Source organism: Uranotaenia lowii, chromosome 3 (assembly GCF_029784155.1).
Source record: "Uranotaenia lowii strain MFRU-FL chromosome 3, ASM2978415v1, whole genome shotgun sequence".
In the NCBI taxonomy this organism is placed as follows: Eukaryota; Metazoa; Arthropoda; class Insecta; order Diptera; family Culicidae; genus Uranotaenia; species Uranotaenia lowii.
The window spans coordinates 58,827,339-58,950,199 of NC_073693.1; the positions used below are offsets into that span (position 1 = coordinate 58,827,339).

At 33.9% G+C, this 122,861-nt stretch overlaps 2 protein-coding genes across 2 annotated transcripts; one reads left to right on the forward strand and one right to left on the reverse strand.

Moving 5' to 3' along the window:
- The first annotated feature begins 17,560 nt into the window (after positions 1-17,560).
- LOC129752223 (uncharacterized) lies at positions 17,561-121,396 on the forward strand. Its single transcript, XM_055748009.1, has 6 exons — positions 17,561-17,894; positions 65,914-65,957; positions 86,281-86,474; positions 120,850-120,959; positions 121,037-121,154; positions 121,259-121,396. Exons 2-6 carry the CDS (start codon positions 65,921-65,923, stop codon positions 121,394-121,396), a joined length of 597 nt encoding a protein of 198 aa, XP_055603984.1. The 5' UTR covers positions 17,561-17,894; positions 65,914-65,920.
- LOC129756353 (uncharacterized) lies at positions 40,873-41,585 on the reverse strand. The gene is made up of 2 exons (XM_055753210.1): positions 41,517-41,585; positions 40,873-41,431 (listed from the first exon to the last, which is right to left on the reverse strand). The coding sequence occupies exons 1-2, from the start codon at positions 41,583-41,585 to the stop codon at positions 40,946-40,948; spliced, it is 555 nt and encodes a 184-aa protein (XP_055609185.1). The 3' UTR covers positions 40,873-40,945.
- Positions 121,397-122,861: the final 1,465 nt, after the last annotated feature.

A 122,861-nucleotide genomic window follows, 5' to 3' on the forward strand; every position in this document is an offset into this window, starting at 1 on the left:
GTTAAATAGTACACGTAAAAAATGAAAAATAAACGAAATTTGTATCAGAACAAAAAACAAGCAAGCTATTTCCAAAAAAAAAATTTTTGGTCCAAAAATTTTATATTCAACTGACCAAAATGTGTACCAAGCGTAAAATATTTTTGATATCAATGCCATCATAAGATGCGGATTTTTGTGCACTTAAACTTTGCTGAACAAAACATGTTGTTTGTATCATCGTGTAAGGAGTTATTCACGGTTTAATCCTTAATAAAAATCACAATTTAGGATATTTTTTATTTAATTTATCAAATTCGTCCTAATAAATACCTACTTTAAATCAAAATACTTGCAAAAAAAGACTTGAATGGTTTAAGGAAGTCATCAGAAGGCCATATGCCAAATTTGCGCGGAATCGGACAACAGGAAGGGGTTGCACTGAATCTCAAGTGTGAAAGGGATTCTGAGACATAGTGTTCTAAAGAAGCATACAAAACTGGTTTTTCATCATACTTTTTTTTTTCTTTACCAATCGATTGCTTCATTATGTAGATTTTATTAAAATTTCAATTAAGACTAACATTTCACCTGAAGACTGCAACTCGATTGGACTTAAAACAAAAAAAGTTATGGCTGGTTATAGATTGTATCTTTGTGGCAAATTGTCGTTTAACACACTATGAGTACATTTTACTCATTGCGTTTTACTACGTTTTTATTAGGACAAATTTGATAAATTAAATAAAAAATATCCTAAATTGTGATTTTCATTAAGGATTAAACAGTGAATAACTCCTTACACGATGATACAAACATCATGTTTTGTTGAGCAAAGTTTAAGTGCACAAAAATCCGCATCTTTTGATGGCATTGGTATCAAAAATATGTTACGCTTGGTACAAATTTTGGTCAGTTGAATACAAAATTTTTGGACCAAAAATTTTTTTTCCTGGAAATAGCTTGTTTGTTTTTCGTTTTGATACAAATTTGGTTCATTTTCATTTTTTACGTGTACTATTTAACTCAAACAAAATTAAAAAAATATAAAATATATAAGTTCTATGAAAATTTTTGGACCCAGAACTTATTTAAAATCAAATCTTTTGAAAGTGGACTTTTTTTAAAGATCGCGCTTGCAGAACCTCTAAACATGATTTTTTTTTTAGTCGGCCCTATACAAAAGTTTGTTCTGCACATCCTAATCTACCATTTGGAGGGTGAGCCCCCAGATTCCCAGAAGTTATGCAATTTTGGGACACCCTAATATACATGTGTTTCATAGAAAGAAGTTCACCAAGTTGTTTTGAACATACAATTGGAGTTCACGTATGAGACTGACTTTGTTTCTTATGGAGGAGTGTCAGGTCAGACGATGACCCCAAGCTAGAATCGCTATAAACACTTATAAATGTATATTGAAATATCACAGTCTTTCATTCCCTTCATTGATGTTGTTTTTTTTTCGGCATGGTCAATAGGTTGGCAATGGATGTATGGAAAAAAGTTCATGATCGAGTTTTGAAAACTGAAAAACTTTATACATTGGCCCAAAGCACTGACCTGTTCAAAATTTCAGCTCTATCGGACTTGATGTAGGAGTGCCTAAAACCACCCAATTTTTCGGTTTTTTGACCCTTAGAAATTTACCCTCTTTCGGACCTAGGGAAAACGGAAAAATCTAAATTTTAATTTTGAAGCCAAAAGTTTTAAAATGCATAAAACATCGAAAGCTGGTGGCATCTTAAAAAATACATTTTTGTCAAACATCGACTTTAAAATTCAAAAATCACCTAATTTTGATGCCAAGTGACTAAGAAATTCATGAAACGTCGAGATCTGATGTTATCTCGAAAAAAAATTTTTTCTTCCGAAAATCGACTTTCTGAGCCCTTTTTTCGGAAAACTGACCGAAGTCCCAGAAAGTCGATTTATGACCAAACAAATTTTTGTCGAGATAACTCCTGATCTCGACGTTTCATGCATTTCTAAGACATTTGGCATCGAAAATAAAATTATGATTTTCTGAATATTCTTAGGTAATTTTTGAAATTTTAAAGTCGATTTTTGACAAAAAAAATTTTTTTCGAGATAACACCAAATTTTGTAGTTGTGTGCATTTTAATGTCATTTTTAATCAAAATTAAAATTCGATTTTTCAGATTTCCTTTGGTTTGGTTATTTTCGGGGGCCAAAAACCGAACATTGAGCGCTTTGAGGCACCCCTAAATCAAGTCTGGTAGAGCTGAAATTTTGTACACGTTTGTTTTTACTATCGGCCGAGTGTTATTTATATTTTTTCATAATTCAATAAATAAAAATAATTGTTTTCAAGAGAAAAGCCCCTTTTTCAGTAATTTAACTTCCTTTACTTCATACGAACTTGATAACATAAATAAAACCTTTAATTTAGGGGAGATAAGGGCATAACGAGCACCCGGGGTGAACTGACACCCCTTTTTTTCTAATGGAACACGTATTTTCTTGAATAAACTTTTTAGAGAAACAGTTTTATTAATATTTCAGCAAAAAAGACATCTCCTTATCATCTTCACAGAAATATTTGAAAAAAAAAACCAACTATGTTCACACATGACGAAAATATTATAATTTTTGGGCACCGAAAAATAAGCTCTCATGATCGTTAAATCACCTTGATCCAGGGCCGTAGGAAGAACTGCATCATGGGGGGTATTGGTGATATTTTTTTTCCCATAACAAAAATGCATTCATGAAGAATAGTAAAAAAAAAGTTATACTAAGAGTATCTGATTATTCGGGTTTAAGTTCTTTTATATTATAAGTTCTTCATTATTAATAATTATTTTCGAAAATAGGTCCTCAAAGTGTTCGGGTTTTTGAAGCTCTAAAAAATAAATGAGGGATCTTGAAAATTACATTTGAACGAAAAACTTTTTATGGGTTCAAATCAAATATACTCCCAACAATATTAATAATGTTAAACAACAAACCAATAAAATATTTTCCAGCAGAATTTTCCTGGACCTGATGATTAAGTTACTTTAAGAATAATAAATTAAAATTAATCATTTATTTAATTTTTGAAATTCTGTTAAAAAAATTAAAATTTAAATTTAAATTTTTCAAAAAACGCAATTTTGTGAATGAATCCAGATCGTATTTTATAAAAGTGGTTTTCACCTTTTTTGTGTTTCGCTTTGGGTAATTTTGAATTTAAATCTTGAATCTTAATTTTCCATTTTGAAGTTGAATAATAATTTAAAATTTCTTATTTGAAATCGATTTCTGAATCTAAATTCCAAACAAAAAATCCCAATAATTAATAACAGAGCAGACAGATTTCATAAACAGAAATTTTTTGATTGAATTTTGAATCGTTGATATTCTACATGATTTTTAATGATATTTTAATTCTGGATGACCATTATGGAACTTTTTAAAGTTTCAATTCTACATAATAGTAAAGAGTTAAAATTTCAAATCTAAATCTTAAAATGGTTTGTTTGTTTTTTTGAATATTCACTTTAGATATTCAGGAATGATGAGTTTTGAACAAAGAAAATGAATCTTGTTTTAGTTTTGAATGCAAAAGCAAGATTCGTATCAGGATTTTGTCCCAATGATGAACCGAACTGAAAATCAAGAATATTAAACTGGATACAGATTGCACAATCCGGTCACAGGCAGAAATTTAGATTTAAAAAAAATTGGAATCAGAACAATGGAAATGATTCAAACTTAGTCAAACCAGACATTTTTCCGTACTTATTCGAGTAGGGCAAATCTGTGCGTTCGATTTTAAAAAAAATCAACTCAAAATCTGGGCAATATCCAGGCAAATTTTGGAATTCTTCAATTAAAATCAAGAAGAAAAAAAAACTCGAAAAGTTTTTTTTGCATTGAAACACAGCCAGTTTATTTGGAAAAACTTTTTAAAAAATGTTTTGGACACAACATACATAACATTATCACGCAATTCCATTTTTCCTTTGATTTTGCAAATAAAGTAAAAACATTTGGGCGAAATCCGGGTAATCAGGCAATCCAAGTGAGTCTAATCTTATTGAAAATTCGATATTCGCGACTAAGCACTGTACCCAAAATTCATGAACTTTTGTGTAGAGAGTGTTTCCGAGTACAGTCTTCAAATATCTTTCAACAAGTGAGAAAATTTTGGGAAATCTGTAGTAGAGTTGTGAACCTGGGATAAGAGTTTGAGATTATGGCCTTAGTTCTGAGTTGAGATTGTTACTTTACATTCACAGTTCATCAAAATTTGATTAGCAATTTAAAATTTTGAGTTTAGAGAAGAACATTTTGCTTCACATGTTTTGGATCCTCATGGGGGGGTTTAACCCTAAAACCCCCACCCCTCGCCCCTTTCCTACGGCCATGTCTTGATCTATGATGTATTTTTCATTTTTCACTTTAATCAATTTTAAAACTCGTTTTACTTTTAGTATTTTTTGATTCGGGGCGAACAGAGCACCATTCATCGGGGCACGATGAGCATTTTCTGCCGTAGAATTCAGCAGCGAAATCAACTCGATGAAGTCAACTGAATGATAAAACTATAGCTTAACTACCCAGGTAACCAGAAGCACTGAAAACTAGCACCAATTTTGCTCTAACGTGAGCTGTAGAGCTTGATTCTGTGTATCATATTAGCTCTCTCTGTGAGCCAGGTTTGGCGAAATTAACCGCTGCTTCAGTGCAGAAACTAGTATATAGCCCTAAAAAAGTTCTGCTATGCAATGCTATAGCAAACTTGCATTAATTCAGCATCAATCAATGCTCATGTGCTTTGGTCTAATGCCATTGTAGTGCTAACGTAGTGCTAAAAAGCAATAAAAGAATCTTGTGTGATGCCAGTTTAATGCTTAGAAAATAAAGCATTTGTTATTCTGATTAAAAGCAATGTTGTATTTCAAAAGCATTGGGCAAAGCTGACAAAATACTGGTTGCATTTTAAAAGAGTAATATAATTCTAATATGATGCTTCATAGCACTCGAAGTTCTGTTATAATGCAAAATTGCACTTGATGTGCTGATATAGTGTAATTTAGCACTTGAATGCTGGTATAAAGCTATAAAAATGCAAAGCTTTAGTGCTTATGGTTACTTGGGTAGTTTACATCGGACGATTTAGCCTATTGGTAAGGTGTCGGAGAGGTAATCAGAAGACTCCAGTTCGATTCCTGGTCGAGCCTATTTTTTTATCATTTATCATGGTCGATTATATTGATTGTTGCATTATACGGCTAGAATAGGCTTGCCAGATACTTTCAAAAAAAAAAGTGGGACATTTTAGAGACTTTGAAAAACCCTTATTTTTATAGCCATATATATACAATACCGTTCATAAAAATAAGATGCAAGCGCACTTTACTTCAACTTTGAACTTCCATGACTTTTTGATATTTATGGTTCAATTTTTCTACTGACGGTAGATCAACTATTATCACAAGAGATTTGAAGCTCCTAAAATATTTGTGTTAAATTTTCTACCAATTAAACCACAATATCTCAGGATACATTCCTAGCATAATATTATAATTTTACGGGATTTATTTTTTTTTATTTAATGATCCCGCGCCGATCCTCCGGTGCATAGGGCCGTGGTAAAAGACCTCCACTGTTGACGATCCGGAGCCAGCGTCTTCACTTGGTCCCAGTCAAGATTCTCGTCGACAGTTCGGATTTCAGCGGTTAGGCTTCGCCGCCACGAGTTTCTGGGTCTGCCTCTTCTTCGATGACCTTCTGGATTCCAATCTAGCGCCTCTCTGCAAATCTCGTTTTCATCTCTTCGCAGCGTGTGCCCAATCCATCTCCACTTACGTTCCCGAATCTCGATTTCTAGCGCCTTTTGATGACACCGGCGATGTAGTTCCTCATTCGAGATCCAGTTGCCAGGCCACCAAGCGCGGATAATATTCCGCAGGCAGCGGTTTACAAATACTTGCAGTTTTTGCGTCGTTACCGGATATGTGCACCAAGTTTCGCACCCGCACAGTAATACGGATTTGACGTTTGAGTTGAAGATTCGGATTTTCGTTCGTAGAGAGATCTGACGTGAGCGCCAGATGTTTCGGAGACTCGCAAACGCAAATCGGGCCTTTCTTATCCGGGTTTCGATGTCTTTTCTGGTACCACCATCAGGCGTTATTTGGCTACCAAGATACTGGAAGCACTCCACTTTCTCAACTTGTTGCCCAGCTACCATGAAACTGGAGGGATTTCCTGTGTTGATCTCCATCGACTTGGTCTTTCCGACATTGACTTTGAGACCTGCTGCCTTGGAACTTTCGGTGAGGTCGTCGAGTTTGCTCTGCATATCTGGTTGTGTTTGGGCGAGCAAAACAATATCGTCAGCCAGGTCAAGGTCGTTCAGTTGCTCCATTGTTGAAGGATTCCACGGCAATTTTACGGGATGATTTTTAAAAAATAAAACAAACATGAGTAAAGTTTTTGAAAAGTTATATCGGCAAAATTAAGAGAAGTACAATATTTGAGGCTTGAACTACAACATACGATTTCTATTGAAATTTGGACGAATGACAATTGAAAATCACAGGTATTTCAAAAACTTGCAAATTAATTTCAATCAATTTGTTTTAAATTTTAGATTCTGCTTTTTAAGCTCGAAACAATCATTCCATCTTTCCTTTTAATTCTCTTTTAGTTTGTTGATTAGAGGATGGATAAAATGTTGCTCTCAAAAACTATCCAAAATTCAATGAAAATCGTTTTTCCCAGTTCTAGTCTAAAATATTGTACTTTTGTTTCAACCAATAGAACTTTTCAAAAAACTTACCTCGTATTAGATTTATTGTTCAACAATCATTCCTAAACATTTTGGAAATATTCGTTGCGTTATTTTTGAAATATCGCGGTTTGAGTCGAAAAGTCCGATATTCGTGGAATTTCTGTACCTCGGGTCAGAAATAATATCATTATTCGTAAGATAATAATCATTTCTCATTATGCCCTTACAGTGACGGATTTTCAGCTTTCGATCAAAAATTTTAAAATGCACTTTTAAACGTTTTCATCAACTTTTTTAAGTTTCAGCCAGTTAAGTAACAATGATGTTACTCACATACTAGAGCTGTTTTCTATGGTTAAATAAGCGTCCTTCTTAAGGTGGCCATTACGCTCTTATCTCTCCTACTTTTATTAAAATATTTTAGCAGCTTAAGTGTATCTGAAATAGTGAAATTTCTTTATTCGAACAAGGATGGCCCCGATCTAGGCTCGAAAATACAATCTTTTTTTACCACTTTTTTTGGTACAATATTCAGACGCCATCAAAATTATTATACACTTCATTAATTGACCTAAACATGGAGACAATTCCAAAGCTTTAACCCTTCGTTTCATGGTTTTTTACTTTTCCTCAAAAATTATTTTAAACAGTTGAACATGATGTGTAGGGCTAGGTGGGGTAATTATGAACAAAATTACTCAGTTTTTCATACTATCAGCTCAAACAAGTAGCTCTTTAATTTTGAAATTATGGAGTGTAACCAAAAATGAATGACTGGTTCCCTTCTTCATTTTAAGATTTTTTGCTAATTTTTAAGTTGCAGCTTGTGGGCGTAAAACGCTTGTTCATAATTACCCCGTTTGTTCATAATTACCCCCTTGTCTATGGGGTAATTATGAACAATGTAGTGATTCTTGTTATGTGATGACTTTTGATATTTGCTTTATTCCTAGATTGAAACCACATCTAAACAGTGCATTGCAGTGAGATTTATTGATTTTTTTAATTTACTGTTGAGAAGTTATAGGTTATTTTCAGTTTTACATGGCTGGAAGGCATCTTTTTATATAATCCCATACCCACAATTCTAAAAAATAAATAAAGTAAAGTTTAGGGCTTATTTTCAAAGTTTGGATGATTATCGTGATTTGGAATGCGAAAAGTAAATTTTAGACATAAACCAATGCTGAGAAAACACGTGTTCATAATTACCCCGCATCTTGAAAAGTATGGGGTAAATATGAACACCTCTTTGTGCGTGAGTGGAAATTTTTTTCAACAAAAAATCATATCAAACCACATGGAGCATCAATTACCGAATGTAAAACTTTAAAAAACAACATTTTATCTCCATTCACATCGACGAGGGAGTCAATTAATAAGACACGTCCCAAAACGATTTTCGATTCTCAGAGACATAAATTTTGTTCATAACTGTAACTACAAAATTTATACAGTTAGGTTTGCAAGTTGTAACTGTAACTTAACAATGTAATGACAGACTATCAAATTTGATCAGTTTTGAGAACCTACTATGACCCTAACGGTGCTTACGGCGTTTGTTCGGAATTACCCCTTGTTCACAATTACCCCACTTAGCCCTACCTACATCAAGAACAAAAAATTAAAATAAAATACGATTTTTCCATTTTTTCCATACATTAATTGTTGCAGATTTGTTACTTTATGAAACGAAGGGTTAATAAAAATTGGTTCAGTAATTGTTCTTTTTTTACAGCTTCATGATAGATTTTTCTTTTCACAAATCGCTTAAAAATTCTTTTAAATGCATTGATTTCTTTAACATTTAAAGTTGTTTCAACTGAAAACTAGAGCTACCAATCTCTAAATTAATAAATTTGACAGAAACGAATAAATTCAGCTTTGAAGATGGTCTAAAGGATCTCCGAAGAAGCTTTTTGGTGCATCAAGACTTTTCTACAGAAAGTTCTGGATGTGCCAACTGGAGATCCATTCTTTAACCTTCAATTAAATTCGAATTATTCGAAAAAAATATTTCGGAACATAAAAATAAAGTGCAAGTGTTGAATGTATCAGTTCTTAAATTACACAAAATTATATAAATTTCACTTTAATATTCTTCAAACTATATTTAAAAATGCAATTGTTTTTTTTTTACAATCTTGAATATTGAGCAAAATTGTTGAGCATGAAGTTTCCTTTTTGAGACATTGGCGAAATACGATATTGAGTTTCCAGATCATAAACTAAAATGGTTTGAATTTGGGACTGAAAAGAAATTTTATGATCTTGGTATTTCGATGAAAATTCAAAATATCCTAATAGTTTTTTGGAAAAAACTTCTAAAATTCCATTTTTTTTTCTAAATATTGTCCAGAGCGAATTTAGAATTATAAATCCACTTGAGTAATGAATGTCCTCTATCCAGAAGGTTTAAAACCCATACAACATGCGTGGTAAACCATAGTTGAAATCTGCTCGGAAACCAATTTCCACCCGATTTTCCATCTAATTGGATCTAGATTGTTCCTCGAATTGTTTGCGGCTGAAGGTTGCATTATTGTACCTCGAGACATTTTCTGCACGAGATTTTTCGATGAACTTTTGTTTGGGCTGTTAAAGCAAACATTGTGTGTTTGTTGCACTTTTTTTGTCTAAATTCAATACCCGGAGCCAGTGGTTTTTAGCAACCTTCAACGCAAAATTGCAACCCAATCTTGCATGCGTTCGAACCGTTTTGTATCGAATGCGCCTCAATCAGTCGTGAGAAACGCGTGTGGTGTGAATGAGGAGCCGCGAGAAGGCGAGGAGGCGCGTCTTGTTGATTTCTTTTTTGCAATCAATGGCAGGTACGCGCCTTGCCGCTAATTTGCCATCGTCGCTCGCAGTAAGGTTGATGGTCAATCACTCTCACTAATTTCGTGTTTGGGAGTGACTAGGCCGGAGTTTGTAAAGAAAATTAGGCCAGATGTCAGAACCTCCGCACGGCTCAAGTGCATTCGAACACGCTCAGAGATAACGGAACGTGGAGCGTAATCTTCGGCGTTAAGCCTTCAGAGTTGCCCAACACGCTTTCGAGTTTGTAGAAGGTATTGAGATTTCCAGTATTGTTTTGAGTTAACACGAAGTCGATCAATGTCAACCACGGCTGCGTTTGCTTCTGGGAGTGGTTTTGGGCAAATACAGACGAAACCTGTTCGCGTGCACTTGATTTTTTGGCAGCTTGTTTTTTTCCTCTGGTGCAAAAGTCCAAATATGTACTTTTAAAAGTCAAACCCGCCAAAATTGACGAGGACTTCAACTTCGAAACGTGCAGGAGGGCGCTGATTGAGTGATTGGCAAGTAAACACTTGATGGTTATGAAGCCAGTTATTTCATTTTTTTCCTCCCATTTGCTGATGGATGCCCATCATGTAAGGTTGTTGCTAACAATCACCATGTGACGATAATAGCGACGATGATGAATTGGACACTTGATATTTGAGTCACTACGTATAAGCATCACTGCAGGAGGAGAAGCTCCCCTTTCATTGAAAGGTCAATTAAGATGTTGTTCGTTAGCTTAAATTGGCCGGACAGGCGATGTCAGGAATCGAGTTTCCAACCATTCATTTGTCGAGCCAAGTTAGCAATTTTTTGACCAATTTAAGCACTTGGTCTTACAAAGATTCGAGCCATTTAATTTGTTTTAAAATCGAATTGCGATTCGGAAATACATAGGTAGATCGAAAAATTTGAAAAGATAATCTTAATTAATTTTAAGTACAATACATACATACAACGAGTAGAAGTCGAATTTCGCTATCTGACTTCAGCTTGTAGTCCAGGATAGAAACTTCCTGCTCAACTTAAAAATGCTGTGAATGACGGAAAATTGCATGAAACCCACACAACTAGGTAATGGCGATCAACGAGTACAGATCGAATATCGTTAAATTAAATGATAAATCTAGATAAAATTAATTTAAACTAATCGAAAAATATAAAGAAAGAAACAGAAAATTCACAAGAAAATAACAAAAAAGAACAATTAAAACCACATTGGGTAAAACAAGGTACAACAAATTAACATCAAACGCCATTCGCGAAATGTATGACAAATTGTTTTTCAATCGTTTTTACTAGTAAATTGGCTTCATTCCCCTCGTTACATATCTTGACCGATATTCTTGATTTCAGATTCATTGTTTAGATATCCTAATTCTTAATCCAGATTTTCAATATATAAAGTTTAAATGTTTTAGACTCAACATATGAACAATAGCAAGCTTTAAAAAAAGACATCATTTTAAAATCCCCATAAATGTCTGTTAGAGTAAAGTACTTCGGAATATTAAATTAATTTATAATTTTGAAACTGTAGCTCATTCGCAATTAAATCGATTTTCAAAATAAACTTAAAAGTTTCATTTTGGAACTTGATCATCATTTTCACTGAATACACTTAATATCTCAAATTTTTCTGTTATTCGTAGTACAAGAATAAAATCAACAACAAATTTTGTACGTTTCATGTCCTTTTTTTTTTTTTTTTTTTTTTTTTTTTTTTTTTTTTTTTTTTTTTTTTTTTTTTTTTTTTTTTTGTTTCGATTATAGTCGTTTTACCATCATTATGGCATTCGCGACTTTATCAACGTTGCAGTTGGCGGATCGTTATTGAAAAACTATCCGGTACAACTGCGTTCGATGTTTACTCTTGGGCTTGAACTCGCGGACATCGGCTCAGGAGGCAACAGACTTGCCAACTGAGCTATATCACAAGCCCATTCATGTCCTTTTGTTAACGCGATTTCTCAAGGAAGGAGTTAGTTCTAAATCATGCTAGACCTAAAACATTTTTTTAATACCACTATTTAACGTTCATGAATTGAAAATAATTTTTTAACTGTTAGTTGTTAATTGTAATTTCACAAACTTTTTGTATTGAAACTAAAATCTTGAATTTTAATACTGTTCCTCGTCTTTAGAATGGGTTATCTCTAAGAAGTGGAACTGAACAAGATCAGAATTTGAAACCAATCATTTCAACTTCAAAATGCCGCAGCAGAGATTGCCGAAAAACGTCATGTGTTTTTGAGAAAAAAATTCTGAATTTTTGTGATTTTACCCAAAAATTCTGTGATGCTATTTTTATAATTTTCATTGAAAATTTATGACAAATTGTGTCTTTTTTAACATTTTAGTTGAGGAGAATCAATTATCATTAGAAATCTTATCATACCATTCTTATTAAAAGCAAGAAGTATAAATATTTTATTGACCAGAAAAACTAAAATTTTGGAAACTCATTCAAAATTCTAAAATTCTGTGAAATCTGTGAACATTTCAAAATTCTGTGTTCTGTGACACAGATTCTGTGATTAAAATTTGCTCAAAATTCTGTTAAATTACAGATTTTTCTGTGATTTCGGCTACCTTGGCCGCAGCTCGTGGCTTGGAGGATAGCCTTCAAGTCTTCTAAGCCAGCGGGCATGAGATCAAATCCCAGTCACGGCATACAGAGTACACTTTCCGTGAGTTGGTGGTTTTAGCATTTGTAAGATGCTAGTGATATCTTCAAAGAAGTAAGCTTAGAGTTAAGAAAAAGGAATCTTTTCGAGGAAACATCAAGTTTCATTAAGATCCTGTATGTCTTTGTGTTCTTTTTTTTTAAATGCATTTATCAAATACTAATTTAACACTAGCCATGTGACAGGTGTTTACTATTCACAATATTCAACAGAATAACTTAAAAAAAAACATTTGAAAACTGATATCCGTTACTTAATTACCATCATTTTGATTCAGATTCAACTTTTTTGTTGTTTCTTTTTCTTTCGAATGCTCAACTCCACATTCAAAAGGGTTTTGATAAATTAAACAAGGCCACAATATTTAAAATTTCCGATGTGCAAAGAATGCAGGAGCTTATTCTGATTAATTTGGGCGCCCTAAATTCAAATATGGAATTATTTTTTATCTATCAGCTTTTGTTAAATAACTTTTGAACATGTGTGAAAATCATTTAAGATTTTTTTTACATAGCTTTAAAATAGGTATTACAAAAAAATTGAAATGTTGTCTTTAAATCAATGATCAGTTTTCCTCAAGACCCCAAGTAATTTTGAGTTCTGAAAAAAAGGTAAACAGTTTTTTTTTGTTTAGATACTATTTCTGAAAATTACGGAAATTCCAACGAATTTTGAAATAAAGGTTCAAATTGAATTTTAAATGTTTGATGAAGCAATAGCCAAATCGTTTTGTATTCTTCAACAAATTTGATTAATAAAATACAAACCGTTTAGTTATGTTTTTAGTAATGTTTTGAATACTATTAATGTTATCTTTTTAAATTTCTAAAAATTATAAAATAAAATATTTTTTCTTATCATTTTAGCTCTAAAATCAAAATATTAGAATTATTTGATTGAATCATTCAATCAATTCTCCATTGGAGAAAAATCAACAAATTCCGAATCACTCTTTGTTTTTGGTTTGTTGGTTCACCAATTACACAAGGCAACACAGTTTACATTTTTTCGACTTGACAAGGATTTCAAATGATTTCAAATATAACTTATACATATTTTTTCGTTTATTTAAAGACCCTTTGTTTTACATTCGGGTCTGGTAACTTATATAAATTATCAGATATTTTTCGAAAATTTTCCTTATTTTTCGAATGTAAAAGTATGTTCATAAAATTCTAATATTATGAAATAATCATCTACTTTAGTTTGAATTATGAAGAATTGTCTTGCATAACTTAAAATCGACCCTTTTTTCTCACCTTTGGTTCTGAGGGCCTGAGGTTTTAATTCAATGATAAACTTTCTCGAAGACCGCCAATAGTTTTGACTTCTGTGGAAAAAGTCATAGATCTTTTCCTTTTGTTGTTTTTTTCCCATTCTGTAAAATACGGAAATTTCGAGGAAAATTTGAAGAAAATTTTAATCAAATTTAATCTTTGACATTTTTGAAAGCATATCCCAAATCGTTATGCAGTCTTCAACAAAATTGTTAAATCAATCTAAATCTTCAAAATAAATAACTCAAAGACTTTCTTCAATGATGTCTTTAATGGTTGTGGTATTATCTAAAAATTTGAAAGTACAATAATTCATTATTAATAAGCCTTGTATTTCTGACACGCCATCTCACCAAAACTAGAGGTGATAGACAAAATCTGACAAAATATTAAAGTTCAGAGCGCAATTTTTTTCTAATTCAATCATTAAAACATAGGCCAAAAAAATGCAATACCCTAGAGTTATCAATTAGAATTTATAAATGAATTTTAATGATTTCAACACGTTTTATCGAAAAAAAACTACCTTTTTAAGTGTTTATAAACATGTTTTTTTCATCTTCATATTTTGTATCAATTTTCAAACAAATTTACTGAATTTTATAGTCCTACTGTTTTTTATTTATTTATTTAGTTTTCCTTTTATGAATTTTTGTGTTGATAAGCTACACTTCATGGGGCTTAATTTAACTATAGCCCGGGTTAATTATGGTCATTGGAATTAAGAATTGAGATATGATTTTATTTCTGGTTTTGATCACAGGCTGTCATGAAACAAATTTGATTGTTTTCTGTTTTTTTTTTATCAAATTCAATTCAATCTTCAAATACATTTATCTTTTGACTAAATTCTCTTAAGTTCAAAACTTTGAACACTGGTTTCATAAGAGCTTTTATTTGTATTCGTTTTATGGTGCTTCGAACATATTGATATCATAAGCACCAGAGATTGGTCAAAAATATATGAAACCTGGCTTTCTAGTATCTTACATGGGAACGGTTTACGAGACAAGAAAATGTCGCTATGAAGCCCCAAAAAATGGGTTTCTACATTTTTAAGGTATTATTGAGAATTTTTTTTCTTCTAAATACATTTATTTCCAGAGTTCTGACTGTTTTCCTTTTTTTTCTGACTGTTTTGAAAAAAGTATTTTTTTTTTTATTTTGAAAAACTGTGGGGAAACGTGGGCCACCAAATCTAAATTGACTAGATAACGTGCAAAGTTTATGACTTGACCAAAAACTGAAATTTCATTTAAAAAATTTTAAAGCGATTTGAGATGAAGAAATAAAAAAGAGAGATGTGTATGATCGAATAGTTCCTAAGTCCTGGCTCGGGCACGCTTCGGCAAAATTCCCTATGTAGGATTTATGTTTGTCTCTATCCCATAGGAAAAACTGGACCAAATATTTTTCACAACTCTTAATTTGGCATAAGAAAACTTTGCAGGTAGGAAAAACACATTTGAAGTTCTGAATGTGTATAAAAACACCAAAATTGGTTGCGGAAAAACACGTTTGAAGTTCTGAATGTGTATAAAAACACCAAAATTGGTTGCGTTTGTGTGACTTACTGATGTTTCATCAAAAATTCCTTTTCCACGTGAAAGAACATGACAAAACTAAGATCATAAGCGTATGAGCATATTTATGTTATGTACTTTAGGTCTCCTACGATTGCAATTTTTCGGGTGCTTGTTTAATAATGTAAGTATATTTTTCTAGGCTGGTTCAATAAAAGAAGCATATGATACGTACTTAAGTCAACAACATATAAAAAAAATGCTTACGCATAGCGACGCCGATGACAGTTGGATTGAGATTTTTATCTCATCACACAGCTGAGATATTAAGAGTGGCCCACGTTACCCCACTCTCCCCTACAGTATAATGTCTGAATTTTTTGTCAAAGTTGTTGTATTTAAACTTCATAGACTGTTATAACTAAAAGAAAAAAAAGACATCTACCGCCCGTTTTAATCGGAATTAGATGGATAAGTTACTGAAAGTGTCCTCCAGTGAGTGCAAAAACAACTATGAGTAAAGCTCCTGAGTTTCCTAAAAATTTAACTTCCAAAATATAAGGGAATATAATAGAAAATTTCTGTTCTGTTCATCATAAATATTAGAGATCATGGACAAAAACTGAGGCCATATTTGAGCTCAGAACGTTCAATTCTTTCACAATCATTCTTTTTTGTGATTGTTTTCACTGCCACAAATAGCAATAAAAATTTTGAAAGCGAGTCATTCAGTCCTGAATAAGCGCAAGGAGATTTAAATTTGTTTGCAAATCTGTATGGAATAACGAAGTTTTTTTATTCAAATATCGCCAGACATGTACTGAAAGTTCTAAAAATTTATCTTTGGATTTGAAATATTCCTTGATTCTAGCAGTAAATGTCGTTTAATCAAACCATAAACCTAACTTTAACCCCAGAGAAGATATTCAATGCTATGCAAGAACAAAATTCAAAAAAAAAATTTTTTAAATGTTTTTGACTGCTTATTCAAAAGCTGTTTTACGTAGGAGGGAAACAAAAAATCACAAAAAACTGCTTTGCATAGCCAATGATTTTGCTGACTTATTTAACCTTGACAAAAACATTTCTCGAAATTTTTCCAAGCTCCAACCAGCAAACCTGCCATTTTTAAATAGTTCTCATTGAATTCAGATTTTTTATTTTGAAATGGTAATAACTTTTTTCATGAAATACTTTGCTTCTTCTCAGGTTTGCCAAAATGAAGCTTACGAAAAGGCAAAATCAATGTTCAAAAGACAAACTTTACTTCAAGCTTATTTAAATTTTTTGGATGATATAATACGCAAAAAGTTTTTTCCATACAAATTTTCATAAAAAAATTAAACGCGTTGCCGTTTTTTCAGGAATCAACCAAATTATCTCAAATTTTTCACTTTGCTTAGTGACCTAAAAGACATCGATAAACATATGGGAGCAAAAAGTCATTTTTTGCAGTGGTCTAGTGAGCATATTTGATTAAGTCCGGAAATCCGGACATGCGGAACTAGCTTAATAAATCAATCGATTTCAGTTGGATACATTTACGATCCATCAAATTTAGCTTCCCTACCCGACTGTTTCAACTTTTTTTTTCATACAAATGATATCGCTTATAAAGCAATAAAAAACATAATCGATTACGAGTGATGAACTTCACACAGTCCAACAAAAAACTTGTAGATACACACTTAAGACAGACATCGATCATCACTAAAACATGCCCATCGCACATTTATTGATCGAGTTTTTCCGATTAAGTAAGTTATTTCACCTTTTAGGCCATTTTCATTACCAGGCGGTTGCATCATAGTGCAGTCGATAGTTTAAGGCTAAATGCAAACAAAAGCTCCCAAAATTATGCAAATTTTATTGCGTGGCAGCTTACCTGTGTTTCGTTTTGATATTAGACAATTGATGACTTTTTTTCTTTGTCGAATTAACCATATGCTTCCACCATTTTTTTTTAATAATAGCTCAGCTTTGTCTAATTTTATTCGAGCCAACATTCAATTAACTATTTTTTTTCTTATTTCTTTACAGATCTTTACATGACCACAAATGAAAGTCTACAGAACGAAACGAAAATTTACATCAAGTAAAACCGTCCGATAGAAGAGAAACATTCGAAGGCAGTGATAGAAATCTTTCCTCTTCGAGTAAATTGCAAAAAAGCAACAAAAAAAAAATGCATTGCAGTGAATTAACCGCGCACAGAGAGCTCGCAAACACACAAATTGTTTCAATTGATGAAGATCACCAAACCAGTCAACCAGATCAATTCGTGCAATTGTTGGTGTCCAAGAGTGAGAGGAAGATTCACTCGAGAGTCTCGCAAATGAAGCTGTGAATGGGTGTTTCGGTGTTTTTCCTTGGAATTGGCAGTGTTTTTTTTTATTTAAACTAACTTGTGGCTTGAGTTGTTTATTAAGATAGTGCATCTATGTGATTGAGTTTTCCACAAACGGCCAGTTGCTAATTTTAGTTTGCAATTTTTCCACATACCAGGCCATTTTTAACCGCTTTTTTCCCTCTGTTTCAAATCCATCAATCAGTGTCCGGTTAGTTTTCATTCCAGCAGTGCAAAAAGGCGGCAGGTTTACTGAAGCATCCAGTGAAGTGTGTTAAAAGTTTCTTTAAGAGTCTCTGCAATACATAACCAAACCAGCAGTCAGTCAGTCCAAGTCCAAAGTTGCTGGCTCTGTAGTGATTGGGAAGGGCTTTTGGTTTTTTTATTTGGAATTGCTGGTTAAGAGCCAGGGCAGGGTTTCGGATTTTTATGGACATACCCGCCCTAGACCGGATTTCGCCGCGCATCGGAGAGAACATTCTCTAAATCTACTCAGCTCGACGACTGGTTGAACCAGGAAAAGTAACGGTAAGTTTAGTTTTTTTATATATGTTTTACAGATTTATTTGAAAAAAAAACAGAAGCCCTCCTTTAAAGAGAAGGACAAATCAGAAGATTAGGCAAGCGATTATCTGATTAAGGAAAATTAAGTTTAAGTCAGCAGAATCCGCTCAAAAACGAGCTAAGCTTCCTAAGTGCATGATTATTTCAGCCTAACGAGCACCACTCGTCACTTTCGTTTATCTGCCCGTTGATCACCTCTAGAATAAATGGTCGCTGCCATTTGATGGAAATCTTAATGGTGGGATGTTTCTGCTTCTGGGAAACCTTTTCAATGCGTGGGTTCAAGCGCCAGCTAGTCTTAAATCATTCTAAATGGCAACTGGTTTTGCATTTGTTGGCCTTTTTTCTTTTAGTTTATTCTTAACTGATTCAAACGACTATAGTTTGAACTTTTGGACAGCCAATCGCCTAACGAAGACGACGAAACATCATCAAGATGACGTGTTTGTTCTCAATTTTAGTGTGCCACTTACTTAGTAGATACAACGGATTTATGGTCCCTTTCAATAGAACTTCTATTAGCTTACTGTAGAACCTTGAAGGTACTTAGAACTGCTTAAGGTGAGAAACCTATCAGAATGGAATGGTTCAAAAGTGAAAGGGGCCTTTGATGATTGATGATTGTTTACTTCTTAGATTGTACACGCTCAAGTCTTAATAGGTTGAAACATTTGCAGCCCGCAGATTTAAAAGAATGACTTTTGAAAAGTCTTTCAAGATGATAAATAATGAGTAGAACGTCGACTTCTTGAACATTCATTTTTAGATAAATGCCAAGATTCCCTCGAAGGATTTGTTCTGTAGTATCCGCATGGAACTGAAATTAACATAATTATATGACTACAAGAATTTCACAATATTTTTTCCGGGTCTATCGTCTTCGTTATGAGCTCGTTGTGATTGGATTACAACCATCTCGACAAAAAATTCACAATCGCTCATGAAAAACTTTGAATTTTACCAAAAAAATGTTTTTGTGATGGTCCCACAGGCCCATTTGGGTCCTTCCTCCAGCCCTTACACGTTATGTATTAAATATGTAATTTATTGCCAGTTTCTTATAAACATTCAAGTTTGAACTGAACTTCGATGCTCCGTGGTAGGCCGTTATACATTTTCAATATGTTGTAGAACACAGATCGTTTGGTCATCTCTTTTATCGTCTAGTAAGCTGAAATCTTGGGCGCTCCTTGCATTAGTAAACGAACTCAAACACACACATTATTTCACATGATATTTCCTTGAAAAGATACCATTTCCTTTACTCTAAGCGTACACCCAAAGAAGAGGTTACAAAATTTCAGTGCCGTTCGGAGCTAACTATGTGCCGGAAAAGTGCTGAAAGGTGCATTGCGCCAAGATGATATATTTGCTTTTCCGTCACTGACATTACAAATATCAAGCAAAACAAGATAAATATTTTATGGAATTTTCATGCTATTGGATAATTCATCCCACAAAAAAAGGCGCCATCGGTGCGAATCGATCCCACAATAATTTTCAATCTTCATCTTGCCCATCCCACAGCTTAGCTAATGTACCAGCTGAGGCAGATGGAGAACGAGGGTTGATTCACCAAAATCACGCACACAAATCCAAAAAAACGCACAGTGTCTGGCGTTTGCCGGGGGCTTGCCAGTATTGTCTTACGATGGGAAAATGAATTAGTAACAAGAAACTGTTTTTTTGCATTCCTGCTACTCCCTGCTTATGTAGGGGGAAACTGTACAGAATGCACCAGTTAAGCATTAACTTTATTTACAGCGCTGAAAATCATGTAAGAACCAAATTGAACGTTTACGACAATTAGGGATTTATTCTAGAAAAATAACGAAAAATACTCAATTTTGATAATATAGCTAGAGAACACACCGTGGAGTAGTACGCCGAAACTAGTGGACAGAACGCACCATACCGGAAGGGTGATCAGAAATAGAATAATGATTATATGGACTATAATGATTGTTACATCAAATGTTTAGATGATTTTTTCGAATCAAATATTGATGCACTTTATAAACACAGAAAAGGCTGAAATTTGATAAAATTACGCATTCTTATCGTAATTAGGGAGTCAGTAAATAAAAGGAAAGACATTTTGCTTTGATATTCGGTTTTTCTCAAAAGTTTACAGCATTCCAAATTTTAGCTTAAAACACGAGGCTTAGGGCGCATTCTGCCTCATCTTTGGTATAATTGTTTTAAGTTAAAATTTGTGAAAATTTAATGCAATATAAAAAAAAATATTGATAGTCATCCGAAGCGGTATACGATTGGAAAATAGAAAAACTGAAATTTTATCAGTCTACGGAGTCTAGTTTGCCATAAAACCTTAAATGTTAATCACGAAAAATTACAAGTTTCACGCAGATTCGATTTATCCCTCTGTTTCTAAGAATTTAAGTTATTTTAATGAAATTTTCACCTAAGAAATCATCCTAGTGACCATATTTCTCACCTGGAGCGGAAAAAAGTGGAACGTGGACATGGATGAAAAACCGCAAACAATTCCATAAACAATAAACTCAATAGACACCACTGCTGGGTGCATTGCGAGGTATTGCATGACTACTTTTCATGCAATACTTCGCGGGGAAGCAGCAGTGGTGTCAATTGAATTTATTGTTTATCAATGCCAAAAGACATACCCCTGTTGAACAGCTAATAACTTTTTTGTCTCACTTCCATCTGTACCGTTGAGCCGTCAACACGTACGCCGGAGCATCGTATCGTTGCTGTGTACCTGCAGGAACATTTTAAATTATTTATTTTTTTTTCCTTACCTGTTTTTCAATCAGCACTTTTCAGTGCTAAAATTATTTTCATTTTCTTTTATTCATATTTTCTCTTTTCTTTCCAGCATGGGGAAGTCATCGGCTGGGTCAAGGGCTGGTAGAAAGCGAATTGCCGAAACTAATTCAGGTCCATCGCCCAAAAAAGTTGAAATTTCCAATTCATTCGATGTCCTTCATAACATCGGTGATGAGGAAATATTCATATTTAATTCTGATAAGAGTACTAAGAAACCTTCTTCATATACTCTTAAAAACGAAAAGATTCCACCAATAACGGTCACGATTCCTGACTTCAATGCCTTTCGAAAAGAAATCGTCACTTCCGTTAAGGATGTGAAGATTTCTTTTCAGATCGGTCGAAGGGGAACTGCTCGTATATTGGCGGAATCTTTTAATGATTTTCAAAAAATTTTAAATTATTTGAATAATAAAAAACATCAATTTTTTACTTACGACACTAGAAGTGATCGTCCATTTAAAGTTGTACTTCGTGGTCTCACTGGCGATCAGACACCGGATGAGATCACAGCTGAATTAAATTCTTTGTTAGGTTTTTCTCCAATTCAAGTAATTCAAATGAGGAAAAGAACCAACACGAATAATACCAGTAGTGTTGGTTTTGCTCCTGAACTTTATTTGATCCATTTTAAAAAGGATCAGGTTAATAATTTGAAAATTTTGGAAAAGGCTCGTCTTATGTTTCATTGTCGAGTAAAATTTGAACCTTTTCGTAAATCTACTACCAATTTTTTACAAAATATTACGCAATGCCGTCGTTGTCAAGCTTTTTGTCATGGCACTAAAAATTGTAGAATGAATGCCAGATGCATGTTTTGCGGCTCATTCGATCATGAAAAATCTAAATGCCTTTTTGGTGGTGATAAGCCAAAAACAGAATTTTTTAAGTGTGCGAATTGCGCAGGTAATCATTCCTCGAATTCTCTAGAATGTCCCGTTAGGGCAAAAATTGTTGCTTCTAGGAAAAATCCCAAAGTTTCCAGAAAAGTTTCTTCTCCTCCTTCCTCTTTTTCGTCTTCACACGTCAGACCGGCAAACAACCTGCCTGTTCGCGGTCAGCCTCGGCCTACATTGGAATCACGGCTGGGTAATACCCGAAGTGAATTTAATGTTACCTGGGCTGATTCTGCGCCACAAACTCGTTGTTTACCGTTCTCAGAGGTGGTTGAAAATGGGTTGCCCTCTTCAGGTTTAACTAATAAAAATGGGAAAAAACCAAGTCTCAACGTTCACGCGAAGGCTTGGAAAAATCCCCGAAATTCAAATACTTTTTCTTCTCCTTCATTTTCTGATCCTAACAATTTTGTTGATTTGGGTGAGATTACTGAGGAAAAATTAAAATTTTTGCATCAAAATTTAATGGAAATGATGCAACTTATGTTGAAAGCAAATTCAATGTTTGAAGCTTTCCAAACTTCTTTTAATTATGCTAACAAAATTATTATGACTTTACGATTCCCTCATGGATCCAAATAGATGTTTAAATATTATGAATTGGAACGCTAGATCTTTGCTGGCTAACCAAGATGAATTCTTTTTATTTTTGAAAACTCAAAACATACATATTGCTGCCATCACTGAAACTTTTTTAAAGCCAGACAATAACTTGAAAAGCAATGCTTTCTTTAAAATTTTACGAAATGATCGACTTGATCGACAAGGTGGGGGTGTAGCTATTGTCATCAATAGTCGTCTCAAATTTAGACTTCTTCCTTCTTTCAATACAAAAGTCTTAGAAACAATTGGAATTGAATTAGAAACTTCTATGGGGAAAATTATAATTGTTGCCGCATATTTGCCTTTTCAATGCAGCGGCGAACAGAAAAATTTTTTGAAGGGAGATTTGCAAAAACTCACCAGAAATAAATCTAAATTTTTTATTATTGGTGACTTTAATGCAAAACACCGATCTTGGAATAATATTTCATCAAATTCAAATGGGAATATTTTGTTTAATGACTGCTCTGCAGGTTATTATACTGTTGAATATCCTAATGGGCATACTTGTTTTTCTTCAATTAGAAATCCCTCCACAATTGATTTGGTTCTAACGGATTTAGGCGAGCATTGTAGTCAATTAGTTACTCATGCAAACCTCGATTCAGACCACCTTCCAGTAACATTTTCTTTATCCCAAAGTCCCATTGAAAACCCTTTAAAATCAACTTTTAATTTTCAAAAGGCTAACTGGGAGCGATATATGAATTTTATTGAACGTAATTTAGATGTAAACGTTCCACTGAATTCAATAGAAGATATTGATTTGGCTGTAGAAAATTTGACAACTGCAATAGTCAATGCTAAAGTCGCTTCAATACCTAAAGTTAAACATAAATTCAATCAACCTTTGATCGATGATGATCTTCAGTTTTTGATACGACTGAAAAACATTCGTCGACGCCAATATCAACGTACTAGAGATCCTTATTTGAAATTAATTTATTGCGACCTTCAAAAAGAGATCAAACGTCGTTTAAATTTCATTCGTAATGAAAATTTTGCTAAAGCAGTAGAGGATATAAAACCTTACTCAAAGCCATTTTGGAAATTAACTAAAATTTTGAAAAAGCCCCAGAAGCCAATTCCTACTTTGAAAGATGGGGATAAACTTCTTTTAACTAATTCAGAAAAGGCTCAAAAATTAGCCCAACAATTTGAGTCTGCTCATGATTTTAATTTAAACGTTGTAAGTCCAATTGATGCTCAAATTTCCCTAGAATTTGATGATATTCTTTCTAAGCAAAATGTGTTTGAAAGTTCTTGTGAGACAAATATTGATGAACTTAAATTGATTTTCAAAAAATTTAAAAATATGAAAGCTCCAGGGGAAGATGGGATTTTCTATATTCTTCTTAAAAAGTTGCCTGAAAGCATTTTAAATTTTTTAGTTAAAATTTTCAACAAATGTTTTCACTTGGCCTATTTTCCCAATAAATGGAAAAATGCCAAAGTAACTCCAATTTTGAAACCTGGAAAAAGTGCTTCAGAGCCTTCAAGTTATCGACCAATTAGTTTGCTTCCATCTTTAAGTAAACTATTTGAGAGAGTTATTTTGAATAGAATGATGATTCACATTAATCAGAATTCTATTTTCCCTGATGAACAATTTGGTTTTCGTCATGGACATTCTACTACACATCAACTTTTGAGTGTAACTAATATGATTAACGCTAGCAAATCTGAAGGTTATTCAACTGGTGTTGCTCTTCTTGATATTGAAAAAGCTTTTGACAGTGTTTGGCACAAAGGTTTAGTAGCTAAATTAGCTCGATTTGATTTTCCTGTATATCTCACCAAAATTATTCAAAATTATTTGACTAGCCGAACCTTACAAGTAAGCTATCAAAATTCATGCTCTGAAAGGACACCCATTAGAGCTGGTGTCCCTCAAGGCAGTATACTTGGGCCAATTTTATACAATATTTTTACTTCTGATCTTCCTGATGTCCCAGAAGGAAAAGGTAGAAGATTATTTGCTGACGATACTTTGCTTTCAGCCAAAGGTCGAAATTTACGGGTGGTACGCAGTAGATTGCAACAAAATTTAAATTCCTTTTTGAATTTCTTGAAAATGTGGAAAATTTCTCCTAACGCTTCCAAAACTCAACTTATTTTATTTCCCCATAAGCCAAGAGCAAATTTTTTAAAACCTAATGAAAATCATTCCATAACTTTTAATGGGGTTTCATTAGAATGGTCTGATCACGTGAAGTACTTGGGACTCACACTTGATCGGAATCTTACTTTTAAAAATCACATTGAAGATATTCAATCTAAATGTAATAAATACACTAAATCTCTTTATTCTCTCATCAACAGGAAATCCCGGTTGTGTCTGCGAAATAAGATGCTCATCTACAAACAAGTTTTCCGACCAGCGATCATGTATGCAGTTCCGATTTGGTCTAGCTGCTGCGCGACGAGGAAGAAAGCCATCCAGAGGATTCAGAACAAAGTTCTGAAAATGATTTTGCGGCTTCCACCTTGGCACAGCACCGAAGATCTTCATCGGATTGCAGGCATTGAATCTATCGAAGAGATGGCCAACAACATCATCTCCAACTTCAGAGGCAAATCGATGCAGTCTTCCATCGCAGAGATTCGTTCTCTTTATGTTTAGTTTAATTTTAAGATAGTGTTTAGTTTTAAGTATAAAATATTTTTGCTATTACAGGATGTTCTCCTACATTAAAAACTTGATTGCGCTCAGCAAATTTAAATCTTATAAATAAATTTTTATAATCTAGTTACTTATAGGGCTATGAACAGTTCATTATTGAGCTGAACACCTAGTTTAATGCAATAATGTAATATAAGTGTAATCATGATTTGATACAAATAAAGACATATTTAAAAAAAAAAAAAAAAACTTTTTTGTCTAACAAGATACGAATTTAAGGTCTTGGTCAAAGTTGTTTAGCGGAAAATTTCCTTTGAAGAATTTATAAATTGACATAAAAACCATTAGCAGGTTCGGTTGCACAGAAGAAACAAAAATGATGTTGATTTTTCAGTACAAATTATTCAATTTTCCCATACAAACCTAAAAGTCCAAATTTACTCATGTAAACGTTACTTAAAAATTCTGCAAAACATCATGGATGAGTTTTGGGCCAAGACGAAGCATTTAAGACCCCAGGGTTTGAGAAATTCAAAAATGACCCCAAGTCGACTCAGTCTAATGTACTAAATCCCATCGGCTTTCAAATTTTAGAAACAAAATTTGAAACAAACCTACATATAAAAATCATACCATCATTCAAAAAAAATTATTCCAATCAGGGTGTTTCCTTTAGTAGAGGATGATAAAAATAATAGATTAGATTCAAAAGCATTAGCTTAATCAGTTGAAAAAGTTTCAGTTAGAATTTCGAATTCTAGATTCAAATTGGAATAAAAATTCAATAACGAAACTCATTTTTGCCTACCTAAGGGTCCAGCGCCGATTAACCGGCGCATAGGGCTGAGATAAAAGATCTCCACTGCTGGCGATCCGGAGCCAGCGTCTTCACTTGCTGCCAGCCAAGGTTCTCGTCAACTGTGCGGATTTCAGCGGCTAGACTTCGCCGCCACGAGCTTTTGGGCCTGCCTCTTCTTCGATGCCCATCTGGATTCCAGTCAAGCGCCTCTCTGCAAATCTCGTTTTCATCTCTTCGCAGCGTGTGCCCAATCCATCTCCACTTACGTTCCCGAATCTCGATTTCTAGTGCCTTTTGATGACACCGGTGATGAAGTTCAACGTTTGAGATCCAGTTGCCAGGCCACCAAGCGCGGATGATGTTCCGCAGGCAGCGATTCACAAAAACTTGCAATTTTCGCGTCGTCACCGCATATGTGCACCAAGTTTCACACCCGAACAGCAATACGAATTTGACGTTTGAGTTGAAGATTCGGATCTTAGTTCGTAGAGAGATCTGGCGTGACCGTCAGATGTTTCGGAGACTCGCAAACGCAAATCGGGCTTTTCTGATCCGGGTTTCGATGTCCTTCTTGGTACCACCATCAGGCGTAATCTGGCTACCAAGATACTGGAAGCACTCCACTGTCTCAACCTGTTGTCCAGCTACCACGAAATTGGAACGATTTTCTGTATTGATTTCCATCGACTTGGTCTTTCCGACATTGATTTTGAGACCTGCTGCCTTGGAGCTTTCGGTGAGGTCGTCGAGTTTGCTCTGCATGTCTTGTTGTGTTTTGGCGAGCAAAACAATATCGTCTGCCAGGTCAAGGTCGTTCAGTTGCTCCATGGTTGAAGGATTCCACGGCAATCCTCGGTTTGGTCTACAGTCAATCGATCCAGTCAAGATCTCATCCATTACGATGAGAAAAAGCAGCGGTGACAAAATACATCCTTGTCTCACTCCAGCAGTTACCGGGATTGGTTCGGACAAGACACCGTCGTGGAAGACCTTGCACGAAAATGCCTCGAACTGTGCTTCGATGAGATGGACTAGTTTCTCTGGGACCCCTCGTCGTCTAAGAGCAGCCCAGATGTTTTCGTGGTTCAGTCGGTCAAATGCTTTTTCGAAATCAACGAACACCAGCAGAAGAGAGTCCTGGAATTCGTTGATTTGTTCCAGTATTATTCGTAGCGTTGTGATGTGGTCCACACATTGCCAGTTTTGCCGATTGATCCTTTTTATTAAGTCGACTACAGTTACCCAAGCAACCAAAAGTTCGGATAACATTCCTCTATCAGGTTTGATCAGCTTAATCGAGTATGCTAATATAACTTCTTTTCAGCTCAATTTTTAAGTAGTTAAACGAACTTTAAAGTTGACAAAAAGTTCGCATAAATCGTCAAACAACTTCTTACCAGCTTCAAAATCCACTTTATAAGCAGCATAAAAAATCGAAAAAATTACTCTTCTGCTCCTTCAATTGCCTTCTCAAGTCTGTTATTTTGATTCATATTTATCAACTATATTTGTTACCATCTCACATTACATTTAAAAAACATCTTCTTACCGAGCTCACCGCTTGAAAGTTGAGATCCATACTTATTGCCCTATATGAACATCATGAGTAGGCAACGATTTTACTCGATGTGATGATTTTCTTTAAAACGACTTTCAGGTTCTTTATTTCTACTGAATTCCCACTTTCAAGCTGTTAAAAAGTTCTTCCGGAACTTAATGTGTACTTCATATAGTTGTTTCCCAAGTAACGATGTGTTTATTTATGCAAACAAGTGTTGAAGTTCGAAAAAAGTAGATTTTAGCCTTTAAATCAACTTCAAAGTTTCTATAATACGAAGTTGCTTTTGAACGCCCGTTGGAACTTATTAAAAACTTTCAAGTTTACAAAATAGTACAACAGAGATTTTTTACGAACTATTGAGCTGTACAAAAAGACTTGCAACCCTTTGATAGCTACTTGATTTTGAAGAAATGAGAAGTACGTAACAAGTAGATTGTTTTTCTTCATACATACTTTAAAGTTCCCAAAAAGTAGAAACAGAAACCAAAACAGTACTTTAAAGCTTTTTTTGAGTATTGGCTGAACTTGATAAAGAATGAAGTTCCATGGACCTCGAAAAAGCATTTTGAACAGCAAAAAAGTTCCACAGAACTTTTGTACAGCTATATATGAACTTATTAGTTCGTTCCTTAAGTGATATTCGAACTTTTGGTTGCTTGGGTATCTACCATTTTTTTTTTTTTTCAAAATAGAAAAGGGTGTAAAGTGTATACACAGCAAAAAAAGTATTGCGATATTACATCAAATACCTGCATATAACTTGAGTCGCAAATTATACCTAATTTTTCATTGGCTTGATGTACCCGGCTGTTTGGAGTCAAAGAAAATGTTTCGTACCGCTGATCTACATGGGCCAAATTTCATAAAAAGTGAAAAATAATGAAATTATTTTTGAAGCTGTGGGTTTGCTTATATTTTTAATTAGTTTTGGTAGTACTTACAAGCCAAACAAATACAGCTCAGGTCCGTAATGCGTTTCTTAATTTTTGAAATGAAATCAAATTCAAAAACATTGACTACTTGATGCGATATCACATAGAAAGTTGTAATATTACACTTTACGACGTATTCGCGTTGTGTACATCATTTAGATGTATTATTGCAACAGAAATCCGTAACATCGTCTCCAGAAATTACATCGTCCATCGTTACATTTTTTTTTTGCTGTGTACATCATCGCAAAATAAAATAATGATTGCAAAAACTATAACAAATTTTGCGTTATTTATACTTATGCTTATAAAGTAAGCATTCCAGATTACCTGGTTTTTCAAATTTTATTCTCAACTAAGTCCGAAAAAAACAATTCAAAAGAATTTTAAATGTTTTTCTTCATTTTTTTCACTTTTTCAATTTTATGCAATTTATTTTGAATTGATGATTTCTGTATTTTTCAAAATTTTGACAAATCTTAGATAAAGTTATTCTACTCCCACAGAAGCCGTTACATCTTCTTGTATATAAAAATGGAGGCGTTTTCTTTGTAACACCATCACGTATAAACAGACGGTCGGAAAGAAAGGAAATTTTTTATCCGAAGGTTTTTCGGGTCAGAGATGGTTTGTATAATTGCCTCGAGAATTTCACTTTTTATGGGAAGGGGGGCTCCCATACAAAATCAAATTCAAGTAGGACACAACTCGAGCACGAAGAATTTAAAGACGTGTAGATGAAGTAAAACATCTTCCAACTATTTATTAAGTGAAAGGTAAAACAAAGTTTACCCGGTCAGTAAGTTTTTTTTAATTGAGAAGAAAATACTTATTCGCTGTAAACTCCGGAAATATTTTTTTATTCATTCAATAAGAAAAAGTGATGCATTATTTATTGTAGGGTATGCATTCCAGATTCCTCGGATTTATTCGGACATGCCCGAGTTTTCAAATAAAAGTGGACAGATAAAACAAACTAATGTCTTAATTAAGTTCAATTGTTTTATCCAAATTGTTTTTTTTTAGTTCGAAAAGATATTTAAACGTGTTTAAAAAAAATTAGGTGGTTTTAGTCATTTTTTATATATTTTTTTTCTTGTTTTCACCGAATTCTGCTTAGATTTGTCGGGATTTAATTTTGAAACATTCGAGATCAAAAGCACAGATATTACCATGTATTATAATAATTTAAGATATTTTTTTCGGCCAAAAAATAAAGAAAATTCTGCAATTCTTACTCAAGGGCCCCCCTTAATTGATATTAGAGCGAAACTATACGAGATATTATTACGAGATAAGTATTTCAAGGGGGGGGGGGGCTTATCTTACATTAAACATTTAATTTCCGATTTTAATTTTTTTTCCTAAATAGTTTTCTAAAACTAAAAGCAGTATGAAATTAATTTTTATGACCTTATCGGTGAATATTATGATCTCATAGTGAAAACATTTCAGGCCGTAAAAATTAATTTCAAAACAAAATTCAAGGTAATTAATCTTAATCAATAAAAGCAGTATGATTAAAGTAATATTTAAATTTTCATTTTCCGTGGTGGAACCCCTGGGCCGGGACAATTGACCCTTCCCCCCTCCCTCCTTTCCTTTTAATGCGGCCTTGTTTATTGGTTTTTAGTTGAAATATTTTGAGGACTAACTTCATTAAACCTTTAGCTAAAGTTTGATCGTTTTCTGATCAATTTTACTAAATAGTCCCTCCGTTTAAAAAAACATGCAAATTTGTTTTGACCATAACTTAGTTGTCTGTGCAGATTGGTTGAGCATAATTTTAAGCTAGTTTTTTAGCTAGTTTGAAGATTGATCTGCTCAAAACTACTTAACTACTTACTTAGCATTTGAAGTATTTTAAAGAGCAACGGATGAAAAAAATCAGTTTATTATTATATCTTGGTGAACGGAATATATTAGAATGTAAGGCTATGATCATTTAGTATCCGGGCACTTCATTCCGGTGATAGCTAGGTTACTAGAGCTCGAATTTGCAAAACTTTAGCAGCGTTGTGTTGGTTATGACAAGGACTATCTTGCCTATTTTTTTCACATTTTTACGTTAACGTGTGCTTGAGATATTTACGGTGCAAAAAGCCATGGTAAAAATAGTTTTGCACAAATTTGCTCCTTTTACGCATTTTGCGCCTCGGAAATTCATTACTCTTGACTTGAAAACTCATGAACTGTTTATTTTTTCTGATTTTTTTTTTGGTCCAGATGGTTGAGAAGTATAAGGAGCCACTCTAGGATGCTTACGAAATTCAAACCAAGTATCGGTGTGGAACCCTTGATCTCAACTATAGTAACAAGATTATGGTTATTGGGGACAACTAAATGCAGACCTCTTAACTATGCAGTAAATCCGTTTCCGACAGGCAAAAAGTGTTGCCTGTCAAGTGGACACTCAGGAATTAACTAAAAATTAGCAGTTCCATGGATCGCAATCTGTGCAACCGGGTTTTACGCAATGTGACAGATGTGTTCTGATGGACCAAGAAATTTATGTTAAACCCGAATTTAAGAGGTCAAATTCTTCGAGATGCCTACTCATGAAAAGGTTCCAACCAGATTCCAATTGGGTTTTACAGATGAATTTGTGTAAAATATCATGATTTTGAAAAGGTGTAGCTTCTGTGGTAAAAATAATAAATCAATACATGGCTGAAAAAAGTGTGCAAAGACAAAAATTATATTTTATCATAAAGTAAGAGTATTTCTTGTCATCAACTATAAATTATGTTTTTAATATTTTTACATTAAATATCATAATAAAACCTTCATTTCCTCCATAGAAAGTTTTTCGATCAAATGAACAGTTTTTAAAATATAGACGTTTGAAACTGCCCGGATACTAAATGATCATAGCCTTAAATTTTAAGCGTAAATTACAAATATAATTTTTAACATGCAATTTGCTTTGGTTGAGTGTTCATAAATAATTTACTGTATGTGATTTAGACTACATAAAATTAAAAGCCTTAAAAAGAAACAGATCGCCGAAAGACCGATTGTGAAGAAGTTAACTTCTGTCGTGTAAGCAGGGCTAGAAATAGGTCACTTTTCAAGTAACTTTGTCACTTTTTAAGCTGGTCACTCACTAATTACTGTTTTGAAATTTAATCACTAAAGTCACTTTTCAAAATAATATTTACAAACGACAACATTTTACTTTCAAGCCATGTTTATGCAGTTTTTTTTTTAATTCAAAAACGTTTATAGTTTCAGTTTCAGTTTTCTTTAATTTTTAAATTCATTATAAAGTGAAATTTAGCCTTGTTAAAATTCATATATTCAAATAGGTAAACTTTTTCTCGGATTTGAAATGAAGGCTTACGAGCTTATAGCATGTGGAATTCTGTATTAAAGAATAGAAAATTATCATATTTTTCTAGGACGCAGAATTTAAAAAAAAAATTTAACACCTATTTAAAATTCTTACGAATGTGTAGTAAATTCCACTTTTGAAGATAGTATTTTTAGCTAGTGGCGTTTTTCACACACTGGAATGTTTATTTTAAATATTTATTTTGATGTATACGTTAAAGTACGAATTTATTATATTTTCAATTCAATTTTAAAATCAACTTTAATTTTAAATGTTTTAAAATTTAATTGAGTTTTCTTATTTTCAAATTCTTATTTCCTTCAAAACATACAAGCCATGTTGGACGAGGTCGATTTTATAGTCTTTTTTATTATTTTCTCATGCCCTCTAGTTTGCAAAAGTTTGTTTTGCCTACTACCTTCTAACTAATAACTAAAGGATACAAAGGTAAGGTCTTTAACCAAGTTGTTCATCAGAATAATTTTATCAAGGAGTTAAAAAATGGTTACAAAAACGAATCGATTAGATGTCTCGGTTCCATACGAAAAGGAAAGATTATGTTCGTTTTCAGAACAAAACTTTATTTTTTTCCGTACAAACCTAGAAGAAAAAACCTTAGGCCAAGAGAAATAGAAAACAATGACCCTAAATTGATTCAGTCTGTGCCATGTGATAATCTAGGTTGCCGAAATCTCAGAAAAATCTGTAATTTTACAGAATTTTGAACAAATTGCCATCACAGAATCTATGTCACAGAACACCGAATTTTGGAATATTTACAGATTTTACAGAATTATTGAACTTTTAATGGATTTCCTAAATTATAATTTTTTGGCCAATATAAAATTAAGATTTCTTACTTTGAATCAAAAACGTATGATAAGATTGGTATTTCAAATTTATTTTTACCAAATAAAATGTAAAAAAACCATTTTTTCATGAACTTACATCAATAACATAAAAAAATTGGAGAACCGTTGCCATGGACCGAGTGAATTTTAGGAATTATGTTCATCAAGTTATATCGTGAGACGGAATACTATGTAAATAAATAAAATAAACATCAAAGAAAACCCTCACAGAATTGTTGGATAAAATAATAAAAGGTAAGTTATTTTTTCTCAAAAACACAATTTTTTTCGTCAACCTGTGTGATAATGCTGCTGCTGCTTTTTAAATGACAAATTAATCATTAAATAGTTATGGTTGAAATTTTTGAAGTCCCTATTGATGAAATTTTTGTGATGTGGTCACTTATTTTGCCAAGTGACCACATCACAAAAATTTCATCAATAGAGACTTTAAAAATTCCATCCATAACTATTTAATGATTAATTTGTCATTTAAAAAGCAGCAGCAGCATTATCACACAAGTTGACGAAAAAAATCTGTGTTTTTGAGAAAAAAAAATCTGTGTTTTTGAGAAAAAAAAACTTACTTTTTATTATTTTATCCAACAATTCTGTGATGGTTTTTTTTATGTTTATTTTACTTATTTACAAAGTATTCCGTCTCACGACATAACTTGACGAACATAATTCCTAAAAATCACTCGGTCCATGGCAATTTAATTTAAGAGTAAAGGCAGAAACACAATACAGCGTCGGTCGTCGCGTCACGTCTCTTGACGCTGAATTGTGATGCAAAAATCGTCGGGTGCGTCGCGTCCGCGTTTTAGTACTTATCGACAGCGTTGACCGCTGACGTGACGCGACGACCGACGCTGTATTGTGTTTCTGCCTTAACTATTTTCGCCTACTTTTTTGTCTCGTGATCGCTTCTAGGCCTGTATAACTCATGTCTTTTGAATATGAGAGTCAGTCTAGTAACAGATCAATGTGGTACAAAGAAGGTGATGAACAAACACACGCACTATTACAGAACTCGGTATTCAAGAAGTAAAAAGGTAAACAAAGCCTACGTCACTTGCCAGGATGTTTATATATCCTAGGCAAGAATCGTAAACAGCAGTTGGCAATGATTTTTTCCTCTATAGTTTTTGTTGTTGGTTGTTTGTTTGAAAATGCAACTGACGTCACGAATTGTCATGGTTACAATATTTACAAAAAAAAACTTTTACTAATACTTAGCACGGGATTTCCATCGCCACCTGAAATATGTATACATGTTGGTAACAGATCTGTTATTTAGAGATGTTGTTTTTTGTTGTTTCTATCCGTTTATAAAATTTCATTTTCTAAGATTTTCTTACTACAAAAGACATCACTTTTCACCGATAAGGCCGTTTAATTTAGTAACAAACATAAATTACGATGATTAATTACTTTGAAATTTTTATAACTTGTTCGAATTTCTTGAAACAAATTTTTAAAAAATTGTTGAAAACATTTGAATTTATATTCACATTCACTTACTACTTAATGATCCCGCGCCGATCCTCCGGTGCATAGGGCCGTGGTAAAAGACCTCCACTGTTGACGATCCGGAGCCAGCGTCTTCACCTGGTCCCAGTCAAGATTCTCGTCGACAGTTCGGATTTCAGCGGCTAGGCTTCGCCGCCACGAGTTTCTGGGTCTGCCTCTTCTTCAATGACCTTCTGGATTCCAATCTAGCGCCTCTCTGCAAATCTCGTTTTCATCTCTTCGCAGCGTGTGCCCAATCCATCTCCACTTACGTTCCCGAATCTCGATTTCTAGCGCCTTTTGATGACACCGGCGATGTAGTTCCTCATTCGAGATCCAGTTGCCAGGCCACCAAGCGCGGATGATATTCCGCAGGCAGCGGTTATATTCACATTCAGCCAACATAAAATAACTCTTACAATGTTTGTGTAAAGACTAAAGAATGGTTTTTGTCCCTCTCATTGGGATGCGTATAATTCGTATAAGTTTACGACATCATTTGCATTATTTTCAAAGCTCCTCCAGTGCCGGTTCCTCATCGAGACGCTAACGCTCTTGATTGTTCGAGCTCCTCAGCCTAAAAAGCCGGAAGCTCACTTCATAAATTCATTTCAATATAGCAATTACTAGATGTTGAAATGTGAGCCACATTATTTCTGCGCTCAAATTACCTACTTAGAGGCTCTCCATTAGGTCGTCCCTCGATCGTTGGCGCTACCGTGGACATTCTGCGAATCCGCAATTTGGTGCTGATTTATTAAACGCAACCGGGAGCCGACGTGTTTTTTTTTGCTTTTGAAGGTCAAAACAATAACAAATTGCGCAGTCAAACTGACATTTCTAGAGCACGTGTAAGGAAAATCTTTAGAATTTGTTGAAGATTTTTTTTTCTTGTTTTAGAGATTTCATCATAGGGATATCTATTTCAAAAAAAATCTACTGGGTAGGAATAATTTTTAACAATCAGAATTAAAGCGGAAAACTTGTTAATGAAATTGTACATAAGGTTTTGCTTTTCCATCAATGTTTCAACAAGCTAATGGGCATTCAATTTGGTCACTGACTCTTTTTGTTCTCTCCCATTCGCTTACACCAGAAATTCACCAACAATTCAGTCAACTCTATCGCACTGGAACAAGGCTTTATTATTTATTGTGTGTGTGTGTTTTTTTTTTTTTTTGAATATTTCCGCCGTTATGTTTTTGGTGTCGGCGTCGTCGTCGTCGTCGTCTCGTCAAGTCGTCATGAGTTTGAGCAACCAGCCCAGGGGCAATTCATTTGTGAATCACTGACAGACAATCTCGAAACCAACCGTGGAAGCCTTTCGGCGAAAAACGGGAATTGCAGTTCTTTAACACCTGTCCACATTCATTTCCGTGGCTCGGCTCGGCGATACAATCTCTTCAACGACAACGACAAGTGCCAGTTGATTGAAGACCTTGAAATGGCCACCGTTTTTACGATGTAGGATTTGTTGAATAACGGAAAAGTATAACCATTTGGAATTGGACCCACAAAAAAGCAGTCATTAATCCACATTTTAACACAACAACAACAACCAGTCCCCTGATCGGTACATGGGGCTAGATTTGACAAGTTGTTTTGACGTGACTGTTTCGCGGGACTTGATCCAATCATTGACGTCTAGCCGACAGTCAGAGGGCTTCCGCGTGAGATTTTATTTCCTCCCTGCTATTTTTTTATTGGATTACGGTAATCAAATGAACCAGACTTGAGGCACGAACACCTAGTGTCAAATCACCCGGAACCACTATGATTATTTGATAATCGTTGAACCGTGTGATATCTGCTCAATCGAAACCATGACGCACTGATTTGAGGGCGCCATATGACCAGCTGGATTCATAATTTCCAGGCGCACGATAACCTTTCAAATAAACGAATATCAAATCAAATCATAATTTCCAGGAATCAGAAATTGGTTTTTTAATATCTTATATTGATTATGGTTCGCAAGGCCAAATTAAGTGGGAGGGGAGCAATAGGTGCAATTGCTCCGGGCCCCTCGGCTCAAAGTGGCCCCCTGAAGGAAAAAAATTCTTCAAATCTATGCAAAAGAACTCAAAACTAGAAAATTGGAATGAAAACTTGAAGCATAACTACTAAAGGGGCCCCCGTGAAATAATATCTAGAATAGTTTTTCTCTTACAGAAGTTAAAGGGTAAGAGTAAGAGTAAGCAGTAAAGGAGTTCTCCCGCATTTTTCAGGCAGAAATTATCAAGCATTTCAAAAATTTCAACCCAAAATCTTGACAAAAATAATATAAACCGAATTCGAAATAAAATTTGAAGAATATGAGGAAAACACCTCAAATTTTTATTTTTTTTTTATCGAAACATGTCAGTGGGGATATTTTGTACAGAACAGGTAAAATAAAGAGACACATCTTCTCATTTCCCTCACATACAAACGTCTTACACAATAATAGTGTTTATTATTAAGTTAACTTTCCAAGTATTGGTTACTGCACTAAATAGCAGCTAATTTCGCCAAAACTGGTTCACAGAGCTATAATAGAGAACAGAAGAGCTTTATTATAATTATTTCAGAATTTTACCCGAGCAGTTTCCGAGTAAATACCGGGTATCATTAAAACTTTTCACTCTTCAATCATTATTATTAAAATATCTGTCGGTTTATAAATTTGAAACCCTTTCCCTCATCCTCCCTATTTTTGAAAATCTAATTTACAAAAACAACTGTAATTGCTTAAATTGGACCAATCGACAGTACTGGGTTTCTTTATTGAATTTCCGTCCTAATCTCTGTCTTAGACTTCAAATTCGAATTGAAACATTTTCAACCGATTTAACCAAAATTTTATCACTGAGGTATAAATTCTGAGTTCAGCATATCATTTTCAAAATGACCATTCTCAAATTATCGTAAAAACTATCTCATAGTTAGGTTGCTTTTATCATTGAGTGATTCTCTTAACATGGATATTTTTATGTTTTGAATCTGATCTTTTTCCAGATTCAATTCATGGAGATTTTCAAGTCTTGTGTTGTCTCTTCATTCAATGAAGTTCAGTTTCATATTTTCTGAATTTTGAGAACTCTGGATCTTTGTTTAAGATACTAAACTTATTTGGATTCTTTATTTGACTTTTTCCAATGATAACTGATTCTGTGTTTTAAACATTTAATCTTTATTCTTTTGTTTAAACTTTTGTCACATTTGAAATAAAAATGTGATTAAATTTTTTTTTTAAATCTGATTGGTATTGTTATCTTAAGAAAACTTTTTTTGTGTTTCAAAAATATAAAATTGAAATACACTTTCGGTGATATTTCTGCTTTGGCTCTGATTGCAACTTTAAATCTCGCTTTTTAATTTAAATCATATTTTGTTACTCGAAACTTGATTTGAAATAATGATTTAGACATGTGACACTGAATTGAGGTTCTGAATAAAAGCTAATTTTAAGCTTTAAATTTTTAAACTCTTTTATCTGTATCTCTATGAAATTTAAATTAAATAAATTTGTTTATTTTTTTGAATTTTGCATTCTATGCTTCAAATCTTCAAGTTCCTTCCAATAGTCATTAGGTGAATATTTCTCGATGAAGCACAAATCAGATGATCAATGATGAAATGAAAAATATTTAAAATATCTATCCGGCCATTATTCTTGATCAGAGAATTTTAGTTGGTGAAAAGAGTAATAAAAAAATGGGAATTAAATTTTACATTTTGCAGCTCAAATCAGATTAAATAACAATTTTTTTTTGAAGATACCAAAAACTATCTACTATGCAGACAACATGGCTATTTGAAGACAGTATACCGAACTCATCTTCAGTTCTTTTACACGTTTAAAATGTTTTGTATTCTCTGGGATAGCATTTGGAAAAAAATTGAATCATAGGGGACCCCCGAGAAAAACTGGCCACCGCACGCTTCAGAAAATGGAGTTATGGCTGTTTTAACCCATAATTCCCCTATAGATAGTTTTCAATTATTTCAGAAAAAGCTTGTTTGGACTTGATAGTTTTGAACCAAATGGGTTGTATCTTGTGGAGTTTTTTCCGGTGAATCGAATGAAGGCTGTTTGAGCCCCCGCACGCTTCGGAAAATGAAATTATGGCTGTTTTACCTTCAATTCCCCTCAATTTTTCTAATTGTTAAGAAAAAGCATGTTCCGGCTTGAAAATTTTGAATCTTTTGGGACGAATCTTGTGTGGTTTTTTTTCCGAGGAATTCAACAATGGTTGTTTGAGGCACCGCACGTTTCGGAAAATGGAGTTATGGCTGTTTTTACCCTCAATTAAAATACATTATTCAATGATTTCAGAAAAAAGCTTGTTCGGACTTGAAAATTTTTAACCAAACGGGTTGTTTCCTATGTGATTTTTTTCCGAGGAATTCAACGAAGGCTATTTGAGCCACCGAACGGATTGGAAACAGGATATATGGCTGTTTTACCCTCTATTGCCCAACATTTTTCAAATAGTTCAGAAAAAGCATGTTGGGACTTGATAATTTTGAACCAAATGGGTTGTATTTTGTGGAGTTTTTTCCGAGGAATCGAATGAAGGCTGTTTGAGCCGCCGCACGCTTCAGCAAATGGAGTTATGGCTGTTTTACCTTCAATTCCCCTACAATTTCAAATTGTTAAGAAAACGCATGGTCGGACTTAAAATTGTGAATATATTGGGACGTATCTTGTGTGATTTTTTCCGAGGAATCTGAAGAAGGCTGTTTGAGCCACCATTCGCTTTGGAAAATGGAGTTATGGCTGTTTTAACCCTCAATTCCGCTGCATTTTTAATGATTTCAGAAAAAAACCATTTTCGGACTTGGAATTTTTGAAACAAATGGTTTGTATCCTATGTATTTTTTTCGAGGAATCCAACGAAGCCCATTTCAGCCACCGCACGGATTAGAAACAGAATTTATGACTGTTTTACCCTCAATTCCCTTACATTTTTCAAAAAGTTCAGAAAAACCATGATCGGACTCGATAATTTTGAACCAATAGAGACTTATCTTATGCAATTTTTTCCGAGGAACCCAATGAAGGCTGTTTGAACCACCGCACGCTTTGAAATATAGAGTTATAGCTGTTTTTACCCTCAATTCCCCTACATTTGTTCTGAAATCATAAAAAATGTAGGGAATTTGAGGGTAAAATAGCCATTACTCCATATTTCAAAGTGTGCGGTGGTTCAAACAGCCTTCATTGGATTCCTCGGAAAAAATTGCATAAGATAAGTCTCGTTTGGTTCAAAATTATCGAGTCCGATCACGGTTTTTCTGAACTTTTTGAAAAATTAAAGGGAATTGAGGGTAAAATAGCCATAACTCCTGTTTCCGATGCGTGCGGTGTGTCAAATAGGCTTCATTGCATTCCTCGAAAAAAATCACACAAGATACGTTCTATTTGATTCAATATTTTCAAGTCCGAACATGCTTTTCTGAGCTATTTGAAAAATGTAGGGAAATTGAGGGTAAAACAGCCATAACTTCTGTTTCCAATCCGTGCGGTGGCTCAAATGGGCTTCGTTGGATTCCTCGGAAAAAATACATAAGATACAACCCATTTGGTTCAAAAATTCCAAGTCCGGAAATGCATTTTTCTGAAATCATTGAAAAATGCAGGGGAATTGAGGGTTAAAACAGCCATAACTCCATTTTCCAAAGCGTACGGTGGCTCAAACAGCCTTCTTCAGATTCCTCGGAAAAAATCACACAAGATACGTCCCAATATATTCACAATTTTAAGTCCGACCATGCGTTTTCTTAACAATTTGAAATTGTAGGGGAATTGAAGGTAAAACAGCCATAACTCCATTTTCTGAAGCGTGCGGCGGCTCAAACAGCCTTCATTCGATTCCTCGGAAAAAACTCCACAAGATACAACCCATTTGGTTCAAAATTATCAAGTCCCAACATGCTTTTTCTGAACTATTTGAAAAATGTTGGGCAATTGAGGGTAAACAGCCATATCTCCTGTTCCTAATCCGGTCGGTGGCTTCGTTGGATTCCTCGGAAAAAATCACATAGGAAACAACCCGTTTGGTTAAAATATTAAAGTCCGAACATGCTTTTTTTCTGAAATCATTGGAAAATGTAGGGGAATTGAGGGTAAAAACAGCCATAACTCCATTTTCCGAAACGTGCGGTGCCTCAAACAACCATTATTGAATTTCTCGGAAAAAATCACACAAGATACGTCTCAAAAGATTCCAAATTTTCAAGTCCGAACATGCTTTTTCTTAACGAATTGAAAAATTGAGGGGAATTGAAGGTAAAGCAGCCATAACTTCATTTTCTGAAGCGTGCGGGGGCTCCAACAGCCTTCATTCGATTTACCGAAAAAAACTCCACAAGATACAACCCGTTTAGTTTAAAATTTCTAAGTCCAAATAAGCTTTTTTCTGAAATAATAAAAAAATATAGGGGAATTATGGATTAAAACAGCCATAACTCCATTTTCTGAAGCGTGCGGTAGCCAAAATAGCCTTCATTCGATTCCTCAGAAAAAATTACACACGATAGGTCTGTTTTCGTTCAAAATTCTCTGGTTCAAATCAGTGTTTTTCTGGAATGTTTACAAAATATAAGGGAATAAGGGGTTAAAAAGGCACTATATCTCCGTTCGTAAGCTTGTGCGGCGTTTGAAACTATGTCCAATCGATTCTCCGGAAATTTTCACAAAAGGAAAGTATAATTTCATAGATTTGGGTCATGTAGGGCGAAAGATATTGAATTTCTTCGCGGTTTGTACACTTTACCTCCTCCATTTCAATTCCAAATATAGCTTAAATAAACCAGCTGAACAAACTAGAACTGAATGTATTGCTTTCAAACTTTGTAAAAGTCTTTGTGGAAATGTAAATTCCATCAAATTGAGGTATGAGAGGTGTGAAAATAAATTAATTTCAAATTTTCCATGCAAGTTGTCTTGTTAAGATGATGTTTCTCATGGTTTCAAAACTAAATGCCACGTTGGATATTTTTCCTATATTTTTCGTGGAACTAAGAAAGCATAAGTATGAAAAATAAAAATATATTTCCGAAATAAAGCCAAATTAGAAAGCGTCAGTTATTCTTAACATCCTCCATCTTAGTCCAAACGAATTTCCCAATGCCAAGTCAATCCGGACATCGGGAACCCATTTTTGGTTAGGTATAAATGAGACCAGAAAGATCCCTCGCGCAGCAACTGTTTATACTTCTCCCCGTCGAATTCGAAATCCTTGATCCAGTAGTCGCCAGCCGGAAGTGGACATTTGTCGTATTCCGGAATTTTTCCGGTCGCGTCGTCCTTCGCCACATCGTAAAAGTAGTTCCTGTAGCTGGTTCTCAAGAACTCACAGATTGTTTTCTGATTTTCGAACAATGTAGTGCTATACGAATAGTTTTGACCCACTTTGGCCGCATCGAGCTCCATTTTAACGGCGTAACTGTCGTCCATATCGACTAGCACCTGCGCGTTGCCCGACACCTTGAAACCCATATCTGAGGTCTTTTCGACGGTCTGGTTGAAACCTAGGGCCGTTTCCGGATTGTCCCACTTGTCGAACCCGAGATAGTACATTTTAAAATTCGGCTAACAATAAATTTAATAAAGTGAATGAAATCAATTGTATCGCGATCCTGTTCTGAATATCTGTTCAGAATAACAAAATACGCACCTCATCTTCCGATGCCACCAGTTGTGCCGAGAGAAGAAAAGCTGCGGCTAAAACTTGCAGTTTAGTCATGTTGATTGACTCAGCGAACTTCGACTTGCACCAGTTTTGTGCACTGCTAATCCGGAAACGATGATATGGTAACAAAATGTTCGACATGTGCACCGTAAATAAACGGTTGCAGATCACGCAATGTTGTGGCCTCTTTTTGTGTTCCATCTCGTTCTGATTTTAAATTTTCAATTTAGAATTTAAATTTTAAGTATGGGAGTTTGAGCAGCGTTTTTTATTCTTTGTCCCATAACTTCTTTATTATTATTTTTTTTTGTTTCGATTATAGTCCTTTTACCATCTTTATGGCATTCGCGACTTTATATCAACGTTGCAGTTGGCGAACAGTTATTGAAAAACTCATCCGGTACTCCGGTTCGATCCGGTACTCATACGGTTCGATGTTTACTCTTGGGCTCGAACTAACGGACATCGGCTCAGGAGACAACGGACTTGCCAACTGAGCTATATCACAAGCTCGATTTATTATAAAATGAAAATGACAAATGGTATGAATAAAAATGCATGTTTTAGAAGACTGATCCCAAACACTTGTACATTGCATTTATTTTTTGCACAAAATTATACAAATGTGTTTTAATGAGGTTGAAGAAGAAATTCTTCTACCTTACCCTGAAAGAAACGGGTTTCAATTTTAAGTGCAGTTTTTGGAAAATATTTCAAATTTAAGCTATGTTTAAATCATATAAACTCAATATAAATATTTTGTCAAAAACATACAAAGATGATTTTGCTCCCGATTTGAATGATATCAAAAGGATTGCAATATATCATAAGATGGTTGAGATATGGTCGATCAAATTTTTCTCGTTTTTGAGAAGTGATCTAAAACTTTTGACCTGCAATGTATATAAAACTATGCTAGCACATCTGAAATACCACTGAAGTCGCCCTCGTTAACCCATGGTCCACGTTACCCCACTCTCTCGTTCAAAATTGTACGTCTCGGTGGTCGAGTGGTTAGCGTGGTAAGACGGTAATCGCTGGTCCACTGATGGCATGGGTTCGATTCCCATCTCGGTACTGGGTGTTAAATGTTAATCTTAAGTTGTCCACGTCATTTATTCAGTCTGTAAAGCCTAAATCGGCTAAGACGGTGTTTGTCTTTTAAATAAATTCTACCCTCTCATTTTCACCATCTACAACTGCTTCTAACCTTTTATTACGGTGATTGATCTTTTAATAAATGAAATTTGTAAGTATAAATTATTTTATGTTTTTGTGGGCATTATATTAATTAAGATTTTAACAAAATTCAGTAGTAATCCCTAAAAAATAAGAGCTGCAGTATACAAAGACAGTTACTCTGTCTTTATAAGCTGCATAAGTTCTCCAATTAGGTCAAAATGAATTTATATGTTTTAATGGTATGGATTCCTCACCCTCTTCACATTCCAATGCAATATGGGCCATGAATTTAAAATCCAAATAAAAAAAAATAAGGGCCATGATCTACCATAGAAATACTTATGTTTAGTATCTTAATAATGTCACATGGCACATTTGGCTCCACTTGTTCGAAAACTTTTCGAGCTTTGCCAAAAAAAAATTTGCATAAACCCTTCTTCCTTCATCCGGAATTCACCCTGAAAAAAGACAGGTTTTCAAATTATTCGTTTGTATGGTCCATTTTGCTAGATGAGTTCTCAATTCATGGCAACAAAAGTTTGTATAAGAGCCCATTTTTCCAGAATAGAAGGTATGGGTCTCTAATCATCATGTTTTTCGTACCCAAGAAACCCTCTCATTATAAATTTGAATATATTTATTGATAAATAAGTTCTTAAGTCTTACGGGTAATTCGATAAGGAACTCCCTTTTTCTGCCTAGTTACAAAAACATAGAAATACTTTCGTTTCCAAATAACTTCTCATGCCGAATTTGATAAAATTAGCTTGATTAGTTCTTAAGGTACCTATACTTACGAAATTGTATTGAGGCTCCTATTTTCCTTCATATATGTATGCTCACCGAAAGAAGATTGATGTCTCAAATAATCTCAGAATCATTTCTCGTACTCAAATATGTTACCAGTTGAGTCAGTTACCCTATGCCACTCACGAAGAGTACTCATTTTGTAAGGTAAACGCCTAGATGTTATGTGTTTTATGTAGCATCTGTTTTATGTCACATGTCCCGTATAGTAGAGTATTAAATAATAAAGATTAATAAAATTCCTAAATAAAAACTATTAAAATTGTATAATGAATCATAAGATTAGATAGGGAACTCCTAACGGTCACATCAAATTAAAAAACACATTCCACAAAACACTTACCACAAAATATACACAGAACTGGAATAAAGGGATATTGACTAGAAGGAGACAGCACGCTAAAGGGAAAACGATAAAGATACAATCACTATTGAAAAAGTAAAAAAAGGGAACTGCGGAAATTGGCTACCGGGAAATACAGGGCCTTTTTCATTCTGACTTCCGTACAAGCCACATCGGACAGTGGAAAAGGTCCCTGTGCAAATTGTTATAAGAGATCAGGACCCATTATTACAAGGCGAAGATTGCCCAGGTCCGTCGCGAGGCAGCATCATTTCTTTCGTCGCCCAATACGCCCGGCCGCCATTGTCAACCAGCAGCCAATCCCGGAAGTAGCCCTGTGCGAAACTTAACGGGGCTTTCCGGAGGTTGACCGGCGTGTGAAAGGGTGCGCGACAACTTCCAGCGACTAGTGATATCCGCTCGGCGAGCAGCAGCCAGCGCTCAGCCGAAACGAGCCCTGTTAAGGTTCCCCGAGGTCCATAACCGCAAATTTGGCACCTCCATTGATCCCGTGCCCCACGTGCAAACCCCAAAACCCGAGGTATCCCGCAGCAGCAGAGTTCCAGTTGGCCGGCCACACCACACACTACACTAAACACAGCTCCAACTTGTAAGTAGGACAAATAAAAGTTTAAAATTTAACGACCGGTGTTTTGGTTCCTTGGTACAGTGTCACTCGATCCTCCTTTCTTATATCCTCAATCCTCAATAACAAACAATAAAATAACCATTTTTCGTTCCCAAATGCCCTACTATACTAAATTAGTTTTATATTCTCGTATAGTTCTCGAGTTATGAAAAAAATGTGAGCCCCCTCCACTTCTTCCTATTCTCCCACAGTTCAAAAAGTGGGGTGTCAAATAATCATAGAAATATTTATCATCATGCCAAATTAGGTTCAAATTGCTAGATTGATTCTCGAGTTATGTAAAAAATTGTAAGGGAGTCTCCCTCCCACCATCATATTCTCACATTGAACAGAGGCAGGGGTAAGAAATATTCCTTAAACGCCAGCAAACTTTTTCGTAGCTATATCCTTATGCTGTTTTGAAATACGTTCCATATACATTATAGAATGAACGTATGAAAGTTGAAAAAAAACAACATTTACCATCAAGTCACCATTCACCGCCCAGACACCATTTACCGCCCAAAATCACCCTTTTGTGTGTATTTTGAAAAAACTGGGATGTTTTCTCCAAAAATAAGACCTGTGTTCTGTGTCGGCATCATTGTTCGACCATTTCACTGAAAAATCATCACTTAATTATGCTAACTATAGCCAGAAATAATATATTTTGTTTTTCGTATCCGGTCAAATTATTGAATTCGACGCCTGTTAGCGAACTAAGCATAACTGTGCTCCTAGGGAAAAAGGGGTTTTGTTTACTAAATAGTACCTATTTGTCCTACAATCGACTTGAAACGATAGTTTTATTTTTGTAGAATAGATTTGCATCGGAAAATTTTCGATTTTTTCAATAGTTGTTGTTTTTTGAAGCGTTTAGTGATGGGCGGTAATTGGTGTATAAAAAAAAGTGTGGGTTCCTAATTACCGGTCACGCATAATTTCTTTGTTTTTAACGCATGTATTGTGTCAAAAGTGTAAATTGTAAGAAGCATTTAGTTTGATTACGTTAGAAAATGATGTTTTATCGCTGAAAGTAACCGATTACTTGAGGCTGTTTGCCGGGAATCATCATTTTGTCAGTCAACGCACTTTGTTAAAATTTGTACAAAATTTGCGGGAAAGATTTCACTAAATGTATTCTCTCAAGATCCAAAATATGGTTTTGACAGCTCGTTACATGGACAATATTAAAAAGAACAGTTTCCGTGTTGTTAGATAGTTTTTCCTTAAGAAAACATTATCGATACCCGAAAAAGTCGAGTGGGCGGTAATAGGGCCAGTTGAACACCTCAACGTTTAGTTAATTATTTTTAAAAGCGTACATTTTTCGCATTCCACTAAATTTTTTATTTTAAGTAGAGCAGTGTTGAGATGTATTGGAAAAGAAAGCGAATAAAAATCTGCCGTCGTTTTTTTATTACACATGTTTGAAGTTGAAAAACCGCTTAACTGGGCGGTAGATGGTGACATGATGGTACTTACAAAAGTGGAGGCAATATATGTACATACATAAATTTCATTTCATTCTAAAGCGACTAAAACTACACCGATTGAGCATCATCCGATGTTTCATTCGTACCTATCGGAAGAATGCAAGAGATGAAGTCAGATGTCTCGAAAGATCATGGAAAAAAAATCCTATTCAAACACCATCCAATGCCAAATTTTGTACGATTTCCGTGACTGGTTCTCGAGTTTTGCAAAAAAATTGTCAGGAAGCCTGCTTCCCCAAATACTACGCTTATCAAATTTGGTACAATTTCCAATGATGATTCTCGAGTTTTGAAAATAAAATTCTAAGGAAGCTTTACTCTCGTTTCCTATCTTCTCACTGTAAAGAGAGAGGGGTACCCAATATTTATAAGAGCAATTCTCGTACACAATTCCCCTCTCATGTAAAATTTACTTCCATTTTCTAGATTAGTTTTCGATTCACCCTTATTCTCGCACTGGGGGAGAGGTCTCAAACTATCATAAAACCATTTCTTATATCTAAATGCTCTCCTATGTCATATTTGGTTTCATTTGCCCTATTAGTTCTCGAGTTATGCAATGAATATTATGGAAGCCCTCCTTTCCGCATCCAATTTCCCCACTGGAAGGAGGAAGGGCTACCAAACTATTTTTAGGAATATTTCCCGTAACTAAATAAAGGGTGATAAGGTCAAAATTTGGTCAATATCAACTTGACGTATTTCTTTCAATTTTGCATTTAAAAAACCTGAACACCCCTCATTTTGAGGGTGTGTGTGTGTAGAATGTTGCACATATTTTGATTTTGGAATTCACTCTTCAGTTGTCAAAATGCCGTCCAAGGAAGAAGAGCAGCGTATCAAAATTTTGCTCGCGCATCGCGAAAATCCGAGCTACTTGCACGCAAAACTGGCAAAATCGTTAAAAGTTGCCAAATCAACCGTTACAAATGTGATTAAAGTGTTTGGAGAACGTTTGTCGACAGCCAGGAAGTCTGGATCGGGGGGAAATCGAAAGCCGGAAGCCGCTGAGACGACAAAGAGAGTTGCCGGTAGTTTCAAGCAAAACCCTAACCTCGCTCTCCGAGATGCCGCTATAATAAGCTGGGTGTATCATCTACAACCGTGCATTGAGCCAAAAAACGAGCCGGACTATCGACTTACAAGAAGGTAGTGACGCCAAATCGCGATGATAAACAAAATACGACGGCCAAAGCGCGATCCCGGAGGCTGTACACGACGATGCTGACGAAGTTTTACTGCGTGGTAATGGACGACGAAACCTACGTCAAAGCCGACTTCAAGCAGCTTCCGGGACAGGAGTTTTATACGGCAAAAGGAAGGGGAAAGGTAGCAGATATTTTCAAGCACATGAAACTGTCAAAGTTCGCGAAGAAATATCTGGTTTGGCAAGCCATCTGTACCTGTGGCTTGAAAAGCAGCATTTTCATAGCTTCCGGGACTGACAACCAAGAAATTTATGTGAAGGAGTGTTTGAATAAACGTCTACTGCCTTTCCTGAAGAAACACGGTTGTTCCGTACTGTTTTGGCCGGATTTGGCATCTTGCCATTACGGAAAAAAGGCCATGGAGTGGTACGCCGTCAACAACGTGCAGGTGGTTCAAAAGGAAAAGAATCCACCCAACACGCCAGAGCCCTGCCCAATTAAGAAATACTGGGCTATTGTCAAGCGGAACCTAAAGAAGACCAAAAAACTGCTAAGGACGAGCAGCAGTTCAAGGCAAACTGGCTTTCTGCGGCGAAGAAGGTGGACAAGGTGGCTGTACAAAATCTGATGGCAGGGGTTAAGCGTAAGGCCCGGCAATTCGGATTTGGAAAAGCGGAAGCCTAACTGAATATTTTTCCTGAATTTTATACTAATTAAACTTGAAAAAGAAATTTAATTTGATTTTTTAAATAAACGATTTCACCGATTTACACACGTTTTCCCTTGACCAAGATTTAACCGTATCACCCTTTACACTCCCATGCCAGATTTGGTACCATTTGCATGATCTGTTCTCGAGTTATTCAAACATGTTTCTTTTGTTCGGGGGGTCGCCTCCCCTATTCCAGAAAGGGGGAGGTGTTTCAAACTATAATAAGAACCTTCCCCGGCCCTCCAAGACCTCTCCTACCAAGTTTCACACAAATCGGTTCAGTAGTTTTGAAAACTATAGGAGACAGACAGACAGACTTACCTATGCTTCGTATTCAATATTTTATGTTCAAAATTGTACAATATTTTTTGAGAATGACATGTATTTGGTGATGACACTCAATGATTTACTTTGTTGGCTTTTATTATTTTTTTTTATTTACATGATGATTCTGTATCGTTTTTCGTGTAAATTAATCAATTTTCAACTCACTGATCTTAACGATTTCTTTTTGATTTTTGTCGGTGTTCAACGAACAACATCAACGAGGAAACCCAAAGATAAAACCAGCGTGATTTAAGCGGTCGTAAATAGCTAAGAATCAAAATGGCTTCAAAACTGATTCCTACCACCATAATTTTTGAATTTCTTTCAAATGACAGACCACGAAGCATTTATTAATGGATAAATTAACGATTCGAATCGGTTGCTCTAGTTTACCTACAATCTCCACGAAATCAATAAAAACTAGAACAAGGCCCAAAACGACAGCGCACCAAGAACCGCTTATCGCGCTGAAACAATCGCGGGGCGCTCATTTCGAAAAATAAAACCTATAAATCGATCACGATTATTGTGTGAACAAGCAGGTCGGGCTCCCCTCGATTCTGATCCAGATTGCACGTTCTCTTTTGGAACCATTTAAGGTTAAGCTGCCTCGATTTCTCGGTTTGGGCCTAAGACGATAAATCCTAAGCTGTTGTCGGTTGTTCAGTCACTGGGCTTTGTCTGTTTTGAGATCAACAAATGAGGCAACGATTGCAAGACTTAATCTCAAGACGTTACCTTCTGTTGGAGATTCACAAAATCGATGTTTTGTGATCTATGAAATTTTGACAAAAAAAACTACTGTTTATCAAAAACTGGTTGATTTTCTCATATGAAAAGAGTAACAAATCATTTCATCATGTACAGATTTACAGATTGTTGAATCGTTTTAAAGACACGATTCTTGGCATCATTTGGAAACAGTCGATGTCATGAAGATGTAATTTGGTTTACCCGTAAGGCCTAATTTCGAAAGAAGAGAATCACGGAGATGTTACCTCGGAAATTAGATTTGTTTTTCCTTTGCCTTTTTCTTTTTTTTTAATAAAGAGATGAATTGTTCCATAGTTGTATCTTAGGTTCTGTAAGATTTTTCATGAATGATTTAACATTGTGCATATGCGAGTTCCTAATTAGGTTTGCTGATTTCTCGTTTTCAATGGCACATCACAATTGAGATGTGTCTAATCTAAGTTGAAACTAAATCCGCCTTACAACAAGAAATAGCTGCCGAGAGCTGCGTAAACCTTCAACTTAATCCGTCACGCCATCGCATAATTCGCAAACGTCTTAACACCAACAGCTTCCAACAGGCCTTAAGTAAAGTCGCAAATTACGTACAGCTACCGAATACACAAATTCCTCAATGCTCTCGAGGGCTTCAAATTGATTGCCGTGCAGCAGGTTTCTATACAGTTGCATATTTGATTGCTTTTGGGGCACACCGCCACCTCGTTTGGGGGGAGCTACCTGTTAATGGTTCCGTTGAATGGTGTTAATTTGGCTATATTGTTGTTATTTTTTCACGGTCGCCATGTACTGATGAAATTTATTGCTGACAAATTTACAATAGAGTTTCCTTAATAGTAAAATTTGAATATCATTAGAGTTTTTTGTTTTCAAAACACCCAATTTTACGGTACAACACCAAAGCCTTATAAGCCTCAACAAGCTAATGTGGATTTCGAACTCGAGAAGTTTGAAGGATGGTAGCTCACATTAAAAACGCTAGCAAGCTTGCTGTTTACACTAATGAAGACATGTTTTTGATCTCCTTAAAAGGTTAAAATCCTACTCCAGGAAAGATTGATCAATTTAACACCACCAGACAGAATCGATGTTATTTTGCGCGAATCATGCTCGAGGATTGTTATAACAACAGGGGGTGCTATTACGTTAATTGGTTGTTTGTTTTAACACTTAGGAACCCCTCGCAAACAACAGAAACTGAAAGTAAGAATTATCAAGTTTAGAGGTCCCGAAGAGAAAAAAAACAGCGAAACCAAATCGCCCAGACTAAAGGTTTCAGAATGTCCTAATTTTTTTTTAACATGCACGACTATACTGGCAGATACCGTCAGGTTCGGAGGTTGACCTGTGCCTTTAAAGGTACAAACCGTCGTCCCCATTTCGAGTGAACTAAATGTCACTCGGAACGGACTTTATGGGCTGCGTCGTGTCATGCATATTAACTAAGATCTAGAACAATCGACCAGGGTCTTTGGTTCTGGGGCAGTGGTTTCCAGAATGAATGAAGTACCTAGATGGAATCTGTTCGCTCAGAGAATGGCAAATGTTGCTTTTTAAATTACCTACATTTTAGACCTTCCGGCCGAAATTTTAATTCAATGAGAAGAATATTGCGACTGTATTCTTTCTACATAAGTAAAAATATACATATTTACGATCGTAATTGATTTTTTTTTTTCAATCAAAGAACATCGAAATTGATGATAATAAAACTAAAAACTATTCATTATAATGTTGGATGGAACACTTGTTATCCTAATAAATAGTGTTAAATATTTGAGTCAATTGGATTATCCAAGACTTCTCTAGCCGATTTTTTTTAAGCTTCTTCGTATCTTTCGAATGTTCGCATCTCAACTTCTGATAATCACTTGAATTCCCAAGTAACAATTTTAGCTTTATTATGGTCAGCAAAATATCGTTTGGACTATCGCATTAATTTTCATAAAAAGCTAAAGCGCATTTTATTACATCACCTGGACTCTTATAAAGCCAAAATCAGGCTATTTGGCCCTACCCTAGAAACGTCATCAAGACATATAATTGTTGGTCATCAATGTTGGTCACCAAAGCTTTTAAAAAGCTGTTATTAAACATATTAGAAATTTTTGTTTTTTTCGGTTCTGTCAGTTCTCGGAGTTTTTTTTTTTTATTTTTTCCAGCAACCATAATGGTTGATGAATGATGATTGCATTATTCAGATATGATCTGGTAAAATTAATAGCTAAAAAAAACCAATGTTTTAACCATATATTGAGCGTCTTTTCTACTGCCAGTCAAGATTTTGGGTAAAATGCATAAGAAATAGTATCTTAAAATAAATGCGCCTCGTCAAATCTGATGATCAATCATGATGGAATTGATGGAAAAAGGCATGAAAAAAATATTTTCCAATGCTTGCATTGTGAATCCATCTACATGGCGTCATTTTGTGCCCTTCGATTTTGCAACCAACATGGCGTGAGTCAATTCATAGTTTTATTATGGTTTAATGATGACCCCAAAAAAAGCTACGATTTGACGTTTCTCTCGCAAGCCAACCAATTACACGCTAAGGTTGAGTTTCTCATTTCTGAGTTGTTAATCATTAGTACAGTAAATGAGGACAGACTTTTTGAATGAAAAGGGATTGGTTTTGAATGACCCGTGGAATAAATCATGAGTTGAAGTCAAATTTCGTTGTCTGACGCCATCTTGATATCCAAGATGGCGGCTTCCGCTGACTATTAAAATGGTGTAAATGACTTGAAATCGCATGAAACCCCAACAAAATGGGTATCGGCTGAAAGGGCTAGACGAGTAGAAGTTGAATTTCGCTATCAGATGCCATCTTGAAATCCAAGATGGCGGCATCCACTCAACTTTTAATGCTTAATGCTGACAAAAAGTCGCATTAAACCACCACTATACGGGTAATGGGTGAAAGGGCTAAACTTGAATTCGATTTTTTTCTTTCCGACGCCATCTTGAAATCCAAGATGGCAGCTTCCACTGAATTTAAAATACTGTTAATCAATGAAAATCGCTTGAACACAACTTTTTTCACGTAATACTACATTAAAACTACTATTTTAAGACAATTTAGATAATTTTAAATCACTTTTATTATTTTTTCATTATGTTTCTAATGCATTTTGCACTTTTCTTGTTTTGTTTATAGTTTTTGTTTTTTTTTGCCATTTATATAATTCTATTATTCCTATCATGCTATTATGTTTAAATTGTATTGGTCTTATTCTAGCGAAAACTATAAGGTTATGTAGTTTCTGTTAACCGTCTGATTTAGGCACATGTGCCAAATTCGATGTTGCCAAAATCGAATGTTGCCAAAAACGAACGGGGTCTGTATTGTGGTGGTTTTTGTGGGATTTTCAGTCACTTACAGATTTTCAGAGAAACGCGAAAAGAGATATTTGACTTCTATCATTTAGCCTTAGCACCCAATACAATATATTCGGGAGTTTCATGCAATTTTCATTCATTTACAGCATTTTTAAGTTCAGCTGAAGCCACCATCTTGGATTTCAAGATAGCGTCAGAATGCAAAAATAAACTTTTTATAGCTTATCCCAATTGACAAATACCCATATTTTGGAGGTTTCATGCGATATTCAATTATATAGAGCATTTTTAAAGTTTATAGAAAACTGCCATCTTGGATTTCAAGATGGCGTTAGATAGCAATATTCGACTTCTACTCGTTAAGCCCTTCCACCCACTACCACCTGGGTTTCCTGTCATTTTAAGTCATTCACTGCATTTTAAAGTTTAGCGGAAGCCGCCATCTTGGATTTCACTATGGATTCGCTATTGCTAAAGATTCATCTGAGAAGCACTCTTCCATGTGAAGATATTTACTATTCTTCATTAAGCAAAAAATAGCAACTGCTCGATCACAATTTCCTCCTGCTTTGAATTGGCGTTTGAAGGACCAATCTATTTTCAGTGGTTTTTAATCCCAGTTTCTGGTGGTTTCTGATGCTAGTTTTAGTATATGCGGTAGTCGTTGGTTAGTTTTTTCTTCTAATAAACTATTTGCCCTGTTCAGAAGGAAGTTCTCGCTTTCGGCTTTCCAAGCAGCCTTCTGTGCCCATTTTAGGGCAACCAAAAATTTGTATGGAAGCACTCCAGTTTCTGTATAAAGCGATTCTACTGGAGATGTACAGAAAGCTCCAGACACCGTTCTGAGCAAGATATTGTAAAGAGTTTCTAGTTCAAATATCTCTTGAGGCTCTAATATTTCCCAGCCATAGAAAAGTCTCGAAATGATTGTGGCAAAACCGACTTTTAAAAGCTTTTCACGACTTCCTAAGCTGGTTAAAACATACAGGAATCGGGTTCTGCGAACGCATTCTTTTTTTATCATGGTTCTAATGTGGGTGTTTACGTTTGCTGCTTGATTAATTTCGACGCCTAGAATTTATGCAGATCGTGTACGCTTAATTTCAGTCCCATTTGCTGTCAGTTGTTTCTGTTGGTAAAAATGATGCCTTTTCCTCTCGTTCCTGAGCACATATGCAGTAATGTGCTTTTTCGTGCGTTGATTGTGAAACCATGTTTATCAGCCCACTTCAGAATGCAATCAATTCCATACTGTAATTTTTTCCGACCCACGGCTATGAATTTACTTCCAACTATTTACCAGTAGAATGTCATCTGCGTAGATGAGTACAGAAATATTTCTAGGAATATAACTATTCAAATATCCCATTCACCACAAGGATGAATAGAGTCGGTTATAACACTGATCCTTGTGGGACACCCGTATCTTGAGGACGAATAGATGAATGTGTGCCTGCTACAGCAACAACAAAAAATGATCGATTTTTCAAAAAGTTTGTTACTACTTGATAGATTCTGTTTCTCACTTTGGCTTTTTCCAGAGCTTTTAGAATTCCTGGGTGCCAAGTACGGTCGAAAGCTTTGGTAAGATCTAGGGATACTATTTCTGAATGCAGTTTTTCATGTCGATGTTCAGTGAGAGCTTTTTAAGATTACCCAGGTTTGCATTCCATGAAATGGATGTTTGTTAGGATGGAGTAGTTTTCCAGATTCCAGGTGTTGTTACCATCTTCGGTTTATCAGTCTTTCAAAAACTTTTCCTTAACAAGAGGTGAGTGTAATCGGCTGAGGGTTTTCAACTTCCTCCGGGCCTCCTCCTTACTAAGGCATTAGGATAACTCTACTAGTTTTCCATTCTTGGGAGTATTATCCATTTTACCATAAGTCGTTGAGCGTTCCAAGGAGAGATCATGCAATAAGGGATATCGTCAGGACTTGAAAATTTCCCAGAGCTGTAGAACAATGTTCAATTAATTGATGGAAAAGTTCCGATCATTGCGAACATTGGCGGGTATAAAAGAACGAGGTGAATACTGAATACTTGGCGGGTAATCTGTGATGAAAGCAATACTGTAGTATCGTGACTTATTAAAAGGTTTTCTTGATTTCTATTTTTGGATATCAAAGCAACACTAGACATCATGTGACATATTATTTCCATGAAAGGTCGTACAGTAATTGTGAGAACATCGTATAATGGAATTTAAACAATCTATTCGTACTTGTCATTCCAAGTCGCTTATCGAGATAAACTGAATCGGTAAATAATTGCTGATAATGCAATTCCTATGCCAAGTAATATCGTTATCATCATATGTCAACAATTGCAAAAATTGGAAATCCTTGACGAATTTTGTTACAAAAATGAAAGCAGTTTTGATAAAGAAAAAAATTATAAAAATTAAAAAAAAGTGGCACAAAAAGTGGCACATCCGATTCTGTGATAAACGATTCCATAAAATCAGATACTGCTTCTAAGACATCTCCGACAGAAAAAAGAATCACTGTTGTCTCACGAAGTATCCCATGGAGGTCAAGAACTGTTCGATTCTCAAGAATCCAGCGAATTCAATATTCCGGGTATGAAATGATGAATGATAAATAATACATCCTAATTTAATTTTAGCAGCAAATCCTTCGCTTGACACTGAAGAATTCCGAACCAGATTGTCGAACCGTTTAACAGTACAGTAAATAGCTAGCTAAGATCGCTCAGCGCTGAATACTATTTTTGATTGTAATAGAATCGTCTATGAGATAGGTTAAAGTTGTATATAAAAAACGGCATCTATAAATAGATTTGGAGTTCGAAATGATGCAGTGAGTGGTATTTTATACGATCAACTGATTTTTAAATGGAACTCTCAAATGTACATGAACAAATTTGCTTGTTTGTACTAACATGAATAGGCGCCGAGGAAGTATCGAAGGACAGGGATCGGAATGTTGTGAGTTCGAGACTGAGGGAAGATTGATCAACAAAATATGCATTAGTAAACCAACTGTTAAAGTTAAGGACGTTCACAAGATGACAATATGCATACGCAGAAATTGGCATTCAGTATTTTTATAACAAGGTTCATCAATTTAATCAAAGACACATAAAGTTGTATATGGTACACTTTTATTAGCAGTAAAAATTAAATTCTATTGTATTTATGTTCACGGCGATTCATAGTAAAATCGTAATAAGGGAAAATTATAATTGCTTTGGGATACAGTAACAATAAATTGTATTAAATGTTGAAGAAAGTTATACAAACCTCAGGCTACCTGCAAAAGGAAATTGTAATCAAATTGTAAGACAGGCAATAGAAAGTTGTAAGTTGTACAATCCTAAGATTTTGTGCAAAGCAAAGTTGCTATCAAATTGTTGAAAACGCAAAACAAAGTTTAATATTTTCAAGGTGAGCAAAATTTAATTCGTATATTGCCTCCACTTTGGTACGTACAGGCTCATATAGAATATTCTATACAACTTTTTCAGATTGTACAAAGGTGTGTATATCTCAGATACAACTGAAATATACAGACCAAAATGTTCATTGGGTAGGCGCGTATTGAATACACAGCGGTGCGTATTTGCAACACAGTTTTGTTTTTAGGCTTAGAATATGGTTTGAAAAAATCAAGTTACTAAAGCAACTTAATGAATTTGAGTAATAAAAAATCATAAGCATTTGTAGGACGAGTACACTCGTTTTTACACAAAATGTACGTGAAATACATAGCAAATCAGCGATTCGTTTAGGTGGGGCATAATAGAAAATGTTCCCCTACGCGGTATCGAATATTAGGCAGTTTCGAAAATTATTGTTGTTTTATTCATCACATTAGGACGAGGGATGATGAGGAGTTCGTCTCTTATCTTAGTTTGGTATTTTTCGATATTATCTTTACTTTTTTGCTCAATAATGTCATAACTCATGTCCCAAAGAAATAATTGGAAGGGCTTTTAAGGAGAAAGAATCATTTTCCTAAATGGCCAGGTCATAATCTAGCACTGAATCCTATTATAAACCTTAAAAATATCTTTGGCAGATATGTGTGTTTAAGTGATAATCGAAGTTTGGATCAGTCCATGAGCTGCAAACATTTGAAAGATACGAAGGAGCTTAAATATTTTAGTCAGAAAGCACAAAAAGGCTCAAAAATCCAACTGACTCAATACCAAACCAATTAGATGACACTATTTATAGCTTAGTTGACTACTAAGCTATAAATAGTTGAATTTAAAGTGCTTAGATATGATCATTCATTTAATGATTCCAAATAGAATGTGTTTGCGCTCATAGCAATTTTTACCAGCACTGTACTGCCGCTCATGGCTAGTTCGTCTCATTTGCATTTTCATCATATTTGAGTTTATCGATGGAATCAACGTAAAATTAACAAAAGTTTAAGGAAAAAACTTTTTTATTGGGTACTTTGTTCTGATGAAATTGAAAAAAAAACCTCAAGCAAGTTTGGGCCACCGTAAAAATCCCAAAGCCGACTTTTAATGTGATATTTAGACGACCATGTAGTATGCCTTGAAATATTCCGTTGCTACTGTAACAGTTCCATGTGCTATGCAGCCTGCACCTGTACAGCAATTTCTAGCATGTTATCAAAAGTGAGATAATTTTTAACAATGTTTTTTGCTTGTTTGTTTCGATTATAGTCGCTTTAACATCTAAAAAACTTACCCCGTACAACTGTGATCGGCTTTTAACTTGAAAAATCGGGCTAGTCCGGATAAAATCGGACAATTTGGAATGCTTACCCTAGATTGTTTAAGAAGAACCTTGAGCAGACCGTGAAAAGCTCTCCACTAACCGTGATTTTTATCAGCGCTTGGCTATAGAATGCGACTGACTTGCTATCATTCTAACTAGATACGTACCGTAAAACAATCGCATATGCGTCCCAGAGCTACATTTTCAATATAATCAAAAATGTTGATGTTTTTGCACGAGCAATGATGCAAAAGTATTTGTTTGTCACGCTAATATTTAACATATGCTGGTAATTGTTTTGATCCAAACAGTGTGACAATACGAAATTTCTCAAAACAAGTTACAAATTTCAATTGCAGTTTTTTTCAACTTAACAAAAACGCAAATGGACGGACAAATAATAGAACGTCTTGAAAAGTTTATTAAATAGATTTGATGTTAAAAATTAATATTTATCAAAATAATGATGAAAAATTCACCATACAATAAAGGAAACCGTTCTGGTTAGCCTTTTAACTAGTTTTACGCCATAATCTTTAGCCATTTGTAAGAAAAATGCAAATGCCCTAAGGCTAAACAACACGGTTGAAATAAGAACAAGTAAATTTACTTCAATAAAAACAAATCTTGAAAGTAGAAGGAAAATATAGAAACACGGCAACGTTCTGTTTCAAGGATAGCTGCAATCAATATACCAGGCGACATACAACAAAAGCTCCCACCCAAGCGATAACTAGAAGGAAAAAAACTAGTTCTTAAGTCGCTTGAACGTGTACTATTCGATCCAGATACGATACCCGACGGGTTCCACATAACAAATCTACTGAAACAACATTCACTTATTCATTACGATTTGGCACGCCCCGATCTTGTAGCTTGTATGCTCATTCGTAAATAGCCAAACCAAGACGAGCAGAATCTGTTTCCTGTTGGCTCGGTCCAACCACAAAACCTGAATCCATCTATTCAGACATGGTGGACATTTCACGAATGATAAATCGTTCCATTTTACGGTGCTTTAAAGTCTAATTAAGCCGGGCAAAATCAGAGCATAAAAGTGTCTCATGCTGGTGCTGTTTCTAGAACTCTATGGTATTGTTTCAACTAACAGTTGAAGTAAGTTTGAATTAAAAGTCCTACCTACACGAACCTCTCACTAACTTGACTCAGATTGGAAGGTCACCATCCTATTACCGGTTCAACAACGAAACAGTATTTGGTGCCGTGTTAAGGGTAAATGTGCTATCATTTTGGTTAAATACCAATATTTTTTCCAAAGTTTGAACATGCGTGAACACATTGAACATTCAAAGAAAAAAAAATTGCAAGCCACCATATCCTGATTTTTTTCTATATCATGGCAGAGCTTTTGAATTGTAGTCAACTTTTGTAGTCTTTCAGTGGGGTTTAATGTGAGGTTTTTTTCGACTTCGTCCGGGTGAATGGATTATTTTGGTTTGTTTCACTTTGGCTTTGTTCTGTGGAAGGGAGTGGTTGTTAGTGCCGGGTTGATACAATTGTTCGTTCATTAGGATGTGAATGGAATTGATGAATAGTTAGGTCCATGAGAAGAGAACAGAAAAGATAAGTGGTTCTTAAGAATAATCAGTAATCTTGGTTGATAAAAAACGTGATTTTCGCATGCTAATATTCATACGAAGATATAGAAAATTAGCACGGTTGAAAAATTGTACTTTATATTTCTTTTGATCCAACCGACAGAGCTTAAAAAACTTCGATTAAGGACTCAACAATCTTTCGGTGGAATTTTGGCAATAGGAGTTTTGTATACCTGGAATATCAAAGAATAAGTATTTGACAAAAGTTTTAAAAGACAATCTATTTTTTACATCAATTAAGTATTGTCGGTCTGCCAGTTCTCTATCGACTCAGAAAGTACTGTACCGATCAATTTAAAATTTGGAATATGAGAGAGTCGTACAAGGTTTCTATACAGGGTGGGCCATTAGGATATTTTTCGAAATTATAAACTGGACAGAAATCGAAATGTTTTCATACAATTTTGATCAAACATGGCACACACCTAAGATGATAAGATGATTTAAAATATATCAAAGCATTTCCATTTTTATGGATCGGGAAGGGGGGAGTTCTCTCATACAAAATAACCGAAAATATGAAAAAAAAAAAATAAATAAATAAAACATTTTCATCAAAAATTGATGCACAAACAATTTATAACTTTATTAAATTACTTATTGTATCAGTCGACATGTTTCGATATAACTTGCTGACTTACTGCAAGTTTTGATGTTTAAAAGTGGCTTAAAACTTTAACAAAAAAAAACTTCAAACACACTAACTTTATATTTCAAAAATCACTATGCAATGTTTCAATAATAGGTGTTGCTTAATTGTTTGAGCAATTTCAATTTGAATGGCAAAAAGTCCAAAAAGTTCGATTTTCGTACAAATTATGTATGTCAGGCCACACAAACTTTAGAACGCTAAAATTTTGTGAAATAAAGTATGCGGTAAAAAATTACCAATTTTTCCAAACTTTCAGACAATAAACTTTGAACCATTTGTAATCTTTTGGTATTTATACTTGATTTATGTTCTAAATCATTATCGTACAATCGAACATTCGTCCCAAAAAGTTTTGAGCAACAAATGACAGCTTCTTTTATTCAGAAACCTACTTTTACGTTATTTCTTCTTCAAAATTAACCTCGCCCACTGAATACCTGCTTCAAGATAGCTAAGTAATTTTTAATGGGTCTCAGTTCCGGTGTTTTGAATAAATTTATGTTCTTAAGTGACTTTTCTGGCTTCAAATAACTTTAGGGCATCTTTTGAATAGTGGAACGAATAAAGATTAAGTAGAAATGGTGCAGACGACCACCTTACAGTTTGTTTTGAACTTTCAACTGACCAAAGACAGCAAATCCAGCTGCAGAGAGCGTCAGGAGTAATTTTTTTTTTCAATAGATAAAGTTTTTGTTCAAAATAAACATCACTAAATATCGGACTATTTAGATTTTATCTTACTTTTTACGATGCCCCCAAACATGATAACAACAAAGCAGCTATTAAGACGATTCTAAAATGGTATTTGTGATAAAAATCGGTCCAGTAGTTTTTCAGATGGAGCCAAAACTGTAAACCGTTTTTGCGAATTGAGTTTTTGATCCAAAAGATTGATAAAATCACTTTCAAATGCTAGTTATACTTATTGAATACTGTAAAAAATACATTCCTGTAAAATCGTATCAATAATCTAGTGAAATATTTTTTAAAATACAAAAAAAAAATTGGAAAAAATCAAAGCAATCGAAAGATTCCCTTTAATTCAACCACGGTATAAGAAAAGTTCAGATACCGATATTTCGATAGCAACTTATTCTCAAAATACCGGTATCTGAACTTTTCTTATAACGTGATTGAATGAAAGGGAATCTTTCGATTGCTTTGATTCGGTAGAATTATTCAACCAAGTAGGCTCACAACACATATTAGATTGGAAAGAAGTTTTAGTCTAAACTTGATATGGAGTTGCTCCGTAGCTTCCTTACCCAGCAAACATTTTTGTAGGTATATTTCTCAACAAACTTTGCTATACGTTTCATATACATTATAAAATCATCTTATATAACTCGAAAAAACAGCATTTACGTACTAAAGTGGAGGCAATATACATACATATTTTTAACTTCTGGCTTAAACGATAAGAGTTGTAAAAATTGGACGATATACAACACCTTTTACCATACATCCTGACAGTATGCGAGAGAGCGCAAGTTTTGCTCTCAATGCATGCAAACCGTTGCCAGTGACAATATTTGCTGCTTCTCTCATTGGCCAGTTTATCCAAATGGACCCTCTGATTTTTAGAAATCTGGTTGCACTGCTTATCGCAAAGAGAACAACAAGGTTGTTTTCTCATTTGAATCCCGCACGCGGGAGACAAATTTGCAAAAATGGCGGACTTTTGTCATATACGAGTCGGTAGACTTTAACTAACCACCTTTACTTGGTTTGGTAGGCATTACGATTCGCATTAACATTGTTAACGAGTTGAGCTGACATTTCTAATGCGATGTTATGTTTGCTGGGTAGCAAATTATAAAGATTTAGCCTAAAAGTGTACTCACTCGCTTGTAGGTTCTAACTACTGATAATCAAAAATCTATCGGAACCCTAATCTTCTTCTGTTGATTCTTAAAACTGTAGTAACGTTCAATCACGAAAGTCAAAGTTGCACAGTTTAAAGAATTGAGTATTGTTCTGAAGATTTGCGCAAAATAAATTTGTCTCATAGCTCTTTGATTGGCTCTTTTTTATTTAATTTTCGAAATAAAACATACCTTGTAAACGAAACACATTCAGCATTCTTGGTGCAAAAGTACCCAATGAATGATTTCCTACAGCGTTTCCTGTTTCGCTGTTTTCCATTTCTGTAAAATTATCAGGGTTGCTAGTGAACCAGGAAAACCGGGAATACTGGGAAAAACTTTGTAATTTCATCGCGTCACCTGGAAACCGAGGTAGTCACCTGGAAAATTGTCATGTTTGTTTATGGTAAATGGTTTGGTAAATTTGTCAGTTTTTCACGGAATTCCAAAACCATTTTCAAATTAATTTCTAAATGTACGAGGGTGGGTGTTCCTAATTTGGCATGTGTGCCTAATTTTAACATACCCTTTGATATTGACTGTTTGTGACGTTATTTTCCACTTATATCAACTATTAAAAAAATGATGATGTAGCGGATCATGTGAACTTTCATCGTACAAAAAAGTTGTTTTCTAACTTATAGGATTTTTAGCAAAATCCGGATTGTTTCAAAGTATTCCAAATTTTATGGAATTATTTTCTCAAAAATACACTTTTTTAAATTGAAACTAAATTTGTCAACTGTTTTTTTTTCGAAGGATTGTTTTTTATCATGATTTTAGTAATAAGTATATTGGAACCATGTTTTTTTCATTAAAAATTAAAAAAAAAAAGGTTATGTCTACAATTAGGAACACTAATTATGGACATAGTCAAAGTATTCCAAACTATATCAAAAAGAAATGATTAAAATTGACGTTAAGTTTTTAAAACAAATTGTTTCTAAACTTAATTTTAAACGAATTGATAAAATAAACTGTTTTTAGTTAAAACATGATAACTTTGAATAGCGTATTTCAAAGTTAAAAATGTAGAAAACATGAAAAAAAAAGCAAATTTACATCTTTTGATATATTTGTGATGTCATAACGTATGAAGCACCAATTGCAGTAATTTTTGGTTTCGTTCGAATTAAATTTGACATTTTTTTCTGTAAAAAAGGTTTTAAAGAAAAAAAAGGGTGCCGCATACTTTTAGGAGTAAAAAAGTACTATAAAAGGTTACTACCTGAAATCTCAAACGTAGGAACGAGGGGAATGAGGGTCCAAAATAAACAAGCGAAGTTTTCTACTCTATTCGCAAAATTTTAAATTCATAATCAAATTATTATAATAAAGTAAGGTTATTTAAGAATAACAATCTCGACTAAAAACTAATGCCAAAACCCCAGAAACCCATCCCTAGTTCAAAATTCCGCTGCAGTTTTTTTCAAAATTTTTTCACTTGTTCATAGAAATTCAGGTCTGAATATTAAATTTTTAATTAAATTAAACCTATTTCGGGGTTTCTGGTTCCAAATTTCTATAACCAAAGTTGTATTCCAATTTGCGTTTTCGATTTCTGTATCCAATTTAGGATTTTTTATTTCCAGTTCGAATAATCATCATAAATTAGTAATGAAAAGCTGCTTTGAAATCCTGGTTGAAATTTGGTTCTGCTTTTCATATCAAATTTGAATTGTGATTTTCAAAAATCATACCATTTTCAATATTTTGAGAATAGTTTTTCATGAAAAAAAAACATTTTGTTTCATATTCGAATTCGAAGTTCTTAAACATAATTCTTACAAAAAATTCAAACATTAGAAACTTCTAAATGGCGATCCTAAATTGAAAACTATATTCAGATTCATCATTTTCATTTCGAATTTTAATTCAGATTCACAATACAGATAAAAAATAAATAATTTCAATAATGAATTAAGATTAAAACAGAACTGCAGAATTCAAATGATGGATTCATGAATGAGGGCTCTACACTTGGCTCAAAAAATTCTTACCTAGAATTTAGATTCAGAAATTGCATTTTTTTAGTGCATCTCAGAAATCGAATTAAAATGCGGAATCAGAGTCACTGTTCAATTTTTGAATTCAGGTTCAGAATTCAGATTCAAAATTCAGATTCAGATTCGAGGAATTTTCGAGGAAGAATGGGTTAAATTCCTTTTAAAAATAAACAAAAAGAATGCAGATTCAAAGTTTAGAAACAGATTTAGCTTGTAAATAAGTTTTACAATAAACATAAAATTGTTGAGGAATACAAGAGATCATAGACTTAAAAATTTGCTTGTCCATTCAATTTCCAGATTTAAAATAATAAATGATTTTTGAGCACACAATTCAGCTGGAAATAACAAATATAAAGTAGAATTTAAATTAATTTTCTAAGTTTTGTATAATGGGAAAAAAACTTTAATTTATTCCACAGGTTTTTCATTATAGAATTGATTCTTTATGGAAAACTGATGCTGTTAAAAAAACATGTACTTGATCTTCACCTTAAAAAATCTGCTTAAAATTCTATATTTTACGGTGTATTGTTTGACATTTTTAATATTGCAGCCGAAATTAAACTATAATCATTAATTTGGTTCCAGTTAGCTTCAAGCAAATTCGATCCAAAAAAAATTTATCTCTTACTTTTTTTTTAAATATGAGTTATTTTCATTAAAGTTTGCAAAAGAGTATAGAAGGTTGGGCATGTTTGATCTGAGAAAAGATTAAGTTTTTTAAGAAATTGAAGGCTCCTAAAAAATATTTTTCGCTCATATCAATAAGTTTGATCTACCAGACTCATAAACAAATTCAAAGATTTCAACCATCGATGAAAGCGAATTCGATATTTTGTTGCTGAAGGTTTCATTATAAAAATTTAGCTCATCTCTTAGGTTTAGAACCAATTTTTCAAAGCCACAATTCAAAACGAAAACTATTAAAGTAAAATTTCTTAAAAATGGAAAATTAAATTGTCCCAAACACAATCTGTTTTACTCCTCGAGAGTTGGTTCTTCCTACGGCCCTGCCTGAAATCATAAAAAATTATCTAATTTTGAAATTTACTAACGCGTGATGCAAAACAATCATATGGAAACGAGATTAAAAAGGTGAATATTTGATTTGCATTTTGATGCTTTTTACCCCAGACTGGTAACTGAATATTAAAAATATTTATTTTAAAAAATTTGGTGATTATTCGAAAAATATTTTTATACCAACAGTGTTGGTACAGAATAATAAAATCAATATAAAATTTGTAAGTGGTATCATTGAGCCAATCCTTCATACTGGGAAAAGTTTTTTACGGCATCGAAAAATTTGTAAATCTTTTGCTCGATTTTTTTTTAATTTTCTATGAGAATCAAAAACATTAAAAAACTATTTCACGATGTGAGAATCTATGTCATTATCATTTTATTATCATTAAATGATAACTTTATTACATCATATTCAAATGTAAATTGAATAAGTGTTGTGGTACAAAACTGTGGCTTCTAACAGTATTGCAGACAAGAATTCAAACTAGCTTGGTTTATTTCGATGGAAAAAACTTTCACAAAACCGTTTTGATTTTTTTTTAAATTTTCCAAAATATTTGAATAAAACTGGGCAGTTTTCTACCATATCCGGACCGAACCGGACTTGTCTCGAAAATTTCATTTCAATCTGGGATGCTTTATAAAGATGTTTCTTAAACTATTTTATAAAAAAGCTAATATTTTCGCAGCGTTAGACGTTTTTAAGCAGAATGACAGTTTTCTAACGATAGGAATATCTTTTTTGCTAGTAAAGGACATTGTTTTTCAATGTTGTTGTCGTTGTTATTGTTGTTGTGTTTTTTCCGTTGAAATCGGCCTGAGAAACGAATCACCAGTTTTTTGTTTAAAGTTTCTCGAGCTGGAGAATAAGTCTTATGTTAATTTTTTTTGTAAATCAAAGGTCTCTACCCCAAATAATTGTTTCTAATTCTAATTCTAATTTGTTTATTTAGAGAGGATTTTAACCAACATGATCATTCTTCCTCTTAATAATTGTTTCAAAATTTCAAAGACAAATATACATACATAAATATGATGCCCAAGAGTGTCCCTCATCTCTACCTAATGATATTTGATTTTTTGAGCGTTTTCTTATGTCATCAGCTCATCACTCCATTTCATAATTTCCATAGCGTCATATAAAAAGGCATTCAATTTGTCACAAACCGAAATGAGTCTCTGCAGACATATTTATGAACGGATTAGATTCGCCGGAAGGCACAATAGCTAACAATCACTTTCGAGGTAGAGCACTCAGCAGTGCTGCCAAATGTACAGCTTGAATTAGACATCACCTTATAAGTGTGTTTAGTTACCATTTATAATATTGTTTAACTTACATATGTCAATCTTCGTTTAATGATTTCTAAAACCTATACATCTCTCTTGTTTTATGTTTCACGTACATTCGATAGTAAAAAGTTGGTGACTTGAAAACATTGAAACTTCCAACCACGCCTTATACTGAATAAACGCCTTAAAATCAGTTGAAACCGGAACATTGAATGGGCTGGACGGTTTCAGAGCAAAAGTGAAAGAATCACACGGCTTTGAATAGGGCCATTTGCGTCGATTGATGCATATGTTGCCAGCACCAATTTTTAGGAGCTGATGGCCCTGATGACTTTATTATGTAATCAGTTACCTATCTAGACGTTCAGATAACTTGCCACTTGCCGATCGATCAATAATAACCCACTAATTAGTGCAAACAAATCGAACTAAAAGTTTTTTTCTTTCCGTTTATTTCTTTTTTAGGGGAACTATGAAAAAGATCCGCCGATGGCTGCTGGCATTTGCAGGTGAGTTAAATGTGTTGTTTTTTTTTTATGGAAATTAAACATCAATATAGCATTCATGCTTCCACTACAATAAATGATAAAGAAGATACACGTGGTGATTTTAGGAAGGATTTAAGTTAAGGTAAAACCACTTGATTAAAAAATTGGTTTTTGCGGTTGCACATCGTTTCGATCACACAGCTACGTTTCGGGAGCTAAGAAAGAATATCTCTAGTCGCCTCAAAAAACCGAAATGTATGTTTCCCATTAGAATTAAATAAAACATATATACTTTCTCATTGAGAAATCCCGGTTATTCCATCCAAGTAAATGACTCCATAAGCCAACCTCTTAAATTTCCATAACACGAACTGATTCATAAGTGAATCTTGACAAAGTTGTTCCGGATGTAATATGTTACACAGTTTAAAGACGCGATCCATTGACAAGGTGAGAGGAAGGCAATTCCCACAGCCCATATCAAGAAGCAGGTATCTCCGCAAAGATGGTGTTGTTATGGTTTTGTTTTGATCACACGAATCGCATCTCAAAACACGCACGCTCCAACCAACTCTCGGACTCGAATCCGAATGACAATGACATTGAATCGGATCCCGGTTGCCATTAGTCATCGGATACGCCCGGAGAAATGTTGCGTCATAGCATCAACATCAACATCAACAAAATCAACTCCACAAACTTTGCATACTTATGTTTGTAAATGCCACCGGACGCTGTCGGGTGGCCTGGCTTGGCCTCGCTGCTGATGGCTAGCGTGGATTCAATCCGGGGGCTTTTTCCCCTCTTTATGCATACCTGTCCACTAGAAAATCGTGTGTAGGTTTGCATGCACGCACCGGTTCTCTGTCTCTCTCAAGGGGCTGATTGAAAATCTGTTTCCTCGCTGTTTTGTTCCATGTTTGAGATGTCTTTTCATTCACAACAACCTCCTCGGCTGCTGCCGGCGTCCGTCACTTGGAGATTAGAAAACTTGCCGACGACGATCGACACCAGACCGTGTGTGGGGGCTTCGGGTATCTAGCATGACACTTACTAAAAGTGATTAGGAACGCGATTTTGAATCTATCGATGGCTAAATTAGTCGGAGGAGTTGTGAGCTGTTGAGGGCAAAACGCATTTGAGGTCCTTGGAGCCAAAGGGGATTTAGATAATTTAGAGAAAACATGCTTTAAAGTTGTAGTGTTTGGTCGTTTTCATATATTTTTTTAACATTTGCATTTTTCTTTCGGACGTAAAAGTATGTAAATATGATTCTAAAAATCTAACAAAAACCATCAAGTGTAGTTTGCAATAATTAGAATCGTTTGGCAATACTAGCTCATAACCGATCATTTTAGGTTTAGCACTTATTCCTCCCTATTGGCTCAGGGACCCTCATTTTATAACTATTGTAAAAATAGGTTTTTATATGGATGTAGATATAATTTTAAATCGATTTCAGCTTTTTAAAATGATCATTTTATCTTATTTTGATCTTAATTTTTTTTTTCAAGATCTAATATTTTTACTGTTTCATGCGTTCTATTATTATGCCTAATTTATGTTTTATTGGTATGGATTTGCCACCATATTCCTCTTCCAATGTGGGGAGGGCCCATAAACTAACATAAAACATTGTTATTATAAAAATTTCGTCATATGCCACTTTTATGGCTCCGTTTGTTTGATAAGTTATTAAGTTAATCGAAATAAAAGATGAAAAAAAAACTTGTGTCTTTTCCAATTCCTCCCTTAACCTTCCAAAGATGTTCGGGTCAATATGACCCAAAACACACATTCAGACAGGGCCGGATTAAGCCATCGGGGGAGCAATTTTTCTCGGGGGGCTCTTATGATTCGTTTTTTTTTTAAATTCTATCCTATGATATTTTCTAGTCAATATTGAAATTAAAGATGGCTGCAAAATTTGTGTTTGGCTTATCATTTTCAAAACTTTCTACTATCGATTAGCGATTAGCGCTTTATTATAGATGGATAACTTCAACGCAACATTTAGCGGTTGTAATTAGCGATCGCTAACTTTGACCGAGATAGCGATCTAATTAGCGCCGTTAACTTATCAGTTAGCGATGCCGAACACTGAAAACCAGCTTATAATCAAAACCACAAGTCAGTGTTTCAAATCCAAATCATAATTTCAAATCAAGTTTTGAAAAAAAATATAAATTAAATTAAAAAAAAAAAAAGATAAAAAGGAACAATCAGAGCCAAAGCAGGGATCGCAACAAATGTGTTCTTTAATTTAATATTTAATATCGTTTCCATGAAATGTTTATGACTGCGATTCTCATCAGATTAAAAAAAATGTTATCAAATTGTTTTCTAAAATGTGACAAAAGTTTCATTATGCCCTCAAAGCCAAAGGGGTATAAGTGCAAAAATGATCGATTGAAAAAAAAAATCAGAATATAGATTAAATGTTCGAAGCACAGAATCTGTTATCATTGGAAAAAGTCAAATAAGGAATCCAAACGAATTTAGTATCTGAGACGAAGATCCTGAGCTCTCAAAGTTCAGAAAAACCATGAAACTGAACTTCAGTGACTGAAAAAACAACACAAAATTTGAAAATCTCAATTAATTGAATCATGAAAAAGATAAGATTTAAAACATAGAAATATTCATGTTAAAAGAATCACTCAATTATATTAGCAATCAACGATGAGATCATTTTTATGATAGAATAATTCAAGAATGATCGATTGGAAAATGATATGCTGAATTCAGAATATTTACTCCAGTAGAGGATTAAAATTAAGATAAGGCAGTTGAAAATGTTTTAATTCGAATTTCAAGTCTTAGACAGAAATTGAGATGTAAATTCAATTAAGAAACTCAATACTGTCGATTGGTCCAATTAAAGCAACGACAGTTTTTTTAACAGATTTTATTTTCAAAAAAAGAGAGGGAAAAGGGTTTAGAACTTATAAACCAACGGGAATTTCAATAACAATGTTTGGAAAGTAATAATAATACCCGGTATCAACCCGGATAATGCCCGTAAAAATTCTGAAATGTTTATCATAAAAACTTTAAGTTCAATTAAGTGAACGTGAATATATATTCATAAATTGCATATTTATAAAATTCCAGAAAAAAATGTAAAAATTTAACCTAAGAAATCATAAGCACTAACGACTTGTCAAAATGGTATTCAATAATAGCTTTAGAGGTTATCTGTGTTCTCTTAGCACTGTGAGTCAGTTTTGGCGAATTTAACTGCTATTTTAGTGCAAGAGCCATTACTTGGAAAGTTAACGTATTAATAAACATTATTATTGTGCCAGAAGATTGTATGTAATGAAAATGAGGAGATGTTTTTCTTTGTTTTACGTGTTCTATTCTGAATTTCCTGACTGACATGTTAAAAAAAAAGAAATAAAAATTTGAAGTGATTTTTTTTTCATTTTCATCTTAATTTTTTTTTTTTTCGAATAATCACATTGTTTTTGTCCAGATTTTGAGATGCGTGAGTTATTCACTGCTTACTCTTGGGGCCCCTTAACTTACGTAAGAGAATAACTATTCTAGATTTTATTTCACGGAGGGGCCTTTAGTTGTTATACATATTTCAAGTTTTCATTCCGATTTTCTAGTTTTGATTTCTTATCAGAGATTTGTAGAAATTGAAGTAGTATGAGTATCGTTAAAACTTTTTATCCCTCGGGAAGCCCCCTGAACCGAGGGGCCCGGGGCAATTGCCCCTTTCCCTCCCCCCTCCCCCTTAATCCGGCCTTGCATTCAGATCATCTTAATCTTTATTCCAATATACTGAGGAACTGAGATTTTTGAGAGACCAAGTATGTTCTATGAAAAATAAGGAGTGTATTCGAAAACAAATGGAACACTTTGTTATATTAAGAACTTGCATGGATGGATGCATGGGTGGAAATTGAAAAAAATTCAGTGAAGCTGTGAAGTATTAAAATTTTTACATGTGCAAATTTTTGTGACATTCTGTTAAGTGAGATTTGAAATAGCGTCCAATGAAGAAGTTCATCGACTTTAATTTTTAAGCGCCACGTGCACCATCCATAATGGTCCATCCATAAACAACCCTTTTCCCAAATCAAGGCTACTTTTGATTAATTTTTCTGTTTCCTGAAGCTTGGTTTAAAAAATTATTTAAAAAATTTTATTTGATCGAAACTATGGCAAATTTAACAGATTGTCCTCCTTCGGCAGAAAAACAACACATTTGACTCGTTATCATTCCATCTCAGTTTTCGAGTTTTTGCACTTTTCCTGATCCAATCAAAAAAGAAAGTATCAACTTCGTAGGACCTATGAAAGTGTTATTCAGGGAGAATGATCGAATTTGGAGGCAGCCTTCTTTGTATATTTAGCTATTCATTGTGTCAATTGCTATGTAAAACTGACTGTTTTGCAGCTTTTACGTATCGTTACCTCAAGTGCTAGATATAAAAATTTTCATTTTTTTTCTCTCTGTTTATCTCCAGAACATCCAGGCGAGACTTGTCAACGAAAAGTTATTGGCTGAAAACCTTCTACACAGCAAAAATTATTTCCTGTATAATTACGCAAGTGTCCTGTAACGAAAAGGAGCAGGACATTTACCGTAATGTTACAGGTCGAAAAACAAATAACATGACATTTAATTTTTAGTGTACAACTTTTTTACAGGACATTTGCTGTAATAATAAATGACCCTTTGTTAACTTTTAAGGAAAACAATTTAAAATGATAGGTTATGTTCATTACAGGTTGATTTATTTTGAAGGTTGCAGTTTCAGTGACACGTAATAGTCAAAAAAAAATTCTGTGTAGGTGCCCGCTTTTTTCCAAGACATCTCCCCGCTAGCGGTTTCAATATTTTGCGCACGATTTGACCACCGCTCTGATTTTCCAATTATCAAAAATCAGTCAATATGAAGGAACGTTAATATCTGGTGAAAAAAACAATCATTTGAGTTAGCGAAAGGAGAAGGGAGGGGTTGTGGGGGGGGGGGAGGAAGGAGGGTTATCATTTTATAAAACAACCAGCGAATCTATAATAACCACTGCGAAAAAAAGTTGATATTTTTTTTTATTTGTAGGTATATCTGGTATTTTATAATTGTCACTATAAGAGCTCTTTAAAAAATGTCTCGTTATAAATGTAATGTTTTCAATGAAAATAATACACACGTTGTTGAGAGATGAACACGTAAAAAAAAATTCAAGTTATCTTCATTTTTTTCCTGAGCTTCTAAATATTAGCGCTCTGGTATTTTATAATTTATCGGAAGTATTTTACTTTTCACCGATAAGCCCGATAAACAAATTAACAAACATAACTAACGGGCATTAAATTCTTCATTGGGGTATTTTACTTTTTGGAAATTTAGAATTATAATGTTCAAATTTGGAAACACAATATATAAAATCAACACTTTAAATAAAAATTAAGTAGAAAAACCGATTATCAAAATCAGTTTCTAAATTCTGGAACCGAATTTCATTTGATTTGCTCTTGAATTTAAAGTTTTCATTCAAAATTTTCAATTTTAATTGTATTACAACAAATAAACTACTAAGAAAAGTGATTAATCTTTGTTCACCTTCACATAGTTACAATTTTTTAAATAATTTTGAATTATAAAGAAAATTATTAAATGAAGGGTTAATTCTGAATGTTAATACTCTTCTTTAGTGAACAGTCTCAATCATTTGCAATTAAAATAGCCAAGCTTTCAGATTAAGAATATCAAACCTTAAGCTTAATTTAAAATTAAAATTTCAATATTATTGTGTAGATGAGCTGAAAGCAGTATCGGTGACATAATTGCTGTAGATCTAGAAATCCAGGAGTGTTGGTTAAAAATCACTAAAAGATCTTCTGACTGTTTTACGTGATAGATCAGAATGCCTTGTTGCCGAAAAAATAGTGGAATGAAAAGGGGATAGTTTTAATTCACAAGGGAAACATCATGTTCCTTTTTGGCACTAATAACTCATAGGAAACGCAAAAGTCACAAAACGTAAACTCTTTCTTCGATTTATTGTTGCTGAAATCTCTTGAGAGGATTTTTTTAAATTTAAACTCTTACTATGAATATTTTACATTCGTTTTCTGTTTGGCAGTACTTGTATTTTTTTCACAGTCATCTTTAATATGAATGTTTGATGTGGTACATTTCAAACAGAATTAAATAAAATCAGATCTAAAATTTAAATTTTTGTTTCTGAATTTCATAATATAGGTTATTAATTTTAAGTTTATAATTCATATTTGAATGGTGGATTAATTGAAGGTGAAAAATTCTCGCAAAGGAGAATCTTTACTGTGATTCAGAACCAGATTTTTTATTTTGCAATTGAAGGCAATAAATGTATGATGAAAGCAAAACAAATATTTCAAGTATTTCAGTGTTATAACCATTTTCACCCCCTATATGACTTTTCCAAATTTTTCATTTCATTTAAATTCAAAACAAAATCAAGAATTCAGAAGCTCTGAATTTGAAGCAAATACTAAAATTTGTTGCGATTTGCTCGTGTTAATTGAGGCATATGAGGGAAATTAGTGACAATTTAAAAAAAATTGTCCCTACATTCTATTAATAGCAAATTCCAAATCAACACTCAACAACACACTTTAGTTGAGTAACTTATCAACAAAAGTAATTTGGTATAATTCAGTCCAGGGAATCCTAAGTTACAGCTAAGCAGTTTAGTGGACCGACTTTTTTCAATATTGAGCCGTTTAAATGATAAATTATCTTTTTTGTTGAATAAACACCCCCACGGAGTGGAAAATTTTTAAAATTGGAAAGCACATCTACTAAGAAAAGTTCCAACTTTTTATAGAAATTCGAGCTTTTGCGGGTATTTTGTAAGGGATTTTTGCCGCTGGGGGGGGTGATCACCCCGATCACTCTCCCCATAGGACCGCGCCTGACTAGAATAAACTTAAATTTGAATCTAAAAAATTGAAAAATTAGACACACCGAAGAAAAATCTAAATTAATGTTATTTTTACTAAGTAAGATTTTATTCTACCGGAAAATCCGGAATAGCGGTCAAAATTTTCATCGGACCTCAACTCCAACATACTCATTACTCATACATCGTCGGATAGATTTTTTTATTATTTGGATTATTTGGTTTCATTGGTTGATAAGTTCTTATTCGGTATAACAATATCATAATTAATCCCTACCTTCCTTCCCTCTCCTTCCTGCAAGGGGGAAGTGTTCACAACAATTATTGAGACATATCTCGTAGTTAGGCCAAAAAATTGTATTAGGGCTCTTCTTCTCTTCCTACATATGTACTCACTGGTTGGTCTCTCAATTAATAATATAACCTAATCCTTTTCCATGTGAAATTTTGTTCCATTTCTTGAATTAGTTCTCGAGTTGTGCAGAAAATTGTATAGGAGCCTCCCTTCTCCCTTCCTATTTCCTCAATGGAAGAATGATGAGGTTTCAAATAATCATATAACTATTCCTCGCAACACAGATTAGTTCTCAAATTATGCATAAAAAATGTAAGGCAACCCCTTTCCCATTTCTCAACAGGAAGAAGGGGATAGAGCCAAAAAATACAATTAAAACCTTTTTTGTTCTCCAAATACCCTTCCATGTTAAATTTGGTTCCATTTGCTCGAATTTTTCTCGAACCTGAACGACAACTGTAAGGAGAACTCCTCCCTTCCTATTTTCCCAATGGAAGAAGAGAGGGGTCTCAAATAATCATAAAAATATTTCTTGTATTCAGATATCCTTCCATTTTGGTTCCATTTGCTTGAATAGTTTTCGTTATGTTTGAAATTGGAAAGGAGCTCCTCTACCTTTTCCTATGCTATTGAAATTTTATCAGCTTTTAAATTGAAATATTAGAAAAAAAATTATAAAAATCTAGTCCTTTAAAAATTATAAAAAAAAAGCTTTAAATTGTTTAAAAGTACCACCAAATATTCTCCAGATACCATTTTATTGCTCTCTTTATGTTGCAACTTCTGTACAGATAATTCATTCCTTGGAAAGATATGAGAGAAATAATGACAATAAATCTCTATTTCCTCGTTAAAAATTGACAATTGACAATTTAACTAATTCAGACCAACCGTACTCAAAAAACTGGAACATAGATACAAGTAGTCCTGTATTTGTTTGAAGTACTTAAGTCAAGTTTCAAGATGCAGTATTTACCCTAGATGTTCACTAAGTTAAGGAAAAATAAAACTTGAAATTAACATATCTCCGGAACGAAAGGTCGTAGAAACTTAAAATCCAACGCAAAATATGCGATTTGAGTGTCTAAACAAATGTTATCAACTATTTATTCATGTTTATTTAAAACTAACAATAGTCAATCATCATCAAAAACATTTTTTAAATATGTTTTAAACTAAAAGCTTTATAACTCTGCATTGAATAGAGATAGAACACACACTTGTTATTTCAGCAAAGTTTCATATTATGGTAATGGCTACAACTTTGTAGAACAAATTATGACACCTATCAGCTAAAATGAAAGACAAATGCACTAGAAAAAAAAGTTTCACTTTAGGCTCTTTTTGAACCACTGTGCACTGGAAGGAGGGAGGATTGAAACATTTCTCGTACCGTAACACAATTCCATGCCAAATAATCCATCTGCTTGATAAGTTTTTGATTTTTTTTAAACAAATTGTAAGAGAACCCCCCTTTCTTCTTCCTATCTCCCTCCTATAAAAAGAGGGAGGGGTCTCAAATAATCGTAGGAATATTTTTCGCATTAAGATTTAATCGCTGTATATTTTTGATTCGAAATTTTAGATGGCATGTTGACGGGATAAAATTCTAGAGAAAAAAAATTTCTCTCTAGAATTTCACCCCGCTGAACATTTCTCAGTTTATAAGTGTTAAACAAAAAGAATTCTTGAAGTTTTTCTATTACCTTTTAGTCGTTGCATTCTTTAATACGTAATTTTCTAATTTTTAGATAAAATAACTACTTTAGTCCTTTCTATTAGGCAGTTATCTTGATTGAAATGATGGAATCAAATGTATAGATTTTTTCCTGATTTGTGAAATATTCAAATGTAACAAGTTTAAGAGATGTTTTTATTCATCCCGTTTTACAATGTTTGACTTTAATTTCAGAATAGATAAATGGTTGAGTATTAACAAGTAACCATAACTTCATTTTCATTTTAAGTAGTGGCTTTCAAGTCTTCTCTTAAAATTCACCATCGCTCTCATGCAACCAAAAGTGCATAATCAGTCCCTTCACCTACTTACGATATGGCCGCCGCAAGAAGCTGACTTGCTGACCCAACAACCTTGGGTGCATTGATAAAAATCTGACCGATTGCAATTTTCTCCTGACACTGACTTACTTAACTTGACTTGGTTTTATCTTGGCCGCGCCGGACCAATTCATCTGAGACCCACTACAAAATGATAAATAAGCTGCGCGGCACATGTGTGTTGTTTGGGTGCATTTCATGCTCAACTCCTCACCAGTCAGCGCCAAACAAGTTCGTCAACAATCAGCTAACGACCCCAGTCAACCAGAGTCGATGAATTTTCGCTTGTTGTTGGTGGATGTGAACTGTGTCAATTTTTGTGGGTCAACCAAGATATCGCTGCGGCTATTAAAACGAGGTGTTATTATTGGCACGGCGGGTTTTGGTGGCATGTTTTTCGCGCTCCCCCAAAGATTCGCGCTCATAAATCGCGCAAAATTGGCGATGGCATGAGAAACGAAACTGAGACTGCAATACTCACTACCTATCTAATTAGCAGTTAATGATACTGATTGGGTTGTGGATTTTTATTGCCTTCGCGCGATACGGCGATGATTGTTGATGTGATTGAATTTTTCGTTTTGTGTGCTATCTTTTAGTTGATGGGTATGTTTTTATCAGATTATTAAAACTGCGTGGCGATAAATTCGAGCCGATTGGCTATGCTTAAGCTTGCTAAAATTTTGTCAGAAGTGCAAAGGATTATAAACAATTAACGCTTTTAAACATCGTTGAAAATCAATACAAAGTTTTTTTTTCAAACAAATGCACTTCACCACCAATCATCTCCCGGGCTTTAAAAAATTTTGAACAAGATGATTCCAAAAAGTTTCACACATTACTAAGTCACAAAATTTCCACAGAGCTGAAAAAAATGCATTGACTCAAAATCGCGAAAAGTTTGTTCACACATATCGCGAGAAAGACCTTGCTTCAGGAAAGTTTCTTTGAAAAAGATATTTTAGATATAATAAGAAAGTATAGAAATTGCTATATAGAACCCTTGAAATCTTTTGTATAGAGCCTTGGGAAAAAAATCAATTGAGAGTATCATTCATTTTATAATACACCGTCATATGCTTACAAAGACTAGTTGAGTGTAAATTGATACTTGAGAATGTTTCTGCAATTTGGATTGAACTTTTCAATGACCCAAGTAACTCAATGTTTCATTAAACGGGCTCTTAAAAGTTTATTTTTTACTCAGTTGAAAATTAATGTATTTATTGACACATCTATGTTTTAGACTGGGGCTGAGGCGAAGATGGAATTCGAACACTGTTATCTAATTTTTTTTTATCATGATTTTAAATGGCTTACTTTGAGAGCCTACGATTGGAATTTTTGATTTTCTGTCAGTTCCAATCGAGCAAAACCAAGCAGTCTTAAAGGCAGCCTTACAGCAGGGTTGGAAGCTCATTATTTTGAAAAGGGATCAGATGGCGCCTCTTTTTTTACTATAGGCTCGTTACATTGTCAATGCAGTTGAAATCCAAAGTTTTCAGCAGTCGCATGCAGGTCCCAACTTTTTTTTGGACAAAAAGATGTTTACTCTGAAGACAACATGGAACAAGCAAAATGACCGTGTTTATGGAAAATAAATATTTACCAGCCGTTAAAAATATGCTCCATACACACGGGTTTGTTTGTTCTAAATATGTTGCCTTCAGAGTAAACAACTTTTAGTCCGTATAAAATTGTGACCTGCTTTCGCCTTCAACAGAATCCGAGATCTACATATGAGCCGCCATTAAAAACCAATGTGAAAAATTTCAACTCAAGTACTTGGTTTGTAATTTTAACTCTTATAGATGTTATTGAAATTGATGCCAAAGAGAAAAAATGGTTTAAGTTTTACGTAATAAACATAATGTATCACTTTCACGTTGCCATCGTGTACATTTCAGAATTTTGAAATGAAATGTAGAGGCAACTTTTTATTTGGAAGAATTGCTACTACATTACCCTCGTATGCCTCATTTCATCACGAGCAAAAGATTATGAATTTTGTTGTTGCTTCAACTTCTGTGCTTCTAAGTTCTTAGTTTTCTTTAGAATTTTCATAATAATCCAAATTTTCAGTAAATTGGAACAAAAATGTCAAAAGCTTGCATACAATTTTTATTACACGAAATCGAAAAAGCGAGTTCTGTATTTTAGATCGAAATTTCGAACACAAAAGATGATACTTACAATTACCTTCATCTACTTATTGAGTTTCGCTCTTTTAACTAAATTCTCAAATTTTCGCTCTTTTAATTGAAATTTGAAAATTCAAACCCTTTATTTATTTCCATCCTAACAGGATTTTTGGAAAAATCGAAGAGGGGAGTAAGCCATGACTTTTGGGCATCGCACGCGTTTTTGTTTTCGTCCGTAATTTGTTTTAATCAATTACAATAAAACTAGAAATTTTAAAATTAAACAGTGGAAAATGATAGATTTTTGACTGGTGGTTGTTCCCGGAGTGGTTCGTACTTTGTTTCGGCTTGCTGAATCCTGGTTGGGAGAGTTCTGAAGGAATTTTAAAGTCAGCTGCTCCGGACTAGAGGAAAAGTTTTCTAGTCGAAAACTTCCGAGACTTATTTGGTGAGATCAAACCTTTTCCATTACATTAAACGTTATTTTCCTAATACATATTGTCATTAGATAAGTGTAGCTATTTTCAAATTATGCTGTAGGTATTTAAGTAATCCATATGAAGCGTTTGGTAGGGAACTCCACGCTTTATTCCTCCCCTTGCTCCAGAATCTTTTGCGGTAATTACCACATGGTTGGCCTGGCCGTAGTTATCTCTGCAATGCATGTTTTATGTAACAGAGATAACGTTGAAAAGAAAAATGAAGGACGCAAGTCTTTTCATTTTCCAGGATGCTTACACGTTTAGGCTATGTTGGTAAAAGAAGAAGAAGAAGAAGAAGAAGAACAGGATTTTTGGAAAAATCGAAGAGGGGGAGGGTGGAAGGCAAGAAGAATATGATTTTTTTTCCCAGCCTAATGGGTCGATTCACGCACTGGCTGACCGTACTGTTTTTGACACTTCGCAGTTGCTGTTTTGATTCCATATTTTCCAATTGCTTAGGAAGCAAAGCGAACATTTGGGTCCCCATTCAATTTTTACTCGCACATTTTTAGGGATAGTTTTCAGTTCAATTTTGCGATAAAAAAAAACTTTGAAGAGGAAACTAGTTGTTAAGAAATTAGATGCTTTTAGTATCAAATAATGCAAAATCAATTAGATTCTTTTTAATCTAGCTGAACACAGAAACATTCTATTCAACGCTATATGTATTCCCCGGAAATATCATCGCTAAATTTTAGAATAATTCAGCCGTTTCTTTCAGTACGTTTACCGAAGAATTTTCCTATAGATATTGGATTCTTCTTTCCCTGAATAGTTTCGTCTTTGCAATTGTTTGCAGCTTCCTGTCAAAATTACAAAAGAAACTTGGACATTCGATAGGAATTTTTTTTTTTCAAGTGGAAGCGCTGTCCCATAACATTCAATGCAAAAAGTTGGAAAAAAGGGTTTAAACACATGTTGAAACATTTCAATAAACAAACCATTTCTTGATCGTTTTAAGAATTTTTATCTTCTGTGCATTCTCGGAGAGATTTCCGACAAGAAAACAAAAAAATGCGCTGAATTTAGTTCACAAAATGGGACTTGGTTGTTTTGCTATCCTTAAACTGAATTTTTAGTGAAAATATTCTTAATCGTGTAGCAACACGAAAAATTTCGACGCACCCCATTTCTCCTTTACGGACAAAACAAAATTACCCACTCCACTACTCACTACTGGGCCTATTAAGCCCGAAGTACGTAGATTTGGGTGGGTAGTTTTAATCCACTAGAGGCTTTTCATCAATGTACCCACTCACTGGGTATCATTTTTTCCTCCACTGCTACTGTCCGACATTTTGTTTCTATCGAAAGACGCCGGTGTTAGAAGTTGGCAGCAAATGCAAATCTGTGGCAAAAGTTTATTCGCTGCTAGTTGGAAACAGATGATTTCATCGAGACTCCGGGAGAAATATGGACACAATGTTTCAAGTAAGTTTTTTCGTTTATCTATTATATAAAATTCTCTTGTAACGGTGTTTGTAGTACTACTCCTCCAAAATTACCCAAAAGATACAAGTGAAATTATTTTTAGAATATTTTGTGGGCATGCGAATCGGTTTATATTGAATAAAAATAACAAAAAGTGGCATCAATTGTCCGTTATAATTAAATTTGTAGTTTTTTGAATCAAATTAAAGTCATGACATCCATTTTCGGAGATTTTCTTTACTTCGGGCGCCGGGCGATTTGTTATTTGTCTCCATGGTCGTCCAAGGCGTCGCAAGCAAACACCAAGAGAGGATGGTAACGATGGCATAGCATACTGATTAGTTGAAATATTTGGGCGCGCATTTCTAAACCAAGCATAATTTCAATGCATGTGGTAGCGATATGAAGCCTAGATGTGTTTTTTTTCTGCTTGATTCCTAGATCATTTGTACAGCACATAGTAATGAATGACACCCAGATTGATATTTTGCCGATCAAATCAATACCATTTAAACAATTAAAAAAAAACTATTTTAAGTTCAGCAGAAATTGTTGTCTGAAAATATGAATTTAGTACTGATGCATATAAAATTATGGTATGACTCTTTGCGGACATTTGCAAAAAGAAAGTGGGAAGATTTACATACAATTTTATAATTCAATACCCCTAGAAACATTTTTCGAACATGTACAAATGTGCTTAACTGAAAATGTTTCGGGTGCCTTTAAATTTACAGAGCAACAACAAAATCCATTGAGGATGAACAGACACAAGAGCCTGTCCTTTAAAAAAGATTATATAGGATTGATGTTTATTTAAGGCCTAATGCAAAGAACTTTTTGATTTTCTGGAAGCATAAGTGAAAGTTATCAATAAAAATGAAAAAAATTTCAGTTAAAAGATACACTAGAGCAAGTGGAAACGTTCAACATTTACAAAAAAATTATAAATTGCTCATGTACACATACATGTTCACATTATTTCTTCATCTTTAAATCTTTGAGCCCAATTAAACAATCTGACTAAATAAACTCAACTTTTTTTTAAATTCATTCACAGAAAAACTGTTTACAGGTTCACTGTTTGTTCACACAGAATTCAAGTACGTACTTAACATGAAAGTGTGTTTATGTTTAACATATTTTGGCTACATATAAGAGACTTTAGATTCGCTTTTTTGTTGAAAAGTTTTTCTGTGATTGATATTCTAGAAGCATTATCTTTTGATAGCAGAAGCAGAATTTTTTTTGATAAGTTTTTATTATGACCTGGAAATGTCGAAAATGATATTAACTCCTGTCATTTCACACGGTGAAACAAGTGGCAACGCGTTTTTTAGTCATGAAACATATACCCTTTAAGAATTATTTCTCCAAAATGATCAGAAAGGGTATACCGAATGTTAAATCTGAAGCGGATATTCAAAATTATTAAATGTCTTTGTAAATGAAGGTCTTATGGTTAAACAGTGTGCAGTGAAATTGAAGTACCAAGCATTATTGTATTCTGGGGAAAAACTGCAGATATATCAATGAAAGTTGATAAAAAAGACAAACAGGAAAAAGTATTCAATTTATTTTAAAGTAAGCTTGCCAGATTGCCCGGTTTTATCCGGGTTTGCCCGGATATTTGATGCAAAATTTCGAGAAAGTCCGGTCCGGCCCGGTTGCCCGGATATCGTGAAAAAAGTCCGGATATTGCCCGGATTTTTTAACAATTTTCACAAAGAAACCAAAAAAATCAAAGTTTTTGGGTACGTTTCAGCAAAATCGATTATTTGTATGAAAATTTTCAACGATTGTTTCAAATAATTTCGCTGATTTACTTTTATAAACCTTTAAATATTTAAGTGTTCCAAAAAGTTGTTGGAAGTCTGCAATTACATTAATAAAATATTAATTTCGATTTTTTGCATTTTTTCTTTGCTTTTATATATAATAACACCTAAATTTTGCCCGGTTTTTGCCCGGTTTTTGGATTTGAAAAATTGAAATCCATGCCCGGATTTTGTCAGGTTTTTTTTGAAAAAATGCCCGGAATTGCTAGGCCCGGATGGTAGTGAAAAAAAATCTGGCAACCTTATTTTAAAGTCTTTACACTGACGCATCTGAAAAAGAGCAATGTGTTTTCACTTGCATCAGTAAATGGGGCAAATGTACCTTTACTTAGATATTTCTTTTTGAAAGAATATGAAAGTTGAACTGTGATGATAGCCAAAAGACACTTATATGTTTTTAAAGGTTTCGAGGTATATGTACATGAAAACTTCAAAAAAAAAACGAACGAACTCATGGAATCGTTGTAGCCTTAACAGATTAGCTCTTTTCGATCTATTTAATTTTCAAAAACCTCAAAGTTTCAGTTAGAATCTTAAAAAAACAACGGTTTATATTGACAGATATGTCTATTAGGATAAAAATTCAAATAAAATTAAACATTCTTTTTCCTCCTTTCAAACCCGATCATTTTTTTATTAACTGGGTAAACGTTCAAAGGAATTTAATAAGCATTTTTTGCTGAAATAAATAATAAAACTGTAATTTTTTTTTGACATGGTTTTGATGAAAATATGGATATTATTTAAATACCACTGCTTCCAAGGGTGAAAATAGTGAACAAAAAGCTGCTTGAAAATGGTTAGTAAGAAATCTTCTCTCCGAAGAAACTCGGGAGCTGAAAGTGCTACGATAGGTAGAGTATTGGGCAAATACTCCTTAAATGGTCCCGATATTCAAAATTCTTTTTCCATAAAGTTCCATGTGCAATAAATTCCAATTAATGAGAAACTTTTGATTCCGATTTCAACCTTAATGTGAACTCGATCAAAGTGGAATAAATCAACTAAATGGTATTCAATAAATGAAACATAGATATTATCAACATAAAGTTATTTATGGAACAAGCTACAAAGAGTGGATTTTTTAAGCATGCTGCATGAGGCTTGCCAAGTTTGATGGTCCCGTTGAGTGCTGAAAAACTCAAATTTTCAACGGGAAGCTGATACCTGACACCATTCGGCAATATTCAAAGCATCCGACTCAAAGAAAAGTAGATTAAAAGTTTTCCTGTAATATGCATGTAAGATTGATTGAAGGTAATGTTTTGATAATCTATGTAAAAACCCGAAGAATTGAGTTAAAATTTTTAGGGTTGGTTCCGATAAAATTAAGCGTGGCAATTCGAGTAAACGGAAAAAAGGAGATGTAAAAAAACTAGGACATGTTCACGAAAGCGAGACGCCAAGTTAAACATGGTAAGACGAAGTTTACCGGGTCTGCTAGTGTTTCTATAATTTGTCTGAAAATAAAATGCATCTTTTTTTTTACAGGCGAAGAAAATCAGTCACCTCGGAATTCCAACCCACTCCTGAGGTGTTGCTTGATGGTCAACGAATACCATAGCAACATAATGCAACACAGACATCCCGGAAAGTACCGGAACTCTCCCGGAAGGCTTGGACACAAGTTTACAGGAAAAAATATTTACCATTTCAATTCACGTTAAATAAAAATACAAAAATAAATATTTTATACAATTAAATTTCATTTGAATGACATAACTTGCCTTTATTTCAATTCCATGCAAAAAAAAACATCAAAACATAAATTTTGTAGAATTATTCCATTTTTTCCATAAATTAACGAAGTGAATTCTTTTTGACCCACTGGGACCTTAAAGCGGAACTACCTACTTTTAGGTTGTTGTGTTTTAACCAACTAGTAAGTTCCTGCACTGCGGTTGCGATTTACGTCAAAAGTACCTAGAGAAGGTAGTTATTTCCGGTCCGTGTTCGTAAAATTTTGTAAACATGACCTGCAAACTGTCTCCCAAAAGGGAATTACGTCATCGTGAATCGACCCATGCATTGCCGCACTATGAGGTGAAGAATATTGCCATGCATAAATTGTATATAAACGGAATAATGTCTGTACCAATACATGAAAAGGATGTATCTCCATTTATGGCAAATCGAGAAAAACGCATTAGAAAAAAATACAACCTATTTTAAATCGCTAATTAAAAATCATTTGAAATTTTTACATTTTATGAAAGACAAACGATTTTAAGAAGCATCACCTACATGTTAGAGTAGAGGAATATCAATTTTCATGAAAAAACTACGCGCTATCGTAGATAGAACCTAGCTCACTTAATATTTTGTCTCCCTTGTTTATACACCTTTTACTATTTTCTCATTTCTAGCTTTAGTTTTAAACTCGCGTTCATTTGCAACTATGTTTTTATGTTGAATAAAGTGTCAAATCTCTACCAAAACATAAAAAGGATCTATCTCCATGTATGGCGTATCAAGAAAAACGCGTTTGAGAAAATACAAACTATTTTAAATCCCTTATTAAAAATCACTTGAAATTTTTGCTTTTTGTGAAAGACAAACTATTTTAAGAAGCATTCTCTATGTGTTAGAATAGAGGAATATCAAGTTTCAACGCGCTATCATAGATAGAACCTTGCTCACGTTATATTTTGTCTAACCTGTTTATATACCCTTTGATATTTTCTTATTTTTAGCTTTAGTTATAAGCTCGCGTTCATTTGCAACAATGTTTTTATGTTGAATAAAGAGTCAAATTGATTATTTTGAGTTTGTTTGCGGAGTAGTGACGAAAAATTGTTTTGGAGTAAAGGGTGTATATCAATGTGATGGCGGTTCTGGTTTTAGAATGTTTATAGATCCTTTACTCAAATTGAGTTTTTAATGTAACGGAATAATATTTTCTCAAAAGGGTTTTACCGTTAAGTAGTGCAAATTTTGACCTATCATGAGATACTGAAAGTGGTTTTTGTTTTCTTTTGGAGATATGTAGATCCTTTTCACATGTTGGTACAGATGTGATTCGCGTTTTTTTATATATTTTAAGAAATTGTTGGCATGTTTTCTTCGTCTGACTTGTATAGGAGTTGACTCCAACCTTCTTCTTAAATTTCCGCTACATTTTTGCCCAATACCTACTATTCTTTCGAGAGAACTTGAGAGCAATTTGGTGGACTCGACCGTTTGTAAATTAATAAGACTGGATTATTTTCGATCCATTAAAACACTTTTTACTGGAATTTTAGCTAGCTAAATCAAACAAAACATCATGGAGTTTTATCAAAAATAAAATCGGTTAGTTGAAATCGTTGGCTGCGAAGTAAACAAATGAGAGTACTCTTTGTAGGCTTTTAGATACTTTATCTAATATTAGGAATGTAGGAATTTTATCGATGTAATCGACATGAACTCGCCGCAAAATGAAGCTAAAATTCAACAATACTTTAATATGATGAGGACCTTGCCACGAGGAGGAACGTTACAAAAAACTTCTGTGTTTTTGACAAAATAATCTCGAATTCTGTGACGCTATTTTAATGGAGTTCAATGGGAAATCATGTGAAATATCAACAAATTGGAAACTTTTTACAATTTTAATATAAAAAGCAATTTACATTACCTTGATTTCATATTTTCATGTATTTGAGTTAGAAATAAAAATTCGTAAGTGACTTAAAAATTTATAATTTTCGAAATCTGTATAAAATAAACAAAATCTGTGAATTCTGTAAACATCTAAAAAATTCTGTGATCTGTGACACCGATTTTGTTACTAAATTTTGCTCAAAATTCTGTGGTAATGCAGATTTTCTGTGTTATCGGCATCGGCTATACAGCTTACAAGCACTGGAACTTGCAAATTTTTTTTTTGGGGCTCTGTTTAATTGGCTGATAGCAAGTCAACTTCTAAATCCTCTCGGAGATAAATTTTCCAAGCTTTTTAGCGATCTTCACTTATTTCATCGCTTGTTCATAATTTGAAATTAATCATTTGAGGATTCACATCCCTGATGACCCTTTATCGAAGTTGCCGATTATGTGCTTTATTCCAACACTTGATTTGAACTTTGTGGACATTGTTCACAGAAATTTAAAACGTAAGTTAAAAATTAAAAAAAATAAGTCAGATAGTAGGAGAAATCTGTACAAGACGCACTAAATAGCGAGGTATGATGGCCTATGCCATTATTTCTCAAAAATACGCTAACCTATGGCTGAGAATGATGATTTTCTTCAATTTTATTGTAGGAAACAATCTTTTCTGCCATTTTCAGGTGAAAAGTTTCATGTTGAAGCAGCCTGACCAGTAGAGTGCTCCAAATGACCCAACTTTTGAAAAAGTTATGTGCTGCAGGCTTCAATTAATCCTAGGCCTAGTGCAAGATCTTTGGATAACTTTGTTTTACTTCGGCCGATTTCTTTTAAAAACAGGTTTTCTTAAAGCCCAAATTATGAAAAACATTTTATCCGAAGACTGCAAGTCGATTCGAGTTAAAACAAAAAAGTTATTAGGCTTCAAAAATGGGCTAACTTTTTTAAGTGTGGTATTCATCACGGTTTAAAGCTGCATCGAAATGTTCGAACGCCCCGACTTATTGACAATGATGAATACCACTCTTAAAAAAGCTAGCCTATTTTTGAATTCGAATCAAATTGCAGTCTTCAGATGAAATATTTGTCATAATTTGGACTTCAAAAAAATCGGCCGAAGAAAACCGAAGTTATTGATGAAAAACTGGTTTTTCATGATTCTCTCGAACAAAATGTCTCAAAATACCATACAAACTTCAGGCTCGTTGAGCCCCTTCCAGTGATCTGATCTGGCCCAAATTTGGCATGAGATATTGCACTAGGCCTAGAATCAATTTTAGCCTGCAGCGCATAACATTTTACAGGTTTTGAATTTCCCATACAAATTTGGGGCAGTCCAATGACCAGTCTGATAAAACTACAGCTTTTCGTATGCACATTCGAATAAATAATATAGATATTTTCTTTTTCTTCTTCTTGTTTCTTCTTAAACTGCACTTCGCAGTTCCGGTTGAAAGGGCCAGTGACTAAGACTATATGCTCTATATAAGAAGAGTTCTTATTTACATTTAAATGATCAAGTTCCTAAATGATTTTGAATTTCACATTAAATACGTTCCAGAATTTAACACAAATACATTGTATATTTTTTCTCTGTTTTTGCAGTGATCATAGCGTTGATGGTCCGGGTGGATGGTTTAAAGGCGACATCGCTGATCTTCGGACGCAGTCCGGCCTCGACGACCACCACTTCAACGACCAGCAGCCCCAGCACTAGCACCACAAGCACGACAGCCGCCCCCTCAGCGCATGCCGGATCAGCCCGACACCTGAGCGACGACGCGTCGGACGAGGAAGAGGTGGGTTATTTTTGACTGAATTTAAAAAAAAAATCTGTATTAAGAAAGCTTTTCAAATTAGATTGTTGTTTCATTGGCTAAGTTCAAAGTAAGTCACTGGGCAATGGTGTTCAAAAATAGAACCGAAAGTGTGTCACTGCAAACTAGAAACGACGATCGAGTCGATTCATTCCCCTACAATTGACAATCCGTATTGAGAAATGAGGTGTCCCATATGTTCCCTTTCATTACCGGGCGCACAACTGGTCGTTACACTACTGCCTGATTGCATGTCATGTTGTTCGGTTGCTCCACCATCAGCTTGGGGCTAGACGATAGATTTCAATCCGACAATTTAAGCGAATGAAAGCTTCCTAAACATGATGCAAAATCAATAACTCATGTATTGATTATCCTCGCTCGTTGGTGTTTTTTTTCCTCAGTTCGATACCAAAGCAGTCAAAGTACTCTCTACTAGATTTCTAACTTCTGCCAGCTGTTTAAGTGAAACCAGAACATTTTTCTCAACGAACAACTAACTTCACTTTCAAACTAGACTGCCAATATGTCTTGAACCTCTAAGAAGTCAGCCACTAATAATGTATATCAGGAACGTTCGAGCCCCCCTAAAACAACGTTATGTAAAAATGGAGGCAAAAAAAATCCAACACGATTCAAGACTTTCAATTTTGCAGCAATTTACACCTTGCAAAAAGCTCCCCCCAACCTTCTTGGCAAATATCTCCACATATTATACGTCCTTCATATGGCCACGGCGGTACAATGAGTGAAGTTACTACTTTCAAGCCGACAGACAGCGAACATGTTCTACCACCAAGTAACTGTCTGTGCTTCAGTTCTAAACATTTACAACCGAGCGACTTGTGTTAGCGACTTGAACGGGTCGCCGGTGACGAACCTTTATAGTTATTCGAAAGTAGACTTTCAGTTCCTCGGTACCTTAGTAGGTACATGCTTTTCGAAAGACGGCGGCGTTTTTTGCTGTTTTTTTTTTCTTTTTTCTCAAATGAATACTCTACAAATAAGCAAGGGTTATTATTTTGATTGGAAACAGATTTTTGTGTAATAGCTCAATTAGTTTCGTTGTTTATTATCTTGTTTTAAATTATGGACGTGAGTTGTTGTCCTATTGTTAACTTTGAAATATAACATTTGGATTTACAAACGTTAACTTTCCGATTGATCTTTCCAAAGAATAACATATTTTTCTGCTTTATCTAATTGTTCACTACGAAAATTAATAGCAGGTGATCATCATAATACGAACATTTTTCGGTAAAAGATAATTAGGCCGGAACAAATTTCAAATCCTACTTTTGTCACTCGGAGTTGGAACATCGCGAGGGGGGGGGGCAAGAAAAATAATGCGAAAAACAAATAAATTGGAATAAATTGTACGGAAGCTTGTATGCAACAAAATTGCATACTATTTTGTTGCACAAAACCTATAAATCAAGTAATTTTTATCGAATAATTCAATGGAATCAAGAAAACAAAAGGTGAAATAACTCCCATCTTCTTAAATTTGATTTTTAGTCTTGTAATCTTTCAGATATTGGAATTTTTTATTGGAACTTACATAAATTACTTCAAACTTTATTTATTTCCCCCTTCGGGTTTTTGGAAATTTCAAAGGGGGGGGGGGGGTGACAAAAGAAGAAAATGATATTTGTTCTACCCTTATTTTCCAAAAAAGTTCGAAATTCTCAATGGAGTTATTTTGAGATATACTCTAAAACTAGAGGTTAATAATTCTAGATACGTATATATGTATGTATTGTATCCACCTTGGGATTACGCGCCGAGGTTAATAATTCTAGATATAAGAAGAATATAAAAATCAATCAGGAAATTTTCGGTTAATTCCATTTTTGAGCAAATTACACATGAAAATACAAATTCATTAAGGCCGGAAAAAATTTTAAATTCTTCACCTACAAACTTTAAACTGCATTTATTATGCTATACCAAAATTATTGGTGTAAAAATAATTTTCGGACAGTCACCAAATTTTTTTAAATAACTATTTTTGTAATTCAGTTACCAGTTTGGGCTAAAATGCATCAAAATGCAAATCAAGCATTCGGCTTTTAAATCTCGTTTCCATATGCTGGAATATGATTGTTTTGTAAATTTCAAAATTTCATCCATCCGAACATTATTTTTTATGATTTCAACTTGTTTTTTTGTAGTATTTTATCCCTAAATGTATGCCGCACTAGACCGCTGCAAGCTTTGTATGGGAACTTCAAATTCTTAAATTTTTACACCACCCATTTTTTTTTTTTTTGGTTGTTTATACTGCCACAAATAGCTTTAAAATTTTTGGAAGCGATTTATTCAGTCTTGAATTAGCGCAACGAGTTTTATTTTGTATGGTAATTTGTATGGGATAACCAAATTTTTCATTCCAAAAGCGCCAGAGATGTATTTAAAGTTCTAGAAAATATATCTTCAAATTTTAAATATTTCTTGATTCTTGCAGTAAATTTGTTGTAAACCAACCTTCAACCAAACATTTACCCAAGAAAAGATATTCGATGTAATGCAATTTTTTTTTTAAATACTTATAATTTTTTTTAAGTTTGCCGTTTTTGACTGCTCATTTTAAACCTTTTTTAACGAAAATAGAAAATAAAAAAAAACTGCTTGCATAACCAGTGAATTTGTTGATTTATTTAACCTTGACAAGAACATTTATTGAAATTTTTAAAAGCTCTAGCCAGCAAAACCTGCCATTTAAAAAAATCATTGAATTTAGATTTTTAATTTAGAAATGGTTATAACTTTTTTCATGTAAGACTTAGCTTCTTTTCATGCTATCAAAATGTGAAGCTTAAAAATAAACAAAACCAATAATTAAGCCAAACTTCATTTCAAGCTTATTTGAATTTCTGGATGATTTAATACGGAAAAATTTCTCCTTCCATACAAATTTCCTTCCAAATTGAATCGCGTTGCGATAATTCAGGAATCAACCAAATGATCTCAAATTTTACACTGATGCTTGGTGCTCAAAGAGACATCGAAAAAACATATGGAAGCAAAAAGTCTTTTTTTGTAGCGTTCTAGCAGCACTTTTAATCTTTTTTTTTTACCATTTTTGACAAAAAAAAATTTAATTCGAACAAATTCAAAAATTTACTGTAATTGGTGCTTTATGCGATATGACATAAAAAATACATCAAAAACTATAAATTTTCAAAAACAAAGTTTGTTGTAACTTACCCCTTTTTCTTAGTAGGGTGAAAATCGCATGTTTTTGTAAATCTAAAAATAACTAACTGGTGAAACCAAAATTTTTCTGATTACGTCAATTTAATGTTCCATCAACCTTAAAACTTTTGATGTTCAAGCGGTATGATTATCTGTGGACGTTAAGCTTTTAGAGGCCATTGAAGTTGAAAAGTGTTGCATGATGCCCCACTTGACAGTAACATATTTAGGCAAAAGCAGCAAAAACACGAACAAAGCAAAAGTTTCAGTTTTGAAGTTTATATTTGTGGATGAACGTTAAGATTCAGTTGTATTTCAGTTTTTAAGGATTGAAGAATGTTTTCTAATCACAATAAAACGGAAATTCCATGACAAAATAATTTATTAATTGAAAATCTGATGCGAGAAGTTACCTGCAAAATAAAAGCATTCATTTTTTCAATGATTCATTTCTTAGTTAAATAATTCTGTGAAATCCAAAGAAACGTGTAATGTAGTCAAATCAATAAACATTTGCTACCAAAAGGAACGCATGTCCTGAAGAACGATTTTTCAAATTGAGCTCATAGATATTGATAAATTTAGCAAATTCTCTAATGTTCTATTTACTCATAGACGTCTTATTTACTTACTTACTGAACTTTTTATTTACTTAAGATAACTTACCAACTTACTTTTATTCATAAATTATCAAACTTCGTTCCCCATTTCAAAAAACTTTATAAAGGTTATTTTCTTAACGGTTTTATTCACTGATTTCACATTGCAGTTTGATTTAGAAAGTTTGAAATGGTGAATCTTGATCAGATTTCATAGATTTGATTCGATTGAATTCGATCGAATCCTCAATTTATGAACGTCTTATTTAAAAAGCAATATATTTCACTCATTTCATTTCATTTTCGTAAAATTTAGGCTTATAGAATAGGTCAACGTGAAACACAAAAACACAAGAATCAATTTCTATTTAGTGCGTTTCTCTAGTTTTTGTTTAAATGTTCATGATAACATATGTTTTTATTTCAACCCTAGATTTGTATTTTTTATTATTTTGATTGTAGTCGTCTTACCTAACGAGCCTATAGTAAACAAAGAGACGAAATGTCACGGTTGGAATTTTCAATTTTCTGTCATTGTCATTCCAATCGAGCAAAACCAAGCAGTCTTAAAGACAGCCCTACAGCAGGGTTGCAAGCTTATTATTTCAAAAGGGATCAGATTGCGCCTCTTTGAATGTAGTCTCTTTAGTCTTACCATGTTTACCATTCGCGACTTTATATCAACGTTGCTGTTGTAAGACAGTTATTGACAAACTTATCCGGTTCAACTGTGTGTCGTGAGCACCGGAATGCCGAATAAAAACAAACAATCCACAACCACAGCTTAAAAAATCTGCGCCACCTAAGCCAATTCCGTCTTTATTCAACAAGAGGCCAAATCAAAACAAACAATCAGCAGCAGTAACCTTAAAATTTGCGCTTCCTAAGTCAATCCGCAATTTTCTACCGAGAGACAAAATCAAATCAATCATCAAAAGCTGCCATTAAAATCTGTGCTTCCTAAGCTAATTCCGTCTTTTTCCACTGGGAGGCCAAATATAACAAACAATCAGCAGAAGCAGTCTTAAATTATGTGCTTCCTCAGCCAAGTCTGTCTTTTTCCACCGATAGGCCCAAATAAAACAAACAATCAGCGACAGCAACCTTAAAATCTGCGCTTTCTAAGTCAACCCACAATTTTCCCACTGGAAGGCCAAGTCAAACAAACAATCAGCAGCAGCCTTGAAAATCTGTGCTTTCTTAGCCAATTCCGTCTTTTCCATCGGAAGGCCAAATCAAACCCAACAATCCACAACAGCAGCCTTATCTGTGCCTACTAAGCCAATCCGTCTTTTCCTATCAAAGTTGAATCACAACAAACAATCCACTGCAGCAGCCTTAAAATTCTGAACTTCCTAAGCCAATTCCGTCTTTTTCTACCAGAAGGCCAAATTATAGCAAACAATCAGCAGCAGCCTTACAAATCTGCGCATCCTAAGTCAATTTCGTCTTTTTCCAAGGGCCGAATCTGTGCTCCCTGTGCCTTTCTTCTAACGAGCCTATAGCAAACAAAGAGACGAAATGTCACGATTGGGATTTTTGATTTTCTGTCAGTGAAATTCCAATCGAGCAAAACCAAGCAGTCTTAAAGGCAGCCCTACAGCAGGATTGCAAACTCATTATTTCGAAAGGGATCAGATTGTACCTCTTTGTTTACTATAGTTTCTTTACTTTCTACCAGGGACGGGATAATGTCATACTCATGGGCCAAAATTTGCGAGTAGTGACCCATTTTTTCCTCTCATGTCGTTAGTGTAAGATTTTTTCGAAATGAATTCATGCTATGAATGACTGTTTTGGTAAAGAAAGATTTTTCCATTATGTCATTAATCATTGAGTTCTTCAATATTGTGGTCATGACATGATGGTAAAAATGGGTCATGAGAAATATCACCAGTGCATTTTTTGGCAACTTTGTTTGTCAAGCTAATTTTCAATATGCTTTACTATGATAAACGCCAACTAACAATAGTATAAAAAATAAAAATAGAGATATGCGATTTTAGACGCCTTTTTGAAATATTCCATTTGGTTCCGAATTTCATTCATTCTCATACGTAAAGTTTATTTAAATCACGTGAATGTGAATGGTATTTACATTCACATTATCGGAATATTTCTGTCATGACATAATCCATGACTGATCTTATTTTCTTGGGTATAGCGATCCAAAATAAATTTCGCCGTCCTCATGAATGACTGAAAATTTTAAAGCCTGCTTTCTACCGGAAGTGGAATCAAAACAAATTTTTCGTAGCAGCAGCCTTGAAAATCTGCGCTCCCTGTCCTTATTCTAACAACTACGCCATTGTCGTGATATCATGATTCTTACAAATCTCAATTCAGAGATTCACTATGACACGTATATCACTCACAAGAATAGATCAATGACTGACTTTGTTTTGTTTGTTTTGCCTATAGTGTTGCCAGAATAACAAATGTTGGCATAGAAATTTATTTCATTTATTTTTCTTCAAAGTTGCCGAATACAACTATTATTTTATTTTATTTTTATTGAAATTGATTTATTTTCTGCATATCCTTCATCTCATCTCTACAGTAGAGTTATAATATTATTGAAGAAAATAATTTTTAATTCTTCAAAACAAATAATTAATAAAGAAACAGATTTGTTACATTTGAAAATCCAAAAAAAAATTATAATCAACGAATAAACCATTCCAATGATAACGCCTGGCATCCCAGCTTTGACAACCGGCTGGAATCGATAACATGTGAAAAGCATCTATCAACCAAATATAATATAATGAAGAAATAATAAAAATTTTCCCTCTCAAATGCAATCAGCGGTTTGTAGTTTCTATTCAAACGGTTAAACTTTTCTATTTTACTTTAAAAAAATCATTTTTATAATATTTTTTGCATTGTACTGATTTTTTTTTGTATAGATTGAAAGCCGCTTTTTGTTCACGTAGGCACATAAATCTTTTGCAACTGTTATCTCAACCTATCTAGTGTTCGATAAATTCAATTAAATGTTCTATTCAGCGTGCTTTCAAAAAACTTATAAAATTCTTCATGAAAAAAGAATACGATATAAATATATAAGCATGTGCATTTGAATATTGAAAAAGACCAACTATTAATTTCTTCAATTTGGAGTAATTGATAAACCGCTTTTATGATAAGCAGCCAAATGCATAAAAAATAAATTCTTCTGTAGTAATCATAATGATTGAAAGATTCTTTTGTTCAACAATTTTAATGTACATTGACTGTTTTACAGTTTGAGTAAATCAGGCCAAACGGTTCTCGATGTTTTTTATAATATTTGGCAATTTAAAAAAAATATATTCGTATACTTTTAAGTTTGAAAGAAAATTGCAAATATTCGAAAAATGTATGGAAAATGGCCAGACACAACAATTTAAAAGCGTGTTTTCTCGAAATTAATTTTTCCACACTTTTACCCCGTTGGCTTGTATCAATTCAAAGAAATTTTCAGATCTTTGTTTTAAATTTAGTTGGTGTGGATTCAGATATACTTATCATGTTTGGGCCACCCATGCTTTAGGTATTAAAAATGTTTAATAAATTTCAATCATTACCAGGCTTTCGTAAATTGTTATTTTTATCGAAGCGTTTGGAGTCGTTCAACTTGGCGCCCCGTTATTGTGAAGAGCAATTGCATTAATTCACATTGAAACATTCCAAGGATTCAGAAATTAAATGGAACTACTAGCAATTATGTCCAAATTTCGATTGACGTCGAAATCATTGAGCGTCACGACGAGATTCATTGTGCTGCTTGATTGATACTCACTACAGTGAGTATCAAATTCCAATGATAATCAGAAAACTTGCACCTCTGAGAATAACTCCCTAAACACGGATAAATCACGGTTTCTGAAATTTTTTTTACTGATTTTATTTCACAGGTCAAAATTCATGACAACCAATGCAAACTTAAAAAATAAAATAGAAACTTAAATACCAATATTATGGATACGAAATATGGAAAAAAGAATAAATAAGTAAAATATTCAAATAAAAAAGTCGTGGTTCTTGATGTAATCAAATCAATAATTTTTACGATATCTCTGATTTGCTTACTCATAATGGACTCTCAAACAGTTTGAAGAAACGCTCCCTGCATTATGTTCATAAACAATAAGCCATATAGTATCAGATTTAATTGAATAAAAAAATCAAAATTAACCATAACAATGCATGAACCCAATGGGTACGCATCCCAAACGAGATGAGAGATGATCTTGACTTTTGAATGGGTTGGCCTACGCATGATTTTTCTCACAACCTTCGGAGGTTAGTTCACAACTTGTCGTCGACGCCATCATCACACTACAATGACCAATTATCTCTCGGCTGATTGGACACCAATGAAAGTCAGCTCGTGATTAATGAACCTGAAACTGCTCTTAGCTCAAGCATAAATATGAATGGTTTAGATTTTTTTTCCTCGGAATATTTCTGTTCGAGTTTAACGCCTTCTAAATAGGTGACTGCTTCAGGCGAATGAACAACGAACCCACTTCAGAATTCAGAAATCAAAAGTCAGTTAATAATTGTCGTATTGAGATGAAGTCTGATAGAAATTTGATACTTTGAATTCAGAATTCTGAATTTTAAATTCTAAACTATGAACCTAAACCCTATACCCTCAGATGTGTCAGACTCCATTATCAGCAATTGATATATCTTTCCGATGCTGCCGCCTGGCTCAAAGTTGCCATGTTGCATCAACCAATTAGCCGGTGATGGTGTCGATGATGGTATGATATGATATGGACCTCTTAGCGTGCGCACGCATACACCCAGTCCATAAAAGTTCAGCCAACTAACTACTGCCCGCGGTCACATTTCCATATCAAGGATGATGACCGTGTCACGAGTTAAAAGCCCATTAGGCGATGTTTAATTTCGGATTTTCATTAACTTAAAATTTTATTTGAGATAAATTTCTTGATAATTGAAAATTTTTCCTTTGTAGTTTAAAAAAAAAAATCTTATAATTTTTAAATTTCTCAATATTTCAACTTTCACTTTTTAAATATCAGATAAAATATCTGTCTTCGCAGACAATTATTAGAAAGATTAGTTTCTCTGGTAGGTTCATAACCTTCTCTTTCTCTACTTAATTTTACTTTAATTGAACTTTCAAACATTTTGTTTAGTTTTTTGATTGAATTTGGACTATTAAGATATAATTAGCTTTGACACGCCCTCGTGATACCACCCATACACGATGACACGCTTTTCCTCGGCTTAACAGTTAACCTTGGCCGTATCTTACGCCTCATCACGACGACGACGCGACGCGAAGCTTCTGTCGAAGATATAATAATAGTTAGGCGCGATTGGTGTGGCCAGTAGCAGCTTTAACGAACACATATTCATGTATAGACAATATATCGTGCCTAATCGATGGTTTAGATATGGATGTCTGATATACCTATGAGTATATTTGCTTTTTTCTTCTACCACCCCCTCTGGCTAGGGGCCATGATTTATGTTGGACACGTGGAATGACCTAGAAAGTGTGCCAGTCAACCTTTTAAGGGTTTCGATTGGGACTGTTGATTTTTCGTTGAATGGTGCGCCCGGTTATTGTCCCTGACTCACCTCTCCTTCGATGGTGGTGGCTTGACATTTTTTCCTTCTTAAACCGAGTAGTAAATGGTCAACGGTCGGTCGCGACCAGATGACGACGCCAGTTATCATCAATGGAGCGACGAGGATTGACGATCGTGGGAACCTTGAACTTGATCTTTCGGAGACAGAAGGTTGTCGTTTGTATAATTTATGTTTTTCATTTGCAATTCAATTAAATTGGTCAAAAATGCGCTCGCTATTTCTGTGAATCTATATATATAAAAAGCAATTATCTGTATGTTTGTTTGTTTGTTTGTTTGTTTGTTTGTCCTCTATAGATTCAGCCGTCTTAAGAGCTAGAGATCTGAAATTTGGCATGGATGCTCATCAGGACCAGGAATGATGAAAAATGTTTTTAGATTTTTGGACGACCCCTTCTGAAGGGGGTCGTCCATACAAGACAAATATTGTTTTCACGTTATTGACGTTATTTTCCGTCGGATTGTGATGAAAATTTGCACATGAGTGTTTTAAGAGACGAGCAATCGATTACAGTTATCAAATTTAGGGATAGGGGTCGGCCAAAGGGGTCGTCCATATCCACTGATTTATGTTTTTGCGATATTGGCGTTATTATACATCGGAATGTGATGAAAATTTGCACATGAGTGTTTTGAGAGACGAGCAATCAATTACAGTTATCAAATTTAGGGTCAGGGGTCGGTCAAAGGGGTCGTCCATATCCACTGATTAATGTTTTTGTGATATTGGCTTTATTTTACGTTGGATTGTGATAAAAATTTGCACATGAGTGTTTTGAGAGACGAGCAACCGATTACAGTTATCAAACTTAGGGTCAGGGGTCGGCCAAAGGGGTCGTCCATATCAACTGATTAATGTTTTTGCGATATTAGCGTTATTATACACCGGATTGTGATGAAAATTTGCACATGAGTGTTTTGAGAGACGAGCAACCGATTACAACTATCAAATTTAGCGTCAGGGGTCGGCCTAAGGGGACGTCCATATCTACTGATTAATATTTTTGCGATATTGGCGTTATTATAGATCGTATTGTGATGAAAATTAGCACATGAGTGTTTTGAGAGACGAGCAGTCGATTAAAGTTTTCAAATTTAGGGTCAGGAGTCGGCCAAAGGGGTCGTCCATATCCACTGATTAATGTTTTTGCGATATTGGCGTTATTATAGATCGTATTGTGATGAAAATTAGCACATGATTGTTTTGAGGGACGAGCAATCGATTTCAAGTTTCGAATTGCGGATCAGAAGTCGGCTGAAGGAGTCGTCCATACCCAACTTTAATGTTTTTGCGATTTTGACGTTATTCTACATTGGATTGAGACGAAAATTTCCGCATAGGAGTTTTGAGGGACGTTCTTTTGCTTTCAGGTTTCAAATCTTGACTTAGGGGTCGGCAAAAGGGGTTATTATCTGTTCACTGTTTTTACGATATTCTCTTGATTGAGCATAGAATTGTAATGAAAATTGACACATGGTAGTTTATCAGAAAAGATAATTGATTTCAGGTGTCAAGTTTTGAATCGTGGTCAAAAAAAAGCCGTCCATGTTAGTTGCTCACTGTTTTCACGATATTGTCGTGATCATGCATCGGATTGAGATGAAAATGTTCAGATGAGGGTTATAAACTAAGAGCAATTGACTCCAGGTAGCATTTTCCGTGTCAAGGGTCGGCGAAAAGGGCGTCTATATTCACTGTTCACTGTTTTCAAGTTCCTGACGTTATTTTACATAATGTGAAAAGAAAAATGGCACAAGGGAGTTTTGAGGAACGTAAAATAGGTTTCAATTATCGCATTTCGGGCCATGGGACAAAATAAGAGGGTTTCATTGAAAGTTCAGTGTTTTGTGCAATAATTTTGTTGGAGGCAGTTAATTGATACCAATTTAAGTGTGAAGGTCAAGCAAAAGAGTCGTGCACATAAACAAATAGTACATGTTTCTGCCATAATGTCTAGATTTTGCAATCGATCGAGTAGAAAACACTCTCACATAAATTTTAATAAAAAGCCAATCAACCGTTTAATTTGAATTTCAAGTAATAGTAATAGTAGCGACTTTAAAAACTGTTTAGTTTTTTCCCCAAAGTTGTCGAAAGAATGTTTCGAATTCATTTTCTAAACTCATTTTGACGTACCAATGATTTAAAGCGAAACGAAGTTCGTACGAGATCAGCTAGTATGTTATAATTCTTGAAATAAACTATATGAGCGATAACAATTTTAACATGTTATTAGAATTATGATCTCTCCACACTTAAATCTATGATTATGTATAATGGCCATGGCCATAAATATGACGCTCCAATATTGAAACATCTTATTGATATTCATCCCAAGACTCTATTTAATAACAACATCCTATTGCTTCCTGTCTTACACAAATAGCATCATTAACCTTAGATGACCCAAGATCACTGAAGTGGGTTCGTTGTTCATTCGCCCGAAGCAGTCACCACATGATTGAAAGAGTAAACACGTAAAAAATTCTTCATAAAAAATATCTATAGGTACCTACTATACCCAAATACATTATGCGTGAGCTTCGAGAAGTTTCAGGTTCATTAATCATAAGCCGACTTTCATTAGTGTCCGATCAGCCGAGAGACAATTGGCCATTGTGGTGAGATGATGGCGACGACACGACAAGTTGGGAACTAACCCCAGAAGATTGTGAGAAATTGTAGGCCTACTGAATACTGAAAAGTCAAGATCATCTCGTCTCATTTGAGATGCGCGAGCATTGGGTTCATTAATATGGTTAATTTTGTTTTTTTTTTTTTGAATATGCTGGAACAAATTTGAAATTCTTCTTTTGTCACTTGGAGTTGAAATATCACGAGAAGGGAATAATAAAAAATATTCACTCTGTTGTGTTGTGAGCCTACTTGGTTGAATGATTCAACTGAATCAAAGCAATCGAAAGATTCCTTTTAATTCAACCACGGTAAATGAAAAGTTCATATACCGGTATTTCGATAGCAACTTACTACCTTCTTCAGTGAAACGTTCACTGAAGAAGGTAAGTAGTAAGTTGCTATCAAAATACCGGTATATGAACTTTTCATTTACCGTGGTTGAATTAAAAGGAATCTTTCGATTGCTTTGATTCAAAAAATATTCCAATTTTTAAATAAATTAGAAAAAATTGGACAAAAGCTTGCATATAATTTACATTTCACAAAATCGAAAAATCGAGTTATTTTCATTCGAAAATTTGTAAAAATCTCGACTTGAAATGGTGATACTATTATCATCTTCTTCAGATTGACTTTTGCTCTTTCAAATGCTGGAATTTTCTACGAACTTATCAAATTTTTCGTTAAAATATCTTAAAGTTTATAAATTTCCCCCTTTGGGATTTTCGGAAAAATCGAATGGGGGAGGAGGTGTCAAAAGAAAAATATGATATTTGTTCCCGCCTAAACATGATATAATATAGCTTATTCCAGTTATGAACATAATGCTTAAAAAAATAAGTAGTAGTCACGTAGCACTTAAAAATGGTTCATTGGCCTGCCGGAAAACGTCATGGAAAAGTGAGATTCATCTGCGTAATTCATTCAACGAGCTCCAGTTTCAATTTTTTTCGTTTTGGTTTTCTAGTTGCAATTTTCTATTTTTCGTGGTTTAAAATATTCAGATAAGATTAAGTTCATCAGCTAATCTACATCAGGATAAAAAGTAATATAATTATAAAATTGTATCTTTGATTCACACATTTTGAGGTCTGTAACTTGAATTACAGTTTTGAACCATGATTTTGGAGCTTTCGATGAGGACGTCGAGTTGCTTTGCATGTCTTGTTGTTTTTGGACGAGCAAGACAAAAAGTTCGGAAAACAGCTACTGTTGAAAGTTAGTCAAAAATTCTCTGTTTCGTTTTTTTGAAAATCTAAAAATGCAAAAATGTGCCAAATTACGTCAATTTTTTAATTCACTATTTAAAATTTATCTCCAGTGACTTAAACAATTTTGATGGTTCATTGATTAAAAGGAACGATTTTTACACAAGTTTTTTACATTTTATGTGGCCATGAATTTCAAAAATTTCATGTTTTTTCGGATTTTTTCTTCTGAGATTTTTAATAACGGAGAACTGAAGGGTTGTATGTGAATAATGTCTGCAATACATATTTCAGTTATATTAAGAGGTTTTCAAAACTGCAAATTTTGTATAAATCAGTTGGGAAACAAGAGAGATATATTGGTTTGAATCAAGAGTGTCAAATTTTTTAATTTCCCAAACTCTAGGATCTAAAAAGCTTCGTTTCGATCCCAAACTCATCCATGATTTTTTACAAAATTTTTAAGTAACGTTTACATGAGTAACTTTGAACTTTGAGGTTTGTATGGAAAAATTGATTTTTTTGTACTGAAAAATTCAATATCATTTTTGTTTCATCTGTGGAATCGATCCTGCTATTGGTTTTTGTTCCAATTTATAAATTCTCTAAAGGAAATTTTCCGCTAAACAACTTTGTCCAAAACCGTAACTTCGTATCTTATTACATAAAAAAGTTATAAGCTATTTAACAGGGTAATGTCTTTTGGCATTGAAAAATAATACATTCAATTGACATCACAACTGGTGCCTTCCAAAGTATTGCATGGAAAGAAGTCATGCAAAACCTTGCTAGGCACCCAGCAGTGATGTCAATTAAATTTATTGTTTTTCAATGCCAAAAGACCTACCCCTATTCAACACCTAATAACTTATTTGTCTAATGAGATACAAAGTTTCGATCTTCGGCAAAGATGTTAAGCGAAAACTTTCCTTTAGAAAATTTATAAATTTGAACAAAAACCATCAGCAGGCACGGTTCCACAGAAGAAACAAAAATGGTGTTGATAGTACAAAATATTCAATTTTACTATACAAACTTAAAAGTTTAAATTTACTCTTGTACACGTTACTTAAAAATTCTGCAAAAAAAAATATGAACCAAAACGAAGCCAAACCAAAACGAAACCCCATGGATTGAAAAATTCATAAATGACACCAAATCGACTTAGTCAAATGTAACGGGTATAAATTTCTGGGACGGATGAGGGTTCAGTAGAACAAATGATTTCAAATTTCCATACCAACTTGAGCTAATCGTTAAAGTTGACCGAATGAGCTGAAATTTGGCCTGAAACCTTCTGGCAGGGCATGGAAAGATTCCAGCCTCAAGTTTCAAAATCCGAATCAAACACCAAACCTTGATGAACATCTTATATCAATAATAAACTATAGTTTATTTGAGGGTGTCTAAAAGACTAATCTTCATCGATATATTAGTGCTATAGGGTGTCCAATTATGTATAAGCAGGATTTTGATACAGCTTATTCCGAATGACGTTAAATTTCTGCTGTGTGTTGATGTTTACAGTTCAACTTAAAACTTCCCGGAATAGCACAAAAATAACGTGCACAAATGATGTCCTTTTCCCAACATTTCGCTAAGTGGAAGAAGTAAGCATTGGAGTGGTCCGAAGATTGATTCGGCAGTGTGGAGAGGAAAGCAGCTTGGTGGAAAAAAAAAATTGGGTGGAAACCGGGTCCGGTGGACAAAATTTTGGACTAGAAAGTAGAAAAGCATGCGTGCTTACGCCAGTAGGAAGACTGTCTCAGTTCGAGACGTGGCAAAAAAGGTGGGTCTAAAGACTTCGAAGTAACTCGACTTTCAAGAGCTCGAAAATTATTGATCACTGCTGTATGGAAAATCGGTGTTTGTTATCATTGACGACGTAACCTACTGCAAGTTTGATAACACAACGATTCCGGGTGACCAGTATTACACTGTTCGGAATGGTAAGTTGAAAGGAAGTGTTGAAGAGACTAAGATATCAATTTTTACAGAAAAAAAAATGCAATGGTTTGTCATGTCCTCATGTCGTATGTAAATGTGGCATACAAAGCGAGCCTTTCGTCAACACTGACACAATAAATACAGGTGTTCACTTCTAAAAGTGTTTGAACCGTCGCCTGCTGCCCATGATCAGTAAGCATGATCACCTAGTAGTTTTTTGGCCTGATTTTCCATCAGTTAACTACTCAAACGACACAATGGCTTAGTACCAACCCAAAAAAGTCCAGATAGAATCAAATTAGATGAATCCGCCAAACTGTCTTCAATCGAGACTGATTGAAACTTTTTGAGCCCATACCAAATCGTATTGAGAAAACATGTGAAGCCTGTAAATTCTATCAAAAACTTTGCCAAAGACTGAAAAACATTGGTCAAAATCATCGCAAATCAGTCTGTGCTGAAGCAAATGAGCAGCCCAAGCAACCAAAAGTCACATATTTACTTGAATGAAGGCTTTGAAAGTTACATATTGGCTGCAAAAGAGAATCAAATGGCCAATTCCCTTTAGTGAACTTTATGTGCTCAATAATAAACTTCAAAGTTGCAAAAGTGATTAATATGTACGTTGTATGTGACTAATTTTACTCAGATCCCATAAGTGAACTATATGTACTCATAAATGAACTCGAAAGTTATAAAAGTGATATATATGTACCTTTTAAGGGACTCAAGTCACATAAAGGGTACAAAAGTGCTCAAAACGGGATTTAGTAAGTCACAAAAGTGTATTGAGGTGCTTTCTTCCTGGCTGGCTGGCTGGCTGTCTGGTTGGGAGGGTGCGCCATCACCATTGACCACCATTGACCGCCATGACCATTCTGATCTAATATATGTAGAAATTGTAAGAAAGAAGCAATTGAGCAATTTGTCGAGTTTGGAATCCGGTGCGTGGCATCATGGCGGCGCCGTGTACTGAACATGGTAAAGAATCAAGAGACGGTGATATGAACCGATGCCAATGGTGCAACTCATATAGAGAGAGAATTTTTCGCACATTTTACGATTTTTTGGAAGCTAAATTAAGTTGACTTGTTTTGGAACTTGAAATTATCAATAAGAACTTAAATTTTGAGCTGCATAGAACGTACTTCATATCCATGATGGAGCTGAGTAAGCTTTTTTTGTAACTGTTTTATGGGACTTTTGGTTGCTTGGGAGTCTTCTACCAAAAACTTGATCACTGTCCTACGATTGACTGGAATCTAATTTTTTTATTGATTCACTGCAAACAAAAAACTATTGAGACCACAAAAGTGAAAAAATAGATTTGTTTTTAAATTGTGTTTATACTTTTAATTTTTACTCGTGCTTAGACATAACGGGACATATATAAAGAAATTTCAACGAGCTCTATCTCGGGAACTAAAAAAATATACTAGTTTGGTATATTCAAATTACCGAAAGCGTCTTGTTTGATTTAATAAAACTTTATATTGTTGCGAAATTTCCAAATTTATGTGTTATTTTTCTTAACAACCAGGTTAAAAACTATAAAAAATGTTTCTGCGAACGATGTTACTCATCAAGGGCATTTAATTCATTTGAAGATTGCATGGACCCCCAGAGATATGTGGAGTTCTAAAAAGGCCTCCTTAGATATCCCCCAGCCAAATTCTTCCAATAAGTCGTTTGTTCATCTAAAGTTTTGGAGTCTTTTCAAAACATGCATTTACATTTAGCTGTTTTATTCCTTCAGGTTGTTATCCCAATCTTTATTACACATATGTACTAATTTTTCCATTTTACCCTTCTACCAAAAACGGAATTTTCAGTATAAATGAAGGCCACTTATTTGAATAAAAAATTAGAAGCTCAGCTTAAAAAAAATGTTCCTAACCCTCTGATGAATCTTTTTCACAAACAGTTCGTTTGATGGCATAAAGTTTTCTATTTGTTGTTTTAAAGCTCCAAAAAAAAACAGAGCCGTGCGTTGAAATGATTTTTAGATTATTTGTTTATTGTTTCATTGTCTTTTTTAGCTCTTGAATTAAACACTATCACTGGAAAATTATAATAGAGCCTCTTTTTACATTCCCAAGTTTTGATTTACTTTTTTTATTGATTGTTTGCGGTACATGAACAAATTTTAAGTTACTTTTTGAAGTTTTATCTCATTTTTATAAACAGTTTAACTCTTAATTCCGGTATTTAAACATTGTGAGTTTTTTAGTTTAGAGGCAACTGAAGAAAAATCAAAGTAGTTTTAAATTTCAAAATCTATGAAAGGGGCTTGTGATATAGCTCAGTTGACAAGTCTGTTGTCTCCTGAGACGATGTCCGCGAGTTCGAGCTCAAGAGTAAACATCGAACACAGTTATACCGGATAAGTTCTTCAATAACGATCCGCCAACTGCAACGTTGATAAAGTCGCGAATGCCATAAAAATGGTAAAACGACTATAATCGAAACAAAAAAAATCTATGATCTTCTTCCGATTTTTTTTATCTGTTTTATTCTTACTTGGAAAACAAAATAACAATGCTGATTTTCGAATTTTGGTTTGAATCCCTGATCTTGGATCCAAAAATTAATTTTTATTACCTTGTGTATTTATTTCCGGGTTTGGATCTGAACTCCCGGTTTCCCCGGTACGATTTTCAATTCCCGATTTTCCTGATGTTTCTGATAAATTAGTAGATATTGGTTTAATAGTTTCATTTATTGAACTTCCATATAAATTCATTGTATTTTGCTAGTTTCCATGTGGTTTAGAGGAAACAGACTAAGTCAAGCTCTACAAAAAAGCAAACTTTATGCAAGATTAGCTGGTTTGCTGATTCTCTGACAAGATTTCGTAGATCATTGAGTCTGGATTCTGGATCTCAGATTCATCCACTAGATATTCCGCAGTAGCAGCAGGAATGTTTTTTTCCTCTGGATTCCAACAAGAAACGGAAAACGGATTTGGCTCTGGCTAGATGTCATCAACCTTATAAATTTAGGTTCACTTTCTGATTCGGTTGTACAGCGTTCTGCCAAACTTCTGTTTGTTAGTAAATCACACGTTGTAGCCGTAAAGCCGAATCCTTCACTTATATCTCCTGATATTCATTAACAGTTTTCGAGGCCGTACCTTTAACGAAATTAAAGGAAACATCATTGTTACTGGTTTTGGAACCAAATCTGTAAAAATAAAGTTTCACTTTCATCGTTTTGGTTCGGTTTTCATAAAAACGAACGCACACATATAGGATCTCAGTGAAACATCATGTTCCTTTTAAGAGATCTAAATTCTACTTAAGACCCACAGAAAGAGTACTATGTATGCCGTGACCGAGACTCTATCTCATGACCTCTTAAAAGACTTCAACGCTATTCTCTAGGCCACGGTCGGTGGCCATCGAGAGGTTTTTTTCCGGAGATCCACCAAATTTAAATAATTTACTGTATTTAAAAATGTGGCAGATAACAATTATTCACATTTTCTTACCTTAATCTCCAATAAACTCTCAATAAATATCTCATTCAATTCCAAAATTTTTAAAATTCTTTTTTTCGAAAATTTCTACGCGTTTTGACACACGAACCTTTAATATCATCATTCTGGTCGAACTGCCCTCGGAGTGGCATTTTGAGCTGCAAATTGCCAATGAGATTCAAATAAAAGTTCTTTTCATGAATTCAGATTAAATAATATTGTTTGAAAAAAAAAGTGTCGAATCTTTTACGATCGTAGAAAATAATATAAAAAAGAAGAAATGTTAACTGTATCCATGGTTCAACCAGTCGGTTAAGACACAAATTTTGACCAAAGAAACCACATCCGTGGTCCATTACTTATACCAGTTTCATGAGATTTGAATCCAATTCGACGCAGTTCTAAATCGTTTAAAAAGTTAATGGGACACGAGTTGGGTTGCCAGTTTTTCCACTGGATCTAATTTTGTTTATCCAATTCTTGTATAAATAACACCCAAGAATCGACGATGGATACAGATGCTCTTAAAGTTTATCCTAAAAGATTCTGCATCCAAAGAAAAGGTTGCAAATTTTCATTGCCGATCGGAGCGAACTGTGTGCCGAAAAGGCGCTGAAATGTGCATTGCGCCAAATATGTTTGTTTCCCGCCACTGGCATAAAGACTCTAGCATCGGACAAAATGATGCAGGACCACTACATGCAAGCATTCAAGTGAAACAAGAATAATATTTTATCGGCTTTTCAATCTTTTCACATCTCACATCTTATGCCAATGGTGTTGAAATATTGAGAACTCATGATTGGAGTAAAGCTGAATTTTGTGTGTGGCCCTAAGCTTTAGCTGGAAATAAAAAAAAATCTTAAATTTTTTTTGGTAATTTTTGCCTTGGGATGTAGGCACCATCATTAACATTTCTTCGAATAACAGGTTGAGGACGAAAAAAGGCGAAAAAAGAGGAAAAAATCTGCCACGCCAAAAACAACGCTTTAATTACGATCAAAATGGCTGAAGCTTCCGAAGGATGAACGACGAGCTCGCGCGACTCTACGGCGAACCCAGTATCCAGAAGGTGGTGAAGGCTGGCCGGATACGCTGGGCGGGACATGTTGCGAGAATGCCGGACGACTGTCCCGCGAAACAGGTGTTCGCTACGTATCCGGTAGGAACAAGACGAGCGGGGGCGCAACGAGCGAGGTGGTTAGACCAAGTGGAGCCTGATCTGGCGAACGTGGGTTGTCCGAGAAATTGGAGAACGGTTGCCATGGACCGAGTGAATTATAGGAATTATGTTTGTCAAGTTATGTCGTGGGACGGAATACAACAAAAATAAATAAATAATAAGGATTGATCCAGAACTTATGAGATTCGACGCAGTTCTAAACCGTTTAAACAGTTAATGGAACACGTGTTAAGTCGCCAGTTTTTTCACTGGATCTAATTTTGTTTATCCAATTCTTGTATAAATTAGAGCCAAGAATCGACGACGGATACAGACGCTCTTAAAGTTTATCTTAAGAGATTCTGCATTCAAAGAAACGGTTGCAAAATTTCAATGCCAATCGGAGAGAACTGTGTGCCAGAAATGCGCTGAAATGTGCACTGCGCCGAAGATAATATGTTTGTTTCCCGTCACTGGCGTAAAGACTCTAGCTATCGGACGAAATGGTGCAGGACCACTACATACAAACATTCAAGCGAAACAAGAAAAACATCTTATGCCAATGGCGTTGAAATATCATGATTGGAGTAAAGTTGAATTTTAAGTAGGCCTTTCCAGCTTTAGCTGGAAATAAAAAAAAAATCTTAAATTTCTTTGATAATTTTGGCCATGGGATGTAGGCACCATCATTAAAATTTTTTCGAATTACAGGGTGAGGACAAAAAAGGCGAAAATAACAACGCTTTGATTTACGATTAAAATGGCTGAAGCTTAACTGAACGCATCTTTTATGTTTAACGGTACTCGATTAGGCATTATAAAACTATTCTAAAACAGGTGTTCAAAAATTGGTTAGGACCACAAAATACATCAGCTAAGACAAATTGTGGGCTGAAAGGGCTGAATTTGATAAAAGTGTACCGAAAAAGTTCCCGATTCATTCATTTTACAGTACTTATCTAAGGCTGCCAAAATTTTGCATGTTCGAGTGAGCACTTTTTTCTCTAAGTATTTGAAACACTTGATGTAAACCTTGGTGTGAATTTTCAGATTCTTTCATCAAGATTCCGAATCCGTGAAACGTACTTAACATATAGGTAGGTAACTTGTTAAAATTCAGGACCTGAAAAAAACTTGCACAATTTATCACCTGCTCATTTATGCATGTCATACATGACACGCATGACATTTGACCAAACATCTTCTGAGTACCTAATAACATACCGCACGGATATGAGCTGCCATAATCAAACTGAGCTGCAGTAGCCGATCAAGCCCATAAAACCTTTGGCTGGATGCTGCTGATCTTTGCCCAATATGACATTCATTTATGCGAATGCCTACTCTCAACACCCCCGTCCTCGGTCGGCAATATTTTTGACCTCATCTCTTAAAGCAGAGAGAGCAGAAAAAAAGACTAAGTCTTAACCCGCGAATGCATTCATCCAACCGGTGGTGATGTGGGGATTGCAAAAAAAAAATGCAATCACTGCGATACTGTGACGCAACACGTGGTTCGCGAGTTCTGAAGTCAGCTTTGCGATGACCTCCCCCCAGGGGGGCTGGATAACCAATATCAAAAACTGGTTAACCGGTCAAACTGAACCGGGTAAAGCATAAATTCATCAATCGACGAAGACGTCCCGTTCGTTGTGGGGAGATGAAATGAAAACTGTTTACTTAAGTAATCAGAACAGTAGCAGCATCTTTAGTCGATTAAATGTTGCCGCGCAGCCATTCGGATTAACAGAGAGTCACGTCTTCGAGGGGGAGCCCATTTTCGATGGGAACGATACGACATCTCGAAAGGTTTCAGAATGTTATAGCATCTCGCGCAAAACCAATTCCACAAGCCATATTTCATATTGCTTTTGTGACGGTACGATGGGTTAGGAAGTTTTGCGAACGGACTTTGTGTAACTGTTTTTTTTTTAAACACAATTTATTTACAATTATTTAAAATACATTGTTAGGACTTTCTCAAAAAGTGTAATTTTAGATTTGAAAGTTTTTAATTAAAAGTTTTAAAATAGACACAGGTAGTTTGTGTCCCTATAAATACTAAATACACTGTTAATAATATGCCATTCCATTTGATGAAGGGATGAAGTTACGGTCTCGTTAAATGAATTTATGAATGAATGTTGATAGGCTGAGTAGTTGCGGTATATGTAGTTGGTAGTTAACAGGTCAGCGAGAAATTCTAGACAAATTTATCCAAATGGCCTAAATTCAGTATTGAATTGTAGAGGATTCTATGTTAGAGATGTGGAGTCCCACCGTTCTAAGGTGCAATGAATCCTGTGCAAGTCTACCTTTAAAAAAAATCCAATATTTTGATTTAATGTCCAAGAAACATTCACTGTGTTTTTTCCTCAGCAACGATGTCAGTAGCATCTCCAAGAAAAAAGAAAAGGTTAACCGGATAACGTTGCTCGTTCAATGCCCCATTGGCCCAGTGGCTGTGAAAAAAATGATATATTACCTTCTCGAATGTCGTTGAGTTTAGCTTTTCGTGTTATTTATGAAAAAAACGAAATGACCGCTTGTAAGCTGTAATCGTTTTTTTTTTTTTTTGTTACAAGGTCAATTGTCGCTTTCGGTGCTTAAAATTTACAAACTAATTAAAATCTGATATATTCGAATATTTAATAAAGGCAAATTTATTTTCATCTGATCATAATCTGCATCTAGGCCTTAATAAAGTTGACATATTCTAATAAATCTATCTAGCTTTATAATGCCATAAATCAACGGTTCTTATTGCTTAATCAAAATAAACAAAATGCAGTAAAAACCCGTAGACAGTTTTGCAAACCATTGTCACGATCGGGGTTCAATGGCCTCAAACGTCGTTCGTGTCGTGATGATCTTCTTTTCTCTCCTTCATCTATATCTCAGCAATTCCCGGCTGATATTCCAGCTCATTTGTATGCAAATGACGGGACGGCGCAGTAGGATAAGGAATGGTCTTTGCAGACCGCTAAGCCGGCTGATATAACCGGGATACCTACATTTTTTTTCAACCGGGATGATTCAACAGGTAGAGGTGAACTTTGTGGTTTTGAACCATTAGTATTCTCGACTGAGGGGACATAAAAATGGCAATAATATTTGAAAAAGATACATAATCCAAATGGAAGTGATACAAAATTGTTACAAAAAGCCACGAACATTACCGTTGTTTCTTTAAAACTGACCTGTATTACCTTTTAGTAAATACTCTCAAAACACAAATGACGTGAATTCAAAAATGTTATATTCTTAGCCATACCAAACATCAAACGATTCCTCATAAGTGAATCTCTATCTGCGGATATTTTTTTTTTTAAATTTTATTATCCTAAATCAAATGTGATACATTTTATAAAGAAACTTTATTCTACATTCTACAATATTTCGTACAACACTTAAGATAGCTCAAAGAAACCAAATTTGTAGAATTTGGTCCAGTCGTTTCTGAGATAGAGAATGCCAAGTTTTGGTGCTTTTGAGCTTAGATTTCTTCGCGGTCCGTAATATGTCAAGTTTTGGATATGAAGAGTTCAAAAAAGCTCACTAATCTTAAGGGGATACGAAAAAACACGTAAATTATTTTCGGGTGTTAGAAAGTTAGTCAACGAATCCCTATAAGCATCCCTTTCTTTTTTTTTTTGTATAAGTGATTTGACAATCTTCGCAAAGCTAAACACATAATTTTGGGTTTCATGCAGTTTTTTAGTCATTTCAACCGACTTTTCTCCGACTCGATTTCTTTGTCGATTGTACTCATAGATTGGTCAACAAGATAAAAAAGTTAAAGTATTCGAAAAAAAATGACATCGAAATTTAAAATATCTTTTGAGAGAGGTTGTCTATGCCCAATAGTTGTACAGGCAAATTTGATGTTATTCATTATGTTTTTCAATTTTTTGTAATGCTTGAACATCTTAAAAGATATCTAAGGGCTGAAGCCATCATGTGGTGTAAGGAGCTGATATTTGGTAAGAAAGTTTATTATGAGAACCTCTAATTCAAATGCAATCCAATTTGGAGACACTCCCTTTTGAAAGGAAGGACAATAAACTATCCTTTAGTGAAAATGTTCGGAAAATCGATTGGCCATAGTTTCAGACGCCACACGAGCTTTCGAACGGAGATATAGTGCCTTATGAACCCTGAATCCTCTATATTTTGTAAACAATCCAGAATAAAAACTAATTTGGACTACAAAGTTTTGAACAAAAACGGACCTATCTTGTGTGATATTTCCAAGGAATCGAATGAAGACTGTTTGAGTCATCACACGCTTCGGAAAATGGAGTTATGGCTGATTTTACCCTCGATTCCTCAATATTTTTCAATTAATAATGGAGAAACAAGTTCAGACATTTATAGTATTTTTTTTTTTCGAGGAGTCGAATGAAAGCACGCATCGAAAAATGGAGTCATGGCTGTTTTATCCCCATTTTCTCAACGTTTAAAAATAGTTATGAAAAAAGCTTGTTCGGACTGGAAAATTTTGAAGCAAATGAGACCTATCTATCTTTTTTTTCGCGAGGAGTCGAATGAAAGCTATTTTTAGCCACAGCAAGAATCGTAAAAATGGAGTTTTGGCTGTTTTTAACTCTTAATTGCTCTGCATCTCCGAACAAGCTTTTTTCTGAATTAATTTAAAAAATGTTCGGATGCGTGCGGTTACTCAAATAGCCTTCATATGATTTCTCGAAAAAAAAATTTCACACAAGATCGTTTTCATTGGGTTCAAATAATCTTCGTTCGATTCCACGAAAAAAAATCACACAAGATAAGTCTCATTTGGTTAAAAAAATTTCAAGTCGAAACGGTGGCTCAAATAGCCTTAATTCGATTCCTCATTAAAATCAAAATACATAAGTCATACATTTTTCAGTCCGAACAAGCTTTTTCTGAACTATGTTTAAAATGTTGGGAAATTGCGTGCTGTGGCCTTCATTTGATTCTAAGGAAAAAATCACACAAGATAAATCATATTTGGTTCGAAACGTTCAAGTCCGATAAAGTTTTTTTTTTCGAAACTAATTGAAAAATATAGGGGAATTGAGGGTAAAATCAGTCATAACTACATTTTCCGATGCGTGCATAGCAGCCTTTGATTAGATTTCATGGAAAATATCACGTAAGGTTTCGTTTGGTTCAAAATTTTCAAGCCCGAACTTACTTTTTTCATAATTAAATGAAAAATATAGGGGAATAGAGAGTAAAATCAGCCATACTTCCATTTCCTATTCTTTTGATAGCCGAATAGCCTTGATTTGATTCCTCGGAAAAAAATCATTCAAAATAGGTCTGTTTTTGTTCAAAATTTTCTAAGCCAAATCAGTGTTTTTTTCTGAATTTTTTACAAAATATAGGGGAATTACTGGTTAAATAGCACTATATTTCCGTTTGAAAGCTCGTGCGACGTCTGAAGCTATGTCCAATCGATTCTCCGGACATTTTCACTAAAGAATATTATATTTTCTTATATTTGGTTCATGTTTTTAGAAGGAAAGTTATTGAACTTCTTCGCGGTTTCTACACTTTTTACCCCATTGTGCAGCGGTTTGAGAATCTGTTTAGCACTTACCTATCTCACGCGAAACTTTCTCAGAAATTCAAATCGGAGCCATCTGAGTGAATCATTATTTGACCTTACTTACCCAGTAATCATTTTTCTGTATATATCCTAGCTAAATAGAATTTAAATTCAATGAAATTTCACAAAACATATTAATAAATATAAAACATACACTTATTTTAAAAAAGGACTATTTACAGATAAAAAGTCAATAGGATTCGATTTATTTTGCCCCCCATATCCCTATGAAAAAGATGTCATTTTATAAAATAATTGCTTCATGTCTCCCTTAGAAGTAGATCGATTTTTACATAATGAATTCCCATTAAAAGCTTAACAATGCACTGAACAACACCGAAAGTTAAGGATCGTTCAAAAGATTTTTGCTCAAGATCAGGCTCGTGAGAAGGACCCGTCCTTGGGGAGGATGGGAGTGTTTTCTATAATAAAATATAGCTAGAAAATAAAACAATAGATACAAAAAATACACAATAAATAAGTAAATTGATTTATAAAACCATTTTCCTACTTATGACGATCACACGGAATCGAACAACTAATAAATTTTAGTGATACGATTCCAAATTATTCAGACCTAATGAAAATGTTGCAAATTAATGCTTTTTTCCAGTAAGTCATCAATTAATTTTTGAAAATGATGTTCCTTATTCTGAGTTAGAAGTTGCTTGAAAATAAATTTAAAATAGTCTGTATTTGAAATCAATATTTTTATAATACCAGAACACGAAAGCGAATGAAAATTTCGAATCTAACTAGAATACATGCTTCGGCCATAAGAATCAGTGCAAGTGTACATAAAAATTGTTGATTACACTAGTTTACAAAATTTTAAAAAAATCGTGAACTTGATTGACTGACCAATATTTTTAATGTAAAATCGGGCGCTGAATCCGAAAATGAAATTCAAAAAAATCTCAGTAGAACTGTTTTTGAGTTATGCTCCAAATATGAAATTTTGGTAAAATAAAAAAAGTTCTTGTACTTAGATTGAAATATCTCGGACGGCATAACAGTAATTTGAAATCCCTCTTTTGCATATTGAAGATGAATAAATTTTCTATCGATCATCTGAATACTGGTTTTGCGTTTGATCAACAGTATTGTTGATATTAGTGACTTTATAATAAAAAAAATATAAAAAATGCATTTTTTTTTTTGAGAAAATTTTGTTTCAGCGGAAGTTTTAGACTCGATGGTAACATTTAAAAAACCTGATTTTCTTCTGCGCTTAAATGTCAATTTAAAACAAAGATTTCAAGTGGTTATTTATCAATATCGGTTGAAAACTCAAGAAGTTATGGCTACTTTATCATAACAGTATTTTTTGTAGTTTTTAATAATTTAACGATCCGCAGTACACTTATCATAGTATAGGAAGAATGAAACATGATAAATCTCACTCGCTCCAAGTCAAAATTATTTATTAGCTTACCAAAAGGTCACATGGCAAATTTCAGGAAGATCTGACCATAGGGAGGGGTCGCTTAAGTCTCAAACGTGAATAAAATTTTAAGGTATTTTGCCAGGGAAGAACGAAAAATACTGGTTTTTCATAAATAACTTTTTTCATCACAAGCCGATTGTTTTTGATGGTTGATTTTCTCAAAGCCTAAGTTGAGACAAATATTTCACCCGAAGACTGCAACAATTTTACATTAAAAATGACCTTCAGTTTACTAAGTTCAAAAATGCTGTAAACTAGTGTTATTAATCATCTGAATTTACATTTCTTTTCCTTAGAGTCGATTGAAAAACTCCGCCTAATATCTTGAATTAAAAAATATATATATAAACAAGATTGAAAATGAAAATTCTTGATTAAAAAAATAAAATTAACATCATTATTTAAATGAATTTAATTTAATAAAAAGGATGAAAGAAAAAAATTAAATATTGTTCAAAGAGCTCCAGTGATCAAAGTCAGAGATAAAATGTTTTTTTTTTTTGTTCAAATTCTTACAGTTATCAAAATAAAAGGCTTATAAAGTTAATTTTTGAAGTTCACTATAATAACTTCCTATAGGTATAATACAACAAGTTGAATTCATTATTGAAAGTTCATACTGACAAAGTGTAGGTTGAGAAATTTGATTTCTAGAATGATTAATAATAAACAACTGATATAAAAAGGAATTCCAAGTTTATTAGCTTACACGTTGCAACTTCGAATCATTTTTTGAAATTCAAATATCATTTATCTATCTTAAAAAAATCATGATCAATTCAAAAAATAAGATTTAAAATGCTATAAACAAGTGAAACGTTTGTAAATTTTCAAGAGCAGGTTTTATAGTTTAAAATTTCAAACTCTGAATATTCTGCCGCTGTCAATTGGAATATTGGGTCCCCGAAAGGATGAAAGGGGGTAACTTTGATCACCGGGGTAAATTTGACTAACAATAAACTTTTCCACACTATCATCAATAACTCAGTCTATAGTTTGAATTTTTGAAAACTGTTTTCTAGGTTTTAAAGCCTATTAATTGAGTATCAAATAGGCAAAATTTGGTTTGTATTTGAAATTTTTTTCTGTTAGTAAAAACCTATTTTCAAAATCTCAAAATATATATTTTTTCAAGGCTCGCAAACAAATAGCTCTCCTGATGATACCGAAAAGCGTTTAGAAGCAAACGTTGGTTGGTTAATGTGAACGAACATTTTTTTTCTTTGTATATGAACAGTTATAGTCCTATTTTTATAGTCATTGCATTATAATTTTTTGATATTTAAAAAATAAGGACATTTTCCAAGAGTAAGCCCGTATTGGACAAATAGATAGAAATCCTATCAAATCGTTAATTTTGCAGAAAAAATAAAAATGAAAATAGTGGGAAGGCCTAGGGGAATTTGTGAAGGTAAAATTTTATTTGTGTTTTAAAGCTTAAACTATTTATCAATTATTGCAATTTTTAACCCTAAATGTAGGCTGCATCATAGTTCTTTTTTCGATTATGAATATTTTTAAAATAAATCCTTAACAATCAAGGTTAAATCGATAAACTGACATATGTAAATGTTATGAAGGTGTTTTGTATCCTTAATGATCAAGAAAACTCGTTAAAACCGTCAGAATAGAAATTGATCAATGTCACCCCAACGCATCAAATTCTGAACAGAGACGAAAACGATTTTTAAATCAGATTTAGAGTAGTCTTATAAATTTCTGTATCCATGTTTTACGCTCATAGGTGTCCAGTACTGGTTTTAAAATTATAAAACCATTCCAAATTCTCCTTGACAGCAAAAATAATCAAGAAATATTGAAAAAAGTGATCAATCTTACGGTACAAGTAAATTATGTTTTCTGTTATGTTGTATGCTTCTAAGTAAATTATGTTTTCAGAACACAAAAATTCAGAATTGAAAAACAAAGACAAAGACAAATAATAAAAAATTGAAATACTAGGACTATAAAATTTGTTTATTTTGTTTGAAAATGAATACTAACTATGGAGTTCATCACTTTATTTAGCAGATTAATTTTTGAATAAAAATGTCTTTCCGTTTAAAAAACTTGTTTATAAAATTTAATTAATAACTCAAAGGAAAAGCGTTTTTGGTGCCCGTGTTTTAGTTACAATGATTGATTTGGAAGATTTTGGCATCATCGAGTTTATTGTCAAATTTTGTCTGTCACCTAGAGCTTTGGTGATATGGCATTAAAAATTTAAAAATAAATAAGATTTGAGTGCAATCAATCGTAGACAAATTTCAAAACAACAAACTTACACGAAAGACAAAAACTGATTCGGAATTTGTTTAGTATCCATCAGCCAATCAAACTATAATATTTTGCATTAATATTCAAATTCCCGAGAAACAATAATTTTTAAAAGTTAAACTCTACAGTACAGTAGTTTTTCGATTTTATCACGGTTCTTATTTCGATTTTATCACTCTTTTTTTCAAACGTATTAGATTATACAAAACCAATTTCCAGTCTCCTAAAATCAATAGAAAATCATGAAACGTAATTGTACTTCGTATTTTTAAAGTTCCTGGAATGTTATATGATATTTAATGATGTGAAAATGTTATCGAATTGTTGATTCATCTACTGGATTGAATATTTAAGTGTCTGAAATCGTCATTCGAATTCGAAAAACGTTTAAATTTATCAAAACAATTATCTCAAAATCACAAATGCGTGGGAATATGGCTGATTTAGAGTTCTTTTTTACTTGTACTCGCTTTTTTTAAGAATATGGAAATTAAAGGGTTATTATAAAAGATAATGTGGGGCCTTTTGAGTCGAAAGGGTATAATTGTTTAAAAGTTGTGATTCCGAGAAAAACACGCTTTTGAGGTTCCGATTTCTGCAAGTCTCCACATATTTTTTCATAAACTCATGCTTTTCATTTGATCAAAACTGTGACGATAAAAGTATAAACATATATAAAAAGAATTAATAAACATATTAAAATTACACCAGTAACAGTCCGAGAAACGAGAACATCGTTTTAATGCCCTATTAAACGGTAAATTTTGCATTTTTGTAATATAATTTTTGAAAAAGGGATAAAATGTGTTTAAATTTTTTCAGCATTTGAAAAGACGCACCATCATTATTTAGTCAAAAATAAGTTATGATTTTCTCGTGTGTGATTAAAAAGACGAATCAGAAGGTATTATCATCGTGAAATTGCAAAGTAAAGTAAGACATTGTAAAGTTAAGTTAATTCTTTGTCTTCTTTTAATGATAACTTCTTTAAATGCATTGAATGATCAAATCAAATGAATACTTACCATGTCCACTACCTATTAAAACTCAAACCACTCATCATTGAAGACAAAACAAAAATATTATTTGTACACTTATACACTTAGTTTCGCTAAATTCACGGTTTCGCCATTATCGCGGTAAAAATTTTTTGAGCGTGATAAAATCGAAAAACTACTGTATTTTAAAATACGAAAACATTTTTGATTTATTTGTTAAAAACTGCCCAATTATTTAATTTTTTTTTTAAACTATCTGAAATTATCTATATTTGGTGGAAAAATTCTATAAATACTTGTTGAAATTTCCATAATTTACATAATGGTGCGATGAAAAAAAAAACAAATTCTATGATCTTTTTTTTGGCAGAAGTCAAAATTACTTGCGGTCTTGGGAAAAGTTTACCATTGAATTGAAACCTCTGTTTCAAAAAGCTTTGTACTTGTTTTACAGTTCTGAAAAAACGTGCAGGAATTTATTGAATGTTTTTAAATATTCTCAAGGGATATTTAAAAAAAAACGGATATAAAAAACAAATTGCATATTTCTACTTAGGGTACCCAAGTTAATCAAAATACTCCCCTCTTACTAACCCAAAGTAAAGAAAAATAGTTTTAGCACATAAAAACTTTATAAGTAAAATGCCTCAATAAAACCATTTGTAAATTTAAAAAAAATTAATGAAAATGAGCTCTTATATTTCTTGTCCCTCCAAAACAATATGGCCTTGTATAATTTATCAAAACCTTTTTGAAAGTAGGGCAGAACCTTTGGTATAACAATAATCACAAAATAAAAGTGGGGCTGAAATCGGTTTGTGAAGAATATTTCAAATCAGCATTAAATCTGTAATAACATAGATGAGATTAAGAAATAAAGTAATGGATACCTACAAGGTTTCCGATTTTTTTTGCTAATTCTGTTGAATATCATGAGTATTAAATAAATGTAACATGGGTACAAGTTTGTTGATGTGTTAAATTAGCATTCGATTAGTGAATTTAGAAGTTACAATGGTTGGTTAAAAATTCCGAACTTCTAAAAACGTGGTAGGGTTTATGAGATTCTAGATCTAAGTTTCAATATATAAAAGGTCTGTAGAGTTGCAATTCGAATCGAAAATTACAATTAAAAATAAGTTTCAATTTGTGAACGTCAAGAAGTGTCGTAAAACGAAATATCTAAGGCCTAGAGAGATACAGAACAAAATTTCGCCCATTTTCTGACATGTTTGTTTACACTTATTTTTAAAACTCTTTTGAGGGAGGGGGGGGGGGGTGCAAAAATTCCAAAACTACACCTACCTCCCCCCCTCCCACATTGGCACGGCCTTGCTAAAGGTATGTAGTTTTGTATAAGAGTTTATCTTTCAAAAAGTCAATTGATTAAAATACCTTTTTCATGAAACTTGGATTAATTAGAAACTAAGAAAAAAATTTAAATTCAACCGCGGTATAAAAAAAGTTCATATACCAGTATTTCGATAGCAACTTACTAGGTATCTTCTCCAGTAAGTGTTCTTGATTGATCACTGAAGAAGATATTAAGTTGCTATCGAAATACCGGTATCTAAACTTTTTTTATACCGTGGTTGAATTAAAGAGAATCTGTCGATTGCTTTGATTCCGTCGAATTATTCAACCAAGAAAACGAACGAAAACAAATATGAAAAGACTTTAAAAAAAAGGAAGAAATAAATAGGTTACTCTAACCACAGTCCCATTTGATGACAATTGAGCTATTTTAGATTACAATCAGTGGTAAATTGCCTTGGATTGTATAAGTCAATAATGTTAGGGATTACGACGGGTCACGTACCAACACTCGGAACTGCAATTCGATTTGATACGAATATCAATCATGGCCAGTAGAGGCGTGGGACGGTTGAATGAATTTTAATAGATTCAAATGCATCATCAGTGGGCAGGTTTATGATTCAATAAAAATGTAGGTCAGTAAGAAATAATAACAAACATGATAGGAGTTCCCATGGAATTATCCATGCAAGGTTGGTACTTTACTAGTGGGTCGACCATCAAGTATTTTCTAATTGTACGCTTTACATAATGACGTTACTCATAAGGCTCAATTAATGTTTGATCTGAGTCCTAAATTCCAAACTTATGTTTTGAACTATTGTGTTTCCTAAATTCCTTATATTCCGTACCTCAATCATGATTTAAAACTTTGAGTTCAGCTCGAATTCCGAAAATTCAGAATGCTATTTTCAAAATTCAGAGCTTTTGGAATATTTCTTCCCATTACCAAAACTGATTCAAATGTTCGGTATAACGAAATAAGAATTCGTTTCTGGACCCCAATAACCATGAAAGAATTGCCAAAAATGCAACCAATTCAAAAAACGCCAAAAACTCGCAAATCAAAACAAACAATCGACGCATACCTTTTATATAGGTATGCATCGGAAATATGTTGAGTAGGTATGTTGAGTACGTGCGGTACTGTTGATGGTTTCTTTTTATTTTTCAATTTCAACTTTAACGATCTGATGCGGTTACATAAGCGATCACCACAAATCGGTAACACAACGCGCCATTTCTGACCGTTTATGGGCCAATCTTGGGACTTTGAAAAACTGCAAGGCAGCAGCATACAAAAAATGGCAGTAGCAGCAGCAAGAAGGCAAAAAAAATGCCGGTCGTCGTCGTCATTTTGCTGCCGAGGACCACTGACTGTTGAGTACAAATTTGATGAATGGTTACAAACCCGGTAGATGATTGGAATGAATGGAAAGGTTGAAATATAGATCTTAGCAATTGGACGGACAGAATCAACAAAGCTGAAATTATGACGAGTAAATTGTTGAGTTTGACAAACCGTGCCCTAGGGGTATGATTTTAATTAATTATGTTGAATAATCGCAGAAAAGGTGTGAATTGAACGTTGAAAAATTTATAAAACTAAAAAGGTTCACTCGTCTGAATTCTGAATCTTAATACTGCCCTCGAGTTTTAATCTGAATTAAAATTATGAATTCTAAATCTGAATTCTGAATCTGAATTCTGAATCTGAATTCTGAATCTGAATTCTGAATCTGAATTCTGAATCTGAATTCTGAATTCTGAATCTGAATTCTGAATCTGAATTCTGAATCTGAATTCTGAATCTGAATTCTGAATCTGAATTCTGAATCTGAATTCTGAATCTGAATTCTGAATCTGAATTCTGAATTCTGAATCTGAATTCTGAATCTGAATTCTGAATTCTGAATCTGAATTCTGAATCTGAATTCTGAATCTGAATTCTGAATCTGAATTCTGAATCTGAATTCTGAATCTGAATTCTGAATCTGAATTCTGAATCTGAATTCTGAATCTGAATTCTGAATCTGAATTCTGAATCTGAATTCTGAATCTGAATTCTGAATCTGAATTCTGAATCTGAATTCTGAATCTGAATTCTGAATCTGAATTCTGAATCTGAATTCTGAATCTGAATTCTGAATCTGAATTCTGAATCTGAATTCTGAATCTGAATTCTGAATCTGAATTCTGAATCTGAATTCTGAATCTGAATTCTGAATCCTGAATTCTGAATCGGAATTCTGAATCTGAATTCTGAATCTGAATTCTGAATCTGAATTCTGAATCTGAATTCTGAATCTGAATTCTGAATCTGAATTCTGAATCTGAATTCTGAATCTGTATTCTGAATCTGAATTCTGAATCTGAATTGTAAATCTGAATTCTACGCTGAATTCAAATTTAAAGCAAACACACTACTTTTGTCTTAGAGGTATTCGTATTAGCTATGTTCAATGATTAATTTGAATGAAAGGTTTGTTCAATAACACATTTCATAACCGCCATTCTGTTGGTTTTTATAAGTTTTTTCAGCAATAGGTATTTGGTTACGGAAATCCACTAAAATTTAACTCAAGTATCATCCATTCATCGATCAACCAGCAATGGACTATGATCGATAGCTTCGGTTTCGATAATTCATTTAAGCCGATTACGTATTCGAACCAGTTTTTTTGTTTGCGCCATTTTTTCCTTCGTTTCCGATCGATAAATTTAGGTCCGTACACGATTCTCATACCAATTATCTGACACCAAGAGAGAAAGAGATTGGGCCATTTAAATGACTGTAATTTATATGCTTTTTTCACACTTTACAAACGCTAACGATTTTTGTTTCTTTCTTTCGTTTTTTTTTTCGCCCTCTTCCAGCCGCAGTCGTCCGATGATCAAGGTGATGATGGGGCCACAAAACCGCCACTTACCGGCATTCCACAGATCGATTACGTTTGGGATCCGAATTTGCCGCGTGAGCTGAGAGGGTAAGTTAAGCTGCGGTGTTCCGATTGATTCATGAACATTTCCCCTTAATAAATTTCCGTTTTCCCCCATTCCATAGGGCCAACCTTTCGAGCTACCCGTTCCTGGATTCGGTCCCGGTCGAGGATGAGATTGGATTCACGTGCGATCCGAAACTGCACGACGGATTCTATGCCTCGATTAAGTACAACTGTCAGGTATCACTGGATGCTATTTTGAGCCCTCCGAGAGGATCATCTTTGGCATTATCGAATAGTTTCCAGGAAAAATCATTCAAAATGTTGTGTTTTGTCTATTTTAGCTGTATCATCATTGCGTCAACGGAGTCCGGTACGATTTCCTATGTGCCAACTATACGGCGTTCGATCAGAAGACCTTCATCTGTCATTTTGCTTCCGAAGTGGATTGCAAAAATTCGCCTAAATATTGGTTTAGGTAAGTTTAAAATACCTTCAGTGATTTAAACCTCAAAAATTGCAGAAAATTTCACCTCACAACCAAAAGTTTAAAACTAAATCTAAAATTAAACATACCTAACTCTCTAACAAATTTGACAAATTTAAATCATTTGACATTTTTGACAAATATGACAATTTTGGCCATTTTGACCATTTTGACAATTTTGACAATTTTGACAATTTAGAAAATTTAGACAATTTAAACAATTTTGACAATTTTGACAATTTTGACAATTTTGACAATTTTGACAATTTTGACAATTTTGACAATTTTGACAATTTTGACAATTTTGACAATTTTGACAATTTTGACAATTTTGACAATTTTGACAATTTTGACAATTTTGACAATTTGGACAATTTTGACAATTTTGACAATTTTGACAATTTTGACAATTTTGACAATTTTGACAATTTTTACAATTTTGACAATTTTGACAATTTTGACAATTTTTACAATTTTGACAATTTTGACAATTTTGACAATTTTGACAATTTTGACAATTTTGACAATTTTGACAATTTTGACAATTTTGACAATTTTGACAATTTTGACAATTTTGACAATTTTGACAATTTTGACAATTTTGACAATTTTGACAATTTTGACAATTTTGACAATTTTGACAATTTTGACAATTTTGACAATTTTGACAATTTTGACAATTTTGACAATTTTGACAATTTTGACAATTTTGACAATTTTGACAATTTTGACAATTTTGACAATTTTGACAATTTTGACAATTTTGACAATTTTGACAATTTTGACAATTTTGACAATTTTGACAATTTTGACAATTTTGACAATTTTGACAATTTTGACAATTTTGACAATTTTGACAATTTTGACAATTTTGACAATTTTGACAATTTTGACAATTTTGACAAATTTGACAATTTTGACAATTTTGACAATTTTGACAATTTTGACAATTTTGACAATTTTGACAAATTTGACAATTTTGACAATTTTGACAATTTTGACAATTTTGACAATTTTGACAATTTTGACAATTTTGACAATTTTGACAATTTTGACAATTTTGACAATTTTGACAATTTTGACAATTTTGACAATTTTGACAATTTTGACAATTTTGACAATTTTGACAATTTTGACAATTTTGACAATTTTGACAATTTTGACAATTTTGACAATTTTGACAATTTTGACAATTTTGACAATTTTGACAATTTTGACAATTTTGACAATTTTGACAATTTTGACAATTTTGACAATTTTGACAATTTTGACAATTTTGACAATTTTGACAATTTTGACAATTTTGACAATTTTGACAATTTTGACAATTTTGACAATTTTGACAATTTTGACAATTTTGACATTTTTGACAATTTTGACAATTTTGACAATTTTGACAATTCTGACAATTTTGACAATTTTGACAATTTTTACAATTTTGACAATTTTGACAATTTTGA

Coding starts and splice junctions, on each gene's coding strand:
- LOC129756353 (XM_055753210.1), bottom strand. CDS start 41,585: ATGACTAAACTGCAAGTTTTAGCCGCAGCTTTTCTTCTCTCGGCACAA. Junction 41,432..41,516: donor TGGTGGCATCGGAAGATGAG/GTGCGTATTTTG, acceptor ATTTATTGTTAG/CCGAATTTTAAAATGTACTA.
- LOC129752223 (XM_055748009.1), top strand. CDS start 65,921: ATGAAAAAGATCCGCCGATGGCTGCTGGCATTTGCAG. Junction 86,475..120,849: donor ACGCGTCGGACGAGGAAGAG/GTGGGTTATTTT, acceptor GCCCTCTTCCAG/CCGCAGTCGTCCGATGATCA. Junction 120,960..121,036: donor TTGCCGCGTGAGCTGAGAGG/GTAAGTTAAGCT, acceptor CCCATTCCATAG/GGCCAACCTTTCGAGCTACC.